The following is a 144,179-nucleotide window of genomic DNA, read 5'->3' on the forward strand; positions in this document are numbered from 1 at the left end:
TGAACAATATACAGCTTGGCACTGTCGCTTAATGTTGATTTGTTATCAATATAACTCGTATTATTAATTAGCTGAGACCTAAAAGTAGTGTACAGCGTTCGGGCTCGTTGTATGCCATGCAACAATACATAATTTGATGCTATGGCTTAAAGCTTAATTTTTTTCACAATTTCCTGGGTGCAGGTAATTTTAGACATAAGATATTCTATGATACGGCTTCATGCTGTAGCATAAACTTCATTTTAATCACAGTTGACCAATTCATGGTAGTACCGTATAGCTTTAGACTTCTACCCGGTGATAAAAAACTAGATGTCCCTTGTAATTCCTTCATGCTAATAAGGTATTCAGTCTGCGGATGGGCTCATATGCAAACTGAAAGCTGTGTGCCTTGCAGGAAGGGGGGGGGGGTGCTTTCTGCGCTGTAGAAACGTCCTAGCTGGCTTCGTTATCTAGATGTATGTGCGCATCTGCCAGAACCTTGATCTTTTTCATAATGGTGAAGAGCTGGAGTATGACAGATTCGCAGTAAGTAGGAGTGGGATTTACGGCTTAAGTACGTCTTGCTTTCTTTCGGCGGTTAAACAACGCAATAAGGGAAGAAACCAGACCGCAATGGCATTGTAATCTAAACCATCAACAACAGAATTTTATGTTTTGGCACCGCAGAGTATCAAACTCTACTCGAGGTTATAATTATAGTATATTTGTAGTATTTATCCTTCTTGCTCTGTTTATCATATATCGAAAAGCTGGGTTTCGTTCATAGAACTGTTCTACAGGTAACGTAGCAATGGTCAAGCCCCTGTGCTTTAGTCTGCATCGACTCGTGCTCGGATTCGGTTTGTAACATTGGCTGTTTGATAAATGCATCATGTATCCGTCTCACGACATGAACCAAGCAGTGTGCAGCTTATACGTTTTAAGGTGTATTGGCAGCCGTCATTCCTTCTAGAATATTGTATAATTTTGACAATTACAACCCCTCTCTGCCTACCGAAGCCTATATTCCTTTCCAACATAGTTTCTTATAGTTTTCGGATTATGCGAGGTTAACTGGTGACCAGTACTATTGTTTGTGTAGTCATAATATTCGCCTTGACATATAGTTCTTTCTCCAACATGCACGCAAGGGAACGGTTCTCAAAAATTGGACATGGGTAAGGTGATCTTCACTAGCAGTTATACTTGCTTTTCGCATTCAGCATTCAATACAAGACTGCTAAATAAATACGATACTACAAGGCGCTTTGGATATCGTGACTTCTTGTTATTTTATATCAGTATATTTCAGTTGTTGCAAAAGTTTGAAAATTTTTATACATATCATCCAATACACTTATTTAAATAGCTTACAAAGTTTAGGCTAGTGCCTCCAATGGAATAGAAATCTTACACGGTTGTTTAGTTATCGTGTATAAATATCACGAAATCGGCGCACATTTTTACTAAGCCGGCGCAGCGCGAGGCCCGCGCGTCGCCACATGGTACCTTCCACAAGATTCAGAAAAACCTCCTCCTCCGCGCGAGAGAGCGCGTAGCTTTGTACGCGTCGCCGTCGCCCTCTTTCTCACCACCCGGCTATGAAAGTGATTCATCAGTCAGGAAAACGCCAGACGTCTCTAGAATATTCTACGGGACCTAGCTGATGACGACGCGCGGCTCGACGGGACGAAGAGAGAGCGCTCTAACCAGCGAAGCTAAGTGTGTGTGCGCGCTAGCTTTGGCGTGCCCTATTTAAAGAGACCGCGCCGCTTGTGTAGTCAGTCAGTCAGTCAGTCAGTCAGTCAGTGGTTGCGGCGTGCTCCCAAGTGCGCAAACTGGACTCCCGGGGATCACCCGCTGCTGGCAAGCCCACGGACCTGCGAGGGATAAGCGCTCGTCTTGCATGGCGGCCACATCGTGACTCTCGAGGCGTCGGACTGCAACAGTGCCCGGTGAACAATTTGGTGTTTGTTTATGTGACTCTCTCGTGTTTCATTTGTAATGTAAAGCCTTTTTGTTATTGAATACCTCTGGAGTTACATGCGTAGCGTTTGTATTCTGTGAACCTCTCGTGTGTGCAATTTTAGGGGTTCTTGTGTATTCCTCTGTATCGTCTCTTGCTGTATATAAAGTTTGTTTTGTTTGTTACTTCTGACTCCGAACCTTACTCTGGTTTGAACCGGCGATAACTGGGCACCAAAAGGCCACCCCCTTCTGTCACTGCGAGGTAGTTGAATTCCGGCTGAGCTCGCCACGCAGGTCGAGGGCATCTCCTTTGCGACCGGAACAGCTACCCCCACTCACTCTAAGGGTGTCTGGGAGTGTGCGCACCGTTAAGGGTACATCGTTAATAATCTCCCTAATTATTAACGGGTGACAATGACTATATAATTTTTGCAAAATCTGCCAATATTTAGTAATTGTTTATTGATTATAATCTGTCGTTTTCTTCTTTCCGAGGCTTCAACATGCCGGGGGCAGCATTACATCAGAACAGACCACATTTTCTCCGGAGGCTCGGCACGTTCTATTGATATAACTTCTTGGGGATATTTTATGCTGCAAAATAGGAATGAGATATATAACATATATAGAGCTCACATTTCTATAAGAAAATGCTTTTGAGCGCGCATACACGATCGTAAAGAAGAAAAAAGCGTTTGAACGGCAACCACCGGAACCTGTCATACCTTCAAAACGTCACTGCGTACGACAGATTAGCCTCGTTCATAGCGTTCGTTAGTCTTGATTCAAGTTGTGGTGCGGCGTTTTTATTCTTCTTGGGAGGCGGCGTGTTATCGTATTTAAGCGCAAAGAAACAAGCATTTCAAATCTTTGACCGAGTAATGCTGTAAATAAATAAATTTATTATTCGGCCCCGACGATTCAGTCTCATAGTTGAACTTAGATAATGACTCTGCTGAAAAGGCTACTCCAGCGGCTCGAGGGTGTACAAAGATCTGCATTTAACCGAGACGATGAGACACCGCAGTACGTTTCGAACCTTTTGTCTACAATGAGAGTTTGGCTTTTTAAATTTATCTTGCAAATGATTTTCCCGGCACTATATTGACGTTCCCCTAAACTCTCATCGGGTTTTCGCGCGGGAATATAATTCTATTCAGCTGTGGCGTGTGGCTGGGCGTGGCGCTCGTCATATTTAATGCCTATTAGTTTCTTTGGCCGAAGCTCTTGCCTTTGACTTTTGTACGTGAGAGCGAAGTTAGCCCACCCATTTTACCAATGACCTCGCTTTCATTCCGAATTAATGCTTATGCAGGCAGCTCTCCGGCGCTTAGACTCGAGGCCTTCAACGGATAACAAAATATTAAGAGAACAGCTCCAAAATGAAGTGACGAAAGCCGTCGAAACTCTTCTGAAATAGTTTAAACATAGATGTATGGCTTTATAATGTACAAAGGTACACAAAACAGGAAAACAAGATGCTGACCGACAATGAATTTTAAACATTGAAAACGCAAATTAGTCACAACTCACAAGTATACAAACGAGAATAAAATACAAAGGATTATTTTTGATACCAAACTATCGCATATCCCCCGCTTACACAAAATAGAGAAAATAAATGCGTTTTCTCAACTTATCACGCGATTTACTGGAGACACGGGAACAACCTCGTGAGATATGTTTAAAGGGTCAAACTTTGTGCTTTCTGATTTTCACTCTGTCAATTTTTCTGTCGACAGATCGAGTTTTATATACTTCATATGTCTGTGTCCAGAATAACTGTGTAAATGATCATCTATCAAGCACCCGTACCTATGAATAATTGGAACACTCACTATGTTATGAGCACGGTTTTATGGAAAATAAAGGTAACCATCCGAAGTAGGTAATGGATATGAATCACAGTATATTTTTTTGATGGGATACAGCTTCTAATAAAGCTAGTTATTTTACGAGCAACGATTCAACTACTTTGTTTAATGCATGAGATGCTCATTTTCTGCTCAATTTATGCTCGCGTATTTTCTGATGCCCATTGCAATGACCTGATCGTATCTTCTATATTGTCTGAGAAAAATCGCATATGAATGTTGGCAGTTTTGTGTTTTTATCGAATGCATGCGACATAACTGCATCCGCTATATATGCTGTTTAATAATTATCTGGCAGTAGATATGTATGTAGAAAAAGCATCCTGTATTTAGGCTCTAAATGTAGCCCGAACTATCTGATAATGACTTCACACATTTGCCTATACGCATGACAGATTAGGTAAGTCATCGTCGGGAAAATGAAGGGGGCACTTTTGACTACTAAAGTGCGGTGAGGCGAAAGCTTTTATAGAGCGGTGGTTTTGCGCTTATGTTTAATGTACTGTGGACGACTGCTTACTGACTGTTAATTGGTTGGACAAAGTCGGTTTGACAGAGGTTAATAACGGTTTTTCATGTCTGTGACACTTGTGCCAATGAGCGCACACGCCGATGACACTCGAAAGCCTATAAAGTTTTTTGCCTTGGCGTTCCTTGGCGCACTTTAGTTGCAGTGCTCATTCAAGAGTGGGATTGGATATGCGGCGTTGCTCCTACCACGCGGTGTTCTCATAGCCACGTGACATTCTGACACAAGCCGGAAGTGCCTGACGCGGATTCGACGCGCATGACTTTGCTAGGTTTTTCCCATTGCGCCACCGCTTTCTCCCCATGACTCATCGCGCCGCTGCCTTCTCTCATGACGTCATGTTGTTGCCAGGATGCGCCATGACGTCGACGGCGGCGGTCTGCAAGCCAATCGCGTTGACAGGGCGCTAAACAAAGGGAACTAAGATAGGTTTCTTACGCACCCAGCTTGGCTTAATCTGTCAATGCGCCAGGATGGTGACCGGAAGGATAGGAGTTCCATTGCCTCTGGAGCCCGATTGTTTTCTTAAATGGTAATTGGTGCTAGTTTAGAGGAAGTGCCAAATGAAAGGCACAGCACGGACACCTTGAATCCGACGCCAGGTGAGGTCAGCTTCATGTATGCGTGAATCGGCCACTTTGGGTCAATGTCACGTCCGGTCATTATTAGTGACCATATATGACGTCACAGTGGCGTCAAATCCAGTCATGACCACGTTAGGTAATGGCCGAAGACGTCACAATCTTGTATCGCGAGGAATCTCACAAAAAAGTAACCCTTCGCGAAACAACAGCTTGGTGAATCATCAGCTGAAAAAGCTTTCGCTTTTAAAGTTGGGAAGACGGCCAAGCTTAGGGTGCTGGCCGCGGAAGCGTGCACAGCGCAAAATACTGAGGTAAAGTGCACTATGGATGTATAAAGGTCTGTAGAAAAGGCTATTTTAACGCAATTATGAGTGGACCTCCTAGTTCGGTAATCCATTATCCAGCGCCGGTTCAGCCCTGGTCACCAGTTATCGCTGGCCTTGTTGGTTATCGCTGCACAAATTGGCCTCTAATTGCTTTTTAGAGAGGTTCGGGATTGGGTCTAGCTGAGGTGTGTCCTGGAAATCGCATATCTGTATATCTGCGATGCGGCCAGTCCTTGCACTGAGAGCTGTGCGGCGTGGGGTACTATTGACTTAATTTTGTTGGTGTGGGGAGGGTGTGTGCATGCGCCGAAGCATATGTTTATCGGCTTTAGCTAGACGAAGTGTATCATTATGGGCCCCGCATTTGCCCTTTAGTTCTCTGCTTATCGGCTTTAGTGTTTTGTGTGATGGCGGGTAGACTCTTCTACCTCTGTTTAGAGCCAGTTTCACGTACAGCGTGACGTTGGTTGTGTCCGAATCACTTTCCATGTCGTGCACAGTGGGAAATACGACCGGGGGAGGTGAGGCTGGCTCGCTGAAGAATTGCTCGGGCATGTCGATTTGCGGCATCATTTCCTCCCCCTAAGCCAGGCCCCAAATGACCCGGGAACCACAGCACAGTGGCAAAAAACGCTGGTCGTTTAGTCGTGAGTTTTAACGCTTTTTTGTGAGGACTGTTTCATTCAGGAGACCGCGGCAGTGGTTACGGCGAGGGCTACCGCGGCTTCTTCTGTGTAGTTCAGATGAGTGGTTTTGATCTAGGCTTTTGGGGTCACTACCGCCATGGTCATAACCCCGTATACATCATCCATTTACATCATATTTGGTTTTACATCCTATGTCTATTGAAGAGCTACGGCACTCGCTCGTCTTCGGACAATATTGAGTCCCGGATTTATGTCTTTGGTATTTGGGCCACGTTGATGACAGCGTTCATTTCTCTGGGGATCTAGTTCCTCTATCACGAATTAAACACAGCGCGAAGAAACAGGACACAGGAAGAATTGCTCATGTCCTGTTTCTTTCTGTGTCCTGTTTCTTCGCGCTGTGTTTATTTCGTGATAGTTATGAACCTACTAGCCCAGACCAAGATCCCAATTGATCGTTCCTCTGTTCGCTTGCTTTAGGTGGAGTTATTGGAATTGCTTCCGCACTGCTTTGCCAGGTTTTGGGAGGGACGGAAGTATTAGCTGCGAGCTTCGTGTGCCATGCGCATTTCCTGTGTCGTATTGCCTATCCCCAGCTATAAGAGTATTTGGTCGAGTTTTGGCGTGGTATGGCAAGTGCCACCTTTTATGATTTTCTAACCAAGAGTTCTAGCTTTTCTACTTAATTTTCGTGAGATTTAGGAAAGCCGTACCGTACATGTATCTCAAGGTTACGAAGGCCTACACCAGCCTGATTGCCTTGTTTCCACGGATGCCATGCTGTTTGTTCCAGATGCAGTGGCTCATTCTTACAATTTGTTCTGCAGTGTTAGATAGTTTACTGTGGTGCAGTTGCATCTTCCCTGGGGGATGTGTCGGCCCAGCACGTTTATTTTGGGCTGTTCTTGCACTTCGTTTTCGTTTACACGGACTGTCCCATCCTGAGTCAGCAGTTCTCATGCGTTCTTGAGGATTAGACATTCCGACTTCTCAGGGTGCACTCGAGTCTTCTCTCCCCCAGGTACCTTGTCACGATATTCGATACCCTTTAAGAGTTCGCATTCGATTCACTCTTGTCTTTCGCTTTGCCCCAGACAGTCATGAGTGCGTGCAATAAGTGTTTGATTCCCGGAATTCCGAACAGTTCGGCTGGTAGGTTTTCATGGCATGGTTAAACAGAGAAACATGCCGGACGACGTTCACAAACTCTTCAAGGTGAAACAGCCCCAACTCATAAAAGTGCAGCCACTAATCGGTTTTGGACGCACTGCCCTTCTGCAAATAAACGTGTTCGTTGTGAAAATACATACTAACAATCGGCATCGCGAATAGACACGGCGAACACACAACAGGACAAGCTTTGTTGTGTCTTCATCCGTGTCTATTCGCACTGCCGATTATTAGTATGTATTCCCACCAACAAGCCTAATTTAAGACTAGTTTATCTAATTCGTTGTGGAGTCTGCCCCGAGTAAAGTGGTGTCCAGGATCTCCACAGAGGTCGTGCAGTTGGGTTGGTAGTCTTCTGCAACCTCTTTGAAGCTTTCCTTCACGGGTTTGGACGCCAGCAGGGACATGGACCGCATGGGAACTCCGACCAGAACAAAGCCGGCCTTAGCTCAGAGGTAAAGTGCCCAGATGTTGAAATGGCTGCACTCAATCCGGAACTCCCTACCCGTATTCCGTTCAGACAGGTGCACTGTGGTGTTCAGTGATGTCAGAAGCTTATCGTTGAACTCCAGCAGAGAGTCAGGCGCTCCCTTCATCTCCTGTTCCGCGACCTGCCCCAGCTTGCCATCGACCCACTCAGACTATTAACTGGCCTTGTTTGGAAGAAGGCCTTAATTGATCTTAACTTTTTGTAGTTGTTTTGAATATGCTACAAATTAATTAAAACATTCTATATCCTCACAGCAAACCTCCGGGTACCCGCAGAATCATTCCTCGTGGTTAAGTACACGCTTCCGGATTTTCGTCAGAATAATTAACTCTTTAGGGTCGTAATAAACATTGTACAATAAAGCCTTTCGTTTCGCTTAGCGTCCTAAAGGCTGAATTAGCAAGCAGGCCGCACGATACAATTCGAGCACACGAGTAGAGGAAACCTTGTACCCTTTGGATAATCAGTGGGTAATAGTGCCGCTAATAATCGGCCTATGCATTTAGGGTGCGGGATAGGCTCAATACTTGAAACCTAAAGGGGCACCTTTGCAAAACTCACCGCGTTTTCCCACCAGAGGCACCGATCTAACTAGTAACTCTTATTGTTTTAAAGTTGTTCAGAAAAATGAAAAAAAAAGCTTCTCACCTGACATGGTGTTCCAGGCGGAAAAAATCCGTACTGTCCTTCCGCCGAATTACAGAAGAATGCACATCCTAAAGGAGGTGCACTTCCAGGTGGCTGGAAATAATACGTGCAAAATGTACTTTTACGAAGTCGCACATTACGCAGGGCAAAAATCAACCATTATGGAAGCTTTCGTAAATAAGTATACAAAACATCCATCCTAGTGAATTACGTTTAGATCTCAATCCGGATTCATTTCCAGCCTTGAATATCGCAAACCACGCAGCCAAATAGAATAACGAGCAGGAACATAAAATGTTGCAATGAGCGATAGGGTCAATATTCCCGGTTTGCAAAGTATTGCTAGAAGATCGGCTTCAATGGTTTGTCTGGTATCCTGGAGTTTAAGATTCCAAGCGACTCAGGCTAACAGAGACGCCGTAATGGAGGACTCCGGAAAATTCGACCAACAGGGGCTCTTTAATGGGCCCTGACATGGCACAGCTCATGGACGCATTGTTTTCGCCCCCATATATTTCTGCCTATATTTCTTACAATTATGATAGTGCGAGTGGATGAATTCTGTTATTTCTACTCATAGTCTTCTTTATTAGCCAGTAATTGCAGAAAGATTTACTTGCTATGTGTCCCGCCAGAGTAACGCAGTGGTTAGGGCGCTCGACAACAGTGGACAAGGATGCGGGATCGAATCCCGGCTGCGGCGGCCGCTTTTCGTTCGAGGCGAAAAGCAAGGCGGCCGTGGGCTGTGAGATGTGAGTGCACGTTAAAGAACCCTAGGCGGTCGATATTTCCAGAGCCTTCCACTTCGGCGTCTCTCATAGCCTCAGTCGCTTTCGGACGTTAAACCGACGGTAACGTGACAAACCAAACCAACATACTTGCTATGTAAATGTATGTAAAGCACTAATTCATGAGGTCTAACCGGTTGGCGGTTTTGTTAAGTTGCCAATGGCTCGATTTAGAAACGTCTAATAGATAGATAAATAGGGTGGAAAAGAGAAGTCAGGGATGTGAACCAGAAAGGCATCCGGCTGGCTTATCTGCACTAGCGATAAGGGATGAGGGAATTAAAGAGCAGAAGCATTGTGAGCAGAACGGGCAGCTCGTCTGCCTGGTGGTTTTCATTGATACCGCAGTGTTCTGGCCGCCACTGAAGAATAATGTCGTGACCTTTAAATATTGCGCCATGGCACAGCTGGCGAACCTCTCCAACGAGTTGGTGATGTGGCCCGCTGCGTAGTGCAGCTTGCAGGCCTAAAGGGCTGCTTTAAAATTTGTGAACACTGTCCATTTATCTGGATGTTCTTGGCAAATGAATTCAACTGCAGTGCATAGAGCAGCTAGTTCAGCACCAGAAGAAATCAGATATCACGTTTTAACCTTTGTCAGAATTGACTTGGCTGGTTTACCACAGGTCCTGCGGAAATGGTTGGAATAACTTAGCTACCTGTGTAGATATGTATGCGATGTTTAAGTTTAAAGTACAGATAATAATCCGATGTAAATTGTTTAAAAGGAGGTGACGAGATTCCGGCTTTTCTCGTAGTTCCAGAAATAGTCTTGTATCCGAGATTCATGTAGACTCCATATGGAGGAGAATGGCCTTACAGCTAGTATGAACTGCGAGGAAATATAGGTGCAATGAGTTTCTACAACTTTGGCTTGTAGGGCTCTTTGGATAATTACTGGAAGTGTTGCCAAATGTTGACTAGGGACTTTTTTCAAGTACCGAATATTTTTCTCATTGTGTCAACAGCGATGTATGCAGTAACAGGATGTTCCCGGGCGACAAGAGCGTTATAATTTTTTGTTTAAACCGCCTTTTTGGGAAAGAAACAGTATTTCATTTTTCAGTGAGGCCCTACACTTGTTAGAGGTGCTTATGTCATCAGTTGTAATCCTTATAGCACACTTGCCTCCAGCTTGACGAAAAAATTTATGCTGAACGGGAAGCGAATTGATATGAAAGCAGCATGAATGCCCCATAAAATACAGCTGCGTCACAACTTCGAAACGTAATCATGTGCGTATTTTATACGACACCACTTTACTGAACTTGGGTTGCATACAAGGCGACGGCAAGGTGAGGGCAATTGCGATAGCTCTTCGCTCGAACGAGCTATATGTGCCTCGCGTAATATTTAGCAGTTGTGTACTGTAGACCAGTGTTCCGATGAGCGCAACACTTGTTTTTCGTGCCTGCCAGTGAGGAGGTAGGGAAAAATTCGATTTGATGACCGGCACGTCACCCCCTTCGCCCTATCACCTGCTTTGATGGGCTGGTGCAGTTTTTGAGCTGCTAGGCCTTGCTGCAACAACCAGGGGTCAGTACGGGCGTGCGACGGAACCCATGATGTCAGGTTGCGAATCCCCAGGAAATGGTCAGCGTGTTCCCCGCGGCATTGTGAGCGGGCCGAAGCCCACCTGTCCCATTTCCTACGGCGGAGACAGGTTCGGAGGGGGCGAACGTGGCATGTGGAAACTGGTTCAATATCGAAATACATTCAAAATACCTTCGGTGCAAAAAGTGGATCACTTAGCTTCATAGGCGTGGTTTCCGTTGCCGAAGACAACGGATCCTAGCGAGGGAAGAATGGCTGAGGCGAGCCGAGCTCAGGCTCTTGGTTACTCTCCCTTAGGCCATAAAAAGAGAAAAAGACGACGACAAAGTAGCCATATAGGTATCCAGTAAAAACGAAACCCGGGAACGAACCAGGGATGAGCTTAGAGCTAGGCACTTCGTGCCTTTGTAGCGGTTAGTAGTCTAATGAAAATAGCTGAACTCTTGTAGTGCTGACCCCATGCGTAGCTCTGTAGGTGTGGACAAGAGTGAACTGCTGACATCAGTCAAATCCGCGAAGGCGCCGTTGACCACAAGACTTGGGTGCACGAGGCTTAAGTAATCATCTAGCATAATATTGTCACGTCTCGATAGAACGCCAAGGAGGACGCAAAGATAGGACGGGTTTAATAGTCAACCTGGACGGGTCTTGCGCTCCAACTTCCTTCTCTTCCAGGCTCGCGCTTGTGGGGCCAGTCATCATCTTTGGCGTCGTCTTCTATGCGGTTTTCGGCGGTAGTGCGGCAATGCCAATGCTAACGGCAGCGTCAGAAGCACGGGTCGTCGGCAGTTGCGGTGGTGGTGAGGGTTTTGACACTTTTCGACTGGTTGCAACCTCCCCTCGCGAGGTTGCGGCTGTTAGTTTCCCCGGAAAGGGCTAGGGGACCGCCGTCCGCTAACGTCAGCAATGCCACGACGCATCGGCGAAGGATAACGCTGTGGCGATGGGGAGGAGCGGTGGCGGAAGCCCGGGGATTCGGTTTCCCTGCTAGTCGCAAGGCCGTCCTCGGTTTGGGCAGTGTCAGCGTCGAAGCGGCGGCGAGCAGAAGCAGGCCGAAAGGCCTGCCCCTCTTCGCGCTAGCGGCAGTACCGATACACGTGGCCAGTTTGTCCGCAGTACAGAGTGGTCGGCTGTCATAACTGCGCCACCTGTCCGTTCGGCGTGGTTGTTAGCACCTGGACGGCGCCCACTGAGGCCCCTTGAAGAACCGCATCGCCTGACGGCTCGGGGAGCTCGGTGGGGCATGGTCTGGAGGCGGGCGACGTAGGACAGCGGCATAGCTCTCAGATTGCTGCTTGTGATAAGGCGCAGGAATGTTGGCCGTGTAGCTGACTGGTTGTGGAACCCGGTATAGTTCGGAAATGGCTGCCGCGTTGTCGACTGGATGAAACTCGTTGCACTGTGCAGACGGTGATAGGGAGGACCGAATTTCATTCCTCAAAGCTTCCACGAGGGCCTCTGACGACTGAGCTTTCGTAGCCGCAATTCGCTGCAGCTCCTCAAGGACAATTTCTGTGATCATGTCTCGAAGGGTGGTCTGATCTGTTTCAGTCAGCGCCGCCGCAGTCGTCGGGACATAGCTGACAGGTCGGTTGTACTGGCGGCACCGATCTTGGAGGGCTCGCTTTATAGCCGTAGCGTCCTTAACGAACTCACTCACGGTTTTTGGGTGGGTTGCGTACCAAGCCGGCAAACACCTGCTCTTTGACACCGTGCATGAGATGCCGTAACTTCCTTGGCTCGCTCATATGAGGGTCGGCACTCCGAAAAAGGTGAGCCATGCCTTCCGCAAACATAGCCACGCTCCCATTCGGCTTCTGGACGCGCACTTCAAGCAGGCGCAGCGCATTGTCTCTTCGAACAGTTCTCGCAAAGCTGTCTACGAGCTGGCGGCGGAAGTCATTCCATGTGGATAAGCTGGCCTCGTGGTTTTCCAACCACGTTCTAGCATTATCCTGAAGGGAAAAAAAAAACATTGCAAAGCTTGTGATCCGTGCTCCACTGATTAATCTTGGCCACTCTCTCAAACTGGTCAAGCCAGTCCTCCACATCTTCAAACGCTTCCCCGCGAAAGCACTCTGGCACCTTGGTGTTCTGAAGAGTCACCGTCGTAGGGTTGGGATGTGCTATGGCTTGGGAAACCTGATGAACTTGGGCGTTTGAAGAGTCGCTCAGCAGACAGTTGTACTCCAGGGCTAGGCCTAGAAGGCGGCGGCAAGCGCGATGGACAGGCGTGTCGATGTCTGGGATCCGTTGTGGACTGCCGGAAGGAGTCTTATGCATACCCCAGAGCGCTCCACCAGTGTCACGTCTCGATAGAACGCCAAGGAGGACGCAAAGATACGACGGGTTTAATAGTCAACCAGGACGAGTCTTGCGCTCCAACTTCCTTCTCTTCCAGGCTCGCGTTTGTGGGGCCAGCCATCTTCTTTGGCGTCGTCTTCTATGAAGCAATATGTTGGACCGCACCCCGTGAACAGTATCCATCAAAGTGTCTAAAACTGTGATCTTTGGCGCGTATCCAAGTACATTGGGTACATTGTAAAAATCCTTCCCAACGACGACGAAATTCGTCTCTCTTGTAGCTCCAGTACAGTCGCCTGGTAAGACTTGGCATCGGAAATGAGGAGCTGCCAATAGGACCCTAACCCAGACGCTGATGCTGGCTCTGATGCAGTCATGTCACGGTGATTGTTTTAAATATATACTTTAGTTATTTACATTTTTTTGTACTGATCCAACAGAGTTTTTGTTTTGGAGGGGGCGGGGGGCATGTAAAAGTCGTCTTCCGCATTTTTTAAAGGAACGAGAAATAGAGGATAATATTAAGAATGCATCCGAACTACCAGTTCTGAATAAATACAAAGTAACGATTCTGTTACGACAGTATTAGAAAAACAAAACCAATAGATACACTTGAGAATGGCGACGTGGTTGAGTGTGAATGAATACTGAGGACGATTGCTATACTCCACAATGCGAAATTTGAGCGCCACATTTTGGCTTCGACGGCGCGAACAGCCACTGGTTACTGCAGTAGGTTAAGCAGTTGGTTACTTATAGCAATTGGAGAAATAAGGGTGCTCTTGGCGGCGCAAATAAAGAGTCGAAGGTGCCGCCCAGCTGGGATGTGCTCATGCGGCGCGAAAAGCAATGTCCTTTCGTCGGCGGAGCTTATATGGCGCTTTGTAGGCACACAGATGTGAATTCTGGCTTCGGTGGAGCGCAACCTCTGCTCCGGCAGCTGTTTAAGCAACAGCAAGAGAAGTATTTCCACAGGGTGCGGCGCTCATTCTTCTTCTTCTTGCAAGGCAGCACTGGGAACCGCATGACTGGAAAGGTAAATCTGTCGTGCAAACCGTCTCATGCTGCCGATGAATGAGCGAAGCAGAGCCCGTGGCTCTGCTTTCTCTTTCTCTGAAAACGTTTCTTTGGCCCGTGACTTTCTCTTGGCTCGTGGCTCGTTACTCTTTGGCTCATGTACACCGGCACAGATGGCGACGCGGCTAAACTACCAAACAGGTCACAGAAACTGCACTCTATTTATGACCTTTTGTGCGCCCAAGTTTCATGAAAGATCTGTTTGCGAGATAATTTCTCTGCGTGGTTTGCATTGCACGAAGACCGTTGCTAGTGTTCAGGACACCAAGTGCAGCTCTCTTCGCACAAGTATCATTCTTCCGTTTGAGTCTCTCTCCCACGTTAGCGTATGTACAGTGCTTTCAATGGTTATCGATTGCACTGGTGCAGCCGCAGTAAAATTGGATGCTTCGTTTCCCATCTCGACAAACGACGGGCCAAAGGCAGCACTGTATTTTTGATGTCCTCATTGTCTTGAGGTGGACTCTCACCAATGCAGCATGTCGCAGAAAGCTTCGCCTTGAAAGGTCGCTGCGTGGGTTTGCCCGGAAGCGTCGCCGTCGGATTCTTCTGTAACGTGCTTGGCCTCGACTCAACGCGGGAGCATTGCTAGGCTGCATGTAGCATGTGACAGCTTCGTGGTCGATGTGCTGTGCCCGGCAGTGTGATGAATCATTTTTGGACCGTCTAGAGACACCACTATGATAGCCGAAGGAATTTCGCATGCAGGTCTAGTAATGCTTTGCTCTTAAAGCTTACTACGGGGTTCTTGTCAGCTCTCTCTTCGATACAATGGCTTGAAGGGCGATTTGGTCTTGTCTGTGTTTGGAAGAAAAAGTGCATTTAAAGCACCTCTTTTGTTCTGCAGTTTCTTATAGCTCTCTGACATGGAGTTTTTCAGCGGCTTGAGCACACTAGCTGCTTTGATTATTGAGAGCGTTAATATGGGACCAGCGTTTGACCTTACCTGCAAACATCGCGGCAGTAAGAATCGTAAAGTCTCCCTTTTGTTAGCTCATGTCAAACATGACTGCGATTCTCGTAATCAGTAAACTGAGCTATTAGTATTAACCTAGAATCTTTTAATGGGCTCTTTAGCTTTTTTATATCAGTAAATGCACTCTGAAATAGAGTGGGCTTTCTCCTTAGAACTCTCCTTCACGAGGCAGAAGCGCCTTGTGAAGGGCGCTTGTGCCCATCTACTTCTTAGAGATCTTCAGGAACGTTCACAGTTGTTTGTACTGCAACCATTGAGGCACTGCATATGCAGTTGTTTCGGTGTATTGGATGGTATCCATGGCACACCTGCCAAAGCTACTTCCACTAAGGCACAGGAACCTTAGACTCAGTTGAGCGCAAACTTGTCTCCGGAAGTTTTGGATAATTTGCATACCTCTTGCAGCGGGGGCGTAGAAGTGCAATATATACGCCTCGAATGCAACAGGACCATGGTTAAAATCTCGGTACTGCTCAGTTCTACACCGCATTAAAAAGTAAAGACCCGCATGTCGATGAAATTGCATAAACAGGTTAGGGCTGCGACCTGATGCCGGTGAACACCTCCGACAATGCACTCACTAACTAGATTAGGGGTCGGCCACCAAGATACTGTAATTGGCCACAACCTCCCATGAATAGTCGAATAAATCCCCTGTTCTCAAGTCATCAGCGACTGCGGAGCAAGTGACCACGGTGGTGGTCAGACTTGTCACTCAGAGGAAGGTGCTAAGCATTTCTGGCTCCGGACAGGCCGCCACTGGAAACTTACCTTGGTAACGTTTATTGCTAGAACTTTAGCTAGTAAGGCTAGAGTAGCAGTACTGTTAGAGGAACTAGAAGGCATGAAATAGGATATCATAGGGCTTAGTCAGGTTACAAGGCCAAATATAGGCATATACTGCACTGAAGGGGGGGTGTACTCAGTTATTGATATTTCTTGGAGAGACGAGAAGTAGGAGTGGGTTTACTCGTCACTAAGGATATAGCTGGAAATGTAGAAGAATCTTATAGCATTGATTACGTGTACCAGGCATCGTAATTAAGCTCGTAAGGTTGTAGATGCATGCGCGCCTACATGTAGTTATGAGGACCAGGCAGTGGAAAGCTTCTATGAAGATGTAGAATCGGGAATGGGGAGAGCAAAAACAGTATACTGTACTCATGGGCAACTTTAATGCTAAGTTACAGCAGCAACCTAGGTTAATATTAGGCAGTGGGTAACTATGTCATTGGGCTAAGGAATAACAAGGGAGAGGTAATAGTTGAGTTTAGTGAACGGAATAACTTACGAATTATGAATACCGTTCTCATCAAACGTAAGAACCGGAAGTGGACGTCGAAAAGCCACAACGTGGACACTAAGGATGAAATTGACTTCATGCTGAGCTCTAACCTTGAATTTCTGTTGGTATTTAGAAGTAAGCGGAATGTTTGATGCAGTGAGCACAGGATGGTAAGGTCATGAATTATTTGGTTTGGAAGAGGGAAAGGAACCGATTAGCGAAGAAGTCGATCATCGGACTAGCGTTAAGGGAAAAAGAAGAATTCAGGCTCTTGGTTGCAGCATGGATATTTAAGGCTAACAAAGGAAGCCGACCTGAGCCTAGAAGCAATGACCAATAATTTCAGAGATATCATAAGGTACTGCGTGGTAGAAGTAGGCGGTAGAACTGAGAGGATACCGGTAAACTGCCTAAGGAGACAAAAATTTGATTCAGAGAAGTATGAAAGCCTCCAACAAAACAGACCTGATAGAACTCGCAGATATATCAAAGCTAGTCAACCAGCGCAAGGTGGTAGACATAAGTAAGTACAAAGCGGGGAAAACTGAGCATGCCCTAAAGAACAGTCGGACCCTGAAAGCGGTTAAGAGGAAATTAGGCATAGGCAAAATCAGATGTACGCCCTCAGGGACAAGGCGGGCAGTGTTATTACTAACATGGTCAAGATAATGAAGGTATTCGAGAAGTTCTGACCTATACAGTAGCCAAAGCAGTAAGGAAAAAAAAGAGATTGGCTTAACAAGATTATTTTCAGGGCTAGTTGGCATTGCACCATAAGTTTTGAAACTCTGAGGCAGACATGGACGTCCCGTCCACTTCTCTCGTCCCTTTCTGCCCCAGGGACTCCAAATGTTATGCTGAGATTAGCTGTAGAGAAGAGCAATCGACGTTCTGAGAAAGGACGAGGTTAAGGAAGTCTTCGAAGTTATGAAAAGTGGGGAAGCAGCAGGGAAGGTTGTGCAACTGCCAATTTTTTGAAGGATGGGGAATATCGTGCTATAAAAACTGGCCGTCCTGTATACGAAATGCACGACGACATTGAAACTACCGGAATCACGGAAGCACGCAAACATTATCTTCCCTCATAAGAAAGAGGAAGCTAAGGACTTGAACAGTTACATACTATCAGCTTACCATCCGTTACCTACAAGGTATTCACAAAAAAAATCGCTAATAGGATCAGGAAAGCCTTATACATTAATCAACTAAAGGACGAGGCAGGATTTTGGAAAGGGTACTCTACCATTTACCATATATGCACTATCAATCAGGTGATAAAAAGTGCTCGAAGTATAACCAGCCCTATACATAACATTCATTGAGTACGAGAACGTATTTGACTGGGTCGAAACCTCAGCAGTCACGCAGGCATTGCGAGATCAGGGCGTAGGTAAGCAATATGTGAAAGTACTGGAAGATATATATACTGACTGCACAGTAGCCTTAGATCGGGGTAAATAAAGTGATAAAATTCCAATTAAGAAAACTTTTAGGCAGAGATACACCATCTCGGCAGTGCTTTTTACAGCTTTCATATAGGATGTATTCAAAGACATGGAATGGGAGCAGTTAGGCATCAGGGTCGATGGAGAATACCTCAGTAATCTGCGATTTGAAGATGACATTGCCTTGATAAGTAACTCAGGAGATGAACTGCAAATAATGATTGGTGACAGGAAAAGTAGAAAGGTAGGCTTGAAAATCAATATGCAGAAGACTAAGGCGATGTTCAAAAGCCTCGCGAAGACAGCAGTTCACGATTTGTAGTTAAGCATTGGAAGTAGTAGGCGAATATGTCTACTTAGGATAGGTAGTGACCACACACCCAGACCATGAAAGGGAAATAACTAGGAGAACAAGACTGGGATGGAACGCACTTGGGAGGTACTTACACGCTATCACTAGCAGCTTACCGGTATCACAAAAGAGGAAAGTGTATGACTGTTGCCTCCTACTGATACTCATCAACAGGGTTGAAACATGGAAGCTAATGAAAAGGGTTCTATCTAAGCTGAGGACAACACAGAGGGCTATGTTGCGATAAATAATAGTGGCAATGTTAAGAAATAAGAAGCGTGCAGTGTAGTTGAGAGAAATATCTCAAGTAACTAGCTGAAATTATGAAGGAATGGGCATGGGCAGGACATTTATTGTGAAGAGCGGATAACCGATGATTTCTAAGGGTACCCAACTGGATCCCAAGGGAAGGAAACTGTACCAGGGCGGCAGAAAATAAGCTGGCTGGATGAGGTTAAGCAGTTCGCAGGGGTCGAGTGGATGCAGCTTCTACCGTAGTGGGCTAATTAGAGGAAAATGGGAGAGGCGCTCGTCTTGAAGTGGGTATAGTCCAGTGGATGATGAAGACACTTCTAAAGGGCCGCAGAGGTATTATGTAAATTTCAATGTGATGGGCAAATTATGAAAACTAGTATTAAGGTCGGTTCACATGTCGTTAATGTGCCCCGTTCAGTTTTTGGGCGCCGTGTGGTAAACTGCTTTTACGTTAGCCGTGCAAAGACCGCATTTTATGCATTTTTTTTATTAATCGAACACATTGTCTTTTTGCTTCCTATTTTTTACACGTTCATTTTATTTCTAGACATGATTTTATGCTTATAATAAGGATAAGGAACAATTTTAGTATTTCAATAGCACCGCTATTTTTTTATTTCATAAGATGTTTACATAAATACTCATACTTCTATATAGGATAATCTGTTATGCTGGCGTATGTGGCATGGTGGAAGTAAACGACCTCAATTTAAGACTGTTCATTTCGATGCTAAGCCTGAGTGGAATAGACTTCTGTTTTAAGTCAATAATATATCATGGCTTGTCAAAGTAGGATGTAGTTCTTAATACTAGATAAAACGATTGAAGAAGGCGTTTCTCCGCTTATGTAATTGTATGTTATATAAGGCTATCAACAAATGTACAGGAAAACAAACAAATATCTCTCTAAATCAAGAAAAACGAAAATTGATGTACTTCCTAAAAGCTATACAAATCAACCTTTCTGTAAATTTAAGCAAGCAGCTGCGAAATTTGGAGTTCGCGTATTTTTGTAGCTCTTATAGTTTGAAGAGAGGGCTCTAGGTAATCAAAAGAGGGATAACACATTATGCGAAATAAAGCAAGGATGGCGTATTACTTTTCGCAGTAAGGTTAGCGGATTTGTTTAGAACATATAGAAACTGGATGTTTAGTCTAGCAGGTTGAGTACATTAAGTATTCTTCTAAACATAACATTCATTCTGGGAAACCAAAGTTTCAAATTTTTGAATCAACAGTACCCATGCTTGCAGTCCAACTGCGAGCGTAATGCGCCAGTCTCTTTTTTTCATAACATGCAATGACTAGCAATGATTAAAGTGCCTAGATAAATCTCTAATATATTTTTATTTTTAAATAATAATCAATTTTTTCACTTTATGTGCTCAACTGATTTTTTGTCTCTTAAGTGACGACACTTTCAGAAGTACGAGTGAGCACAAAAGCAAGTGCTCTCATGACAAAATACTTCTAGAGCAGCATAAGCTGGACCATCATATTGAGAGATTGAAATGTGGAAAGGGAGAATAGTTCTTACAAGTTGTGGAACGTTTTGGCATGATTTGGTAAGATTTTTCAGTTCACAGACACCCCGGGAACAGGAGCCCAGCCTCCACTTATCTTCGTTGTCAGGTTCCTTGTCCATCTTCTATGAAATAACAAGAGAACAGCAACTGTTAGTTTTTATTTCCTTCCAACTGTGACAAAGAAAGAGATAAGGATGGAAAGCGAGCATTCGGTATCTCTGCTGTTGAATGTAATGGTGATGCGAAATAGTTTCTTTCATTTCTCTCAAATTACCAGAATGTGAGATTTTGATGTAATATTTTTTTGGGTCCTAACACCCAATGACAACTCAATAAGAGGTCCATAAATGTCCCATTTTTTGCAATGAAGTATCTAAATTAGCTTCATTCATCTACTCCATTTGAGGTCATGGCATGATACACTTATTTAAAGCTTGAATTTACAACACAACCAATCGATAGTGTCGTGGCGATGTAATGCGAATTTTCCCCCAGTCGTTTTCTATGTGGGCTGTCATGGGTAACAAACTAGTGCCGCGGAAGCACAGCTGTAGGATATCCTCTAGCAACCATGCTCACTAAACCCTAAATTAGCGTGAACCAGTTAAAAAGGTAAGTTCAGGATTGCGTTTTATATTGTAACGGGGGCGCGCTATAATAAAGTTCTGCAAAGCCCAGTTTAGGGATACCTTTGATGAAAAGGGCAACCTTTAGGTTTAAAGGGGACATTGAAATGCACAAATTTAGGAAAGCAATGTTGATTAATAACCCTGGAGTGAAAAACCCTGACATATGACTTCTGTTATACGTCCTGGTATTCTTATTTTGTGCAGTCGTTACGCGAATGGAACACCTTACAACCATGCATTACCGCACAGCCTACATTTGAAAATTTGAAACAAAATTATCTGCTTGCTGAAAAGGCAATCTTTTTCTTATGCATACTGTTGACTGTTTCTTCGTGTGCATTTGTTTCCTCCTATTGTGTTTATTTGTGAACGCACTCCTGTTTTGCCGACTTTCGGGCTTGACAGTATTTCAAAGAAACAAACAAATAAAAATTACAAAAATTATTGAAAATTGATAGACTGGAGCTTGGACCTTAGATCCTTAATAAGATAGAGCTGAGTTGGATCACTAGAGCTGGTCTAGATAGGTAAGACCAGGGTTTATCATCTTTATAGTTTCTTGCTCTTGAGGAATAGCGTACAAAGCAGCGACGAAGCGCTCAGCAGGGCCATATACTTTACAACCCATATTAACGAGGTAGTTTTAAGGGTCCCGTCCTCCAGAAAATTCAGCGTCTGCATTATCGGCGTTATGGCCGTCGCAGCTGGAGCAGAAATCACAGGCCGGCTCAAGCGGGTGGTGCTTTGCAGCTGATGCGACCGAATACATGACCGGCCACTGACTGGCCGTAGGCCTGTGCGACTTCACGTGTCTAGGGATATTGCCGACAGGAGCTGTCAATTCAGCTTCACATTTGAGATGGGAGGAAGAAAGCAGGCGAGTTCAATACACTTGAATTCCGATTCGGACGTGGTATATATCTGAGGCAATAGAGGGGTATTCGTACGGCTCGATGCAGCGAGGCTTTATCTGTTTGTCGGATGGTCTTTTGTATATTGATATATGACTGTGTGCAAAACGGTACGAGTGAAAGAATAGACACGAATGAAGGGATTATTGACAAATTGCTAAATGCTGGTAGGCAAACAAGGATCCGCCAGAGAAGATACGCAGGCCAGCTGTTAGCGCTGTGACACCCCACCGCTAAAGGCGGGACGCTGACGACAGCTTAGTCACATTGTTTATGTCAACATAAGTGTACGACAATTCGTGACTTTGTTGTCGCTTGTGTCAAAGCAAAATGCACGGTTTTTACTGAGATAATAGAACTTACAGAGGTTTTCTTTCCCCTGCCACTGTGATTAAAAATCAGTATTCCCTTGGACGTAGAAGGCGAAAATGGAGCAAAACAATAAAGAAACGCGGACTCCGTGATTGGTAAAAATTAACAGGAACCGTAATTCTACCGTTGGCCGCAGCCGTTCCTTAGTCTGCACCAGCTAAGGATCCCGTTCCCGAGCTCGCATTTAAGCTCTCGCGGCGAACACCGTCCTCCACGTCAACCACCTTGGCTTCGCAAACCGTGCGATGCTTTTTATAGCTGAGGCGGTTCGATTAATCTCATATCAAGCACATCCACGCGCCGATGAGGTGGCAGTGTCGGAGCGAGGAGAGATTACTGGTGCGGCCGAGTGATCGTCCCAACTGACGTGTTAGGCTGCTACGTTCAGACGTTTCTAAAATAGCATCAACGGATGAGTCATGTATTGTGACAGGAAATAGAACATGGCTCCTGGTTTGTGCAACTTCTTACCTTTACTTTGCTGCTGCACCTCGTTATATAAACCAACCGAGGTTCCCAGGTTAGACGCTTTTTCGGGAGTGTAAGTGTTTAAACCTTAAGTGGCTTATTCCAAAGTTGTCGGCTTATCTGATACACGGGGCGCAATAAAACAAAAGTATACGTCATGCCACAAATTTATGCACCTGATCTCTTTGTGTAGCAAGAGTATCATGCATACTGAGACGACGACAGAATCGCTAACGCTGGGGAATTAAAATAATTTTGAGATAGATGTGAAAACCTAAATACTTATAAAGGTTCGGAACATCGCTGACATAGCATAACCATCAGATAAAAACACACCTACGCTTAAGGGGCAATGATTTAACGATGATGCAAATTTCAAGTGGAGAAAAATGTGTGTAAAAATTGCAGTTACGCAACTAATTATGAGGTGGATATTGCCTCCGCAATTAGCGTGACACAGTGATTAAGGCCCTCTGATATAGATTTGAAGGGATGAGGTTCAAAGCCTGCTCGGCACTGCTTTTTTTCCTAGTTTTACTTTAATTTTTTTTAGAAGTACGCGCACCAATAAAAAGCTTGTAACAGCTTTTTAGCCCTTGTTTTCTCTCCGAGCAACTATTTGCGATAATACTGAGTCAACCTCTACGGCAGTCTCACCTAGGTTCGTGCATCTATATTGTCGTAGTAAATCGATACGCACGGTCACGTATAACTTTTGCACAATATTTTGACATAAGAAATTGCTTGCCAAAGCAATGAACTTCAACTGAGGAGGATTTGGGCTTTCTTTTCTGCTCCGAGCCTGTAAACAGAGGCACCTCAAAAAAGATCCCTTGGCCATCGCTGCATAGCTGTGATATGTAAGCACCGATCTCGAAACATACCGAGACTAAACTGGTTGAGTGTGGCATTGACAAGCGCGGGTTTTCTTTGGGTTATTCTCATTGGCTCAGAATATATAGCACATATACACTGTAGGGGATTGAACAGTGGGAGATTGGCCTTAGCATGGTGCCGACACATGATGTGTATATTCACCCTGATAGAATTGGTACATTAATAAATCAAGCATCCTAACCTAATACCGGTGTAAAATATTTCGGTAAATGTTTGAGGCGTAGGAGGAGCAGAGAAGAAATATATTTAGGCAAACAAAATTTTAAAGTATTGATACGTGTCAGAAGGTTAGTTCAGACGTAAGTATTATTTAAAATACCCTCAGGGTACAGATGTACGTTACAGAGGGGAGGGGCGCATAAAGGATATATATATATATATATATATATATATATTGTGAGCCTTCTGTGGACCTTCTTTCATTTGTACATGCCATCATCATCTTCTTTCCTTTGTACATACCATCATCATCGTCCCGCGGCGCCGGCTCTGGCGCGTGCCTGGGTTGGTGACCGGATTAAAACGCTGGACAAGGCTTCGCTGTCCTTGCCGCCACGACCTCGCCGTCTTGACCTAGCCTTCTTCCACAAGTGGTGGAGGTGAGAATTGATCCCCTTGCTGTTTTGTGCCCTGCCTCTCGCTGGAGCTACGTTCCGGTCGCTGTTTACCGCCTGCCACCATCGTTATGTCTACCGAGAGCACCCACGATTCGGCAGGACCCTCTACCTCGGCTGCACCACCCCCTCCGACTATGCCCGCACGACAACGCGACCCGCCGCTGTTCGCTGGTCGTCGCGACGAAGACGTCGATGACTGGCTGGACACCTATGAACGCTGCAGTAACTACAACCGGTGGGACGACGCTCTAAAATTTCTGAACGTTTCTTTCTACCTCATTGAGGTCGCCAGAACCTGGTTTATTAACCGCGAACCCCACACCACTAACTGGACAACATTCAAGCAGCAGTTCCGCCAATATTTCGCCGACCCAGCAGTTCGCACTGAGGTCGCGAAGAACAAGCTCGCCTCTCGCCTCCAAGGTCCCGATGAGTCGTACGCGTCTTATATAGAGGCCATACTTGCACTCTGCCGGCGTGTTAGTCCCACCATGCCGGAACCTGAACGCGTACACCACATCTTAAAAGGAATTAATTCTGTGGCTTATAATACCCTGATTGCCCAGAATCCTTCTACTGTTGACGCCATTATTGCGACCTGCCAACGCATCGACCAGCTGCAGTCCTCCCGATTGCAGCCCAGCATTGCTACAGGCCCGACCTATGCTGACCTGGATCTACGGGCACTGATTCGAGCCATCATCCGGGAGGAGCTCCAAGCCTTCAAGCCTGTCTGTCGACACGGGTGCGATCATTCTTCCGTACCTTCTAATGACGCCGGTCTACGCAACATCATTAAAGATGAGCTGGCAACAATCACGCGACCTATGCCGTCCTACCCTCCTGCACCCCGCCAAGCATCGACTTACGCGCACGTCGCAGCATCACCCCCTCCTTTTGTTCCGCCGCCCCAACTGGCATCGCCCTACAACCACATCAACGCCGTGACGACGGCTCAGCCTACGCCACCCTATTACGCACCCTGGCGCCCCTCTCGCCCAGTGTGCTACTACTGTGGAATACGAGGACATATATCCCGCTTCTGCCGTCGCCGTATTCAGAACGAGCGGCGTGGTTATGACGCATTCGAAAGTGACGTACCCTCATATTATCAGCGACGACCTCCTATGTCCAGCCCACCTCGAAGATAATCCCCACCTCCAGAATCCTCGTCTGAGCCTCGTGGAACCCATGCGTCCCGACGTCGGTCCCTATCCCCATACCGCCGCTCAGTTTCCCCTCTCCGACCCGCAACAACTCTCCCTGTCCGCCATCCGGAAAACTAAGCGTTGCAGTTTCCGGAGGTCAAACTGCAGTCTGCGAACTTACCAAAAGTCCTCCAGATCGCCCGTATAATGTGATTTCTGTTATCGCTGAAGGATTACCGGTAGAAGCATTGATTGATACAGGGGCTGCAATTTCTGTCATTCACGCTGATTTGTGCTACCGTTTGCGAAAAGTTACGACACCATATGATGGGCCTGAACACCGTGGAGCCAATGACGTCCCTTTGCGCCCTTTAGCAAAGTGCACCGTACGAGTTGTTATTGACGGCGTCCGCCATCATGTGCAGTTTTCTGTGCTCTCTCCATGTGCGCATCTGATAATTTTTGGATGGGATTTTTTGTCAACCGCTTCGGCATTAATTTCTTGTGGCGACCGTGTTATCCATATGACAGACAGCGATTTTTCATCTGAAGTTTCTGAAGGACATCATCCCCTCGTTGCCGCCGCTGATACTGTTCTGCCTCCTCAGTGCGAAAAACTGCTTACCGTTGTTTCTGACCACATCGCTGACGGGGACGTACTCATCGCACCATCTTATCGCTATCTTGAACGCGGTATCGCCTTCCCGTCTAGTCTTGTGAGGTTCTGCAACGGCTCAGCGACAGTAGCGGCCACTAACACTTCACGTGAATCCCTCGTGCTCCGAAAAGGAACTTCTCTCCCCTGCAAGGTGGATGTTCAACCTTTGTCCTTGATGGTGCTCATCGCCCCTCAGTCTCAGCACCGTGTTTCGACAGACGTCTCTCTTTCTGTTCTCACAAAGACTATTAATCCTAACCTCACGCCGAACCAACGCCAAGAACTGCTGACATTGCTTCGACAACACCAAGCCATTTTTGATGCCACTTCCCCACCACTGGGACGGACTAGTGTTGCGCACCATCGCATCATTACTGAAGGTAACTCTATCGTTCGCCGACGGCCTTATCGGGTTTCCCTCTCTGAACGAAAGGTAATTGAAGAAAATGTAAATGACATGCTCCATCGCAATATTATTCGTCCCTCGACAAGTCCATGGTCCTCCCCAGTAGTGTTAGTTAAAAAAAAGGACGGCTCGGTACGCTTTTGTGGTGATTACCGCGCACTCAACAAAATTACCCTCAAAGATGTATACCCAATGCCAAGAATTGATGACGCCCTTGACTCTCTCCAACGCGCCGAATATTTCTCGACTTTGGACCTCCGCTCAGGTTATTGGCAAATACCTATGCACGAGGACGATAAAGAAAAAACCGCTTTCGCAACTCCTGATGGCCTTTACGAATTTAATGTTATGCCTTTCGGACTTTGTAACGCACCAGCGACATTTGAAAGGATGATCGATACTCTGCTTCGTGGCCTAAAATGGAGAACCTGTTTATGCTACTTGGATAACATTGTCATCTTTTCGTCAACTTTTAACGACCATCTCACGCGCCTGAATGAGGTCCTCACGTGTCTCGCTTCAGCGGGCCTTCAGCTCAACACCAAGAAGTGCCACTTTGCACAGAAGGATTTTAAAATATTGGGACATCTAGTCAGCCATGATGGCATTCGTCCAGACCCTGAAAAAATTATTGCGGTCTTGAAATTTGCTCGTCCACAACGGACTACAGAGTTGCGCAGTTTTCTCGACCTGGCGTCTTATTTCCGGCGTTTTATAAAGCATTTTGCAAGTATTGCTGCTCCCCTCCATCAACTACTTAAAGCACGCAGCCCTTTCGTGTGGACTGAACAGTGCGAAGCTGCTTTTAATAACCTGAAGCACGCCCTCACATCAGACCCTGTTCTTGGCCACTTCAGTGACAGCGCTCCAACCATCCTGCACACTGATGCCAGTGGTATCGGTCTTGGCGCTGTACTTCTGCAGCGCGATGCAACTTCGCGTGAGAAAGTGATTGCCTTCGCCAGTCGGACTATGACTCCAGCTGAGAAAAACTACACTATTACAGAACAGGAGTGTCTTGCCGTCGTCTGGGCTGTCCAAAAGTTTCGCCCTTACCTATACGGTCGGCACTTCACAGTTGTGACCGATCACCATGCTCTTTGCTGGTTGTCTTCGCTCAAAAATTTGACAGGCCGACTTGGCCGTTGGATTCTACGCCTGCAAGAATACGATTTTGACGTCATTTATAAATCGGGTCGCCAACACCAAGACGCCGACGCTCTTTCTCGCTGTCCACTTTCGGAATCGGCTTGCTGTTTTTCTTCCCAATGCATTTCCACCTATGACCACAGCCGACCATCTCTTTCCCCGACGTATATCACAACAGTTTCATTTGACGACGCAGAGAACAAACACACTCTCCGCTCACAGCAATTAGCCGATGCCTACTGCCGTCCCATCATCTTGTGGAAGAAGGCTAGGTCAAGACGGCGAGGTCGTGGCGGCAAGGACAGCGAAGCCTTGTCCAGCGTTTTAATCCGGTCACCAACCCAGGCACGCGCCAGAGCCGGCGCCGCGGGACGATGATGATGGTATGTACAAATGAAAGAAAATGATGATGGCATGTACAAATGAAAGAAGGTCCACAGAAGGCTCACAATATATATATATATATATATATATATATATATATATATATATATATATATATATATATATATATATATATATATATATATATATATATATATATGCTTTGTTTTTCAGATAACTTTACGCTTAGTGTATTAACCTTCTGTTTTTTATATATATAACAGAAGGTTAATACACTAAGCGTAAAGTTATCTGAAAAACAAAGCATATAAAAAAGAACAACAAGGTACACGGGTAATTTAGGACGACGGCATAGCTGTAAAAAATAACAATATAAAAATACAATAAGCAAAGTAGTATACAATGAAGATAAGCAAATAACCATAAATGAAGTTTTAATACTATACAATAAAGAAAGTTTGTAGCGCGGATTTAAATTTTTCTTCAGTTATACTTGTTAGGAATGCTGACAGGTTATTCCAATCATTACAGGTGCGGGGAAGAAACGAGTTACAATAGGCAACTGTGTTTGAGTGTGGAATGTTTACCTTTTGACTGTGGTTACGGCGAAATGAAATGTAGTATGGTGGTTGAACCCATAAGGATTGCAATGTTGAGTCATGGTAGTATATTTTATGAAAAAGTGACAGGCGGGATTGCTTTCGTCGAGTCGGTAACAGCGGGAGATGTATGTTTGCATATTAGTAACGCTGGCTGTTTTTTTATAGTTATTTAAGATGAACCGGGCTGAGCGATTTTGTACTGCCTCAACGGAGTGTATGAGTGTTGCTTGACCGGGGTCCAAAACAGAGGATTCGTATTTGAGTTGTGGACGAATATATGTTGTATACATTATTAATTTTAATGATGACGGTGCAAGGGAGAAATAACACGCGAATGTATCCCAGAGTACGATTGGCTTTAGCGATGATGGAGTTGACATGCGATTTCCACGTTAGATCACCAGTAACGATTACACCAATGTAACGGTATGACTTTACAGATTCTAATGGGACGTTATTAAGCATATACATAAAACATGTGACATCAGTTTGAGATACCCTCATTGATTTGCATTTGTTAATGTTTAATTGCGTGCACCATTTACTGCACCATTCGCTAATATTATTAAGGTCATTTTGGATTAATAGGACATTAGAATTATCAGCAAGTTTACAGTACAAGACACAGTCATCAGCAAAAATTTTCGAAGAAACACAGGAAGGCAAGTCATTTATGTGAATAAAAAATAGGAGCGGTCCCAGAACCGACCCTTGCGGAACGCCGGACCGGACTGGGACAGAAGGTGAGTTGATTTCATTAGCATTTATAAATTGTACACGGGACGTGAGGAAAGCGCGGATCCAGTTAATTACAGCAGGGTTAATGTTTAGAAAGCTTAGTTTATGAAGGAGTAGTGCGTTGCTTACCTTGTCAAAAGCTTTAGAGAAATCAACAAATATACAGTCAGCTGAAAAGCCAGAATCTAAATAGGCATGCAAATCATTAGTGAAGGAGACAAGCTGAGTTTCACAGGAGTCACAAGAGAATAGTTTGCGGAATTCATGCTTTGCACTTGAAAAGTAGTTGTTATTTTTGAGAAAGTTAACAAGGATGTGTGTATATAGTGTGCTCCATAATTTTACAGGTACGGATGTTAGGGAAATAGGCCAGTGATTGAGGGGATCGTGTGCTGGACCTGACTTGTGGATGGGGATTACTTTAGCACCTTTCCAGTCATGAGGTAAAATGCCAAGATTATATGATTGCGAAAAAAATGCACTCCAGTATTATTGAACAGTATTCTACAGTGTTTTGCCAAAATTTAATATTTATCTCGTCAGTTCCACAAGAAAATTTGGGTTTAATTTATTTATTAAAGCTTTGATACCTGTTGGTTCAAATATTATGAGGTCCATGATCTGATAATTGGTAGCATTCACAACTAGAATCTGAGTGGTGGGTAGAGGGGATGAAAATGACTGAATGAATGTGTCGTTAAGTGCGCTTGAACAGAGGTGAAACGGCACTGAGTCCCCTGAATTAGTGAGTAATGATAAGTTGTTGTTATTTGTGTTCCCTCATATGATATCCCAAAATCGCTTTGGGTTAGCCTTTAGTAACTGTGGAAGAGTAGTTTTTAAAAAAGAAAACTTGGCTGACCTTAAAGCCGTGATGTAACATTTTGCCTGCCTTTTTGTACGACTGCCAATGAATTAGTTTTAAAGAGTGTCTGGCTGCACGGAATAAACGCTTTTTCTTGTTTGATAATCTGTTCAAATGTGTATTATACCAAGGCGTTTTGCTCTTGGCGTAGGCGGTTCAAGGGGGTCGTATCGGATGGTTAATTCGGAAATTTTATTTTTTAACATGTCCCAGTTAGCCTCTATGGACCGGTTGCAAAGTGATGGCAAAAACAGATTTAGAAATAAGAAGAGTTCGCTGTTGATGGCGGTGTAGTTAGCTTTGTTAAAATCACGAAATTTTCTTTTTTGTCAGCTTGTTTTGTTTGAGTTACCGATAGCATAAAGTGTAAGATATCACGATCGCTCAGCCCGGGCAGGTGTGAAACCATCGATAAGTTGTCTGTTGATGTTGAAAGAAAAAGGTCGAGAACTGACAATATACTTGGTGTTCCACGTGTAGGACGACTAACAATCTGTGATAAGTTGAAGTCTGAGCAAACGGAAAGAAACAGATTAGATTCGGCGGACGGGAGATTTGAAAATGAGTTATCAAAGGACCAGCCGATATTTAGAAAATTGAAGTCACCTAAAAGTAAAAGATCAGCAACAGAAAAGCGAATTACAATATGATTTAGAGAATCGTGTAGGTTATCGCAAAATGATGCGTCAGCCAAGGAGGATCGATAACATACGCCTAATATGACCTTTTTAAAGTTCAGATTCAGACAGCACCATATTAGTTCTTAATTAGTAATAAGAGGCACAACAAAACAATCGATGCATTCACTAATAGCAATTAGGACCCCACCACCAACTCTGCCCGTTCGGTCACTCCGGAAGACAACATATTTCTTTTCGCAATTAAACAGTTCACAATTCCATATTTTGCTATTTAACCACGTTTCTGTTAACACAATAATATCAGCATTACAGTCTTCTATTATCGCGCATAAAATTAACCTTTTTTTGGGTAAAGGCTACGGATGTTTGTATATAACACTGAATATTCGAGGCTATTCGAAGCGCCTACCCTCATATGATCCTAACTAGTAGCTATCATGTGACCAGACCAGAGAGTTCTGCTACGAGTTTCACTCGCGTTTTCTGCTGAATTTTCATAGGAATTGCTGATTTCATGAATGGCGTCTTCACTTTCATTTTAGCCGTAGCACTTTCCTCCAATGAAAATTTTCTTGTAACCAAGTTTAAGGATACGCCACCTTTGGATGTGCCAAATTCGATAAATTTTTTTCTGATATTGCGCGTTGCTGAGCAGAAGTCACCAGTAACTTCTTTACCGCTACTTTTCAGACTCCCGTTTTGAGAAGACTATTTGCTTTGTTGTAGAGTTTTCGAATCTAGCTATAAGTGGTCTTGTTTTCCTATTGACAAAACGCCCACGTCTGTGTGCACGGGAGATCTCTGAACTACATATATCAATTTTCCTAGTGGTCTTTATTATTTCAAGCATTTTTCGCTCTGATTCGGATGATGTTTAATCTGCATTGTCAGTTATGCATAAAAAACCAAACTGTTCCGTCGTTGTTGTTGTTCTCCTCTTGTTCCGTCCTTCTGGCAAGCACCAACCGTTGCTTCAGCTTCGTCGTCTCTCACTCTGTTATCCATCGTCGTCCTCTTCAGTGTCATATAGGAAATATTACCCCGCCACGAAAAGCACCGTCCTGGTGCGTACTATGTCGGGGAATTACAGCTGGAGTGGTTCCACTTCATGGGAGGGACATGAACGATTTCGGTACGTGGTATATTGAACTGTCGGTGTAGGTGCTCAGGGGGGGATTTCGTATGTCACGGAAGTAACTGGCCGTAAAACACAGTAGAACATGTGTTGCGCGGCAAGATCTTCTCACAGAGCGCAACTCTACGAGCGGAAGTCCAGAGCAAGACTAAAGAGTCTGGAGAATAGTGGAAATCCCGATTACGAGAATCATAGCGCCGTTTTTGACAGTTTTGGTAGAAAACCAGTCGGCGGCGAGAAATAACACGGGCAGCGTCAGCTCGGGAGATGGCGTCACGAACATAGGGACTGACATTAGCGGTGGAAGGCAGTACGCTGTCAAAGGGAAGAGAGGGGTCACGGCCGAACAGAAGTTGAAGGGCGAGTTGCCCATTTTATCGTGACGGGAGGAATTATACGCGAAGGTAACAACCGGTAAAGTAATATCTCAGTCACGGTGATCAGCCGATACATACATTGACAGCATGTACGTGAGAGTGCGAATGAAGCATTCTGTGAGGTCATTCGTTTATGGGTAAGCGGTGGTGAAGCAGTATCGGAAAATTTTTTCGACTACTCGAGCAAGAAAGCAACGGCCACAGTTAGTGAGCAGGTGGCCTGGAGCACCATGGAGTATGATAACGTCGTGAAGAAGAAACGTAGCCACGTCAGTTGCACAGCTCAGGGTATCGCTGGTGTAACGGCATAGCGCGTGGTATAGTCTGTAGCCTCCACCATCCATTTATTCCCCGAAGCAGACAGAAGGAAAGGCCCGAAAAGATCAAGGCCAACTCGGGAAAATGGGTCTATTTGAATATCGATCGCCTGTAGGAATCCAGCAGGCACAACCGAGGGCTTCTGCCGTCGCTGACATCTGTCACAAAAAGCCACGTAACGAAGAACATAGCGGTTAAGGCCTCGAAAAAGAAGCGGCGGCGGACGCTCTAGTACGTATGAGATACTCCAAGATGACCCGCAGTGGGCACGTCGTGCAGCTGCTGAAGAACGGTGGAAAGCAGGTGGTCGGGGACTACGAGCAGAAGCTTAGCGCCATCTCGTCGCATATTTTGCCGATATAACGTGCCTTTGTGGGGCACAAACAAAACAAGGGTAGCGTCAGGGTGATCAGTGCTGAGTCGGTTGATAATGCCGCAAAGCTTGGCATCTAAGCACTGCTCATGACGAATGTTTAAAAGGTCAGAGATGGACAACAGACAGGTGTCGTCATCACACTCGCTTTAAGGCGGCGGATCTACCGGGCTGCGGGACAGGCAATCGGCACCAGTGTGTAGCCGGCTGGACTTGTGGACGACCGAAAAAGTGTATAACTGAAGACGCAGAGCCCAACGCAGAGACGACCAGTAGGATCTTTCAGCGTAGAAAGCCAACGTAATGCGTGGTGGTCGATGATGGCGGAGAACGGGCGGCCAAACAAGTAAGGGCGAAACTTTGTAATGGGCCACACGAGAGCTAAACACTTACGTTCTGTGATCGAACAATTCCGCTCAGCTGCTGAAAGGAGGCGACTGGCATAAGCGATGACGAGAGTGCGGCCTTTCTGCTTTTGGGCAATAATGACATCAATATCGTGACACTGGCGTCGATGCATACCTCCGCTGGTACTAAAGGGCTGAAGTATGCCAGGACGGGCGGATTGGTGAGCGTTGAAATGAGTGCAGAAAAGGCTATGGTTCTTGTCCCTAGCAAAATGAAACGTCGTTTTTCAGAGGAAGTGCGAGTGGACGAGCCAACTCCGCAAAGTTGGGGACAAACCCCCGAAAATACGAGCAAAGGCCAAGAATAGTACGAACGTCACTGCTACAGCGGGGTGTAGGAGACGCACTTACAGCACGTCGCCCGTTGTACAGTCCATCATACGCTCGAATGTAGCGGGCGCATTAGACAAGCCAAAATGCATCACCGTGTATTGGTATAGGTCATCAGGAGTGACGAAGGCGGTCTTCAATTTGTTCCCTTTGTCGACTGCGATCTGCCAATTATCAGAACGAAGATGAATCGAAGAGAAATAACTCGCACCATGCAAGCAGTCGAGGGCATCATCTATATTAGGAAGGAGGTAAACGTCCTTCTTTGTGACGTTGTTGAGGTGTCGGTAATCAACGTAGAACCTCTCACCTGTTAGGGGAAAGCACACAGTGGAAAACGCAACTGTTCACTGTTAAGGACACAACACAAGCTTCAGCGTAGTCTGTCTCACCTCACAACTCTGGCACGTCGTCGTCTCGTACTGCATAGCGTCACATTACCCCTCTCCCCCCATGCGGGAGAATTACCGCACCGGTGCGTTCTATACCAGTGAACTTGAATGACACGTTTTCAGATGGTCGACATCACGACTTCTGGTTGAGGGGTTGTGGAAGGAAACTTGGTGTGCGGAAGGGTGATCTGATAGGTCACATAGGTGAGTTGCCGCAAGCCGTGGTAAGGGTCTACGTAGTCAGGCACAAGTTTCGAATACGCCCACACGGCGAGCCGAAAGCGAAAGAAGTATGAGGGAGCCAGGAGGTATAGTAGTCGTCACGGTGATGTAGGTCGTAACGGCGCTTTTGACAGCGCTTAGATCCACCAAGCTTGTCTCGAGCAATGTGGCGAGCGGCATCAGCGTGGGAGGTGGCATCAATAGCACAACTGCAGGGAGAATCACCGAGAGGTAGTAAGGTATCGAAGGAAGCAAAGAGTCACGGCCAAAAAGGAGATAGAAGGGAGAGTATGCGGCGGTACGTAACTTTTAGACCTAAGTAAGCTATGTACCAAAGGTTACAAGTCGCCAGTTCATTTTTTGGGTATGTTTTATTTATTTCGGCACAAACTAAAGATACAACGGCCAATATTCAAGCGTTTCAAAGGTTACCTTCAAATTATTAGAAAGTAACATTTGCACCGTAACATATGAGCAGCCAGGAAGCTATGTGCCGACAAGATGGAAGATATGCCCATGGAGACACGCATGCGCACACGCCTGGTGCGTGACATACTTGTTTGAAAAACGGCGCATTTGCCGAACGGTTGGCTGCGTTGCATGCGGTGGTCTGGACGGCGGGAAAGCCCGAACGTTAGAACGTTGTGGCGGCTGTGCCATTAGCGCTGTCAGTTCGAGTACTTCAAAGTTCTCATGAACCATGCCGTTTGCTAGTGGCGTTTCTTGTGTGCATTATTTGGGTTGCATAGAATTCTTTCGGCCAGTGTGCGTACTACAAAATCGCCAATGCCACTAAACAGGACGAGAAGGACGAGAGTTATGAGGTGTGCATCGCGGCAGCTGCTATGAACCTTTATGTGGCTGTCGGCGCTACGTCACTGCTGGTCGGACGGCTTCGCAGGTACGGCTTCGCTGCCACAACTGTTGAATCATTCACAGCCGAATCATTGATTTGGGTGAGTGCCTCTTTTTGATATAATACACAGTAACGACTGACGTACTCTTCGTCTATTCGTTGCTCATAAAAACGTGTATTTTCTCTGCTCATTTGTAAAAGTTCGTTCTGTAACTCCACTTCGTACCTAAATCAGGTTCAATAGCTTTCTACCAGTATGTGAACCATTTATCACGCAGGAATTTGTGTTGATGAGTCTAGTTATCTGAGATATTGGTTAGGGTCGGTGGCTCGGATCGTTAGGTACAATCTATGAGAAGCACAGATTAGTAATCCATTGCTATAGTTTTGCTCGTTCGCCTGTGTGTGGGCGCGTTGGTGACATTTGCGTTTTCTTATGCTCTGAGATGAGCACTCTTGAAATGCGCGGCTATGCCTGTATTGTCGATTAAAATTCGGCAGCTTTGCATGTCTTTTGACTTTTTGTCGATGGACCTTTTCGCCGTTGCGTACTGCGCTACAGCAAGGCACGCGTAAAAAAAACTGAATGTGTGGCTGTACAGAACCATAGTCCGTGCGTTACGCGTTAGGTCAGAAAACCTACTGATTCTTCATTGTAGTACGAACGGCATGCAGCGACACTATATACCGGGATGAAATTTCATGTTTCTTACGAATTGACTCCTTCGTGCGTTTAACTTCGTAAGAGCAGAATTTATGAAGTGCATTAGCATGCATAGTTAACAGCATGGTTCTCGAATGGTTAAGAGCATTGAATACACAAATACCTAAAAACAACGCAAACAAAACGCAAAACAAGCACTTGAAGACGCAGGAAGAGCGGAGACGGTCATGAACCACCTGCGGCCGTAATATGTGAGCACTTGACGTGGAGCTGCATGAATCAAGATGACGTCATGCAGAAGAAATTCAGCAACGTCCGATACGAAGCTGGTAGGGATAGCGCTGGTTATGACATACCGGGTGGTATAATGAGTCGCTACAGCAATCCATTTGTACTCTGCAGTCGAGGTGGGAAAAACGTTCAAAAAGGTCTAGGTCTACCCGAGAAAACGTTCAGTCGGCACTCTGGTTGGTTGCAGGGACTCACTAGGTTGAAGCGTGGGTGTATTACGCATTCATCAGCTCACAAGCGGGGATGTAGTGACGAATAGAGCGGAAAGATGAGGCCAGAAAAATTGCCGTCACATACTTTTGTACGTGCGTGATACTTGGAGGTGTCCTGTTGTAGGGCCGTCATGAAGTTGGGAGAGAACAATGGAGCTTAAATGAGCTGTAGCGACCAACAAGAGGTCCGTGGCATCTGGGCGCATATTGCGTCGGTATAAAGTCTCGTTATGGAGCACAAACATGGTGGCGGAAGGATCAGAAGTCTCGTTGCGCAGCTGGTCAGTAATGGGCTGCAGTGGATGCTCAGGACGGTGTTCAGACCCGATGTTGATAAAGTCCTGGTGGTTAAACGAAGTCGTCGGTTGTATGATGTGACAAATTGGGAGGATCTACGCGATGGCTGGGCAAGCAGTCAGCGTCTTTATGTAATTGGCCTGATTTGTAAAGTGAAGTAAATGGGTACTCTTGTATCTGCAAGAATCAGTGACCTGAATGGCCATTTGGGTCTTTAAGTGAGGACCGCCTACAAAAAGCATGATGATCTCTCACTACTCATAAGTACTCCTACACAAATAAGGATGGATGAAATTTAGTCTACGCCCAAGCAAATGCAAGCCATTCCCGCTTGCGTATTGAATAGCTGTGATCAGAGAAAGATAATAGACAGCTGGCCTAGGAAATGACGCTGGAGTAGTCATGCTGGTAGTGGGCAAGAATAGCGCCAATACCATGGTCGCTAGCGTCAATGCTCAGGTCTGTAGGTGCAGAATGGTCTAAGTGCGCGAGAACAGGTGGAGTGCTGAGGGCGGAAATAAGTGTTGTGAAGGCTTGAGCTTGGTCGCGGCCCAATGCGAACTGTATTTTTTATGCAGGAGCGATAAAGGACGAACGATGCCGGCGAAGTTTGGAATGAAGCGGTGGAAGTAGGAATAAAGCCCGAGAAAGCTTCGTACATCAATTAAGCTACGCAAGTAGGAAGATCGCGCACGGCTTGAATGTTGCCAGAGTTAGGCTGTGCACCAGTGGCACCAATCACATGAAACAGGATTTTGATTTAGCGCCGGCGAAGCTGTACTTTTTGGCGTTGTTTCGAAGACCTGCACGGCGTAAAACGGCCAGGATGGTAGAAAGTCGGTCAAGGTGGCTTTTGAAGCCATTTGAAGCCGCGGAGGAGCGACTACACAATGCGCTCGAATGTCGCAAGAGCGTTACAGAGTTACAGGCCAAATGGCATCAACTTGAATTGATAAAGGCCGTCGGGGGTGAAAAAATGCAGTTTCTCGCGATCCCGCTCGTCGACAGATATTTGCAAGTAGCCGGAACGGATGTCAAGGCACGAAAAATAGGGGTCGCGATGCAAGCAGTCAAGTGCGTCGTCAATTTTCGGAAAAAGTATAAACATCTTCGTCATCTTAGTAAGCTGGCGATAGTCGACACAAAATTTTTAACTTCGGTCTTTATTTTTAATAAAACAGCAGGAGACGTTCACGGACGGCAGGAAAGCTCGATAACGTTGTTCACCGCCACCTTGTCAATCTCGTTCTTTATGCCGTGCCACTAAGGCAGGGAGACACAATAAGGCCGTCTGTGAATGGCGCTGGCGTCACCCGTGTTGATGTGAGGCGCCACAACAGATATTTAGCCCGATGGTCGGTCCCCGAGATCAAATATATCGCTGTATGGGTGCAAAAAGCCATAAAAAGCTCTGGCCTGGCCATCAGCGAATCCGCTGCTATCATGCCAGCAAATAGGTTCGAATGGGAAGAAGTCAATATATGCTGACCCTACCGTTGCACAGGCGTAAGCGCAACGAGTTCGTTGTCAGGCAAAGGAAACAGGCCAGCAAGTGTTATGCCATATGGCAAAACTTGGGTTGAGCGGCTGAAGGTAAGGACGGGAAGAGAAGTGCTGTTAGCGGTGCCAGTCACAACGGTATGAGAGTATGACATAACTATGGAGAACAACAGCGGTGATGAGGTAGGGGATGTATGTGCGATCAGGAATTGCGGGAAACTGGGCCAACAGAACATAGATGGCAGGTTCGGGCGGTACAAAATACTGAATAAAGGATTTGGATTTGGAAATTCGGGGGTCGGAGGCGGGGTTTGGTATCGGTATTCTCGGGTCAGAAAGGCAGGTCTAAACGAAGAAGGCCATTAGAGCAATAAATCAGGGCAGTGTCGGCCGTTAAAACGTCGATACATAGGATCTCATTGTGAGACAAGTGGTCGATGATAATGACTAGCACAGGTGTTGTGCGATCGCAAATGATCACGTGTGCAGTGCACATTCCCACGACGGCAGCGACTATTCCATCGGCGACACGAACGGCTGATGAAGCTGCAGGTGTGACAGCCTTGCTGAGGCGACGGCGAAACTAAAAGTGGAGGACAGAAATCTGAGCACCAGTGTCACTGAGGGTACTAACAGGGACACCATTCACGCAGATATCTAAAATTTAGCGGCGATGAGCAAAGGTCAGCACAGGATTTTCAGGCCGGGTCGTCAATGCAGCGTTATCTCCTGGAGCCGTATTGGTTAGTTTTCTAAAAGAAAGCCAGAGAATCGGGGGGCGATGTACGGTGAGGTTGGGGCGAGCGGCAGCGGTGGATTTGGGGAGGTGGCGTGTGGCTAGAGTGCGTGAGGTCCCAGAGTTGAAGTCACGGGACTGGGTGTCACGCCGAGAGCTTGGATGAGGGCCGCAATCGTTGCTTGCGATTACGATAGTACCGAGCTCGAGGTTGCGGTACCCAACAGCTGCGGCAATGGCGAGAAATGTAACCAACACGGGAGCAGATAAAGCAGATATGGCGGTCGTCTGAGGTGCGCCATAGTGCCGGGTGGCGGTAGCGGTGTCGTGGTCGGGCAGGCGGCACTAGGAGCCGCAGCAGCAAAGACTGATAAGTTAGGTCCGAGAGATGGCGGTGCGGAAGGTTGGCCAGAGTTGAAGCCCATGTTCGCGGTGAGGCCCCCATTCGCGAACTCCTAGGGAGGACGGCTTAGATTATGGCTATAGTAACATATGCCGGCTGAGGAGTGAACGTAACGGGCGTCATAGCGTCTACCTCTCGGCCAACAATCCTAGTCAGGTTGTACGTATGAGATGACTGCTTCAGTATTGGGATATCTTCGCACAAGGACGTAGCAGCTGAGTTTCGCCAGCATTCAAAGCGGGGAGCAATACGACGATATTTTGCTTGCTTAAGTTGCCGGCAAACTTGGTGGACTGAGTCGACCGTCGTACAGCATTTGTAGTAAAAAAATTGAAAGCATTGTCTTCGATTCCCTTTAAAGGGACACTAAAGAGAAAACTGAAGTGGGCTTGCATCGATAGAATGCCAATTGCTGATTACAAAAAACCCACTCTTACTGAAAACAGAGCTGTTATAAGGTAGTAAAGAGGAAGAACCGAAATACAGGTATCGCCGCCACAGCCGAAACTCGCAACTACAAATCACGTTACGCGCTAGGGATCACGGAGGCTGACAAATGCGAATTACGTTGCCCGTTTCAATGCGGTTGCAGGTTTTGTCTCAATATAATAACACGCTTTTATCATACGTAAACAACGGCGAAAAGACAACGTAAACGTTGCAAGGCAAATACAAAAATATACTTGGAGGCGCTACAGGCGCTCACTTTAGTTTTGGTTATGTTTCGGCTCAGGCTCTTCGTGCGCACTCGGATAGTTTGTTTGGACCTGCAGCGCTTGAATTACGAGCTTGGAGCAGCATATGCACCTGGCTCGTTCCCATTTGAGCATTCGGAGGCGCGAGCGAATGGGTTTTCTTATGAAAGTGGCCGAACCAGAATTTCTACAGGAAAAGTTATTATTTGTTATCCAATCCCAAACACGCTTGCCACAACTATCTGTCTTGTAGCCCCATGACGCATGATGCGAATTAAAATACCAGCCAGAAGAGCTGAGTTTCGACAATTAACTAATAGCAGATCTAGAGATTTTGTATCTTGTACACCGCTAGGGAAATAAGCATTCACTAAGGAAAACGGACAGTACCCTGGAATTTCAAAGTCTAGGGCCAATAACTCACAATCTATAGAAGATAGCTGGAAAGAAATCTTAGCCCTGTGACAGAATTTTGTACAGACAAATATAATTAAACCTCCTCCTTTTGATGGGCGATCTTGTCGGAATGAATGATAATTTTGTAAATATAAATGCTTTTCGGCTGTTAGCCAAGTTTCTTGCAAAATAATTATGTGTGGATTATATTGAGAAGAAATGTAAACTAAATCTGTTGAAGCTGTTAGAATTGAACGACAGTTCCACAGGATAACTCTTAGTGCCCCTATGATTGCGAAATCTGGGCAGCCGCAACTGCCTGCCCCAAAATATTATCCTTCGACTTTGATGTATACTGATGTTTCTTTGATTTTGGTTGGGACCGCGGAGAAGAGTGGTTGGACATTGGAGACCCACACCGTTTTAGAGTTCTTACATCTGATTCCACCATCTCTGCGTCATTAATGTTTCCATCGTCATCTGGAGAAGCAGCCCTGTGAGGCGAAGCAACAGTAGTCCTTTCAAGCAGCTGAGAGCTTTCAGAGGGCATGTTTGCTATTAAAGGGGCTGTTCCTTATTGCAGGGCTTGTGTTAGCTGAACTTCCACAACGTTAGAAAAACACTCTGTGACAGTAGCAACTATACGGTCGACCATTTTAGTCATTGATGCTTCCACTGCAGTCATTATCGCCTTTGAGATTGATTCATCCAGAGGCACACCTGATTGGGCTGACACACCTGCATAACCGTGTAATCGCTCCTTAACCTCTGTTACAGCGTCACGACGCGAACAGCGTTTTCTATCTATTACTTCTAGAATTTGCAGCTGCTGTTTTCGAGATGGACACTCCAAGGAGTTTGCAGCGTGGGCTCCCCCGCAAAAGCAGCATTTGTCGTTTTGTTGTGAACACGATGACGAATGATGACCATCGCCACATTTGGAACACCGCACGGAGGACTTACAACCATGAGCACTGTGACCATATCGCCAGAAATTAGTGCACTGCAGTGGCTTAGATTCAAGAGGATCCACACGGAAGATCAATGGCCATGTTTTTATCTCTGACGGGCATGAAGTTCCCTCAAATGTGGCAATCACCGACTCTGTTGGTACCCGCGTGTTATTAACCTCCCGGCTTCAACGATACAGCGCTACCACACCAGCCGCCGAAAGAAGGTCGAGGGTCTCAGCTGGAGTTAAAGAGTCTACTCCTCGGACCAATTGTGCATGCAAGATGAGTAGGAATAAAGCTGCTCACCTGAAGCGATTCAAATGAATTGCATTTAAGCAGATCCTTCACGCAATTGAGGTCTGGAGATCGGCACAGTATCCCGCCACGCCCAAACTGCCTCACTTCTGTGATCGAGTAATACAGGGAAGAGGCTGCCTGGAGAGCAGCTCGAACAGTCCCAGGGTTATTCATTTTAATAAATCCGCCATCCTTGGGCACCAGCACCACAGGAATGTTTGGAACGCCAGATCGTTGGAACGTTTCCAGAGGTAGATCGTGAGGCGTAATGAAAGCCGACCAGGGGGAGCGCCCCTGGCCGGGAGACTACGTGGACATCACTTTACAGTTACAATCTCTCTGCGAGCGTTATCAACACGGTGAAAAACGCAAATGCGCAGGGGAAAACAGGAAAAGAGGACTAGCCGCCCAATACTTAGCCGATTCACGCCTTCTGTTCGTAGCGGTGCCCTAATACGTTAGCAGGGTTAGCTAAACGCGGTTCCAGGCAACCAGGTTCAACCAGACCTGAGGCCTGCAAGGCACAGCTGCAGAGCGAACTCAGCCTAACCCCAGCGTCGTGTTTCTCACCGAACAACGTGAGCAGGTCGTTGTCATCTCGTTCTGCATACCGTAACTGTAATCAAGACGGTGAAACGCTAAAAAAGAAATCTTTCAGTTCGGATATCATTCTTATGAAGAGACATGGACACTGGCTCAAAAGCATGCCTTTTGACTGTTGCATCAAGGGTAGGAGGGCAGGCTTCTCTTGAAGTCCACCATTTAGAGTTCGTTTTTGACATTTTATTTCTGCGATAAATGTGCATGCTCTGTTTGGAAAGAAAATTAACTTCAAAACTTAGATATATGACCAGAGTGGACATGGGATCTCTTGCTGGTCATGGCACCTGTGTCTGCAAGAATGGGCTGTGGTGGCTATAAAGCGATACTTGTATATCCGTTTTTTCTCATGTCTACCTTATGGAAGCTTTGTTTTCAGTAAGAGCGCTAGCTGTTTTTATGATTAGGAGATGGTATTTAACTGATGCAAGCTAACTTCATTTTTCGCTCAAGTGTGCCTGTAAGTGTCCTTTCACTTTCTTAGTTAGTTTGATATCACGGGAGGCTTTCCGACGGACAGAAATAATGCTGAAGAGAAATTTCTTAAGCCATGATCTGGTTGGGCATTACGCATTTTTTCCTTCTTCATGGCACACTCACTGCCGCTAATCGGTAGGTCACATATCAGAGCACAGTGCACGTAGCTCCTCCAAAGCTGAAGAAATACGGGAAGCGTTCATTACCTTTCTGTTCTTCTGGAGGTTGAGCGATAAGCATTGAACGTTGAAAATTACAGTTATCGTCTACTTTTTTTTCTAATGATTGAGCGCATTGTTCTGCTCCCTGACGATTTTTTTTCGCAAAGAGTATTGGACTCACTGCGCTGAAAATAAATAGCCGTACCCTGGTTTCAGCGGGAGCTTTCGAGTCAAAGTCTTGCCGGCGCAAACATTTGAGTGGCGCTGTTCTCTGATGCGGCAGCCGCGGAACTACATGCCTGATACCATGGCCGCTGCGGTCGGCTCCGGTGCTGTACCATTACTCCGGCCGTCCCATTCAGCGCGCGGTCGAGTGATGTGGTGTAATGGTGTTATTGCTAATTCCCGAACACGCTGCGAGTTGACGATATTAGCCCATGTCCTCAGCTGCATTCGTAAGTCTTGCACTGCCTGCGTTTTCAGTCACGTCGTCAGCTTTCTTTGTTGGCAGCATTTTTAAGCAGAACAACTATGAATACGCATTCAATTTGTTTAGACTTTTCCCTCAAGGTACAGATGAGCTGAGATGTGTTTTTAAACACTCAGAATTTCGATTGGATGCAGCTTTAGCGGTCATTTAAAAGGTGACTGGGGCAACTGAGGCACTTGCCGCGTAATAGTACGTGCGAAGTGCATGCTATCGTGCTAGATGCTCCTTTGTGGCTTTTATAAAAAGTTGTCATGCTATATGACCACACTGAGTTAGGCCGCGTAGGGCTTTTCACGTGCTTTTTAAAGTAGTGGGCAGCTGCTTTATAGCGAAGTTCTATCTGGCTAAAACATATAACTACGATAAGTGCTGACACATTTTTTAAATGTCACTAAAATGGTAAGAAGTTTTGACCTTTGCTTTTTGCGCTTTACGCGAGAATTCTTTCCTTACCTTTGTTTTGCTATGTTTCATGTGTTCCGGGTAGGGGAGATTGGACTCGCGTAGATGAGGTGTTCCCGGTATTACGTTATTTGAGATAAATGTATTGCTAGGTCCTTTTCTGCTGTCATGATTGAAAAAGTAACTTGGAGTACATTTTCATCAGTTTCCTTCAATTGATGAGTGCCGCCAAGCATGACTAAAATGCCATATCAGGAAACTAATACATCAGAAGGGAAGCTGCTAGCTGTGTCGTGTACAGCCTTCACGTTGTAGTTTGAAAGTATATTTGGGGTCCACAAAGGAGGGCGCCTGTAACGGGGTGCAGCTTCGAGTGCATTCTTGGATTACCTAAACTACATGCAGCCTCAACAGCCACAAAAACGCAAGATAAAGCAATGTTCGCAAAATTCTACATCAAATAAAAAAAGCACGTCACATTTATCAAGCGGCCGTGAAGAAGCTGCGGATATACACCTGTTGGGTAATATGGGTATGAAGTTCATGCCCTTCTATCCACTAGTAGAATAGACACAGTGTCAATTGCTGATGGGACTTATTAGCCTGCCGTAAAGGGATGGGCTAACTTTCTCTAAGTTGTAGCGTGTTACTGTCCTTACGACAATTAGGAAAACTATTGACATTGCCCTTCGGCATAAAAAAGAGCGATGTGCGTCAGCAGCAGGCTGAGCTGCTAACGCCTCGGCTCGAGCAGAGCGCCCTTTTCGTTTGCCCAACAAGAGATGACCACGCCGCAAAGATACTAGGTGTAGGTTTAGAAAAGTTCACCAGACCACTTGTATCCAATTTTGCCGCAAGTTTAACAGAACTTTTTGCTGGGCTAGTTGGTTCATTGTGACTTGAGTGAAAACAGCGCGAAGGAAGCCCTTTCGCTTCTTTCGCGCTGTTTTCACTCAAGTTTAACGGACATGTCCTCACACCGCAATAAGGTCGCCTTCAAGGGCGTGCGCAGGAAAGCGCTGCAAAGGTAAAACAAAAATATGCAATAATGATCCCGAAGATTGTGGCTCTGATTCATTGCAAATAAATACTTGCATCATCAAAGGTTTTTATCTGTCTCCCTGCCAAGCTGTAGCTTCGGCGCATTAAACTATCCTTTGTGTTTTCCGGGCATGAAAATTGCGGAAATCGTCCCCAGTTCTATCGATACAGAGCTCCTAAAGAACTTATACATCGCAGGCTGTTGTGCACTGCCGTGCCGATTATTACATTGGTACAGGGACATCTGCAAGCGGCGAAAGGTACATTTATTGCAAACATTTAAGTACAAAACGTATTTATAACCTTCCCGCACAGAAAAACAGCCAGAACTTCTTGATATCTATACATGAACAGTAATGTCAGGTTATAAAGCAATTTGTACAAGAACGTCATATTGAAAATTGATTGGTCTGGTCAACTTAAAATATTTCTTTCAAAGCATTCACGACTGCCAGTGCAGCAAAATGAACGCTTTCATGAGGATCGGCCTCATTGCGGTCGCAAGCTTAAGTCAGAATTTATTAATATTGGCCTGATTGCACCAGCAAGCTAGTTTATGACTTTCGCCGGCACTGCTGTGCCATAAAATTCTAGTTTAAGTCACACACATGCAACGATGGCTACGTTTCCGTCCTGTGAGCCCGTCCGCATCAGGGAAAGCGAGCGCTAGAGCCTTAGTAGTGCACCATTATCAAATAGCTAGTCAGGGTGGAGTCGAAAGCGATGCCGGAAAAGTGACAGACACCCTTTATGGGGTTCGTGTGACACACGTAGTGTTGGTTGATCAATTCGGGATAGTTGATTGCGTAACTGGTGGACTGATTGATTAGTGAGTAGTGATTGGTGATAAGTTAACGAAACCAGCACGCTATATACAAATTACCTCGTTTGTGCGTTGCTGAATTTCAAGACTTGCATTAGTCGTGTCTGGTATTAGTACGACAACGTTGCCTTACATTGTACCGTATGCATTTGATAGTATCGAGGCTTCGTTTGAGGATGCGTCTTCACGCGGTGGTTGTATTTCACGACCAGGGAGACTTCGTTAAACGAATGACGGAAAGCTGAGAAGAACGCTCTCAATGTGGCAGCTAGGTTGTTGAAACGAGGGTGGAATGCCGAGGTACCAACGTTAAAAATGGAAGCAAACTGTCCTGAATATAAGGAGCAAGCCGAGCTTGCACGTCAGGAAGCTGCCGATGATCGTAAACTAAAGGCTACAGCTGAGTTGGATCTTACTGCCAACTATGACGAGCTGGAATGTCAGCGTCGCGCAAAAACAGGCAAAAAAGCGGGTGTGGTCAAATTAGCCCCACAGTAGCAACAAATCGTGCTTTGAGCTCTCACGCTTTCGAGTCTGCTATTATGGCAAAGCTTAGTGCTGTTTGGTTGGTTTGTGGTTGGTTGGTTTGTGGGGTTTAACGTCCCAAAGCGACTCAGGCTATGAGAGACGCCGTAGTGGAGGACTCCAGAAATTTCGACCACCTGGGGTTCTTTAACGTGCACTGACATCGCACAGCACACGGGCGCCTTGCTTTTCGCCTCCATCGAAAAGCGGCCGCCGAGGCCGGGATTCGATCCCGCGTCCTTGGGAACAGTAGTCTAGCGCCGTAACCACTGCGCCACCCCGGCGGGGTTGCTTAGTGCTGTTTAGTTTTTGTTTTCTACGCGTGTTATCAACACAGAGGGTGAAAGCAGTAGAGAAGCCGGTCTTCATACGCTTTTGAGTTCATGAAATGTGAAGGTTCTTTGGGGATGGCATATATCTCTCAGAAATTTTTGAGTGAAGAAATTCTACTACCCACCATTTTTATACTTCGCTCAAGTGGGTCTAAAGTCTTCTTTAATAATAATCAGTCAATAAATCAACTAATCTTTATTTAATGTGCGCAGAAATAACCATGTGGTCTTCGTGCTGCATCACAATTTAGAAAAAAATGAAAATGCACACAGAATATTTACACACACAGATAGAACACAAAAGAAGAAATAAATAACACATGAAATGAAACTCAGACGAAAAGTGTCACGGAAAGAAAGAAAGCGTTGAGTAGCATATTTTGTATACAGAGTGAGAAAATTGTTGAGCACATCACGAAAGAAAAAAAAAACTATAGATAGAGAGAAAAAAAACCACAACAATTAACTGACATTGATTATAGTAATATAGAAATGTACATAAAATAAACAGCCATTCCAGGCGCAACAAGTGCGTTGTACTTAAAACACAGGCTAAAAATACAGGAAAACACAATAAATAGAATTTAATGGTTGGTAAGATCCGAATATAAAGTTTAAAGTTAAAATATAAATAAGAAACAGATAAACAGCAGTTCAAAATACAGACAGCATTGAACTGCAGAAAAAAACAAAATTGAAGTAAGTACAATATTTTAGGTAGAAATTGGGAGTTACATGTGATAAAGTACTATTTAGAATAGAACACTGCGAACATCCAATATAAATGAACAGAGCGAGTTTTGGAAGATGTCAAGATGAGGTCAAAAACAGTTAAATAACCACTGCACTCTGTCCAGAGGGGAATGGGAATGAAGAGACCGAGAAACTTGAAATTGTGTGAATTCCCTCATGCTCTTTCGCGGAACGCGAAAGCTGAGGGCAGGTAATGTGGCCATGAAGGAGTTTCGCACAGAAGAATGATATCAACTCTGACACGACGGAAGTGAAGAGTAGGAAGATTCAGTTGGGTGCTCCTGATGGAGCGAGAGGAGGAAGTTGCGCAAGGAAAGCAATATCGAAATATCCCTAAAAAGTTTTTTTGCACTCTGTCAACCTTGTCCAAGTTCGATTTGCAAGTGCCATTCCAAGCAACCGACGCGTACTTCAAGAGAGGCAAGCATATGGACAGGTACAGTTTTAGGAACGGAAGTGGAGCACAGAAGTCTTTAGAAAGTCTGCAAACGAATCCGAGTGTGCGCAGAGCCCTCTAAGAAATGCATTTAGGATGAGAGAAGAAGCTGAGGGTGCGGTCAAAAAGTACATCAAGGGCATTATTTCATCAACACTGTCCAACAGCACAGAATTCACAGAATAGTGGTAGAGAAAGTTGTGTGTTTTACGAGTAAATGAGACAACCGTAGTTTTGGAAGAATTGTGGGCAAGTCGATTCTTCACACACCGATCAGAAAAAGCAGATATGTCCGATTGCAACAACAAGCAATCTTGAGAAGAATGTATTACCTTTATATTTTATATCATCAGCATAAAGAAGAAACGAGGAGTTCTTGATCACCGCGGAAACATCATTAATGAAAACGGAGAAGAGAAGCGGGCCTAATACAGAACCTTGAAGAACTCCACTGGTTGCAGGGTAAACGAAGGTGGTCTGTAAATTGACACTGACAAAGCAGGAGCGATTAAGGAGATAGTTGTGTAGGAAGGCTGCGAGTGAGCCTTCGACGCCGGAGAGTAGAAGCTTTTCACGGAGTAGTGAGTGAGTACCAACGTCGAAAGCTTTGCTCATATCACAGTACACAGTGTCAACCTGACCTCTCTGAAGGTCTGCTGCAGAGGCATACGTCATATAAAGGTGACTAGGTACTATGGTACTATGGTACTATGACTAGGTACGTGATTGGGTACTATGATATGTTTGAAATGGAAGGAAAGCACGTTGTGCAAAACTAATTCGAAAAGCTTAGAGTTTGCACATAGAAGAGAAATCGTACAATAATAGGAAACATCAGATTTGTTTCCTGACATGAAGACCGGAAACACGCATGCCATTTTCCACACCGGAGGAAAGTCAGCATTATTTTAAACAGTTATTAAATATAGCAATCAATGCTGCTACAAAAATACAGCTGAAGGCTTTGATTATGGCGGCCGTCATGCCATCAGGCCCAGGAGACAAAGATAGTCTCAGACGCTTAAGACTCACAGTTATCAACTCCTCGTCAAAGAGAATGGAATTAGATGGTGCACCAGATGGGAGACAAACGGACTCACAATGTGGATGTTTGTAAACGAAGGGTTGATAGATTGATTTAATGTACTTTATTGAATGGGAAGGCCATGGATAGGGGTTAAGGGGAGTAGACAGAATCTTCATTGTTTAGGTCGTCACTCAAATCATATTGCTCTAACCAGGCCACTAAGGGAGCCATACTTGGCAAATATCATGTGTGTTAGAATCAGTTTCTAGAAGGAAACGGTAGTTCAGGCGGTAGGGTTTGATCTCGGAGTGTCAAGTCGAAAAAGCAGGGCAATCCCAGAGTAGATGAGATATGCCGCCGCTCGTTAGAGTCGTACAGTAGGGGCACGTAATCATTTCCTCTGTATCCTGACGCCAGCGGGCCGTAATACGTGGCGTGTAAGCCGCATGGGCGATGAGCTTATTCAAAAAGACTTCTTGACTTCGGTTGAGGTGGGTTTTTCGCGTAAAAGGTGGATCCGGTGTGGCCACCTGAATGCGATGCTGACTGAGGCTACGAAGGCTGGTCTGAGTATAGTGCATAAGGGTCTAGTAAGGATGAAGGAAGGGAGGTGGAGAAGTAAATGTGGATATCCAACCTGCCAAGGCAGCCGCGGCGTATGCCGGCTCATTGCCTCCTGATTCGTCCGAGTGACCTGGGGTCCACTGAATAACGACAGTTCTGGTTCGCGTTGGTGGCGTTTAAGGAGGCGCTGTATGGCCGTAGCAGTTGCATTTTGTGAACCCGGACTAGTCACTTCCTTGTACGCTTCATGGGAATCAGTAAAAATACGTATTGAACCAGTTCCGGTGCAAGGCACTCCTGACAAGGCTCCCCAAATCGCGAGGATTTCAACATGAACAATGGTACCACAAGTAGGTGGCAGGCATAAGCGCCTGAAAGGGAAGGGTTGTCATCGCATACCCAGCCAATTGATGCAAATTCGCTTGTAATCAAGGCGTCGGTTTATATGTCAGTCGTATAAACGATTCGCTCTTGTCGGTGATGGGCAGCGAGGAGCTCCCGGGAATGACAAAATTGCGGTTTATAGGCCGGCAATGGAGGCGTGTGACTACTGGCATCTGTCAAGGGGGAAGAGATGCATATAGGGCTGGTGTTTTGTCATTACGCTGTTAATCCCAGGCAAGCAGTCGACGCCCTTAGACAGTGTTCTCTAGACGTATTCGATGACGCGTCTATGACTCGGAATCGATGGTAGCGAGCGGTGGAAGAGCGACCAAACGCTCAAGTTCCGCTATAGGAGTGTGCTGAGGTAAACCGGTAATAGTGCGTAGTGTTGTGCGATGAAGGCGTTCGACCTTAGCAAAGTCAGTCTTCGACAGTTGGAGGACAGGTTTGCCATAGAGGATTTTTCCGACCGCTGCTGCTCGGGCCATCGCACGGCAGGCATGTTGCCGCGCACCGCCATGCCGGTTGGACACGTGACAAATAGTGTGTAGCAGTGCTGGCCAAAGGCGTTGTAGCTGACTAACACATTTCTGGGGACTGTGTCAGCTTGAGATGGGCAGGCCAAGAAAGCGGATTTGCCCATTTGAGGAGGTGATGGTGTGCCTCCGATGTGAAGATGGATCTGCATACTGGGGTTGGTTTTATGTTTTCCGTCGATACTAATCAATTCTCTTTTATGTGGAGCGAGTTCGAGGCCAATTTTAGTTAGTGTATCTTCAAGATAAAGAAGGGCCGCCTGAAGTTCAGTCTGCATAGAATACGTTTCTACGTAATCCGCTGCCTCGGTCCAGACAGTAATATCATCCGCATATATAGCGAATCTAGAGCTTGTGCCGAGTTCCAGATTTTTGACGACGCGTGTCATGGCCAAGTTGAACATTATAAACCTTCATGCAAGTAATAGGTTTTGGCCACCCATCCCGGAGCTTTGCCTTGTAGCTGAATGGGTCAAGATGTCAAAAAAGTGCGGATCCAGGTTTGAGCACGAGTACTACGAAAGCGCTTGGCGAGTTCCTCCAGGATAACCTCATGGCGAACATTGTCAAAGGCTTTGTTTATATCGATAGCCAGGAGATAGTCAGGTAGCGCTTTACGATGAGCTCTATTCAGAACTGGTCGCAAAAGCCAAAGGCAGTCATGAGTTCCGAGGTTAGGGCGGAAGCCGGCTTGCGCTGGATGAAATCCAGAACTGACGTATTAAATGTAGTGACGAATTCGGGTATGACGCAGGCGCTGGATGAGTTTACAGAGATGTGAATTCAGGGAGATTGGTCGCAAATTGCTAGGAAGTCGAGGATTTTTGTCAGGTTTTGGGATAGGAAGAATAAGAGAAAGCTTGAGATCATCCGGTACCGTTCCGGTTTCCCAGTAAGAATTAATGATGTCGAGAAGGGCATCCTAGGCTGCCGAGTCGAAAATGTTGGGCAATACTGTCGGCAACATCCCGAATTTCCGACCCCTGAGTCAACTAAGCTGATACTCGAATCTGATTTAATGGAACGCTTGCGAATGTATCGCCAGAACTGAGTAGGATGATTTGAGGCACTCATCTCTAAAGACTCAAAATAAGAGTCGTGGTCCCGCTTGTATAAGCGTTTGCAAACAGACCGCAAGCGGCGAAACTCATCTGCCCAATTGTCCAATCCAGGGCGTTTCGCTTTACGATGGGCCCGTTCCTTGAGTTTTAACGCCATTATCTACTCCCTTGAAAACCAGGAATGAAACTTTCTACGCGTAGGAGTACGAAGAGGTATGTACCGATGCATGCCGTCAAGAACTATTTCATTGAAGTGGCTGACTTGACCTTCGGAATCATTATTGTCGTCGAAAAGAGACCAGTCGACGGAAGAGCAGAAATGGAAAAGACCGACATAATCACCACACGCATACGCGAAATGGGGCGAATTGCTCTCCCGATCTGAATTAGTATAAGGTGAGGCAGAGACGGCAATAGTAACTACAAGTGGAGGGATAAATTTGTCATAGCGAGTCAGCGGTATGTCTGAACTCGAGACTCAGGCTTTCAAAATTAGATAGACAGATGTCAAGAATATTAGCGCAGCAGTTTTCAATGAAATTGTTTTGCTGCAAAAAGTTAAAGGCTATAAATCAAGTAGAGTGTGACACTTACTTAATATGTAATGATTGTTGTGAGAAGAAGTAAATGAGTTCTAGTTGATATCTGGAATATTAAAACAGCCTTAAATAAAAAGTTTGTGTTTGCTATGACGAGTTATAACATGTTCGATTGAGACCAGAACATCATCATAGGCTGGAGGAGGAAGATTCGGAGGAATGTAGAAAACTGCAAGTAAAAGTTTTTCATGTCAATTTAATGGAAACTCAAGCCCCACACATTCTTCAACAGTTTCCAGATCGGAACGTCGAACACACTGCACTGAACTGTTTGTTTGGCTCCTGTTTCAGGGCGGTCGCTACGAAAAACAGAGTAATAATTAGGAAAGAAATCAGTGGAAGGGATACCGCTTGACAGCCAAGTTTCGGTAACTACAAGAGTGGTATAACAACAGGACAAAATGCTAGAAAATAAATTCAAATCTTTTAGTCCGAAGAACCCGGTTGTTTCGATAATAGATGTTCAAATTAGGGGCCACTGCAATTTAGCGTCAGTTCTGAGGGATGCAGCATATCGTCGTGAAGCTTCCTACGAAAGTCCTTGTAAATGCAACCCAATAATAATAATAATAATAATAATAATAATAATAATAATAATAATAATAATAATAATAATAATAATAATAATAATAATAATAATAATAATAATAATAATAATATTAATAATAATAATAATAATAATAATAATAATAATAATAATAATAATAATAATAATAATATTATTATTATTATTATTATTATTATTATTATTATTATTATTATTATTATTATTATTATTATTATTATTATTATTATTATTATTATTATTATTATTATTATTATTATTATTATTATTATTATTGAAGACCACATGGTTGTTCCTGCACACATTAAATAAAGATTGATTGATTAATATTATATATAATATTAGCCTAAAATGAAAGGAAAGGAATTGCTACCAGCTCGGACAGTTCTTTTCAAACCGTCAACACCGAGAGTTTAAAGAGGCCGGTCGATGACCTTTTTTCTCAGTAACGAACGTTGCTACTACCGGATGGGCTTGTTGTTGTAGGTTGTGAGCGATTGCTAATAAGTATATGTTCGAAAGCAAGTGCACTCTTTAGGAATTGGTTACTGGGGAAGTGTTCAGAACGAGGATGCGAAAGGAGGAATATAAAGGCGGGAACATTAACGTTGTCGTGTTAAGCCCGAAATTCGGTTCCTAAGAGTCTCTTATAACTTTTATACCAGCAAACACTTGAATAGCAGTACGTGTTCTAAAAGCGCTTCTTGCATTTCAGCAGTAATGACAGTTCTAACACCACGTACCTATGCTGTGTGCTACAAATGCCATCATAGAATAAGGAAATCCTTGCTCGACTAGTTCATACTTGTTAGTATCTGATTATAGACAACAAAACAAGCACATACACAAAGAAGGGAAACAGGATTGAGAGCGCAGTCCTGACTTCCAGCCGTGTATCTGTGCGCGTTTCGGACAATTAGTCAAAGATGATTTACTATAGGTAATGAAGAAAGTACAATCTTTTAATTTTATTAGCAGCAGAAAGAATTCGTTTGTGCCAGAATTCACATGTGGATAATTTTATTTCCTGATGTGTAAATTGTGATGTGTAAATCGAGAACCACAGGTTTTCGCTAGCCGGAGAAAGTATAATTAGCGCTTGGTGATAAGAATTAGGGTTGCTTTATGATCCCTTATAAAAGCGCTTTTAGAAATTTAGTTGAACGAACTGCTTCACATAAACGGGGGGTTTAGGTCCATGTGATATTTATATAGCTCCTCACGGAAGCCGTATGGCTGTACTTACGTTAATAATATGTAATTGTTACTCCGTTTATTAGTGGTTTCATTTATTCTATAGACTGCTTCTTAACCATTTTCGTTAAGGTAGTTGTTTCAAGAAGGAAATTGCAAGCGTGGTGCGTAAGTACACTCACAGGTGAAGCGACCATACTTACCAAACATTTCTTACCGTCCGGATGGTTTTTACCTTTGCATTCGCACGTTCGGTAATATATATTCTGTAAAGAGAAAGTACAGAATGCTTTACTTGTTTTGTTTTTTTTGTCCCAGAATTCACAAACTTGCAAATCATATATTGCGGAGATCAGATTCACTACTATTTTTTAAGAACCGAAAAATGTTTCCGCCGTAAATGATGAAATGAGGACATCTGCTGCACAAGGACCGGAAGCGCTTGCATTGCGCACTTAGCACGCTAATTCGGTCCTCAGCACCAGTAGTGTGGCTCTTAGAAAACCGACAATATTAAGCTCTAGAATTCCTCTGAAGCGCACGTATCGTATCGAACTTTCTTCGAGATTTAGAAAAACTAGTGGAACTAGACCCTGCGTATAAGCGTGTGAATATCAGTAAATCAGTAAAGTATATGACCGTTTTTGTTTTGCTACATATCTCTGCATTCTGCCGTAAGATCAACCTCAGTTGTGGCATTATACAGTACTGGTCATGCATTCCGCGTTCCATGTTAGCTCTCTCCCTGGATACTTGTTATGGCAGCGACCTTCCAGATGCGCACTCCTCTGTTTTCGCAATATGCTTCCAAGCTAGTATGCCACATATGAGCTTTGTCCCGCTTTGGTATTTTTCTTGAATTTTCCTCTCCTATAGCTTCTTGTAACACAGCAAGTAGTGTTCCCCTTTCCCATTTTCTTTATGACTACCCTTGGTTGAGGGTGCCTCGCATAATTCGATATTACCAGCGGTCCAGAGCGGCAGGTGACAGCTACACCATTCAAGAAATCGACTTAAACCTCCACACACTTAAATAATTGTGTTGAAATAAACTCAATATACTGCAGTTGGCGGTTTACATAGGCTGTTCACAATAGCCGAGTTTCTTGCGGCCATCGCTTCAAAGGAAACGTAAACACAGTCCGTTGGCATATAGACTTACATGTGATATCATGGATACTGAAATGTCAGAATTAGAAAGATTCCTTGGGGTCCTGATCACAATTTAAACCTCTGGAGAAATCGCCACCGCATAAAAACACCGCAAGGTGGTCAATCCTAGATCTCGGAAAGCCTCCTAGCAAGTGTGAGCAACATTTCCCCAACAACGCTACATGAGTACTTTGTCAGCTGCTCTCAACGAATGTTATCTATGTGAATTTCATTATCTCTTTAATGGTACCACTCCTACTACCCAGCTCCGACTGGCTTTAGCACTGAATTGGGCGAATGCTATGAGTTGGGCCTCATTTACAATGCTAATGGGAGGAATATCACGCGAAGTCTGCTCGCTTCTAAGAGTAGATCTAAAAGGAGAAATGAATAAGCAACGTCACTCTAGTGATCATCGTCATTCTGCGTTAATGCGATCTCAAATCTCGAGTATGCCACTTTCTGAGTTAGTTCATGAAATATCATTCAGTCTCCATACGCATCCGCAGATACTGTGCTTGGTACCTCAAAGTAAAAGTGTGTACCCTAATACTCCCTGCTAGACCAAGGATTATTTACAACAGTACTTCCGTACTTGGTATGACATGGTAGTCATAAGCTACGCTTGCGGGGCTGATAGCGTATAGATACATTCGCTTGCAACTAAATAAATGGGCCCAAACGGGGCGTGTCATGCAATTAGTTTCTCGTAAGTAACAATAGCAACTAATTTCCTGGGTGCAAGGCAAATGTGTGGTATTTTTAATAATAAAAACTGTGGATACAACAAATCCACTTTTAAGGATATGACGCGATAGCGTTAGTCTACTAAGCTGCAATGCTATATAACTGAAGCTCTTAGGCGACCACCCAACTTATGCAGCCTCGCTTTAACTGCGTGGCTGGCCTAGGAGCGTCGTTTTTGACTCGACATCCCAGAACACTGGAAGGTTGATTCTCATTCCACCCCCCATTCCAACTCAATTAGGCCACCCGTGCCTTTAACGCTTTGGATTAAATTGACCGGATAGTCTAATTTGGGCTAACTACGCATTACCAGGTGCGAGTACAAGTAGCCCTCCTTCCGTCTTTTTTTTTCTAAACATCCTGATATCTGAAAGGAACATTTACTGACTTGATGAGATGCTGATGCTGGCAGTACTTTAAATGAATTCGATGAGGTGCAAGACACCAGCAATGACCACGCGAGCAGTTCAGAGAGCTGTCGGCTGTAGGGTATGAGTGGATGCGGTTATAACCAGTACTCCCGCAAGAGGCGTAGTAAACTTTCGGAGCGAGCGGCAGAGTTTGTGCCTGCGGAACCAGTGTCAAATAACGCAAGGGTACCGATGTCCTCAATGGAAAGGTTTATCAAATTCGTCGGTGAAAAATGAGGGCTTAGTCCATTCGATGGAAACGCAGTTCCTATTTCCGGAACTGCGATAACTGGTTTTCCAGCGGCATTGTCGAAAGACGCTGCATGAAAGACACCGAGCGGTGATACGGAGATGGGGAGCTGCGATGACCAGATGGGAGGTATTCGGAGGCGTGGGGCTCAGAAATCGGGGGTAGGGCAAACTGCTGAGGAGGGTTGTGAGCGTCCGCCCAATGATCGGCTTCCTCAGAAGAGGGCACGACGCGGTGGCAGGAGTGAGGCATCATTTCCTCAGCGATGCCACAGGCGTCCAAAATTGGTAAGTTGTCCCATGTACGTCAAGGTTGCGAACGTTGGGGGCGCGACCGGACAGCAGGAGCGGGGTTGAATGGAGGGGAATCTCAAAAAAGGAGCAAGCACTGGCGGTGGCTGCCGGGCTGTGTCTGTGTAAGAGGCGCCGTGATGACAGGTGCAACAATGGGGGTGCTTCAAAGGGAGGCGCTGCAACGGGAAGTGATTGACATAGTCGCGATATGGCTTCGGACACATGCTCCCTGATCATGTGTGGGTGCCAGATTAGATGGCGTATTCAGTATAGAGGAGAGCAGCGATAATTTGCCGAGTGACCACCTAATGGACAAACAGATTGTTGTCGAAAATTAGAGTACTGCTGATTTCCGTCCTCGAGTCAATGCTGTTAAGTCTCGGCCTTTGCTGAGGGCAATCGGGAGAAGACTTCCTCTGCGCAGCTCGTCATAGCTCTGGCAGAGGTAGACAATCTCGCTGACGGAGGTGGGGTTCTTGGCAAAAAGCATGTAAAAGACGTCGTCCTAAATGGCCTTGAGCACATGCTTGATGCTGTCACGCTCGGCTTTGGATACACTGACGCGCTCGTATAGGTCGACTACGTCGTCTGTGTATATGATGAAGCTTTATGTGAAAAGTTTGGTTGGGTTTGTGGGGTTTAACGCTTTGGGACATTAAACCCCACAAACCAAACCACACCTTTCAAAAGCCAGATGGGTGCAAGAGCGATGACGCTGCTAAGCTGAAGTTTGCGCACCGCCGGACGTCCGAAGATGTGAATGAAGGGAGGCTTGAAACCGGACCAGTTGACGAATTACGGTTTGTAGTTTTTGAACAAGAGGTTGTCAAGATTTGTCCTGTAAAATACGACGTTCGTGAGCACCATGCTGTCATCCTACCGATTATGGGAGTTCATATATTCGTAGGAGGACAGCCAGTGCTCCACATCGTGGTTGTCTATGCCACTATAATGGCAGGATCCCATTAGTTAAAGGCACTGTGGCAGGTTTCCACGACTGGAATGAGAAGCGGCTGGCTGGTTGACCTCAGACGGTAATGTAGCAAGCGCTCAACTGCGCAGCTCCAGGATGATTCCCAGCACACTCCAACAAGGGAAAGATGGATTTATCGGCTTTGATGATGCGACGCTAACGCTGGCAGCACTTGAGCTTAGATGAAGCAGAGTAGAACCACTAGCCGCAGGGAATAACTTAAAATAAGAGAGAAGTTGAGATGCTATGGTGCTGAATTGTCAAAGTTTTCATTACACGTTCCCTTTTATTCGGTCTAGCTTACTTCCGCTGGCATATAAGATGCATGAAGACCAAGTTGGAAATAGCGTCACATATATATATAGAGCCCCGCGTTATCCAAGAAGTACGAATGTTCCTCCTCTGCCTTAAGAGTAGAGCTTCCTTTCGAGGGTTTCAAGCGTCCCCGAGTGCCCGATTTAAAATAGCTGCCCAATGTGGCAGCTCACGATCCCTCTGCGGCATCTGCTCTTGTGACACCTCACAACCCGCCCACCAATTAGTATCAAGCTATGTCAACTGCAAAGTACCATCTTCTAGAGTATGTTAGTCACAAGAGATCACATAGACAGACGAACGGACGGACTGGCGTACTACAAACGGCTTTTAACCGAAATGGAGGTCCTAGTGCTGGCTCACTAAACAGTTAGTGGTCGCTCCTTGGAGCTCTGATGCAGGCGATAACAAGCAAGGGTTGTTTAGCATTAATAGGGAAAGCCAACCTGATGACGCTGGTTTCCACAGGAGGAATTCTAGGCACGCTCTTGGAAAAGTTTTAACCTCGCCTTCGTCGTCTAGTGCAACAGTGATAGACAGCCGCCACTCGCACTTTGGTATCAAATAGTCCGGAAGGAACACATTGCACATCTTTTATTGAGTGTAGCCTGATGTTAACGCAAAAGGCTTAAAATACTAGTTCATCACAAAATCCGACGTCAGCATTGTCGGCGTTCTGGGTGGAAAATCACGGTCATGCCTCTTACAGGCGGTAGTGGCCCGGTGACATGGTAGGGCACTTTCTGATCGTCGCTTTGCTTAACGTTGCGTGCCATGATAAGGCTTCGTTGGCAGCTGCCACGAACTCGGGCTTTGCCTCAGAGATTGCAGGGTGAGATAGAAATCCATCTCTCCAGGACCCTTGAATCCCGAGTCAAGCACGTTTCTCGTAGTCCATGCGGAGGCGTTCGTAAGGATTGGGTAATGCTTTGCTTTATATCTACGTTGGGTTGCCATCCAACGAGAGCGGCATAGTGCGACTGCACGATAATGTGTATGTGTGAGATAATAGGGGCCCAAATAAAAGATGAGTTATCAAAAAGAAAGTAGAAGTGGGAAAATTCTTAAACAAACAAAACAGATTCCATTCCAAATCTTGCAAATCGTCATCGGTCAGTATAGACAACAGCGAAATGGCGGTAAAGTGGCCATCATGAAACGTTGTGCAAGTTTTTAAGGCATGAGACCTTACTGACCCTTTGAACTACCATCTCATTTCATGAACATACATCTCATGTGGACGTTTTCAGCATATACTGTCCGCGCTGGGAATCACCTGGTTGATACTGCAGTATTCTTTTCCAATCAGCACGGTTTCAGGGCAAGGCCGTATTACATGCGGGAGCGCTTCTTGCTAGACTAAGCTAACTCACCTAACGTAACATTACGCTTCTGATTGCATGCCTAAATTATACAGCATGAGCCCGTGGATTTCGGCCTCCTCAGCAATCTCTAGACGAAGGCTAAAACAGTTCAAGGATCTCTAAGGTCGCATATTATAGTGAAGGCCTCTCAAAGAAACGGGAATATGTGAATAAAATATTTTTTGCTAAAGAACAAAACAATCTCAGTGACCGCCATCCACGACGTGCATGCAAGAGTGCAGCCGGTACCGCGAATAGCAGATGACATGAGGACGTCAGCGTTGACGTGTGATGTCAGCGGCCAATGGCTGCCAGACCAGAAAGCTGATTCAGATAATAATAATAAAAATTAATTTTAAACCTCCCTATGCACGGAACGAGCTCAAATTTCGAAAATGTGTAATTTAACGTGTGAGGAGCGAAATGTAATAATCAGTTTAAGCTCAGTCGTTAGCTGTCAAGACTCCTTTAGGGCGTCATCAACGTCTAGACAACCAAAAAATTCGTATCCCAGTTCACAGGTGCCTTGCAGGTGTCAGTTGGTAGACTACGTGGCAAAGTGGTGATTAGTCGGCGCGGGGCGTGACGTAACAAGGCTGCTTCGTTTCGGATAGTGAGCAGGTAATTAAGCAGACATTCTGCAGGGTTGTGACTTAATGTACAAGGTTCGTAACATCAGCTAAAGAGCAATAAAATGACTTTGAATATATAAACACTTAAGCTTAAAAACAAAAAATGAAGGGGGTCAAGGAGAACCTAACTGCTACCCTTCATGCCTCAAGTCGTGCACGCTACTTCTGCACCACAAGGAGCGTTCGTTAAGTGAGATTTTTCAGTTACCGTATGCAATACATTCATGCCTTAGAGCTGTCATCAAGGAGGGGAGTAGAATATGAACGTCTACGAGGCCGCAAATGCCACACACATTTGTTACGAAAGAAAAATGGAGTCAAGAAAGCAGCCATTAACACAGCTCAAACCATCTGTTAAGCGACCTGATGCTGAAAGAGACGTTAAGTAGTAAAATTAATTATTTGACACATTCGATCGTTTTCGCGATTCAGTTGTCATTGTCGATACACTTAGAGATGATATATATTTTACACATTAAATGCCTGTAACAATGCGAATACTGTCAGAACCCGAGCAAGCTGTCGCTTGTGATAATAACTAAGCGAAAGCGATTCAGGTATCATTATCATCATCATCAGCTTGACTATACCCACTGCAAGGCGAAGGCCTCTCCCATATTTCTCCATTTAACCCGGTTCTGTGCTAGCTGCACCCACTTGACACCTGCGAACTTCTTAACCTCATCCGCTCACCCACCTTTCTGCCGCCCCCTGCTACGCTTTCCTTCCCTTGGAATCCAGTTTGTTACCCTAAGCGAGCATCGGGTATCCTTTCTTCGCACTACATGTCCTGCCCATACCCATTTCTTCTTGATTTCCACTAGAATGTCGGTAACTTGAGTTATTTCTCTGAACCACTCTGCACGCTTTCTCTCTCTTAATGTTACCCCTACCATATTACGTTCCATAGCCCTCTGGGTTGTCCTCAACTTAAGTAGAACGCTCTTGGTTAGCCTCCACGTTTCAGCCCCATAGGTGAGTACAGGCAAGATGCAACTGTTGTATACTTTCCTCTTGAGCGATACCGGTAAGCTGCTAGTCATATTCTGCGAGTGCTTGTCAAATGCGCTCCATCCCAATCTTATTCTTCTTGTTATTTCCTTTTCATGGTCTTATTCTTCTTGTCATTTCCTTTTCATGGTTCATGCGATTAATACCTGTCCTAAGTAGCCATATTCGCCTACTATTTCCAGTACTTCGCTCCCTAATGTAAACTGCTGCTGCTTCCCGAGGTTGTTGAACATTACATTAGTCTTCTGCATATTGATTTTCAAGCCTACCTTTCTACTTTTCCTGTCTAGGTCATCAATCATTATTTGGAGTTCATCCCCCGAGTTGCTTAGCAAGGGAATTTTATCAGAAAATCGCATATTACGGTGGTATTCTTCATCTACCCTTATACCTAACTGCCCCCATTCCAAGTCTCTGAATACTTCCTCTAAGCAAGCTGTGAATAGTACTGGGGAGATTGTGTCTCCTTGCCTAACACCTTTCTTTATGGGAATTTTGTTACTTTCTTTATGCAGAACTATGGTTGCTGTGCAGCAACTGTATATATCTTCACAATTTCACGTACGGCTCGTCTACCCCCTGATTTCGCATTGCCTGCCTCACCGCCGAGGTTTCAACCGAGTCAAATGCTTTTTCGTAATCAATGAATGCTATGTATAAGGGCTGGTTATATTCCAAGCAATGTTTTATCACCTGGTTGATGGTATGGATATGATCGATAGTAGAGGCCGTTTCCAAAAACCTGCTTAATGCTTTGCTTGATTGCAGCCTAAGGTTGTCCTGATCCTATTAGCGATTACCTTAGTAAATACCTTATACGTAACAGACAGTAAGATGACTGGTCTGTAATTTTTAAGGACCTTAGAGTCCCCTTTCTTATGAATGAGGATAATGTTTGCATTCTTGCATGGTTTCGGTACCGTCGATGACACCAGGCACTGCGTATGCAGGGTGGTCCGGTTTTCTAGCACAATATCCTCCCCGTCCTTGACCAAATCTGTAGTTATCTGATCCTCTCTAGCTTATTTCTCCCTTTTCATAATTTCTAATGCTTTCTTGGCCTCGTCCTTCGTCACTGGTGGAACGTCTGACTGTTTTTCCCTCTTTCCAATCTCATTACAGTCCTGACTACTTTGGCTACTGTAGAGATTTACATATAACTCCTCCGCTACTTTGACTATCTTGTCCATATTCGCGATGACGTTGCCTGTCTTGTCCCTTATCGCATACATCTGGTTTTTGCTTATGCCCAATTTGTCCTTTACCGCTTTAAGGCTTAGCCCGTTCTTTACAGCATGCTCAATTTTATCCATGTTATACTTCCTTATATCGGCCACCTTGCTCTTATTGATTAGTTTGGATATCTCGACCAATTCTATCTGGTCTGTTGGGTTGGAAGCTTTCATACTCTGGCGTTTCTTAATCAAATTTTTGGTGTCCTTAGACAGCTTACCGGTATCCTCTCTAACTATCCTACCGCCTACTTCTACAGGGCACTCAGTAATGATATCTCTGAAATTACTATTCAATGCTTATAGGGTAATAGCCTTGGTTAGAGCTGAATATCTATTTTATAGCGAGATCCTTAACTCTTCTGCCCTCCCCCTCACCGCTAATTCGTTGATGGGTTTCTTTCTTACTAATCTGTTGCGTTCCTTCTTCAGATTTAGGCTAATTTGGGACCTCACCATCCTGTGGTCACTGCATCGCACTTTCCCGATTGCCTCTACATCTTGCACAATGGCGGGGGTTGAACACAGTATGAAGTCAATTTGATTTTTAGTCTCCCCGATAGGACGTTTCCATGTCCATTTCCGGTTCTTCCGTTTCTGAAGAAGGTATTCATGATTCTCGAGTTACTACGCTCTGCAAACTCAATTAGTAACTCCCCCCCGGCCATTCAGGTATATATTTGCTAAATGATCATTCTTGAAAAGGTTTAAGGTGGTCGCCGCCAAAATTGGTTTCTTGAACTCCGTGGGATGTGCGCATTTAGGCATGGTAGAATGAGTAAGTTTAATTTTGAACGACAAGAGTAGCTACCAAAAATGAAACTAGTGAAATGTGAGACGATTTATGCGTAGTTACTCATTTCGAAACAAACATGACATTATGCATGGAATATAACATAATGCCGAAAATCGTTGACGACATTATTTATAGTTGTTTTTAACAGGCGCCAGTAGGCGCCCTATGACTGTGATTGTAGCGCATAGAAAGACCTTTTTCGTGTTCATTGTCGAAGAGACGTGGCTTTATAAATTGTTTTGCAGTGGAAGATGCGCCAAGACTTTTCCAACGAACGCGACTGCTCCTTTCAACGCCACCATTGTTGTCATATTCGTTTGCGTGTGCAAGTCAGGCCAAACCTTGTTTCTTTAAGTACAACGCTGATCTCGATATTTCTCGCTTTTGGAATTATCAGTTACACGTGACAATATTTTATTTCTACTCTTCTTTATGACAATTGTTTCTTACATTGGCTAAATGGCCAACATTGCCATTTCCTGGCATAATTATTGATGTCAGACAACTTTTGAATGGCCCGCAAAATGCAGATGAGCAGGTAAAAGTTGCAAAATGTGATTTTATTCCCTTGGTCTAGCTCCAGTTGCCAGTGTGGTTACATTTTATCTACTCTGTAAACTGGGGTATACAGCCCGCGTACGTGAGAAATTTAAATGCTCTGGCATGAGTAGTCTAGAAAGCTGAACAGTGCCATATCAGCGACATAAAAGAGACAACTAAAATGCCCAACACAATCTTTGATAACAGAAGCTTACTGCCTATTGGAATCTAACCAGTAATAGGTGCGCACGAGTAGTAAAAAAAAATCCTCTTTTAGTCAAAATGAACCATATAGAAAGCTTTAGAGAAAGCACAAGAAACACCAACAACATGTTTTGACTCCTTTCTGCTGTTGAAAAAAGCGTGATACTTACTTTCCCAATTAGCCTAGTGGGTTTTCCACACGCAAGAGGGTCGTTAACCTGGCTAACTCTCTTTTGCTGTCTGTTGCAACCTAATGATGAGAAAGTTGCATGTTTGGTTATATTTCCTAAAATGTTTGAAGCTGTACAGGTCGAAAACATATAAAATAAAGCTTCGCGTAACAATACAGACACAAGCAGTTGAAAGACACACACCACGAGGATATTTTGAGCTTTTCTAATTGCAGTGCCGAGTATTTTACAATGCAGAACAACTTGAATTCGGGCTTCTTAATTGTCACAGCAAGCAATAAAAGCCTCCTGCACTGGTGCTTTAACTGCGTATATATGTCGAGCACTTTATGCTGAGATGTAGCAAAATGCGTATTATCTCGCCGCGTCATCGGTTGTCTGCTTTTGTGCACTTCGATGCCACTGTGACTGCTAGGCTAATAAACGTCACTTTCATTATTTGAGGTGCTTCTTTCACGGCCACAGCACTCTTGTCGGAAGCTTCCGAAATTGAATTACATCGACTGCGGAGAAGTCTCAAGAAAACAAGAAAACTGTGGATAAACGCGGTAGTACATGCAAGACGGCCAATCGATTGAAATGCAATCATTTTATTTCGAGAGAAACGTGCGAATTCAACAATTTGTTTAGCTCTACAATAAGATCCAATAGTTAAAAAAAAATTATTTTGAGCACAGCTCACCCAAGTATGTGGTTTGCCAAGTGAATTAATGTATCCGTCTCTCATATTTATCACAACTCAAGATGACAATGGGAAAGAATTATGTCTGTGTTCACTGGGCTCGGGCTGAAGTTAGAGGCGATATCGAAGACACGGCGCGAGATAGTGGGAACAAAACAGATGGGCTTCGGCGGCAGCCACAAGTTCTGAGAACTTGGTGGGTTTGAATCCATTCCACTCCGACGGCTCTTGCTTTTATCTCATCTGGTGAGAGGCATGAAACATATTTGAGGCTTGTTGTGGCTGTGGCAAAATGTGCATTCCCATAAAAACGCTTCCTTACTCAAAGCGGTACGCTACTCTTGCTTAGCTGTGATGCTTGCGCACTGCGCAGAAATATGCTTGAATTCGTTCGTGTCGTTGTGCCTAAAAGTGTGGGGGCGCCGTCAACCTCGATAGGGAGGGCCTAGCGCATTAGAGACAAAAAAGTTAAAGTTGTCCAAAGGTCTTTTAGTTTCACTTGATACCTGAGCCAACAAATACAGCCGAGTAATAAGACATACGCAGTATCGATTTTCGCAAACAACGTCATATTTACAGAAGCCAATAAGTTCATAAATTGAGCCCCTAAGAGCACTACATACGAAACAATGCCGATGCTATGTAGTTAAAGCAATGTAGTTAATGTGTATCATCATCAGCCTGACTATACCACCTGCAGAGCAAAGGCCTCTCCCATATTTCTCCAATTAGCCCGGTTCTGTGCTAGCTGCATCCACTTGACCCCTGCGAACTTCTTAACCTCATCCGCCCACCTAGTTTTCTGCCGCCCCCTGCTACGCTTTCCTTCCCTTGGAATCCAGTTTGTTACCCTCAGCGACCATCGGTTATCCTCTCTTCGCACTACATGTCCTGCCCATGTCCATTTCTTCTTCTTAATTTCCACTAGAATGTCGGTAACTTGAGTTATTTCTCTGACCCACTCTGCACGCTTTCTATCTCTTAATGTTACCCCTACCATTTTTCGTTCCATAGCCCTCTGCGTTGACCTCAACTTAAGTAGAACCCTCTCGGTAAGCCTCCACGTTTTAGCCCCATAGGTGAGTACAGGTAAGATGCAAGTGTTGCATACTTTCCTCTTGAGCGATACCGGTAAGCTGCTAGTCATAATCTGCGAGTGCTTGCCAAATGCTCTCCATCCCAATCTTATTATTGTTGTTATTTCCTTCCATGATCCGGATCTGCGGTTACTACTTGTCCTAAGTAGACATATTCGCCTAATACTTCCAGTGCTTCGCTACCTAACGTAAACTGCTGTTTCTTCCCGAGGCTATTCAACATTACCTTAGTCTTCTGCATCACCAATTTTTTAACAAGCAAAGATTCTCAGAAAAGAACTGGAGAGGTCTTTGCTGGGCGTATATTCCGGTTGATGATTATGATCACGATCATTGTGAGAGTGGTTACTGATATGAACATATTCAATTACTTCCTAGTAAATTTAATGGGGGTGTTTAGAGTAAGAGAAATGAATATACGTCTTACACCTCAGGAACATTATATGTGTGGAGAATATAACCGGAGATCAGCCTAACTACTGCCTCACTGCACGGCGGGACACGTTAAACGGTTAAATTCTTTCGTTCTGTTATTTATAAGAGCAGCATTGCTTCTGTCGTGTCGCCAGGCTGTAAAAAGAAGCCTCGAAGCTATGGCCTTTTGAGTGTTAAATCTTTACTGCCCTTATTACGTTATAACCTTGGTTGGCGGGCAGACGACTTCAATGTAAAAAAATGATAACGGACAATTTAGACGTACTACTGAAGGCAAGAATTGGAGGAAACTTCAATATTTTTTTATTCACGCGCACCTCATGTCCTTAAGAAGATGCTTTTGCTTTAAAGTGTAAATATTTTGATCTCTGGGGCCGAACGGGATTTGGAAAATTTCTCCTATGGCTGAAAATAAGACCGCTAAAAACGAAAACATCAGTACGCAAAAAAAGTCAAAAACAATTATGTGAACCCTTTGGTCATTTGAATCGAAAACGTGGTCTAACAAATTTTCGAATCATGCACTGTTGTGCACGTTGGTAATACTGCTCGTTATATCATTACAGGCTTGGTAGACCACTCCGAAGCTTTGCAATACATCATGAATTCATCTTGCAGGTCAAGTGCACAATTACCCGGAAAGGATACAACTTATGAACCCCATATAAGAATAACATTTCTAATCTTTGCATACATATAATTTTTGGCATACTATATTGCCAAGACATAATTATTTCAGAGAGCAATCAATTGCACTGATGCGGAGAAAAATTTCACATTATGACAGCTATTATTTGGTTTATGTTCTTGTTCTATGCCTCCCATCGTGAACCAGTATCATCATGACTGACGCTTCACCATGTGTACGCCGTTTCGTTGTAAAAATTCTGGGGTGACTTCAATAAGCTCAGCTGTAATAAAGCTCCTCTGTGAAATAGAAACAGCCTGTATAGATTGATGTGTCTCCGTGTTCCTATGTCCTCTCTTGTGACACTCCCATTTGCGGAACGCCTTCATGCTTCCGGTCTCTTTCTTTCTTGATAGTTTGGTTGCTACTTCCTCTGCCGGGGTGCAAAAAAACACGTGCTGCGAACAAACATACCACGTTGAGCTACGCTTCGCTATATTTCGCGCCTATTTCGTACTTCTGGCACCGCACAGCAGTCTCGGTGCCGTTTTACTGACGCTGTGGCGTGCACAAAAAGCTTAAGTCAGAAGAAGTGGCCAGCCAAATTATTCATAACTCTTGATGCGGCGCAGATAACGGTCTCGCGGTATAAAATCGGTAGGCCTGGCTTCGAAGCAGCGAAGTCATAGCGGCTCTATGAGGCAGGGGAGCGATTCCTCTGTCATCGGTAATCTTGTGTGCCGTGCCACGCACTGCGTGCAGTACCGCTAGTTTTTCGCACTTCTAAGTGTCCCACCTCCCCGCTAAGGTTATTACAATCGCGTACGAACTCTCCTTCTGAAGTGTTTAGACCCGTTCATGCTCTCTCAGTCATTGTGCTCCATGGGTTTTGAATTTATCGCCGTATGTAAGAAGCTGTGACCATTCTTTGTCAAGAAAAAGCATGTACCTGCGGAGTTTTGGTCTTAAATTGGCAGCTAGGAGCCTTTAAAGTCTCTGTGGTCGGCGAAGATCACTGTTCCTGCTGCTGTCTGCGACGCTACAAAACGACGTACAGATGACTAATAAATATACCGGGAATGGTAAAATGGGCTCCGCGTAATAAAATTCATCAGAGAATATAGTCGCGTAGCAGAACACAAACCATGCCCGGCGCCAGCAACGTAGGGCGAAGGAGAAATAGACATATGGGTCTTCATGCAGGTATTGCGTCATTATGTTGCGCTAACCTTCGCGCTTGATTATGCACCATACTAACAACTTTTATTTTCCGTTTAAATTTTCAAGAAGGTCAGTTCACCAGTTTGAGCGGCTGACTCTTCAAAGCTGCGGCAAGGTAAAATTGAAAAAAATTAGATGCGGTCCCATCGACCTTCTTTCATCGGCAGCACTTCATGCCGAGGAAGCCGCCTCTAAGCGTGAGATTGGGGCGTCAAAGGCTCCACATTCATCGAAACTCAGCCGCCGATGCTACGATCGACTCCGGGTCACTCAGATTAGTAGTCGAGCACACAGGCCATTGCGACCCCTCGCGAGGTGTGCCATTAAAGAAGAGGCTCGACCCGCAACATTACCTAAATCTCAAAAGATATGGACCAGATTCTGTGTACTTTGCGAATTATTTACTTATTTTGTATCTCAATAAAAAAATTATATCGAGTAACCAAAACATTACTGTTATTCTCGTTACAAGGCCCCTTATTCTATTATAAAAATAAGCGTGATTGACTCTGTCAGTAGACGGAATAACGCTGAATGGTAATGGATCATGTCTGATCCACATTCTGTTTGGTAGGGTAAAATACTAAGCGTGCTAGCTCTGGCTTTTGCGCGGCGGGTGTGTGCGCGCACACATACACACACACACACACACACACACGCGCGCACGCACGGACACATACGCACGCACACACGCGCGCACGCACGCACGCGCACACACACACACAAACACACATTGTGATGCCTGGCTTTCCGCAAGGTGCTCTAACATGGGCAGACAATGGAGTGAAGACTGTTCACTTTTAGCGGCGTATCCTCGTAGTGGAGTGCTAAGATTCTCCCAGCCTTACCAAACCGCCAATCATTAATAGCTGTTGTGTTTCTTGATTTCGAATGTGAAGGTTTACTGGTGACGCACGAGTCTGGTCGCCTTTCGACCACGGCGGAATCCCAACGGCCACCGAATGACAATTCAAGGTCAAAAGTTCCTACTTCTAAGATATGTTTATTGATAAGAAAGGTAGAGAGGCTGTCCAGATTGATTAACATCTGGCCTACTACTCTGCACTGAGGAAAGACAAATGGAAAAGTGGAGAAAGAGGATTGTGGTCGGTGACGATGTGGAAGAAGTGATGCGAAAATATATACAGACATGACAACTTCTTTACAAGCGCGATTCAAGTCCCGTGTCGCAAAACAAAAAACAACAAAAAAGAGCCGCCGCTATCTGTGCTCTCCTCCCCTTATCCTGCAAGCTCCCGGCCGCAACTCTTCCGATTGAAGCCTTTCGTCCACACGCTTCAAGCAAGCGGCTAGCACCTTTTGTGTACGCGCATACACTAGACACTGCAATAAAATATGGTCCGCAGTCTCTGTTATGCCACACATTGAACATTTGAGTGAATCCGCCTGTCCATTTACATTCACGTACCTGCGCCGGAAAGCCATGTTTAAACGAAGTTTATTACATAGCAAGCATACATAATGAAGCAGAATTTCACGCGGAGCATGAAATGACAGTGATCGATCAAGATTTAAATGAATGTGTCGGGCGTCTGGCTGGTCCCAGTTAGCTCCCGTAGCATTCTTCATACAGTACGTAAGAAGATTCAGTTCAGATTGAGATTCAGAAGATACAGTTCGCTCTTGAAAAAGGCACATCTGTTTAGAGGCCATTACTGAGGGCACGTTTTGCTTCAGCACTGGCCTGTTCATTTCCATGGAGCCAGACGTAGGCAGGGATCCATTGAAACATTATCCTGTGGTTTTGTATTCAGGCAGATATAAAAACCTCCATGATGTTTAGTGCCAGAGACTGGTTGGCGGTGTGGCGTAAAACCTTTTCAAAAATTTGCAAAGCTGTCTTTGGGTCTGTGAATATACACCATTTTTGAGGTCGTCCCCACATATGTAGCGAATAGATTACCGCAGGGCTACAAGTTCAGCTGTGGTTGACGTAGACGTATGTCCCAAAAGGAAATATAGAGTCATTTTCTGAGCGGGTATGACCAGAGCTGCAGCGGATGCCTGTGCCAACAAAGATCTGTCAGTGTATACTTGAATATTATTAGAATATTTTGCCAAGATGTGTGCCAGAGTAAGTTGTTTGAGTCCACTAAGTGTCACTATTGATTTCTTTAGTATCCCTGGAACACGAGGTGCGCCAAAGATTTATCGATCACCCATGGGCGGGACGATATGAGCGGGATGATATGAGAGGGCATATTCTGTTGGCACTTGCGACTGATGGCAGCGGAGTGCACTTGGGAAAACTGCGATCCGGCCGCTAATCCAGAATCTTCATCAGTGGGTGACAATGGTGTCGTGTGAGTGCTCGTAATACACACGAAGTGGTTCGCGTGACAACAGTATCGTTATTGGGCGAGCATGTGCCTCTAATTGTGTCTTTGGTACAGGTGCTACTGGGAAATCCAAGGCTAGCTTCAGCTCCTGCTCATGCACGCTGTCTAAAGTCTGAAAGCAGGAGAGGCTCATTTTAAAGTGCACTGGGAGACTGTACCGGATGTAGCTTACGAACAGAGTTTCGTAAAGTCGTAGTAAAGAGCGCTAATTTGGGTCCTATTTGTTGCCTGCTATGAAGTGAAAAGAATGGCAAAAATGTATAAACCTTTGCTTTACAATAATATAATACCTTTCGATCAAGACCGCCTGGGGTCAATAATTACTCCCAAGAATCTATAATTGAAGACTTTACGGTATTGCACCATCATGAAGAGTCATCGGGTAGCAGCAGACACATTTTACTGCAAATGTGATCACTGCACACTTTTCTGCCACTAAGAGCAAACTTTGACGCCGTTGGTACATCGGTGTAAATAACAAAGCTCGTTGCAATTTTGCACGTAATTGTGGGCGCGTCGAACCAAAAACCCTAGAGGAAGATGTCATCGGCATATGTACTGATGTGGATATTAGTTGGCAGTTCACTTACCAGTCCGATTTTCGCAACGTTAACTAAAGTTGGCTGAGGACTCATCCCGGTGAAATTTAACTCTACGGCTAACCTGATAGCGGGTAGTATATCCATCAGGCGTAGTCATGTAAAGAGAGCCGCCATTGAGATAGCTCACAACCCATAAGTACAGCCGGCACTAAAATTCCAAGTCAAGCTCATCACGAATAGTATCAGGTAGGACATGGTCATAAGCCCCCTTTATATCTAAAAATAAATCAGCTATTAGTCGATGATGACGCTATTCAACGTCTGCCATCGCCACAAGGTTGATGACGCTGTCGATGAAACAGCTTCCACGATATTGTCCAGTCATGATATTCGGATAAAGATCATTGGTTTCTAGAAACCGCTTGCCTCGCCAGCACCAATCGTGCCTTTTTCACATTTCTGGTATGAGATAAGCTCACAAGGAGGCTTTCCAGGCTTCAAAAGAGCAATCAGGCCGCTAATATTTCAGTGTCTTGGAACATAACTAGAAGTCCGTATGTCATTGAAGTAAATAGGTAGTGCAGTTCGAGCAACCTTGCTTAAAGGAGATGAAGTCTAATAAGATGTCGTGTCCGGACCGATTCAGATAATTGCCGACAAGAGGCAAGAGTGACATCTAATTCAGGCATTGAAAGTGTACGTCTTATTGGGTATTCGGCGAAGGTGACGCAAAAGCCCCTGAAATTGGTGACTGTGTCTGGGGTGTGCCCAGAACCATTTTACAGAAACCTTCTGCAACGTCAACTTCATCCCGGCGTTGATAAAATGTCAGGACACGGAAAGGGTGTTTTTCCTGTGGAGGTGAGAGCAAGCTACTTGCAGCAGCCAGATACACGACAGTGGATAGCGGGGAAACAGTGATGAACAGAACTATCTCCAGCGTTGTCGCCCTAACCTCTCAAGGTGGCTCGAAACGTCCTTGAGCTCAGCGAAAACAGGCGAGATCGTACTCGGATTCCAATCTTCTGTACTTCCTTTCAGCCCGCCTACAGACTGCGCGTAGTCTCTCTAATTCCATGTCGATGATAGACATTGACGAATGTGCACAAACATATATAGCGAGTTTTCTCACTGAGAGAGGACGTGATCAGGCCCTTCATTTGAAATAGTGACTGGAGGTCAGCGCAGGAAGTCTCCACAGAGGCTCTAAAGGCGGGACAATCTTTGTATTGGACACGAGGCAAAGGGGTAGGTGCAAACCATTTCATCCATACTATGTTGGTACTTGATCACTCCCATGTGTTTCCACATCACTATACTTAGAAACAGACGGACGGAGGCTTTTTGAAACAAATTCAACATCCAAGCAGCTGCTTCAGGTTGTTTCACGTAGTTCCTTCCCTTAAATGTCAGGCTAGTAGTAGTGTTCAGTCGCGGTTTCTGTGAGAAATATTATCATTGCTCTTACGTGTAATCGGCTATTTTCTACGGGGTGTAGTCATGTGAAGATTGCGTCGAGGCGTTTTTGAAATTATCTTCATGTGCGGCGTCAACTGCTTTGACCAATGCATTCACTGATGACTTGCCTACTCGAGTTCCTTGACGCTACACTTATATCATGACCTGAGTCTGTCTTGTCTGTTTCATCGTCACAGATCCCTAACGTATACCTATAACGAATACGGGGTCAGATTCAGATGGTGATCTGTGTCGCTAGCCTGGGAACAGGATCACGTCGGCATTGTTTTCCGTAGGTTGTGGAACGCTCCTTTTCTTCATTAGCTCTGAGGGCAGGGCGGAAAAATGATTTCGGCAGCCAAGGGGCAACGTAACGATTGCTCTGAACAAAAAAAAAAAAAGAAACAATTATTCCGAACTTCTTCCTTTATGTACTCAATGGTGTATTTCGGGTATTGTGCGCAGGATGAACATTGTAAAATATTTACATCATACAATGGGCAGTCAAGCATTTCCCGGCTTTTCTCACCAGCAATAAACTTCGAATTTGGTAGAAAGTTGCAGTCACGCGTAGACCTTCTCTCCAGTAACGCAAAACGATCAATGAAACAGGCTGAAGCGAAAAAAAAAACCGCACACTTCTGCTTCGAGGTAATTGGCTTAATTGGTGCGCCGGTGATACAGGGATGACTCGGCTCAGTACACTTAAGTGCGCATTGAGCAAAACCAGTAAATGAGCCAAAGGGAGTCTTCAGTCGAAATAAGTGTTCCAGCTCAGATGGCTTGAGGCCACCGCGAGTCACAAAGTGGTTGTTTTCTGAAGAGGCGTGAGCTGGAGTGAGTACCAGCGAGTTTTGAAGCTAAATAAGTTCGAGCGGCCAATTTTAGCGTGAAATTTTTTGTAAGCACGCAGGTTGATCAAACTTGGTGAGTGCTAGTGATTTTTCTAAGAAATGGAAATCTATTTTGCACAATGAGCTGTATCTATCAACGTTCTAAGGGGGTCTCGGAAGGAAACCAGGGAGGCGCTGAAGCAGTTGAGCCCCCATAACGTTTCCTAGAGAGTGAGCTTGCGCCCGGAGTATAGGGACGGTGTAAGCGCATCCCCTTTTGGTTCTCGCCCCGAGACTTCTCTACAATTACGGTCTGAAGAATTACTGCTTGAAACCTAAAAAGGAGCAACGGAAGCAGTGGGTTTTGTCATGTCCTAGAAATCGTTTATTTTCAGGCATACGCAGAAAGAAAGTCGCATGCTGGCGAAGGCTTAATGGGAACACCTGGGACACTAAAGGCAATATGCCGTCGTTAGAGTGAGACGTCACGCACCATATAATGGGCGCATAACATATAAAACTCATAACAGAAAAACCGCATACGGGCGAAAACATGATTCGGAGCCACGGGGAAGCGCAAAGATTAGTTTGCTAGGTGGCAACTACGCTATCACTGCAGCCTGATATAATATGATTTCAATAGCCTTTCTTGCGATGCCAACACCGCTTTCTGCAACTTTCGTTCATTCGCAAGTCAGACCCAAAGCAAGATCGCGCCGGTACTTACTCTTGCTAATTAAAAGTGCAACGCATGGCTAATAGCAATCGGCCAGCCGTGCGACATTGCAGGCGCTAACTACTTTTCGTACTACTCTTGGTCGTTTCTTGGAAAAGAACAGACCGAGAATGCAAAACCTGTCGTCTGTGGTCTCAGCCCATTTCTGTAGCATTGTGCTACTCCACACATTTCGGCTTCAAATTCCAGTCAGTTCATGCTGACTGTTGCGCTAAGCTCTAAACGTAGCTCTAATATTTTGTATTCACAGGTGCAACTCTCGGTGCATATAATAGTCCTCGACCACTGGAGGTTGCGGTGCAGGGCCTGGTTTCCGTGCCTCGGAACGGCAGGGAATGTTCTATCTCCTAACAGCGCTGTCCAGGGTAATATGGGTGACCCTTAGGTTGCTAACTGAGGCCATGGTATGAAGTGTGGGACATATGATTCAAAATAACTTGAATACGGAGAAGACGGAGTATACTGTCCATGGTTCGTAAAAATAAACAGTAAAGCTCATTCTACAGTGAAGCATAAAAACGTATGAGAGACAGATGCTTGCGTTCTCGCTTTGTTTGCCATGAACTCCAGCAAACTATACAGAAGGAACATGGCATGATTAGAATGAGAATCACACTCACCAATGTACACTATATATGAACGGAGTATTAGCGACGCAATTACAGACGCGATAACAGTCGCTATTAGGGGGGGAGGGGGCTGCAGAAGCACGTACTCACTTTTTGCTACGATAAGCATCAAGTATCTTTCGCACATTATGGAGCCTTAGCTGACACCCCGTTTGAGGTAAGTGCTCGAATTTATGAGCCTCTCCATTTTTCTTTGAAGAAGCGGAAGTCGTCCACAGCGCTGTCGGTAAGCTGAGCGACGGTCATGTCATTTCAGAATATACACTTGGGCCACCGCAAGTACCCGATTCTTCTGCACCGTGACCCGCCGTGGTGGCAAACTGGTTGTGGCGCTCCGTTAGTATGCAGAAGGGATGCTGAAGTATGAAGTTAGTATGCGGAAGATAGGCCAGATAAGGTAAAAGAGAAAATGAGGGAAGCATTTATATGAGCATTCCGTCATACAAAAGATGTCAACGATGGTTGCAAGAGAAAAAGGAAATGCAGGCAAGAGGCTAATGTCGTAGTTTGGGCGTATTCATAAGAAATGACATTGAAGTAAAGCGCACGTTAAGACAGGGGCGAGGAACGACATGAGACACACGATCACTAACTCGCAACACTATCTTAAACACAAAGCGGAATTTAAAAGGCAAGCAGTGGCTTGACATCACTCAATAGCAGAGGGCAAATGATTCGTTGACACCTCTGATATTTCAGCTCTTTTCTAGACAGGCCGGTAGATGCTTTCTAGATACAGGAATGATCTAGTCAATCAATAATGTCAGCCGCAGTGACCTCGCGCATGGTGTTGCAGCTGCTGTTGTAATGATGACGCATGCATGGTAGATTGGCCAACACTTTACTTCATCATCGGGGCAGCTCTCAAAAATGCACTCGGTGCCGCATTGTGACAAGCGTTTGTTTTACCCTTTCTCCAGCCCGCAGAAAGGAACCCTCCCTCATATCTCGCATACATTTCTGGGGTGTTCATGGAAGCGATCATTGACACACATTTCACTTCGCTTTGCATATGTTTTCGAAAGAATCGGCATGAAATAAACAATTGATTGTACATTTAATAAACTTCTCCTTGTGCTTATTTACTTCTATGTGCTCATGTGTCTCCAGCACTTCATCGTTCTCGTCTTCACGTGCGCTTGTACCTTCGTTTCAGGGCCTTAGCTCTGAAGTTAGGAGGTCAGTGGGTTGAAGTTTACCGCACAAAGAACAGATGAAGTGATAACGTCAGCGATAAGCTTGGGAGGGTGGAAAAGATAGCTCTATGTTCTTCGTCAGGGAGTGCATGCTACTTGTGCGCTATGTGAAAACACTCGGTCTATACAGAAACGAGGTTATCGTGGCAGCATTCTTTTCGATGTGCTGAAGAGAATGCAGCGTTTAGGCGCAAGGAAGGTGCGTTTGAAGGGCGATTTCGAGAAGCCATGTGTTCATAGCCGGGCCATTCAGATCACGAATATTCCATTTAGACAAATTATCCGTCCAGTAAAGAACAAGGGAGAGATAATAAGAGAAAGGAGAAATTGAGAAGAGAAGCCTCTCGTTTTGTGAAATATAATGGTTCGGGGACGAGACGTGCTTAGCTTATTCCCCGAATGATGAAGTCTTTTGCCTAGGTGTGAAACAATAATTTACTACCAGGGACGGAGATGTGGTAGGCATAACACGTCCCCACTTATATTTGTGCAAAAACGAATAGAATGTGAAAATAAGTATCAAAGGCAAAAGTAATTAGGAGCACAATAGAGAAGCGACCAAGTGCAGTGGCATCATGGAGTTGGGAACAACATTTTTTCATCTCGAATGTGGACGTCTGTTTTAGTGCCCCATCTGGCAAAAAGGTCCATCATAAACCGATACTAGAAAACCTTGAGTTGCTTCGCAACGCACAAATGTGTGTGTACTACATATGTGCGCAGTTGAAAATATTGCAGAGCCATTTCTTGGTAGGGGGGATAGGGGCTGGCGGCGGGAAGCGAGTGGAATGACCGGTTGTGGCTACTGGAGCTTGGTTGTAGGCGCTCAGTGTGCTGGTCAAGCGCTGGCTATTCGCTGAAATTTGGGCCAGGAAGGTATCTAGGAATCGAGTCAGTTGCTTTTTACGGCATTCCACGCATGTGTTGGTGATAAAGCTTTGTGATAAAGCGAAGACCCTAGAGCACCAAGTAGAAATTAGCGAACCTTTCGGCTTCCGATTCATTCTGTACGTGCTCTCGTCGCATGACAAGTAGCATTTTCTGGTGCCGCATATGTTTGCTCGATGTGAACTTGAAGGGTGGATAGAGAGGCTGCTCTTGAATTGGTAGGCCTCGATAAACTGCAAGGCGGAGCGGGAACGCAGTCCGCAAAACACAACCACTGCAACAAAAAAACTTTTTTGATGCGGTCAGCGTACATTTTCGTCAAGGGCGTCGCTTCTGGCCATCAGGTGTATCTGTGACACATGCGAGCAGGTAATTAAGCTGGCTTGTGGGCAATAGCTGCGCTACGCAATAAGATTTTTCAAAATGCGGTTAAGATGTTATGGACGGCTGATTTTGCTGCCGGTCTCCTCGCCCTAGCGTGCTGAATGTGATATGCTAAACTAGGAGGTCTGTGATGAGTCGCTCGTGGAAACAGATGCCATGGTGGCTGGTACCCGGCAGAATCGAAAACCTTTTGTCGAAAGAAAGCAGGTTAACGGACTAGCGCTTGTTTCGTGCTGTTGCTGTAGATGAAGAGTAAGGAAGTAGGGTTTCAGCGGACACCAACAATGAACTTCCATAACTAAGCTTGCGTAATTCAGCGGCGGCGATTCCTTAAAAATCCGTGGAGGCTCTACTGACATGGCGTTTGGATTCGGAATAAGGAGTCGGTTGCTTCCTTCTCAGGCCTTTGAAAGAGTAAAAGTAGAGGATACCAGGGGTGAAGTTCACCTGCTGCATTTCATGTTCTGAAAACAGAAGCTAGTGTTCAACAAGACTGAAGGACTGTCTTTAGGGTGTAAATAATGCGGACTACAAAATTCTTCAGGGCTAAGTAGATTACTAGCTCTGCTCTAAGGATTGTGCTGTAGCGAGCGACTGCAGGGTTAAGGTGCGCGCTCCGCAGCTGTCGACCCGTCGAATGAGAGCGCCCGCTGGCTTTGCTGAAGCGTCTCGAGTCAGAGATGTTGAAATGTTTGCAACGCGCTGTATCAAGAGCATCGCTTCGCTTCGCTTGTATGTTTGGAAAACGATGAGTATATTCCTGTTCCCAGCATAAACCAAGCTTTTTTCAGCCACCTTAGCACAGACCAATGAATGAATGGAAAATTTGGGTACGGGAGGCGTTAAATTGGTAACTGGTGTTTATGACGCCGACGAACGCGTGTAGGTGAAAAAGTGGCTGGAGCGGAGAAGCTCTTAATTGCTTGAAATGGCCTATACACCACCACAATACACTGAGAAATGAAGGACATGCCAAGACGCCCAGGTGTTACACGCGAAACTTATACTTTAACATCATGAACAGCAGTACAACCGGGTTGCATGGTGTCCATGAAGCAGTAAAATGTGGGTACATATTTTTCTCCCCATGGTATGCAAACAAAATTGAGAGAATCTAAAACATGTCAATGCAGTCGTCTTCTGGATGTAATTTATATTTGCTTTTTCTTGGTCGGTAGTTATTAAACGCATTATTCGGCAAGACTTGCTTCTTGTTTGATGAGCTTTTAAGTCAGTAAATCAAGCAGAAGGTATTGATCACGCATGTCCTATTGCATCAGGAGCGCTAAATGTTAATGTCAGGCTGTCTCCAGAGTCACGTTTATACACCATATGCTGTGCCATATCGTGCCATTGCCAGCTAGCATCAAACGTGCGCACGTTTGTTTTTCCTTTCTTTTTTTTATTTGCAAAAAAAAAAAACGCACAGGCTTCAGTACACCCGTAGCCCTTGTGGCCAATGAAGGGTTCACATAGAAAATAATCACACACAAACATTCTACAGCTACTAAATTGCAAAATGCGTAAAAAATATATATTTCCAGGCAATACAAGACAAAGCCGGATTATTCAAATAGGCGTATCCAGACGCTAATCTTGTTCACTCCCATACTTCCGGACAATCAACAAAAATATATTTCACTAAAGCCCAAAACTTTGTGTTGCAATTTTTTTCATCACGAATAAAAGCCCTTGATCAAAGTGTTGTCACATGGCGGAAGGCTAAAACTATTATTAATCGCGGCTTCTGTTTGTCTCGGCCCCGGATAAGGAGTGTGAAGCTTTTTCTTTCATTACATAGTCTAGGGTACAAACAAAGCCTTCACATATCCCTGCGCTGCTAGTGCCTCTGTAGCCGTCACAAAATGAGATGCAACGCATCTGTAGTTCGCTTGTAGACAAGTTGTACGGACATTATTCTGCATTTCCACCACCAATTTCACCCCGATAGAAGAAATTTGTTAAGCTGGACCAATGATTCTAATATCATAAGCTGCTTATTATTTATACAATAATTTAACAGTATTTTTTTTACAGTTTACAGATTTTCCGCAACAAGAATAGGGGGACTTATGTCACGACGACACTTACATTTGCAAGACGCCATTTTGGGCTTCTTATTAGCGGTACCACGTTTCGCCAGACATAATCCAAGCAGTTGTTTGCATCAATTGTACTAACGCAGACGACCTAATGTCTCGCAGAACTGTGGACATCAGCAATGTCAAACTTTTATCACGTGGTCGACAAAGTGCGAAAAGTCGTCTTGTCTACAATAATCATTTACCCTTTTGTCGGATCCCGTCTGAGCAACCGAGTGTTGTTATGGCTACCACCACGGCCAGCTTTACTAGACCTAATTATACTTTCACTGGCTATGGGTGACAATAACTACAAATTATATGGCTACGACTGAGGTAAAAGAGGAAGATAATTAGTGCTTATCATTAATTAGTCCTTCCAAATCACAGTAGAGGAACTGAAGTCTAAGCGTGTAAAATGGGAACCACAATGGCGTGATGCAATTGGTGTGATACTGACTGGTGTTTTTATAGTAATTAGGTGAATACACCAATTACTTCACCTTTCTTATGCCCTTGAAGAATGAAAACTTAATCCTTCTATCTTCAATTTTATTGTATCAGAGATGCACCTTTTATATCAAGGCACGATAATTACATAAGTCTAATTGGGCAGATCAAGTATGACCCTCAAATGCTTTCATACCTGATTCCTAGCTCTGCCAACATCAATAAACACCAAAGAGAAATTATTCAGAAATATGTCGCATATTTGTCTTATTCGGAGAGCTAAAATTTACCTTTCTTCTCCTAATAAATAACAAACTGTGCATAAGTTATTTAGGCTCCTGGTGTTCTGTTATTGATGGGGAGTACTTGTATGACTTTCTCTATGTATACCTTATATTTTTTTAAGGGCATTACAGTTTATTACGTCTTGTAGCCAAATCATGCTCTTAGCATTTTTTAGCTTGGTATAGCTACGTTTTTGTGCGTGATGACTGTGTAAGATGTTCTTGTTGCTTTCTGCTGCAGTAACGCATCCCATGAAGACTCGATTGATTCTGCTAACCCTACGATTTGTGCACCGGGTGTTGGGCTCCGTGAGGTATAGTACATCTACCTTTTGGCCCTGTATCCCAGCCCTTGCTGCGTTACTAAAGAATATCTATTTGTTTCGCCTTCCTAAGCTTGAAAAGGTTAGGCTTAGTTAACCCTAGCAGACCTAGTCAGCCCTAAAACGTTTTACGCGGTTTCGCATATAAAACATTCACTTATAAGTGCCAAGATCCCTGCCGTATTTTGTCCACGTGAAGACGTATTTTCGGGTGCAGTATGAGCTGCCAAGCGCGTGGCTGAGCGCACTCCTTGGTTGTACAGTGGCAGCCGTTCTTCTACAATATTGGGATAGGGTGGGGCTCTTCAGCTGCCAGTCACCTCGCCTGCCTATTTACCGCGGCCGCGTTAATTTATGGGCTATTTCTATCGTGTTTTAATTGCTTTCTTCTATCTATTAAGGCGAAGGCCTTCATATGCTCACGGGTGTGGATTGGACTTGCGTGTCTTTGGAGAGTGTCACAGCTTCATTTCCGAGAAATGAATTAATTGACGAGTAAATAGAATGATTGCATGAGATAGTGAAGAAATGTGTGGAAAATTTCGTTGATGTGGAGCAACAAATACATTAGGGCCAAAGAGCCAAAAAAGTTAAAAAATAAAAAAACGTCAAATGGTATCATCCTCAGCATCATCATCATAAGCCGGCCATACCTACTGGAGGGCGAAGGCCCCTCTCATATTTCTCCAATTAATGCGGTCCTGTGCTAGCTACATTTATTTGACTCCTGCGAACTTCTTAAGGTGATCCGACTACCTAACTTTCTGCTGCTCGCTGCTATGCTTTCCTTCACTTGGAATCCAATTTGTTACCCGAAGCAATTATCGGTTGTCCTCTCTACAACCTACATGCCCTGTCCATGTTCATTTCTTCTTGATTTGCACTAGAATGTCAATACCTTGAGTTATTTCTCTGGCCCACTCTGCGCGCTTCCTATTTTTTAACGTTACATCTACCATTTTTTGTTCCATATCCCTCTGCGTTGTCCTCAACTTAAGCAGAATCCTTTTCGTTACGCTCCACATTTCAGCCCCATAGGTGAATACAGGTATGAAGCAACAGTTGTATACTTTCCTCTTGAGCGATACCGGTAAGCTGCTAGTCATAATGTGCGAATACTCGCCAAATCCGCTTCATCCCAATCTTATTGTTCTAGGTATTTCCCTATCATGGTCTGGATGTGTGGTTACTATATATCCTAAGTAGACATATTCGCCTACCACTTTCAGTGCTTCACTACCTATTGTGAACTGCTGTTCCTTCTCGAGGCTGTTGAACATTACGTTACTTTTCTTCATATTGATTTTCAAGCCTACCTTCCCACTATTCCTGTCTAGGTCATCATTCATTCTTTGCGGTTCATTCACAGAATTACTTAGCAAGGAAATGTCGTCAGCGAATCTCAGATTACTGAAGTATTCTTCATCAATCGTTATTCCTAACTGCTCCTATTCCAAGTCTCTGAATACATCCTCTGAAGAAAGCTGTGAATAGTACCGGGGAGATCCTGTCTCCTTGCCTGACACATTTCTTTATAGAAATTTTGTTACTTTCTTTATGCAGAAATATGGTTGCTGTGCCGCCACTATATATATCTTCCACCACTGTCACGTACGGCTCGTCTACCCCCTGATTTCGCAATGCGTGCAGGACCGCCGAGCTTCTACTGTGTCAAAATGCGTTTCCGTAATTAATGAGTTTTATGTAAGGGCTGGGTATATTCGGAGCATTATTCTATCAGCTGGTAAATGGTAGGGATATGATCGATAGTGGAGTACCATTTCCGAAAACCTGCTTAAGCTTTTGCTTGAATGAAATCTTAGATTGTCCTGATTCTGTTGCCGATTACCTTAGTAGACACCTTATATGTAGCAGATAGCAAGCTGATTTGCAGGTAGAATTTCAAGTCATTATAGCGTCTCTTTCATTATGGGAATTCTGTTACTAACTTGATGTAGAACTATGCCGGGCAGCCACTATAGATATCTTCCAGTAGGCAGACGTCAGAACAGCCACGGATGACGAAATTGTTCAAAATACGTAAAATTTGTCGAATGAGCGCGAAAAAAAAGTAGAAAAAAAGAAAAAAGCAAGAGAAAAAAAAGAAGCAAATGAATTCAAAGAGTCACAGGAGAGGCTTTCGCTTTAAAAGAGATCGAAATGCTTGTAACGAGTTTTCTGAACCAAAACCAGTAACTGAAAAGTTACAAGTTGATTGAGCTAGTGCTATAAAATTGTGCACTACCCAATACATGAAGTGATTAAGGAAGAATGTGGTTAACTGGTTTGGAATAAAATAACGATTTTGTTCCTTTCGAAAACTATTTCATTTCATCGCCTTCTCTGCAATGGACCGGTTAAAATTTGAATCTGTGCATAATAAGGTTGCGCAGCAGGATGGCACAGGACGTGAGAACTAAGTTCACGTAATCGTCACCTCATACGCAGCTTTGACGTCATCGCCGAGGCAATGGAATAGATTTTGGAATCGTTATACTATTATACCCCAGATATCGTAGGTTTAAGGAAGCAGGGCTTGCCTAAGCATGAAGTTTGGGCTTCTGGCTACAGCTGCTGTTATCATTTGCGGGACTGTTATCATCATAAGAAAAATGAAGGCAAAGGTGACGGCAAGCTAGAAGGGGTGATGCGCACTGGTAGCAACAGTGCATTCGCTCCAGATAATTAGCAAACACATCACTTTAGACGCCACTCACTGTAATCAACTTCATCATCATCATAACCATCATAAACTAGCCGCACGTTACCACCTGCAGGATAAAGGCGTCTCCCATGTTTTTGCAACTAACCCGATGCTGTGCTAGCTGCATCCACTTGACCCCTGCGAACTTCTCAACCTCATCCGCCCACCTCATTTCCTGCCACTCCTTTCTAGGCTTTCCTTTCCTTGGAATCCAGTTTGCTATTCTTTGCGGCCATTGGTGGCCCTCTACGCATTATGACCTGCCCAGGCCCGTTTATTCTTGATTTACACGAGTTATTTCTCATGAGACTATTACCCTGATAAAAATCTTGGGTATACTTTCTGAGTCGTGGCCGTGCAAAGCAATGTGTTGCATGGGCAACGGTAAGTCCTGCAGTTTGATGTTGCAGTCGCGCAAGCAAATATAAAAGACAGAGATCTAATTAATGACTGATGTTTGTCGTACTCAGCCACGTACACCAAGCTATGTGACAGAAGAGAAAAATCTGCGCAAAAACGCTTTCGCCCAATATGAGCACTTCGGTTAAACTTTTTTAACTGTTCCTAAATAAAAGAATGCTCAACAAATAAGAGACACATTCGTATTCTAGTCTGCATTCTCCTTATTACGGATATCATCTTGTTTTGAGGTCATTTCGTGAGTAGCGACCAAATCAAACTTGAAAAGATATCATACATTGATAGAGACCCTGTTTTGGGGGAAAATCGATCCTGTTATCAATACGGAATAACATCAAATATTTAACGGCACGTGGAAAGCTCAGAGTTTCGATGACGCATATGTGCCATTTTTATAGAAAAACAAATGGCGTTAATTATTTGACGAACAACTTCGCAAGTAAACGCTGTCATACAAGCCCAGGAAATAAGTTCAGTAGCGGGGTTTGGTACGCCGCTAACGGTTGCTCTGTAGGCAATGAAAAAACACGTATTATCTAAATGAAGCCCTCGCTGCCGCAGGGATGTCTCTGAGCTGTTCCAAAAGTGTTACGCGCAGTCCATGGGTCAGGAACCTTAACTAAATATTTTTAAGTGGTTTAATTTGGACCATAATGCAGAAGTTCCTTTTATTGTTTTGCAGGCTTACATATATCCGTGCTCAGTAATTAAGATTTAGGACTTTTTCACTGACTCAAATATTCTGTTCAGTTCCACTTATTGCTTTTATAAAGGAAGGCAGAAGTCTGTGCGTGATAAATTTACTCAGCCTAATAGGTTCGTGCATGATTTTGGCTAATAATTGCCATACACAACCCGTGTCAAGATTAACAGCATAAAACAGGTGTTCTTAACTGTGTTGTTCGTGACACATGACTCCTTTATTAGCTAGCCATATTTACATTTAACATCGCTAACATGTACTCTACTGGTGCCGCTTGATTTTACATATGTGTCTGCATCTTAACTAATCTTAATTAGGAAGCGCTTATGGCACGACATTGACAAGATTGAATTTTGCAATTTAAGAAGGTGGTCTGCACCTTTATTACAAAAACATCAAGATCCTACTTACCGACTGGAAGCACACCAATAATTGCAATCATAGTTAGGATTGATAGTGATTGGTAAGGCGTCATTTTCTGCAAAGAAATAGCAATGCTTTATCTCATGCGGATTGGCCATTAACGACTTTGCCCCTATATACTCTTGGCTCGTACATAGAAATTACGGTGAGATACTATTTTCCTTAAAACGCGATGCTCTACAACCAAAGCTAGGCGCAATGAATGTAAGCTGCATGGATTTATAATGAAGTGGTTTTTATAAAAGCCTGTGAAGTGTAACTTTTAAACTATTTAATAGGTATAAGCAATCAATTTTTAAGTGAAGTCGTTTTTTAACATGGCAGTCATGTCCTGTGCATAGCCAAAGAGCCTATGAAAGGCTTGCCGAATGAGTCGGTCTAATTAAGAAAATGTTGATATTTTTCAAGAGCCCATGAAAAGCTCTGTACTAAAATTATAAAACGTCGCGCAGTAGCAACAGTTATATTAGCAGTCTTGTCCGCAACACAAATATTTTGAGCCTGTTTCCATAGCAACGAACGTATATATGGGTGATCGAAAATGAGGCCTCTCCACTCCCCCCTCAGCTCAACCCACGCCGACGCGCAAGAAAAAAAAAATGCAATTGCAATGGCTGCTCACCACGCCCCTTCGCGCCCGCCTAACTAGGGAGCGTCCAATGAGCTGGCGCGTACAGCAGCTCCCCTGACGCCAGTGGGGAGGTTTGCGCACGGCGGTATCTCGCCCAAATTGTTTGCGAGCGGTTGCCAGGAGCAGTTCTGAAACATTATTTGCAAAATATGGGTTCCACACAAAGGTTTCAAAATTGACTCGAATACTAACTGGAACCACCTCCATGGATTTCGTATTACAATTTCGCTGCAAATAGCATTTCAGTTCAGTTCAGTCGATCTGTCGTGTCCGACTCTTCGTGAAGCTATGGACCACATCACGCCATGCTTTCCGGTCTCTCACTATCTTCCTAACATCACATAACATAAATAGCATTTCAGGGACCACTTAATGTAATGCAGAGAAATGTATTTTATTTCACCAACAATACATAATTCTGTATAGCGTCGGAATTCGGTATAGAAAATTCTGACGATCTGTGGCCATGCTTACATTGGAAAAACTGAGCAGTGCCTTTATATACGCCCCGTGGAACACAAGAATTCATTTAGTCAAGACTGCTAGAACTTTGCTGACCTTTGCCGAGATTGCAAAAGATTAGGAAAGCTTACGCAATGTGTGGCAAATTTTGAAAATAATACTGTTCATTTTACACACCCAAGCAAATTAATTCGCGAGCTTGAGGAATCCTATTACATTTCAAAATCAATTGACACTGTCACATTAACAACCCCTGGAATAGCATTCCTTCATAACAAATGAGTTGCGTGCGCTTGTTCTGTGCCGTTGCTCTCGTATTTACTTGACGTTTTGAGGCCTAGGTAGAGCTGGGTCCCGTGCATGAGAGGGCTGATGTCCGGCTTTTTAGTCGCTTTCCTAGAAAGCACTCTAGGGGTGTTACAGCAGTGAGATGAACGGTGTATAGCTGTAATATGCGTTAATGTAAATAAGACATATTGACCTAATTATCCCGCTGAGGTGGCTGAATTAAAGAATGCGACTACTCATGATGAGCACTGGGTTTTATGCTGGCTGCTGCTGCCGAGTTTCAACTGGGGTAGAAAGCATGACACTCGTGTAGAGTGATTAAATCCCTGTCAAGGAAATTGAGGTTGTCAAAAGGATCCGGAGTCCTCCACGCCTCTGGCCTGAGCCACCTTGGGAAATACGCAAGCTATTTTTTTTCTCTTCTCTATAGAAAAGCAACCCCATCGGCCCGGAATTCAGACCGGGAAATTTCCTAAATAAAAACTGTCATTCTACAGGTTGCCAGCAGGCTTTATGTTTAGACAACGCGGGCAGCAAATTATGAGCGGTTAAATGTATTAAGGGAATCAAAACCAGTCAATTACTCAAGTATGGAACCCATTCGTTTGTTCTTTGAACTTCCGCGTTCTTGTATGTTATCTCATCCCACCTATGGATAACTGATCAAAAAGGCAACCGGGCGAACATGACTTGTTACCACTTCGTTTTGGGTACCAACATTTTCAAGCTGTACTGTAAATTGAGCTTCTTTGTCAGTACGATGATTATTTGTGTAGTAGAAGTATACTTTATGACAGTGAGCAATTCACCTGATGACAAAGGGCCCGATCTTGTTCTGGGCCTCATTACCATTATGCGGCCCGAGACAGGCTGAGTACACTAATAATGAAGGAGGCCCTAGCCGTGCCCAGGCTTGGGGCTGCCAGGCTGAGTTGCATTCGGAAGCCAGGCAGCGTTTTCAGCATAATTGGTACGGTGTGAGGTCTTCTACTTTGCCATATGTGCTGTTCATACGGGTTACTCTATGAACACAATAAATACGACACCATGATGCACATAGAGGCTGAATGTCCCGACGCCGAGATTTTCAGCGTAAAACATGTCCAGCTTTGAAGTCGGCAGGCAGCTGCTACCACTGCTGCATGTACTATCAGGTCCCATAGGAAGTGCCTATTCACTGTATATGAAGGCAGCTTTAGAAGGCAGAGTCACGAACGGAAGTCTATGCTATTATTGCTTCAGAACTATGTCTATTATCGCTTCAGAACTATGCCGTAAAACCTCGTGAGAATGCAAAAGGAGTGAAAAAACTTGTCTCAAACATCCCAGCAACTAGAAGGCGTGAGAGGACAACGACAATGCCAACCTGGGGTGAATACTGCTGCTCACTTCACCCATAGGATGTATTACAGCTATTTAAATTGTTATCTCTGCCAGTGCACTTATATAGCAAGACAAGAACATGCTTTCTAGAAAATTAATCTTTTTTCTAAAAGTGGTTTTTGCAGTCCAGAAAAAACAGTAGTAGAAGAGTACATTTATTTGGTCGGTGCAATATTCCCAACTGAACAATACAAGGAGAGATAAAAGAACAAGTTATCAATATTTCGACATCTTTTAGCCTGTGATTGTTATTTTGAAGGAACGCATGGGGGGCACTGTGTAAAGCTCTTCTTCTCAATCATGCATACGTTTTCACAATAAAATTATGTCTTCCAACCATTCCACATACTTTTTCTTACTAAGTTCTCATATTTCGATGGTGGCCGCGACTGTACAACGTCTTGTCAATCGAAGACTGACATATGACATGAATTAGTCTATGACATGCATTTGTAGCACTGCTACCTTGCTCTATTGGTAACAGTAAAGAGATTTAAATTGAAACCCGCAGTGCCCTTGCAGAGCATACACTAGCCTAACAATCGATTGCTCATAAATATTATCAAGCAAGAGAAACCTTGCTACTACCAGACCAAAACATCAATAGATAACTGTATTTTAAGCACTCCATATGCATTGCAATTATTTAGAGAAGTAGAAACAAGCATAAAATTTCGAGCAATCTGTAGAGCGTTGCTTTTCTCAGGCGACTAGGGAGTAAATATGTGTTTTCTATGATACCCAATTGTGGTTCATGGAATCTTTGCGACCTAGAGTTTATAAATAAAAAGCTAAAATGTGGACACGATTTTTTCTGCTGCAGTGAGCTTAGAGAACTTGACGTCCTGCGTCTTCAAGAATACCCTTAACTTTAAATAGAATTATGTGTTATTCTTTTCAATGGACTGTCACTTCATGCCACCCTTGTGTCAGTGAATCTGTTGCTCAACGATATTAGATACAGCTGAGTTACAATGACGAGTTTTAGACTTTAGCAGCATGGCATTTGCTATTTCATTTCGCGTCACATGAAACCACAGCGTCTGTTCAGGCTATGCCAATAACCAGTGATGTATGACCTAGGGAACTGGGGGCTCTCACCATATAGGAACGCTCCCGTAGCGCACTCAGTGTCTGCTTAGCAAAGCGCAGGGCCACAAAATGTAAAAACATATTGCATGATAATCGCAGAAATTTTAACGTAATATATTCATCCCAGTATTTTGCTGATGACTATGAAGGTAATATAGAATACCCTGGTATTAACTCTTGAGTAACCGAAGGCAGCTAAATATCAAAAGTAAGACTGCCCCTATGGGCCAAGCTAACCACCAGGAGTTCATTTGGTTCGGCTTATAGGGGTGAACATCAGAAAACGGCTTAGGCTGTGAGACGTACTAGTGGAGGGCTTCGAACGTTTCGATCGACTGGGGTTCTTTAACGCACGCTGACATGGAACCGCACACGAGCGCCTAGCTTTTCATCTCCAGCGAAGAGCGGTTGCTGCGGCCAAGATTTGATCCCGAATTATTAGGCACAGCAGTCTAGCGCCATAACCACTGCATCAGCGGGTTAACTTGTAGAGAATCTGGTGGTTAGATGATGGTAAACAAGCAGGTAATTGTTATTTTAGATGGGCTTGTAATAAAAATTTTTATCACTGACAAAGTACAGAAAGTAGAATGAGGAGCATACCATTTAGAGAGAGCATACGGCAGGAAAGGATACTTTCTGTTTTATAGCCGATAGGACCAAAGAAAAGGGGCACATTTAAGCTTCGCCGTCAATGGTACGACGCGATCTTGTTTCACATACAGGGAGGAAGATTTATTTTTTGTATACTTATGATGTTTTATCTTTTTATACACCAATGCTTAGCATAAGCAAACATGGGATTTCTGTTCTGAGCACTTTCACACCTTAAGCACAGTTTAATGTTTGCAATTATTACAAATTATGATATATATATATATATATATATATATATATATATATATATATATATATATATATATATATATATATATATATATATATATATATATATATATATCAATTAAACAGTCTAATATTTTATAATTAGCATAATCAAGCATTTGCTTTTCATTTTAAGCATTTCGACACCATTAAACACCTTTTGGCTCTTTACAATTTCTTCAATTATTGAAATAATTACAACAATCAAATTATTGCGTTATCGCCTATTAAACGCCAATCAGAGATCAACAAGTAGCTTTCCAAATTGCCTCGATAAAGTTTTTTTTACGCTGACCCTGATTGTTACCGACACCCGGTAACGAACTACTCCGCCGATGGCTTTTGAACTGTACGAGTTGCATAAGCTAACGCTTAGAAGAACCACGATTGCTTTTGTACATAACGCGATGCAGTTTGGATCAATGCGCACACGTGGGCGGATGCGTGGAGCCCTATGAGAACGACTCTAGTGTTGTTCAATAACCGAAGAGCTATTTAATGACAACGTTCTAGTGTAGGGGCGCCCTTCTCTTCCTGCTTCCCTTGGATCTTGATATAAGAGCTCTGTGATGGGTATTGCGTGGGCAGTTGGCGAGATAGACGCGCGCGCAATAAAATAAACCAGAGTACAGCTCGACTGAACCTTCAGACGCAACTACGACGAAGATAAATAATTATTTCACATATTTTGGCCAGTTCCACATCAAGCTATTGTGTATTATACATTTTAAATATCACTTAGTTCCGCTGAGTAGTGAAAACACTTTCATACTAAAGCGGCTTGCCCTAAGGCAATTGCGGTGAAAAGTTTTTTTGGCACATTACTTATGTAGCAGGCACTACTCATATATTGTACTCTTATTTATGCACTGGAGAAATGCTGCAACTTATTATAGTTTATTGAGAATATCAAAAGCGATTTCGTTCTGAAAGCACGTAGCTAAAAAGACCCATCCAGCTGCAACCGTTAAGTGCATTATATCAAGTGATGAAATTTTCTTAAACCTTACATGGTTACAGTAAAATTTGGCTTTTATATCCAGCACATTTTGACTTCAGGTGGGATTTCCCTGCAGTGATATACAACGATGGGAACTTATTTTCACGTTTTAATTAGGAAGCTTATCGATTACGAAGGCGGCATCCGAACACAATCAAACGAATTGAGGCTCTGGAGTCTTAATTGTCAACGCGTCCTAAGCAATCTGGAGAATTATGAATTAGAGAACGTATGCTACAGCATTTCAAGGAATATCTATAACCGGTCTAAGTACTATTTATTACTGAGAATGTGTCTGTCTACTTCTGGGTATACCGCGTGGGTAGTTTTTCTTTGTGCCAGTGATTATTCTTTCTTCCGACCATACCGATAATACACAAAAGACTTGAAAACGTTACTGCAGTGTTAAATACAGATGATCTTGAAAAGTATCAGTGTTGTTTGCGATCAATAAACATACGGCTGAATATTTACGCATTCTATAATGTTAAGATGACACTACGGAGCAACATAAGTTGTCTTATAAGGATAGAATACTAGCTCTTAATCATAAAACAACAGCACTCTTACTGGAGCAATATTTTTTAAAGTGCAAAAGAACGAGAACAGAAGTACAGGTATCGCCGCTACAACTCTTTCCCGTGATTACAAGCTCCATGATGCGTCAGGGATCCCGGAGGCTTGTAAATATGCATGGCGATTTCATATCTGAATTCTTAAATACGTTTAGTTTCGGTACTGCCATGCTCACATTTATCACGCATAGAGGTGGGCAAAAAGATGGTATGAATCTTGAAATACACAGAAAGGCTGCGCTTGTTGGCTTCACAGGCGGTCAGTTTTGTTTCGGCATATACCTTGGTTTCGGTGCTTCGTAATCACAGCTTTGCACTTTGCACGCCGACATGGTTTCGTATTCGACGCAAATTAGTTTAGAACCACGTACCAGCAGGGGAAGTTTATGTTATTCTCAAAGAAGGTTACTTCGGGAAGCGGTGCCCCATTCGAAAATCTGGTATGAAGGGTATGCGGGATTGGTTGTGTCGGTTAATTGCGCAGGATGAAGAAGCACAGAACCGGGTGGAGCTGTGATAGAGTCGCACCTTGTATTACTCAGCGGCCCTAGTTTATTGGTGAGACAATGGACGCTCTGAAAAGCATTGTACACTATTAAAATGCGTGGGCACTTATTACGAGAAAATATAAGGTGCGACAATCAGTATTTCCGTCTCAGTTCTTCGGAGCTCCATACGAGTGCTTAACCCCTGCCCACGCCGGCCGCGGAAGCATTTCGTATTATCACGACTTCCGTAGCGTAACTGCGCGCTTTGCGGATATTTTCCTCAAGCTATGAAAATCAATTGTTGTGAAACGATGGTCCCTTAAGATCGCCCAATCCTTTTAATGCCCGTTTAGCGGTTTCACCGGATCCCACATGCATGGCAAGCTTCAGAATTTTCGAATGTATCTCACAATACGTTTAATTGCCAATGTAATCTCTTCTGTCGCCATCTATAGAGCTGCTAGGGGCTCCAGTGTATGACATAACGAATACTTCAGCTTCATATGCGAAGTGCAGAGAGCAAGGGCTGCAACTTTCACGTAAACCAATTAGCTTGTAAACGCACAAAGAACCGTTAAACAGAGAACAGCTCGGTTGATTTTGTTAGGAAATACAGCAGCGACGGATATGAAAGAGGTTGCGGGAAGCAGGCCTTTCTATCCTGCCATAATGCATGGTTGACCCCGTCCTACGTTTTTAAAAACGCCATCTTGTAGCTGTCGTTATTGGTAATTTGTGACGTTGGCTGGGCGATGCCAGTGGCCGCACCCGTAGCCCTGTTAGCTGCCGACAGTGCCCCCTTGACGGCATTCGAGCATACTTGATATCCTGCTAGTCGAGCCAGCTCAATTCTAAAGATCATCGCTTTGCGGCGACAAAGGCCACTGAAGTGCACAGCGATGTTTGCCACCAGACCTTCGTCGTAGTGCTCGGGAACGGGATCTGTGCAAAGGAAACGAAAGCTCCCGCTAGTGATAGCTTGAATTACGCTTGCTGTTAGAGAGCACCGGTCACCGTGCGGCAGTTATCAAGGAGATCTTGTTGACGTCATGGTTCGCGTGTTTTTCTTCTCGTGCCTAATACGGAAAACTTAGTTTCAGGTACAGTGACCGGAACAAGAGCTATTCAACATCGAATCGAAATATCTCCACAATAAGTGCGCCCTTTTCAGACACAAAAGTGACAAAGAAGTCATCAAAGGTCTCTCTACAAAACTGTGCTACACATTAAAATTGCGATAAAGCGGTCGCCAGTGTCCTTCTAAAAATCAATTCTTTGTAGCCATACATGCATTTAATAAACCTTGCAATAAATTCTGCTCGTGGTTTTATGACGCGCGACTGAGATTTCAAATGGCAATTCTTGGCATGAAAGACTCGTAAGTGCTTTAGGGCAGATATCTGTGTATTGTTGTTTAGAATGATAATACTGACAGCCACGTTAAGTGCAGTAAACGTTCTGTCAGTATAATTTATTATTGTTATCTAGGCGCAGTTTTCTAGTCGCTAAACTGAGCAGTTACGAACGGCACGTTTTCAACTTGTGCTACGAAAGTGTCCTTTCAAAACTGTTTAATGCACCGGGTATTGTTTTATAGAAATCTGAAAGCTTCACCAAATATACAGTGTGCTGTCGCTTTTTAAGACGCCCCCCTTCCTTCCATAAAAGATCCTGTTCAGACATCCAGCCAGTAGCACGAGAGGTAGAAGCAACAACTGTAACTTCTAATAATTCTCTGCAGCCATGGGTGACGAATATTCGAGGAATGATCCCGATATTCAAGGAAGAGTTTCTAATCTTCTAGAAATAAAAATGCGTTTGCACATGTCATCACCATTTTGTTCAGCAACTACAAGAGCTACGCCGATCACAATGCTTTCAGTGCAGTAAACCATGAAGAAAGGGTAGACAATATCTATACAAAACACCGAGTCTTTAGTAACACACGAGCGAAAGCATGGAGGGGAACAATTGTTCTTTAATTTGGTTAACCAGGGTGAGAAGTCAGGCAACATGCAACTACTGGCGTGCTTAGCTGGAGGTTTGACAGTAGAAAATAACCATGTGCGGCTGGTGCTACCCGATTGCGTGCCCCCCCCCCCCCCCCTCCTCTCGTTTCCCGTGCTCAGATTATAAACTGAGCTATAGCAGCATATTGTGTTAGTGTGACAAGTTGGTTAACAATCAGAGCTTTGGTCAATTGAACAACCTAGCATGGGAAGAGCTACTGCTGTACCACAGGAGGCACATAGATATGACATAAAAGCGCAACACTGGGAGCAGTGCGCTAGCAGCCTTATGCAACCTTGGTTTCATTTTATAGTATTTAACTTGTTTAAGAGACTAAGGCTAAGAAAAATATCGTGGTTGTGGCCTTATGAAATCTTGGCCATCGAGGGTCTGAATGTGCGTTTGTAACGCACGATGCGCAGTACTCAGGTGCATTGGTTTTTGCCTCCACCGAAAAGCGGTCACTGCTGCCGGCATTCGACCCCGCATCCTTGGATACAGCAGTCCAGCGCCCTAAAGACTGAGTCACCTCGATGTGTGGGGCACCACCTTCGGAATCAAGACTATTGTATTGAAAATATGGGCTTTCTGATACTCAGGCAAGGTGCTAAAGGGTTTTGGGGCTTTAGCATGCGTATAGAGCAAGGAAAAGTTGTGGATATATGGGTTGCGTTAGTGTTGATTGAGAGAGACAATTATGTGTAACGGTAAGTTGTAAGAAATACTGATAAGAAGTACCCCCCCCCCCCCCAAATAAAAAAAAATAATCAGATGGCACTGCTTCGGTCTGGGCCGATTGTTTTACCATTTCATGGTATAACAATACATTGTGACTTCTGATAAACTTACGTCTTTGAAAACTCCTTGAGGAATCCAACGGACACTTTTTTGGAAATTGGTTCTGCTTCGAGGTACACACAGTCATCTGGTGAATACTGAATTAAACACAGGATTGTTTCTAACTATTAAAAATTTCTAAATAAAATAGTTTTGTTGTTTACGCGTTGTAAAATACTATTCATTATTGTGTCTCTTTTGTTTCTGCACTTTATCCATTTTGCGTCTCACAGGTATAGACGAATTAAAATCGAGGTAAACGTTTCTGCATGAAACTAATGTTATGCGTTTTAAACTCCGTTTTTTTTTTTTTTGTGAAAACAACGAATAACTGTCGACGGTAAAATGAGACTCACTATAATAACCTGTACTGAGATCCCTTTCGCGGACTACATATCACTTCTTTAGCTTCTCAGAAAGAACCATACTGCGCTGTGAAGCTATTTTCTAGTCGCAGTCGTAGGCATTCCTTATAAATACGGTTTAATTTTGATTCAGGACTTAATAATTATTTTTGTTTTAAGGCCAATGGACCACCTAAAAAAACATGTGATAAAAGGATACCAGGTTTTTTTGCAGCTTTGAGTAAATAAATGTTGCTAAGCATCTATGATGGAGGAGTGCCAAACATTTATTTCGAAAGGTCTCATACAGATACCGGAGACGAACAAGAATTTTTTCAACCATCGTTAGCCTCATCCTGATTGGCCGCTAGATCTTGATCCACAGTTCTTAAATACGGGCAAAGGCAATTTAGGCAGTTCTTCCGGACGATACCATTGGTGTAGCCAGGTTAAAAACCTTACAATCTCAGTGTGAAAGCAATTCTTCGTACGGTAGAAACCAAAGAGGAATGCTGTGCCTTGCTTATTGCGGAGCGCGCACAAAAAAGAAACGATTACAACTAATGAAGCACGCGGATTTGATCACCGGAATCTCCCGTATGAAGTGAGTTCAGAACGTTGTAGCTATCGCCACAGCCACCCATACCACCTGAAGACTAAAACGCGGTCTCACGCTGTTCATCACTAAAATTGTGATTTTCTTCGTGTGATAAAATAACGGCTTGAGGGTAGTTCTTTCTTCTATTGTATTCAATGTCACCGTTAAGCCTAATATTAAAAATGCAATGTTGGAAACCAGGCTTCCTTGAAATACTCGATAATGTGCATCAATTTTCATGCCTGGTTTTTGATGGAAAGCGTCGTGACTGCTACGAAAATATAGGGTAATTTTAACGGTAGTTTTCTCACAGTTCGACATGCGTAGATGGTCTTATATACCTAAGTATGTATTGAGCCTTAACTCAGTCCTGCCAGGGTGGCGCAGTGGTTACGGCGCTCAAATATACTATGACAACGGATGCGGAATCGAATCCCGGGCACGGCAATCGGGTTTAGATGGGGCGAAAAGCAAGTTGCCCGTGTGATGTGCGATCTCTGTGCACTTTGAAGAGCCCCACGCAGTCTAAGTTGCCAGAGCCTTCCACTACAGCGTCTCTCGTAACCTGAGCCACATGAGCATTACCTCAAGGATGCATTACAAATTAGGTAAACGGTTGTCGATGGGCCGAAAAACTAGTCGCCCGTGTGCTGTGCGATATCCGTACACGTTAAAGTATCCCGGAAGGTTTACTATTCCGGAGCCCTCCACTACAACGTCTCTCGTAACCTGAGTCGCTTTCGAACGTTAGCCCCTTACATCAAACATGAGCATTAAATCAAGGATGCATTTCAAATTGAATGACTCCGCTCTTCAAATGACCCCGCTCTTAAAAAAAAAAAACTCTAAGAGGAGAATCTAATGGTAAACTAGAGTTGCCAAGGAGATGCAAATGTGAAAAAGACTGTACCGGGTTGTCTATGATCAGCGCCGAAGTAGAAAAGAGTCATCCAGTTGTACGTTCTCACCAGGAATAAGCCAATTATTCGGTGGGATATATAAAGGAGAGGTTTATGTACTTCGAAGTTCTAACTCTTTATTCTTGAAATGTCAAACTTTTTTTTTAAATGTCGTGAAATGTCACTTACGAGCAAAATATTTTAAAGCAATTTGCAGCCACCTGCTCGATGTAAAGCGAGAAACATGCTTTTCTACAAATGTCATTGCAGACTATCACAAAAGGGTGTAAACCTGCCGAAAGTGTGGCACAAAAAACAAAAGAGCTTCACGGCTAAGCCAAAATACAGTCTCAATATGTCAGTTTTACAATGCGCGATTCGCATTATTTAAATAAAAAACGTATTTCCAGCGAAAAAATAAAGTTTATGAGTCTTCTCACAATTCTCTTAAATACTGGAAGTACTTTGGAACCTACGTACGCAACCTTTATTTTACGTCTGCTTCAACGCTGTCGCCTAAGGTTGCTTAGGTTAAGGGTTTTGTTGAAATGTTGACGATATTCCTATGTATCAGATAACATGAGAAAACAATGGGCTCATTATTTCTTGATAAAAAGTATACCGATTTTATGGGAAATGAATATTTGTTCTTAAACAGGGTGCGAGCCTTCTGTTGCCACGTAAGAAAAACATGATGACCGTTTCGGGTTTTGGTTAGATTGGTCAGCAGTGCAAGATGCATGTTTTAAGATCTGTATAGCTTATATTATGTTCATAAACTTATATTTTATATATAAATTTATTCATAATCTTAACGTAGCTCAGTGTGAATAAAATGTTTCATTTTGTCCTGCGTCAAAAAACGTTCACACGCCTTTTGACGCCTGCTCTCATGTATTCCTTAAGTAGAAAAAGTTAAAAGTGTCTACAGACGACACACTTATTTCAACTACGGGGTACGTCTCACAAGGCCAATATAGGCTAGAGAACTCCATATCGTGTAGTTCCGTGCAGTGCCCTCTAAAAGAAGAAACATTCAATTTGCATGTTATATTAAAGTCACAGCGCACTAGGGTCCGTTGAAAAAACGATGTTTGCCTTCAGGCGTTGTGAGTGAAAGAAAATTGGCTATGATTTAGTTCTGATTACACTTGGATAAAAGCGGAGGCTTCTTTTTCCTGGCTACGCCTGTGGCCGAACTCATCCTTTAAGGATATGACGCGAGAGCGTAAGCTACCAGCCCAAATATAAAGTCACGCTTCAACCAAGCCGTAAGGACGTGTTGCATGTCGTAGGAGTAACGATAATGCAAACGGTTCTGGCTGGCTGATTCTGATATCACCATCCCAAATAATTACTACTAACGATCTATATCAGTACTTCACTGAGCCTACAGGGGAAACCCAGCACTCATCTTCAGTGTTACATTGACTCTCTGTAACCGGCCCTAGGTATTGCGCGATACTGTGATCGCCAGGAATAAGCAATCACAGTTGTGTTGTTGCCAATGTCCGGCACTTTCCTTGTTTATTTCGAAAAGGACGTCCTAGAAATGTATTCTTTTTTGCCAAGGGTTACTATAATTAATGAATAAAAACCTTTCCTCCTTCATTCCAGATTTTAATTTCTAAGCCAGAGTCAATACCGTAGCTCACTCTCGGAAGTATTAAAAAAAAATTGGATACATCTTGACTAAACTTCTTTCTTGGAAGCGGCGCCACGACAAACCGTAGATCGCGTGACAAATCAGTCGGCTTATCAGGAAAAAAAACATCGTCTTCTACAATAGCATAAAGAGCATCGATGCCCTTGTGTACTGAAATTGATTCGTGCCCTTGGCGGTACACTACGAAATGAAATTAAAGCTCCTAATACATTCTTTAATAGTATGGGTGCTAAACTGCGTAGTAACCCCAAAAAATTGCGGATGTTTCTGAAACACAACGGACGGGCCCCGGTCGGAATCCTAATTTTAGACGTCGATGACGACCTTATTACTAGTAATGGTTGTGAGGCTTCCTCTTTTAATGCATAATTTCAGGCTTCCTTTGCGCCAGTGTACATTGGAGAACGTCCGAACACTCGTGAATTTGTTAGTGAAACCATGCCTGAATTGATGTTTACTCACCAGGGTGTGGTAAAACTGTTTAGTAATATCAGGACAACCGCCGCCGGTGGCCTTGATGGTGTGCCTACCTTTGTTTCATAATGATGCGCGAATGTAATCGCTCATTATTTAGTCACCTCCCAGCAGCACATTTCATCGGCCCAATAATGGGGATTGATTGGGGATTACTGGCCCACAAGTGGCCCAATGGTGCCATTGAGCTACCAATAATGCGCAGCCACGCTATACCAAGATGATTATTGGCCCAGTGAACTTCACCCATATCCGTTATTGGCATTCAACCGGCTAAGAGCGGTCAATAATGCCCAGTCATAATGAACAGTTTGCCATTATTGTATACACAATGAGGCAGCCTGGTCATTATTGGCCAACCAGCTGCAATTGTTTGCCAATATCTTCCACACCATGGTATGACTTGGTAAATATTGTCCGGTCAATAACAACGGCTTCTCAATATTGAATATATCTAGGCATACAGTGGTCAATAATGTCCAACCAACTTTGCCGGCTTCCTAACATTGTAATATCTTGGTTTCTAGTGGTAGATATTGTCTAATGAGCCTTGATGGCTGACCAGCATTGCACGTATCATGGTATAGCTTGGCTAATATTGTCCGGCCATTATGGTTGCCTCGTTAACATTGAATATATCTTGGCATACATTGGTCAATATTGCCCCACCTGCTTTGGTGGCATCCTAACATTGTATATATCTTGGATTATAGCGGTCAATATTGCCTAATGAGGTCTGATGGCTGGCCAGCATTGCACATATAATGGCATAAATAGGTTAATATTGTCCGGCCATTATGGTTGTCTTGTCAGCAATAAATAAATCATGGCATATATTGGTCAATAGTGACCCGCCTGTCATGGCGGCCTGCCAACAATGTATACATATGCATTATATTGTTCAATATTTTTCGATGGACTGTGATGGCTAGCCAGCATTGCACCTTAATGGCATAGGTTGGGCAATAATGTTCTGCCAATATGAATGGCTTGTCAACATTGCATATATCTTGACATAGATTGGTCAATATTGTCCCATCAGCTTTGATGGCATCCCAACATTGTATATATCATGGTTTCTAGTGGTCGATATTGTCTAACCAGCTTTGATGGCTGGCCACCTTTGCACATTTCAGGCTGCAGCGGCGCTAAAAAAAACAGTAGAAGCAGCTCTGACCGACAGAGACATTTCTAATGCTTGCATCTGAATATGACAGTGTGTTGGGGCTAATTTCGTCGCAGCTAAATTTTTCGCTGGCTCGGACGTCAGTTTACGTTCAACTGTAGAAGATATTCATATGCCATACGTAATTTGGGCCACCATATATATAATGTTTATTGGGATTAATGTATAGATTGTCCTAAATATGTTTGACTGAGCTGACCAGACAAAATGAACAGAAGTGCCCATCACGGAAAATGTAGAATATATTTTTCTGAATACATTTTTCGTTATTCGCTAATTGTTGTGGATGACTTGCGATTATACTTCACAATTTTGGTAAAGAACTCTTTTATTTACGACTTTAGGCACGATTAATTGTTATGTAAAATTCTCCATATAATATCTTCGAGACAATTCCTGCAGACTAGAGGCCCGGATGTCGATCACGCGTGGACGTAGTTAACACAGATAGTGTTCCAAACTTTAGCCAAGTGTTGCAAAAATTCTGACAGCACGTGGAATCTACACTGCAGAAATTAGCGAAGGCGAGATTAATGCTACTGCATACGGTGCATCACGTATCATTATCGTTATCAACTAAACGCAGCGTCATTACCATTGATACTGTCATCATTGTCATTATCACTAATTGCAGCGTCATTCTCGTCGCTATCCTCACGGTAGACAATGAGAATTACGTATGGTGCTCGTTTCGCGATCCAGGGTTTAGCGCAGTTGGTTAAAGCGTTAACTAGGCAGGAATTCGATTCCCGGTGGAGACGCTTTGTTTTTCTGATCTCGTCAAATCAGGATGATTGAAAGTGATTGACACATCTATGCACAGATCCGATGCACAGATATATCCATGCACAGATCTCGAACAAATCTCGCGCACAACTCTCGCGCACGGGATTTCGTTCCATGGGCCTATTTATACGCATACGAGTACAAGCATACGCGCACGCTCGAGCACACATCTGATCTGACAAGCGAATGTTTAATAGATGCGTGTCCGCGAAAAAAATCCTGCGCAGTCAAGAAACGCAAGGTACTCAAATGCGAAGAACGCAACAGAACGTGTGTGTCGCTTGAACAAACACCAGGGGTCACGTTTGTATAGGAAACGCAGAAACGATCGAATATATCCGGTGAATCCACATCCTGTAAACGTTTGTCCATGATTGGAAACACGCACGCGTAGCATCATTATTTCCGTCTTTTTTTTTTTACGTGATGGAAAGAAACCCAACATGTTCAAGCTAAGCAGAGGTGTGAGAGATTGATCGCGCTAGCCAATCAAACACGCACTGAATGATTCGCCATTACCCTAGCTGTTTCCGGCATTCAGCATAAGCACCGACTATACCACGCCTCAGTACTAGCTGTTATTATAGACAGATATGTTGGGCTGCTTTCAGGGCCTTCGAGTTCTAATATCTACTAAACACAAATTTGCACTGTACTCTTTTGCGCTCTGCTGTGGGCTTCAGCAACAAAGACTGAACGACTTTGGCCATTGGTGCAGCAGCGCATAAAATATTTCAGCTAAAAGAAAGAATACAAGAAACATATATTCTACGTTATGTCTAGCTAATTCACTTGACAAGAAAACAAATCTGAACTGTCCTGGAATGGTTCGTATTCTAATGCGACGTAAATCGCACACTGCCAAAAAGTAGTGTACATGCAAAAGATGCAGCACTGCATGGGGCAAGGCAAACGAAAAAAAAATTTAAAACAATTACCTACAGTGTAATGAATGCGCGCACATGTGTCGCCAGCATATATGGTAACAAAATTGAAATTGCATAATAACGATGTTCTTTACGGAAGTTATTTTTGTTCGAAAGCTGTAATATATGGCTCATAATGATGCATTTGACCACAGCGTTTGACAGCGCTCTCTTAAGCATTCTTCAGAAACTATTCTTCAAACATTCATTGCCTTATTATCCAACCATATAATCACCGCACCGAAGGCGTTTCCCTTCAGAGAACTAAATAATTTTATCCCATCATGTCAACCAGGCAGCTAATTGCAATTCATATATAATAAAAATAATGCGAGTGCGTCACTTTAGCAGTTTTGAGGCATTTTTAGAGAACACCACTCTCGAAGAATTTAACACATGATTGAGAATTAGGGTTCCTTTGTGAAATATTCTGCCGCTTTCACAAGCGCTGCTTCCGCGGGCTGAAAGATGATTATACCGCGCTTCTTTCTGAGGACAACCTTGTCCCAAGTTCGTAGATATAGTTTCAATGTTGACCCTTGCTTTCTTTCTATTTTTTCTTTACTGCAAATTTAGTTCTTCAGATCTTAGCTCGTCGAGTATTTTGTATTTCTTGATATGCCCACGCTTAGTTCTACGCGGATTTTTTCGTGCTCTAAATGTCCACCTGATTAAAAAAAAATAATAAAAATGAATAACATGGGAATTTTTAACCTGAAAGTACTCGTAGTTACGGTCGTTTTCGCTTTTCTTTTCCTTAATAGGAATACAGCAAGTATACGGGCTTTTGCATCGCTCAGTTGCGCGTGATGACGTTTCAAGAGCACTCCGTCATGAACAGCGACCTGTGTGCCATCTTTAATAAAAAAAAATATGTCCATTTGTTTGAACCGAGGACGATTCCGTGAAAACTGAAGATTGTTTTACGTATGTGATTATTATTTGAAACTATGAGGTAAAACGTATTTTGCATTAACAAAAAAAAAATAGCGAAATTATCATTCCCCTGAAAATGTTACCGAGCCAACAGTCGAGGCGACCAAGGAGCTCCGAACGCACTCCTCGTTGTTTTAGCGAAGCCAAGGGCAAAACTCTGCGCCTTCCTCCTCACAAGCTTGGCGCAAAGAACATATGGTTTCCATTCTCTCGTCCTTTTGTCGCCTCTCCGCCCGAGGGCCTTGACTAAAGCAATTCTCCAAACCGCTTTCAACTTCCCGTCTTGTTGCCTTTTCTCCCCGTAAAGCAGTCATCATATCGCGGAAGGGCAGCGACCTTCACTGCCCTCTCTTTCCTCCCGCTAGGCAGGCGTTGCTCACAATGCCCCCCACTCTACTCCCTCTCACTCTTCCCTTCCTTCCCGCCAACTTTCCTGGCCGGCAGCCTTCTGGGCTCACGTGGTCCTGCGGGACCTCTTTCATTTCTCTCACCCCCTTTCGAGCTTTATGCCTACTCTTTCGACAGATCTCAAGCAAAAAAAATAAAAAGAGGGAGAGAAAACACAACCATCCTTCTGCCCCCTTCCAACCGTGCCTCAAAACTCGACAGAGTGCGCGCGGGATTCTCGTTCAGACTTACGAGGTGCGGATGTGTCCCTGCTCGCCTCCCGCGATATCGTCGCGCCTCGCTCCGTCGCGCCAGCTTCGCTGCCGCCGAGCACCTTCGCCTGCGCCCGCTACCGTCCGTAGCGGCAGGCGTACGTCCTCGCTCGTCGCGCGCTCCCCAGCGCCGGCGAGTTCCTTCTACTAGGAGGTCTTCCCAGCAGTCGGCCGCGTCAGCGGCCACCCGCTACCTCTCCTAGAGGCCTAGCTCGGCGGGCCGCTTCGGCGGCCGCGGCGCCCTACTCCTCGAAAAAGGATTTCCTCGGGGCCGCCGTCGTTTTCTGCGGCGGCGGCGGCCCCTCCCTACTTCATGGACAGCAGCCTGCAGAACCGCCCGCGGCTTCCTGCAGCTCCTTGGATCTGGGACGCACCCTGGCTAACTCTCGCTGCACCCTCGTGGCGCGGGAACCCTGCCTCCCCCCATCGCCACGGACCACGTGTTGCTGTGGATCCGGCGACCTACCCACCGCGCTGCTGCTGCTGCAGCAGTTCCCGGCGGCCCTCCCAGTTGCCGCCCGACTTCGTCGTCGCGGTGACTCCCTGCTGACATCTTTGTGATGCCGCAGTCCTCGCTGCGCTCGCGCTTCCAGCCAAGCCAGCATGCTTGCCACGTGCAAGCCACCCGCCGTACTCGCAGCACCACTTGTGTGCACCGAGGCGGCTCCACCTCGCCGCCATGGACCACGTGTTCTCGTGAATCCTGGCACCCCCTCCTGCTGCTGCCTGGATACTCCGGGACAGCTCCCCGTGGGCTCCCAGCTCGCGGGCCTCGGCGCGCTGTCTACTGACGGTCACCTCAGCGCCACCCGCCGCGCTGCTGCCTTGGCAGCAGTCTATCGCGGTCCCCTCCTGCTGCGGCGGTTGCCCCAATCGCCGTGGCGTCCTGCTGTCAACAGCAGTCCTTCCTGTGCCTCGCAGAGGCGCAGTACCAGGCTTCGTCTGGAACAACCAGAAGCGCTGCTGCAACGGAGGCTGCGCACCGGACCACCGACCTGCCGATGCTCACCGGGCTATTTGCTTGGTGCGGGCCACGACGATAAGGCGATCTCCCCCCCCCACCCCTCCCAACATCCCACTTCCCCACCCCCCGGACACCAAGAGTGCCGCCGCGATATTAGGCCGGCATAACCCGTGTCCGGTTCCCCCCCACCCCCCGTGAATATCCCAAAGTTCCCAACAACAACTCGACACAAGCCGCTGATTCAGAGGCGTCTGGTCGGCCACACAATCCCCACCCGCTCGAGCTGCTCGAGCTCCCGCAGCTTTGGACAGCAGAATCGAAAAACCAAGCCTTGTGAAAGTTCCGATTCGTTTTAATGGCCATGCCTGAAAGAGGATATTTGTGAGTACCACCAGCTTTTTAAGTTGTTTGTTCATAACTGAGCTCTCTGAGATTATTTCTTGCTTTGTCTCCTTGTAAGATCGCTACTTTTTCTTACCAGGTGTATAAAGCATCAGATCCCTGGGATGTACTTTGCGTGGCAGCATTCATTTTGGATTGTTGCAACTGAGGTCTGCAAATCTGCGCTAGCCGTATGGTAAGATACTTTTTTTTTGCATTATTTGGTGCAGTATGTTGTCAGCCTTGATCATCATGTCAATAACCGATATGCTTGAGAGAACGGAAAGTCATTTATTTCGACCGCACCACGCCAGTCAGTTCTGAACTGTATTTTCAGCGCACTATTTTGTATGCATAAACCTGGTCATAATGACAAAATTTACGGCGCAGAGGTGGCCAATTTGTATTGCAAAAGAAAAACGTGGTCCTGTAAAACATGACGCGTGTTTTGTGTGATTTTTAGGTTACAACTTCATCGCGCGTGTGTTGTGTGTCTGAAGTGGCCAGTAAACTCAGAGTTAAGTCTAGCTTTCTGGGACATGATTTTTAGTTGCGAGCGAATATTTAATATTGTAATTTGCCGTTATGAATGCGCTATTGGAATGGTCTAAACGACGCGTAGCTTATTCACTTGTTTGATCTTTCTCTTGGGCTAATTCCGAGTAGTAGAAGTGTCATAAAATAGCCGCTTAAAATAGGTTATTTACAGTTGCTACCATAGTTATTATACTTTACCACACGTACAAACTTGTTCCCACAACAAACGTGATGCTAAGTTACGGATTTCTTTATTTTTTCAGTTCGAGTGTATCATACAAACCCCAAAGCATCTGTGTCGTACATTGTTTTGGCTGCAGCTTTGACAACTTTTAAAACGTTCTGTTTGCAGTAATGATGCGGTGCACACTAATTTAGCAGCCGCGGTCGGAGTGCGACTGCTATTTTTTGTGTCTGTTTTTTCCTTTGTAGTTTCTTTTTAGTTCTTGCGGCAATCTATTCAAAGGAAAGCTATTGATTTGAAGCTTCCAGTTGTGACGACGTCTTTCTTCTACAGGTGTTCGATCACAAAGGCACTACAAGTATAAAGGGGCAAGCACTGACTACCGTTTACCGAATAGATAACGGCAAATATCATTTTGTTTTATGTTTCCAGCGTCAACAACACATCCACATGGGAAGCCATGCACTGCCAGATGTCGCAACTAATGTAACCAAGTTAATATGGCCGGCCTCACTGAGCATGCAGCTTATTTCAACCTGAGTAAATCAGACAAGAAAGTTGCCTGAGGGACAACAGGTAGTGCTTTATTTTGCATTTTTACTCCACGGTCTAGCTGCACTTCCACTTTCCAAAAGTTTTCTGTCTTAATGGATTTATGAATGTTGCTTTTATTTCCAGGTGCCATCTGCGAAAGGAAATACATTGTTATGCACGCTGCTCAAGTCCATATCTTTAAAGGCTGCATGGAGCTGCTGCCCCTACAACCGACCACAAAAGAAGCTGCGATGAACGCAGCGCCTTCCTCCAACCTGGGACCTGAGAACACCTTGCCAAGGGACGCAAAGACAGGAGGAGCACTGAAGTCTAAGAGTTCTGTCTAAATGTTTCCATGCCCTGTAACACGTGCACACCTAATAAATCACCATGCAGTGAACCTTTCAGCTGTATTATTTTCTGTGCATGGATATCCTCAGCATGCTTTATTTAAATAAAAAGCTGCATGAAAAATATCTGCACTGCATAAGAAGGGCATGGCTTTGCACGTGCCTATTAGTCATAGCACAAAAAAGCAACTAGCCGGATTGCCAATTGCTCTGCTGGATGCCAATAATGCAAAACCACTGGCCTAGATTGGATTGAAAATATTGGGTAGCCGATAAATCTGGCTCGATGCCAGTTGTGAATATCCAGTGAATAAGCATGGATACAAGATATTGGATGGCCAGTGAGCTTGGCGGGATGGCCGTGATATAACAACCAGTGAGTGAGCTTGGGTGGAAGATATTGAGTAGCTATTGAGTAGCCATTGAGTGCCGTTGAATGCCAGTAAACAAGGTAGTATGCCAATACTGGTTTTGATAGGAGAGCCGATCAAATTGGTTGGCATATATCTTGGCTCTTTGTGCGCCCCAATCAGACGCCAATATTGACCAATATTGGGACCAATATATCCCAATATTGGACCATTGGCGGTCCATTGACGGCGTGCTGCTTGGGCTTGTTACAAACATCTCTTAACTCGGCATGTTTGCAAAATGACTGGAAAAGTGGTAATGTCTTTGTTCATAAAAGCTGTTAAAGAAGCTCTGTTGCTAAATACTGACCTATTTCTCTGACTAGTGTGTGCTGGAAAACAGGCAAAAAACTGCGCAACAACGGAGACAAGGCAGTAGAAAGTAGACGGGACCAGCGCTGACTAGAACTGAACATTTTATTGAAAAGAGCACAAACATATACTCCCTTCACAACCAAGAGCACGCATGAGCAGAACTAACAGCGCTGATACCTGATAACTTGAAACTTAACAATCAAGATACCGCAGTACACCGTCATGAATGAGAACAGACATTAAGAGATGTTAAGTTTTAGAGAATATCTCGGCTGGGAATCTTTAACTTACCGCAGAAAACATTTCAGATAATGTATCGTATCTATTTTAGAAAGCCGAGCATTAGCAAAGGCGGGTACCTGTTTCAACCCGTACCTACTTCAACCTCACTTTTTTGTAGACGACTTGATGATCAGTGAAAGATCCGAGAAATAAAATGCTGGACAAATGTGCAAAACCTCATTCTCTCCTTTGACGTTCAATGATTGAAACAGACTGCCAGCTGGCATCACTGAGTGCTCCACGGAAAATTTATTTCAGGCTTTTTTTATCAGATATGTGACGTGGCGCGCAGTTTTCTTGCGCGTGTTTTTTCATAACTTTGTCATTATGTGTCATCATCACTTTATGCGGCGCGCAGTTGCCCCCTTATATGCATGTTTTCCCTTCTGTGATAGTTTATTTATTTAATGTATTTTTATTGCACTTCCGGTCTTCCCAGAAATGTCGTTTGTCATCCCCCCCCCACCACTACAATAAGGCCTTCGGGCACTGCAGGACTCTAGAATCAATAAATAAAAAATAAATAAGGAGTGACACTAGTTGGAAGCTCCTTCCAAACCTAATGCCAGGCAACCCTGTGGCAAGTTCGTGCTCAGCCATGCCAGCTGCAAGCTACCGCCTGCCCGGGCGATGCTCTAACACAACCACCGAAAGCAACTCGAGTTCCCTTGAACGCATCAAAATTCACCGTTGTTCTATGCAGAAGCCACTTTTATGCCTGTTTTGAGCGTGCCTGCGTGGCAATGGGGTAACGTGAATACAAATTTTATAGCACGCTAATTATAATGTCACCCTCCCTCAGGGAGGCCCGAGTCCGCGGTCTTTCAGGGACTCACCAGCACTGACAATAAAGGCTCGAGTTGGCTGTTGTAGTGATGCTGCCGCTTCAAAATTATGAAGATGGCTCTGGTAGGCGCCATGGTCGTACACTGATTGGTCCGTGCCTTGCGAGACGACACAGCCATGTGACATGGCAGGAGCTCCAAATGTTGTTTTCTTCGTTATGGGACGATGACTTAAAAATCAAACCTCTGGCACCCATGAATCCAGTGAAAGACTTACTCCTTAGACATGATGGCATGTGCGCATTTCTTGCTTTGAGAAGAGATATATGTAAGGCCGTGTTATTTACAATGTGCTATGTTAACTGGTATTTTCGACATAATAGAGGTTCAATAATAATTTGTGGTTTAATCATAATGTAAATGAGCGAGCCGCCATGTGAACGCACGCGATAGATGGTTCACTCGAAAAGCAACAGATTGGAGCCATGTCATCACGTCTGCAAGCCGAAGGCACCTGTAACAAGGCTTGCCTGATTTCATCTTTTCAGTACCCATATACCATTCATTACACAATAGAGAGGAAGTAAGAATTTTAAAAAGAGCTACAAATGTGGCAGTAAGATCGTCAACAAAATGTTTCTTCCTTTTACACAGCGGTTGTTTATCTTTTAAGGCATGGCTGAGGGACAATGGCTTCTGCTCCCCGTGGTCTGTTGACTGCTTGATTTGCCAACAACCGAAATCCATAGACCATACTTTCCTTGTCCGCTGTGATGCGGTATATATCTCGAATATCTTGCAGCTGAGTTCAAGAGAAGGCTTACTATTTACGCCGTGTGGTATGTGATTGTTGGTTGTCCATAATGTGCCTCACGACTTATTCTTGTTGCTTTGCGTTCACAATGTATAAAAAATGATAATGGCTTCGAGACGCGCTGATGTTGATGCTCGTTCTGCCCGTACTAACACTGTAGCATTTTGATTCGCGTGATAAGGTGCCAGTATTTAACGCTGCGCTTCGAATGTTCTTTTCATTGTCTTCGTTTCTTCGGACAGTGTTGTCCTATAGTGAATAAATAGGACCATATCATCCTATTTAATGCGCAAATTAGTAGCTAAAGACTCTGAAAAATATTCCAGACGAGGCATAATTATCTGAACAGGTTTTAAACACTGCATAGATAGGTGGGCTTAGACAACCTAACCCAGCACCTGAATCTTTTTTTATGGTAATAGAAAACCACGAAAAACGATGCGATAGTATTATCACTACAATGCATTGTACATTGCAGCGATCGAGCGCCGGTGTTAAGGTCAAAAAGATACTTTGCAATGAAAAGGTCACCAAATTGCAATTCTGAGTCCTCTGCAGTTGTAGGCAATGTTCTGGCTCACGATGAGATATACATAGGAAATCAATTTATATTAAGGCTTCTTGTTCCGTCAGAGCCCCTTTTAACAAAGATCTAAATAGCGCATATGAGGTAGATTAGTCAAAAGACACCTTCAATAAGATCGCACCTTCGCTTCGGATTGGTTGGGCTCAACGGGCACGATTTCTTTGCCACTATGTTTTTTGCATACAATGACAGAGATTGTGTAGTTTAGTTTGTCATTGGTGTAGAAATCAAATATAACTGTTCGACGGGTGGACTTTTCGCGGCTTTAACGTAATGCCGTGAGTACGCCTAGCATCAGCGCTCGAAATGACAGAAAAACGTTCAGGAGCTGTATAGCATGAGTTGCCAACTAGTAGCAGTCAAGTAAAGAAAGAACGCAGATGATCCGTCTGAGCGCCTCAGCAATGTACCGACTGTTGTCGTCACTACTTGAGAGGCCTAGTTTTAGACGCAGATTTTTTACCGACCAAGATGTAAGCATATAATGAACACCCCGGCCGTGATTTATGTATTGGCATGGAATCGCGGCTGCCCCGATAACGCCAGTGGTTCATCCAAATACAGAATAAAGTTTACAGCTGGTCGTCAAAGGTCAGTCGACCGTGATGGCACCACTGAACTTGCCCCGGCAGAATAAATTGCGATTTAGCTTTTATATTCTGTGAAACGTTTCGATATATATTCACAGTGTCCGTGAAAGTCAACATTTTTGCCCACAGGAATGCGTAATGTGAGTTGTCAGCTTTGTTGTGATCAACTCAACCAGCGCTAACTAACAATAATGGCTAGCGCTAGTATAAAAATTCAGTATCAATGCGGTCGCAGCGCTGGGCTTATCGTAAAGTCCCTGCACAGCTCAGCATAGAAAATAGGCCAGCATTGTGTGTAGCATACGAAGCGTCTAAAGAGGAATCGTCATACTCAAAAAGATGCAAAACGACCGTCTTTGTGGGAAAGAAAAATACGGTTTTCACATTGATATAATAATTTCTATCTGTTCGCCTGCTGTCAGGGACTGCCATACTGTACTTGGGAAGCAACGGCGCTTAAATTTAAATCCAGACATTTTGAAGAACCTTTGCTGAAGAGGTTTTTTGTAACACTTGAAAGTACTTTGGTGCTACTAAGATACACTTTCTCTCAAATGTGGCTTTTCATTGTTTTATTATTTATGCGGAAAGGGTACACATGAAGCATAAACCAAGGCGCTGCATTTCTTGCCTATTTTTTTATACTAATATGTAGAGAACGTTCTACAATACGCGGACTGGAGTGAATTGGTCGTTACCTAGAGCGCAAATTGTGACAGAGAGAGCTGTCCTATATTATGCCCGTTAACTTTAAACTATTAAGATGAAGGGTAGTTAATGAACAACTCCTGGCCAGCGCCTCACCATTGAATTGCAACTCATTACTGTGTTCAGGACTGAAGCAATAAGCGGAATGAATGACAAGCGTGCAGCAATCCCAAATGCAGTCACGTAACGATCGTGGGTTCCGCGCTGCTTAATCTGATGTAAAGCCGCCGTGGAAAAGCCAAGGGGACCAAACAAGCTGCCGTCAGAATTTTAGTCGGAGAATTGTAGCCGCGTATTGGTGAAATGTATTGTCGTTGCGGACTTTTCAGAAAGCCAAAGTTGAAAGGATCATGACTACCAACTTTATACACATTTTTTAGAGTTCGTTAATGTCCTCAAAACCTACACATCTTGAATGCTTTTGTACAATTAAAATGGGCCTGGACACCTTTTAGCAGAGGTGTCCAAGAGACACTTCTTGGTCCTCCAGTCTCTGAGCAAGCTAGATCATTAAAAACATTCCGTATCTCTGCATGATTCCCGTCTCCCTTGTGGCGTGAGACTGAGATTTGCAAGGCCATTTCATGACAGACAATATGTTAAAAGGATGCTTAACGTTTTGACACAATCATGCTGCTAAAACTACATCAAAAGCTAGCTGAATTTTATTTAAAGGTTTCGATCACTCATCGGAATTGCCTATTATACCCCACAAAGTGCAAAATTGAACTTGATGAATTCTTGGTTCTTGTTTATTCTTGGAATTCTCGTTTATGCAGCTTATCGTTCCGAATTACACAGAATATGAAGGACACCACTGTTGTGGGCTGGAGAAATTTCGGCTAGCTGAGGTTCTTTTACTTGCACTGACATCCTACAGTACACAGGAGCTTTGTATTCCTCCGAACGAAAATCTGCCCGTGGCTGGATAGAATCCGCGTCCCAATAATTAGTGGCCGAGCACGTTAACCATTTAGTTACTGCAGTGGTGAGGAAGAAGGTATTCGTTGTTCACCTTGAGTACGCTGACAGATAATGCATGCTTTCGTCTGCTCCTTAGTCCACCGTTGAACATATGATATACGTTAAGTCAATTAGTTACGCACTAACTATACTTGAGCGTTGTTCTTCGCAGTGGAAAGAGTTGACGGAAAGAGAGGCACTGACAAGAAGTGGTACTTTTAAACACTCAAGATTTGTTTCACATGTCCTGAGTTAATAGCATCCTACTTAAGCGCTTTGACATCACAGGCGTCACGAACATGCAATAATGTCTGAACTAATCTCCAGTAATCGTGTGTCCATGGAAGTTACCGCTATGCTTTTGAAAATATTCCCCAAACTCACCTTTTTTTATACTGCCCACTCTACTCTTCCTTCACGTTATTTCCTCTTTCTTTGTAGTCCACCGAGTCATTAACCCGCACGTCTTCTTCAAAACTTGCAGGAAGGAGAAAGTCCTCTGCCATGTGTTCTAAAGGCATTCTCCTTTTTAATCAAGGAAAGCGCTGATCACATAAACTCTCTTAAGAAAAGCTTTTACTTCTGACTTTCTGAGTTCATCGCTTGTCCAGGCAAAGTTAAGTTAGTGGAGTGTCAAGAAGAAAAATATTTGCTTGTACAAAACTCTGCAGCGTGTGTCTAACTCATTTAGGCGGGATGTAGTTTTAGTGCTTCTGGTGGTTTCTGATTCCTCTAACGACAGCGGAATGATTCAGTATAAGTTTCCTGTTTATGATGATTCAAGTGTTTCGGTACCAAAAGCGCTGAAACAAAAACGCCGTCTTCGTAGTTGAATATAATTCTAAAGATATTTATGTTGCTTGTTTCAACTAAAATAACAAAACGTACAGCATATAATGTAAGTAACTGGTCATTTGGTACAAATGAGCACCTAGTGAACACGTAAAAGCTTTCCTAATTCGGTTTTGAACATTGGAGTAACTGCAAATAAACACGTCAAATAAACACGAATGTGAGAATAAAATGTAGGCTCAGAGGGCTATTTAAAGGCTTAATTCTCCAAATTGCATGCAAGAGATAACATGCTTGCAATTCAAAGATTAGGGTCATCCAAAAGAGGCTCAATTCCATTCATCTGAAGTCAAAAGTTACGAAAATTTGCTCAGCTTTGATCTCTAATCTACGGAGAGTAGAGACACTGCGATTACTCAGAGTGGCTTCATCTTTTATGGTGGTAAGATGATTTGCAGGTTTTTCTTAGAGGCGGAAAATTAACACTTGAAATGTCAATTCTTTTCTTTAAATGTCAGTGAGGAGGAAAACGCGCTTTAAACTTCGCGCTGAGTAGCGTCTTCGCTCTCGCGGCCAGCAGGTTGGTGAAATCTTCATAACCTACATAGAGGACGTCCTTGACCTGAGCAAGTGTACCAGTGGATCCAGGACACAGGCTGGCCGTATCAATGTGCTGCAGGGTGCTGAGGGAAATGCATTTCACATGCTTGTGGCAAAGAGCCCCACCTCCATCAGTGGAACTGCCAACCTGTGTCAGACCCATGACGAGCTGCGTGATGTAGTCTTCTCCCAGTTGCCCTCAGCACAGGCGCCGACTCTTACCAGCATTGACTTGATAGAAGCCAGCAGCTCTTTTAGGATCTACATCGAGCCGTGTTTCAGTGAGGAGGTTTGTGGGCAACTGTAGATGCTTCCATCTGTTAGAGCCCGCCATCTCTTAGAGCCCGGCATCAAATCTGGCACCAATCCTTTAACACATAACCCGGCCCCCGCCGCCAATTTGTCCCTTGCCTCCCGTTGCAGTGCCTTCTGTTTCTGCAGCTCCCGTTTCTGCACCGATTTCATTTCGAGTTCACCCTCGAGTCATCCCCATTCTTGCAGTCCGGCCGCGCCCCCACCGTTTCCAACCATAGCGCAAAGGGTGCCGATTTGCTCCGTCTGTTGCTTCGCTGGACACGTGATGCGTCACTGCCGCCGCCTCTTCGTGTCCACTTTTGATGAAGTCGACCATCTAGCATACGCTCACGACTTTCCTCAGGATTTTACCCGAACCTTGACTTCCAAACCCCTCGATCTCCCCATCACTGCATCGCTGCTCGGTGGCTGCGGTGTCTCTCATACACCACCATTCAAATCAGCCCTTGTGATCGAAGTTCTGGTGACAAGAACTCGTTTTTGTTGAACGATCTAAGTCCTTGTTGTTCGTTAATGTTTCCGTGGAGGGCATTGACGCTCTTGCTTTTAAGCAAAGTGGCTTGTTGGGTGAGTTGGTTGGACATTATGTTAAAACAGTAAAAGAAAAATGCGTATTTGCCTTCCTATCTGTCCGTGTTTCTAGCGCTATTTTAACATAATCTATTTGCTCTTGTTGACATAGGTGCTGTGTCCGTGTTGAGCGAAAACTACTGCCGCCTGATGCTCGAAGTGGCGACACCGCATATGTGTTTTCTCTTAGTATGGCAAATTCACGGCAATTCGAAGCTGTGGGTGCCTGTATAGCAAAGGTTAGTATTCAAGACGCTCTGTACCTCACTGAATTCATCACATTTTTACATTATCTAAAGACGGGTTCTTGGGCTGGGACTTTCTATTCTAACAACAGGCCGTCATTGACAGTATTCGTGCTGAGGTTGCACTCTTTCCCTTTCGTGGCGCAACGACGACAGATACCCCTACCATGTGCGCCAAACTAATTGTTGCTGACGGTATTTATATCCCGCTTTGCTCTGAAGTTTTCCGGTCGGTTTTCTGCGAATCTGTTTCTGACGGGCCTCCATCTTCATGCCTTTCGACGGCTTCACAGATCGCCACGTCTAACCCTGTCATTTGTCATGCTTACTGTCGGAGCTGGCTAGAACGCAATGACTATAATTAATCCCTTCAGCTGCATCTTTTCGTTTCTTCGTGATGAGTATGCGGAATAGGCCCAGCCTTTCGCCTCGATGGTTGAATGCAATAACTGCAATAAACCTTCCCACATACCAGTAGCTGCGCTTACTACAACTATTTCTGCTGACTCATTCCGAACAAGCTTCTCGCCTTGCTCAACCAGTTGCCTTTCACCTTTGCCTTGTCGCATCGAAGTTTAGGCTGCATATCGGCTGTCGCGCATCGTATCAACAAGGGTGCCACTCGCCCCTGCGCTCGAAACAGCATCGCGTCTTCACGACCGAACGTAAAATAGTCGACGAGCAAGTGTTCGATATGCGTAAGCGTGGCCTCATCCAACTATTGCACAGGCCTCGGGCCTCCCCGTCATTCTGGTCACAAAAAAAACGGCTCAATTCGCTTTTGCGCTACTATCGGCGCCTGAATATAATCACCCGCAAGGAAATGTACCCCTTGCGGCAAAGTGTCGACGCCCTTGAGTGTTTGCAAGACGCCGAATATTTATAATCATTAGATTTCCGTTCAGGGTACTGGCAAGTACCACTGGCCAATACTTACCATGCCAAGAGTTTCCGTGACGCCAGACAGACTATACGGTTTCAACGTAATGCCGTTCAGACTGTGTAATGCGCCTGCTACGTTTGAGCACATAATGGACACCACGTTGCGCGGCCTCAAGTTGATGCCTGCTTATGCTACGTGGGAGACATCATCGTTGTTTCGTTGCCTAATTTCCCCACGCATCTCGCTCGATTGAGAGTTGTATTGGAATGCCACAGTGCAGTTAACTCCCCACTGAACAAAAATGTAGCTGCGCCACCCGACAATTGACTATTTTCTTGTTATTCCCTAACTGCATAGTCTTCCGAGACTGCACTTAACCCAAAATAAATAAGTCAATGAATACATAAATTTTGGGCCATGTTGTCTCTAAGGACGGTTTGCTTCCTGAGCCGACTAAACGCCGTGCGGTCACTGTGTTCCAAAAAGCTTCAGTGATGAAGGACCTTCGAAGTTCCATAGGCCTGAGATCTGACTTCCGACGCTGCATCCGCCATTTCGCTTCCATGTCTCCAGAACCTTCTACTTAGACGCCTCTCTCTTTTTCCAATCCAACTTTTTTTTCTGTTATGCCGCGGGTCAAGTATCCACCCCGAAGTGAAACATACTCCTCCTTTCCTTTTTCCAAGACAAATTAGCAGTTTCTACGAACAAACTTTTATTGGAAAGAAGGCCAAAAGAGTTATATACGAGCAATGAGGGCGACCTTCGGACCTCCGGGTGTAGCCCCCAGGTCCTGCCTAGTCGCAACTTCCGCTGTCCAGGTCACCAGCCAAAGTTGAATATCCGGCTCAGCACTCTGTGACTCCCACTGCTGCGGACTAGCAAGGTACCGAGAAGCAGCGGGCAGGTGTCTCGGGCAGGAGTAAAGAATATGGGCATATGTGCCGCAGGAATTGTCACGTATAGCAGCAAGCCGGCAAGTACATCTCGGGGGGAAATGAGAGTAAGACATCATCATCATCAGCCTGACTATAAGCACTGTGCAGGGCGAAGGCCACTCCCATATTTCTACAATTAACCCGGTTCTGTGCTAGCTGCATCCACTTGACCCCTGCGAACTTCTTAACCTCACCTGCCCACCTAACTTTCTGCCACCCCCTGCTACGCTTTCCTTCCATTGGAATCCAGTTTGCTACCCTAAGCGACCATCGGTTATCCTCTCTTCGCACTACATGTCCTGCCCATGTCCATTCCTTCTTCTTATGTCCCACTAGAATGTTGCTAACTTGCGTTATTTCTCTGACCTACTCTGCACGCTTCCTATCTCTTAATCTTACCCCTGCCATTTTTCGTTCCATAGCCCTCTGGGTTGTCCTCAACTTAAGCAGAGCTCTCTTGGTTAGCCTCCACGTTTCAGCACCATAGGTGAGTACAGGCAAGATGCAACTGTTGTATACTTTCCTCTTGAGCGATACCGGTAAGCTGCTAGTCATAATCTGCGAGTGCTTGCCAAATGCGCTCCATCCCAATCTTATTCTTCTTGTTACTTTCTTTTCACGGTCCGGATCTACGGTTACTACCTGTCCTAAGTAGATATATTAGGCTACTACTTCCCCTACTTCGCTACCTAATATAAACTGCTGTTCCTTCCCGAGGCTGTTGAACATTACCTTAGTCTTCTGCGTATTGATTTTCAAGCCTACCTTTCTACTTTTCCTGCCTAGGTGATCAATCATTATTTGCAGTTAATCCCCTGAGTTGTTCAGCAAGGCGATGTCATCAGCAAATCGCAGATTACCAAGGTATTCTCCATCTACCCTTATCCCTAACTGCTCTCATTCCAAGTTTCTGAATACTTCCTCTAAGCAAGCTGTGAATAGTACTGGGGAGATCGCCTCCTAGCCTAACTGCTTTCTTTATGCGAATTTCGTTACTTTCTTTATGCAGAACTATGGTTGATGTTTCAGCCACTCTATATGTATCTTCCTTCATTTTCAAGCACTTTCTAGCAAGACATACTGGTAACAAAGTTGTGGGCCTGACGGCGGTGCCACAAGGGTGGGTGGTGCTGGGAAATAGATTTGGGCGGATGGGGGAAGGTGAGACGATGACAGGCGCTAGTGCAGGGTGATTGAGTGGTTCGTGAGGAGTGCGTCGCGCAGCTCTATTTTCATGGCGGTTGGCTTGTTCGGTCAGTCGAATTGCGTGCGATGGGATTGGCCGCCCCGCTGCCAAGGTGAGCCTCAGAAACAAGCACCTCGATGATTTGTATGGGCGAGAAGGAACGATGCCGGAACTCAAGATATATCCTATGAATGTGGGTGAGACCCGTCCCGCCGCGTAGTTGTACATCGCAGCCTGCGAGTAACTGAAAATGCGTTCCGCGGAGGTTTGCGTATTGTACAAGTAATAGCTTCCTCCGCCTCAACTGCCTCAACCGCTTCATGCCATAGCTGGTTGCCGTCCGTACTGATAACTGAGCGTGGTTCTTGCGCTTCTATGCAGGTCTGCACGTGTTCGGGATGCATATTCTTAATCAGGGTAATAATGGTTACGAGGAAACAGACGTGGGAAGGAATGGACAGTCCAGTGGGATGAAGAATAAGAACGGAGAGATTAATGGTGGAGTGGAGTATGCAAGTAAACGTGTGCAGGTGAGACGAAGGAGCTCAGCCGTTCGATGGGCCTCCGTCAGCGCTGTAAGGGAGTTGTGGATGCCCATAGAGAATGGCGGGCGGTTGAGATTATGGCAAGGGACAGGGAAGACTTATACGTCTGGCGAATGAAGATCATGTCTTCCTCGTTACGAGAAAGGAAGAGATATGAAGCGACTGTGAACAAAGGCCTGGACGAGATGACGGAAGTCATGTTCGCCCATGTCATGGTGGCGGTTTGCAATGCCCCATATATGAGGCATACGGTTTGGTGTACCGCTGATAGCCACTGTACACCAGGAAGCAACTACGTTGTCAACGCTCTAATAAAAACAAAAAGAGAAAGCTTACAACAGTGATCAAAAGCTGCGTGCGTACTCGAAGAGCGTTAACGAAACCAATTAAATAATCATTGAAACCAGCATTGTGTCTTATACCAATGTAATATGCTTCCGTTTGGCACTTGAGATAATTCGAGACCACATGCGATGCATATACGAGGGGAACTCCTGCATATTCTTTTAATCAGCGATGCGGAAGCCACCTACACATGTGGTACGAATGGCTTCGTGCACGCAGGCGTATTCCCAGGGCACGATCACTCTCAAGTAACTGAGCTTTTGCTGATGCCGTAGCTTTAGCGCAATAGCAATAAAGGGCCAGTTTGCGATAACATCCAGCGTAGGCGTTGTCGGCGTCGACGCTGTGAGCGAAAAATCACGAGCTTTGAGCAGGCAGGCTATAGCTGGCATCTGACATGGCTACGAACTGATTGGATGGACGCTTGCTTGACGCTACGTATGACAGTATCCGCCAATTCGGACCTCTCCTTACAGGTGGCAGTTGGCGTGATATCCGAATCAAGCTGCCAGGACCTTTATGTACTGAGTAAGGCACGTTGCCTCTAAGCGACTGAAGCACCTTCATATGGCATGGTTAAAACGGGGTTTTATAATGATACGTGGTGCAAGCGATGACAACAGAATAGAGAATAGAGAGAAGATTCTCGATGGTCGTGAGATGACGTTTAATAAATCTGTGAGCCGGCCTAGCGCGCGCGCTCTTCCCCGTGCCACTGTCCTCTTCTTCCTCCTTCGTCCGTAACATGACCCGGGGCCACCGTGCGATCGTCCCGATCGTAGGCGAGGACGTTTACCAATGATGATTCCATGGCATGATGATGGGCGTGTCTGGATGCTTGAAGAAGGAGAAGCAGTAAGAATAGAACGGCTTGCCGGTACGATGTCTGATAAGTGGGTGATTCGCCTCCCCTGGAGGTGTCAACCATCCGTCACCAGAATAAATGGGACCGGTGGCTCGAGGTCACGTCGGGCAGCTTGGGCGGGGGTTGCGTGTTCGTGTCCATCGCTTCCTTCGGGTCCTTCGTGTTGGTTCTGATTGGTCTGTCAGTTCTCCTTGTCTTCAGATGAGGGGTTGGGTGCTGGGCGGTGGTAGTTGGTCAGATCTGGGCTTGAAGGGCTGGGCCGAAGCTGCTGCGCGATGTCCCTGGGCTCTCGGTCGATGGTCCCGGCTTACAGATGGCGTCAATGCTCCAAGGCGAGGATGGGGATGAAGTACGCCGCACCTCCAACCATATATTACGTGGCGGCAAGCGATGACAACAAGAGAACAGAGGACGGAGAGAAGATGTTCGGTGGTCGTAAGATGACGTTTAATGAATCTGTGAGCGGGCCTAGCGCGTGCGCTGTTGCCCACGCCACTGCCCTCTTCTTTCTCCTCCGTCCGTAACATGGTTGCCGTAGGGTGGCTGCCTGCGCTATCTCATCATACCTTCAAATGCGCAGTTTTAGTGTCCCCCATGAGAATTAGACCTCGCCACGGACGGGTACGTTCTTTTTGCTTCTGTAAAGCCTTATCACACTTTTTAACTTGTGTGTCATCGCGTTCGCCGAATACAGTTCAAAAGCAGGAGCCATGCAACTGAAATTGGTGATTCAGTGGCGCAGAGCAAGACAGAACGGAAAATATCGCTCATCATGACTGATCAGTAGGTCTGTATAGTGGCCGCTTTGGAATACCTAAACATTTAGTCTTTGGAATTTACGCATATGCTGCCTCTTCCTGATGTTAGCAATTCACTGACAAAACTGATTCTTCGGAGACTTTCTGCCGTCGCTAATCTAGAAAGGACAAAAATCTCCTTTAGGCTGGGAATGTTTCCCGCATTCGCAGCCGACAAAGTCTATGATTTACGCGGAACACTATACCTACTTCCTTGAACGGCTGATGTCAAATATACTAGAGCACACAGTCTTTACAGCTCAGACGGGAATCCACTGAATTGCATTTTTCCCGAGATTTTGGCCTAAAACACCTAGATGGTCTAGAAGCAAAGTATATGCCAGTCCTGAAAAAATGAGTGATTACTTTTTCTGCTGACTATGTTTTATTTCTTAGCAATACTTTCTTGCAAGCTTTTCTTTCCTCCTGTCTCTCTTGTCATCTACCATTGTCAATTTGGTTGGTAAACACTGAAAAAATCCTACGCTTACGGCCATTTAACATGGCATATCAGGCAGGGTCTGTATGCTTTATATATATTTGGGGAAAGATTAAGCTCTACTTTCAAGATTGTGATGCGACAACGCCAATGACCATCTTCTGCCGTTCTCCCAATAATATGGACTTTTTAATTACTGATTCTTTAATTTTGCTCCATTTATCTCACACATACTCTTTAATATGTGGCTCTACAAAACCAAGTTATGGAAAGGAACTGGTGTCTTTTTTGTGTAGCCCCGCTTTGACAGGGCAGCGTTAGAGCAATTGCTTCCATGGCCGTTGTGTGTCACGCCAGAAAAAGGATACTAGGGCCTCATATTCGATTCAGATCTCGCTCTCGCAATCAGTTGAGCTACCAGAGTTCGCAGAAAATTCCACCTGTACGGATCTTCCAGTTTCGTGACGTCTCACAATTCGCCAGCCTACCAGCGGTGGGTCATGTAACTCGCCAGCTAGAGCTTGCCAGAGGCATGCTTGTGACGTTTCGTTTAAAATGCAAATGCCAATGCCGGATTTTCTCGAACGCAGAGCTTCTAATGCCTTCGTTTCAAATTATTCTTAAGCAGATTTCATTGATTTCATACTTACTAAAATAACTTCAAAGTATACCAGAGTTGGGATTGGGTAGAAGTACAATCATTAGGAGCAATATTTCTCGCTTTTTGAGACCATTACAACACACAAACCTTGCGCAAGTGGTTATGTTTACTGAGCATATATACACTTAATGACTCAAAGAAAAGAGGCTGTTTCTTGGGGTACTAGAGATCTTGTCTGGAGCAGTAATGCAGGGTAGATTTATTTTACTTTTTATTATGTACTTATGTTACGTTTGAGGTATCCGTGCGTAAGGGTCTTAATGTTTTAGACAAATGATTTCCTGAACCTCAGCCAGCTATATGCGCCACTCATAATATTGTTACTTAGCTGTATTCGCTGTTCGTGATAAGGATGAAGTGCAACAGACTCCGAGAAGACGGCGACGCTGAGGGTTGTGAAATTGGTGCTGTATCAACGTTAGTTGTGCGGACAGCTTTCGGACTGTACATCTTTCGCGTAACGTACTTGGTCACTCGGGACCCCAAGGAGAGCTTTTCTGACTAGGGGTAGCCCAGACACAACGAGAGCAGCCAGCTCAGACGGTAGGTTTAAAAGGCGGTGCCTTAAGGCGTTGGCATTCACGGCTGCTTCTTACATAGCGTTTCACAGTGGTAGAGAGTTCCTGGCCAGTAGCACATGTTGCGCACTCGAGCGAGCGTCAGTGAAAACCCCAATCGCCTGTACTGAAGCCATAGGCTCCAGTGTGAAACGCGTCCAGATCAGTCTCGCAGATTTGCCAACAAGCTCAAACAATGATGATCTGTGACGAATTTAAATGGTTGACCGCAAAGATAGCGGCGAAACTTCACAGTGGGCCACACAACCACAAGGCATTCCTTTTTTGACGTGGAGCAATTCGTTTCTACAAGAGAGAGAGAGAGAGAGTGCGGCTAGCACAGGCTATTATCTTCTCCATCCCGTCTTGATACTGAACGAGGACCGCGCCAAGATCGATAATACAGGTATCAGTGTGCACCTCGTTGTCAGTCTCTTCATCGAAGTGCGCTAGAACAGGGGAAGTTGGGAGGCGCTAGCGAAGGAAAAGGAAGACCGTCTGCTGCTAAGAGTTCCACACAAAAGAAGTGTCCTTCATTTTGAGAAGCGTGAGGGGTTCTGAAGTCTGAGAAATGTCCGCAATGAACTACCGGTGATACGAACACCGACCAGAAAGCGCTGAACTGTTAGCTAGAATGAGAAATTGTGCTACGACAGCAGTCTTATCTGGATCCGGAAGCTGACAACCGTTCCCAACATAACCAAAAAACATGAGTTCTGTATACCCAAAGTGGCATTTCTGGGGCTTCATAATAAGATCAGCGCAACGAAGGGCTTCAAGGGCAGCTCGAAGGCTTCGGAAGTGTTCAGATTTTCTGGAAAAAAAACGACGACATCGTCCAAGTACGCAAGACAGATCTGGCACTTGAGGCCCGTTAGGTCGGTTTCTATCACCCGTTGGAAAGTAGCTGGGGCAGAGAACAATCCAAATCGGAGAACCTTAATTCATATAGACCATCTCGAGTGACAAATGCGGTTTTTCTCAGTCTCTTTCGTCCAGCTTGATTTCCCAGTAGCCGCTTTTCAAACCAATATATGAAAATACTTTTCACGCCGCAATCTATCCAGCGAGTCATCGATGCAATGCAACGGACACACGCCGTTTTTTGTGGCATTGTTCAATTTCCGATAGTCAACGAAAAATCTGAGGGTGACGTCCTTTTTTACAAAGAAGACTGGCGTAGACAACTGACATTGGGAAGGCTGCACAAAACCATCATCAAGCATCTCGTGAACTTGCGTCTGGATCACTTCTCCTTCTTCGGCAGACACGATAAAGTTGCTGTCGTATAGTGCGAGCGTCGTCATGAGTAATGATGAGATGTTGAGTGACAGCCGTTCGACGAACATTCGCAGAAATAGCAAAGCAGTTTTTGCACTTCAGCAACAGTTGTTTTAAAGGCCGCCGTTTATCCTTGGACAAGTGGTAGTAAATGTCGACGTTGCCTAAAGATGGTTCTTCAATTTCGGCATGCCGTGGATGCAAAACACATCGGATCTTTGAGAATAGGGTCGGTGAAAGCAATAGCAGTTGCTGATTAGAAAAACAAGATGACGAGTGCAGCCTGGCCATTGTGAAGCGACATTAAACTTCGAGCGCCGCAGATGATTTGAGCTAGCAGGATCGAATGGGTCACCTCTGCTACAACGTCGCCGGCATGAAGCTCGTTGCAGGTAACTTCAACAGCAACACAGCGTCGTGGCGGCAGGGAGACGCTGTATGGATATGAAAATTGTGCCACTGTGAGGACTGCTACTATCATGTGCGACAGATTGTCCAATCGAAAACGTGGCGAGTTTATTCCACAGGCCGATAACTCCTCCGTACTTTCTTGGAAAGTCAATACCGAGGATAAGGTCACAGTAGCAGTCCCTCAATATGACGCAACTAGCGACAAACATGGATCCATAATCTGAATGCGAGCGGTGCACATCCCTTTTGGAGTAACTAGATGACCGTGGGCGGTTAGAAGGGGACCCCTGGCCAAGTAGTAAGCACTTTTCTCAGAACAGTCGCCATGCATCAATCAAAATCGAATAATTGGCACCGATGTCCACTACTGCATTGACGGTAGTACAACGTTCTAAATTAATAGGAATGCCCAAAAAACGCTTTTGACTTTTCTGGGCAACGGTACACGCACCTCTTGGTCGGATCGAAGCGGCAATGATGGGAGGTCTTCAACCTAGCGACTACCAGCCGCCTCGCCCCGAAGTTCACTGGTTTCTGTTTTCCTGTTGAGGGCTAGGCGGGCAGGCTTGCACTCTCGCAAGAAAGCTTGACCGGACAGCCAAGAACACCTTGGTGACGAAGAGAGGTGCGGACGCGGCGAACAGGATGAAAGAGCTGCTCCGCCTGGTACTCCCATATAACACGGGATGGTTGGCCAAACCAGGGAGAAGGCGATAAAAATGGTCTGGTTCTCCGCAGTAGAAGCAGAGCTGAATGCGGTAAAGCGTGCGCCAAATATCGGCTTTCGTCAGGGCAGAGGACAATTGTCGAAATACTGCACTGGTTCTACCCATGACAGTGGAACTGTTGGCGGCGCGAGAATAAGTGGCGGTGAAGGGGGAGCCTGTTGCTGGAGAGCTTCCGCCTGTGTGGGACCAGTGTCAGTCTCCGGAAGCGATGGTGGGCGCGAAAAAGGGATCTTAGACACCTATCGAACCTACTCGCGAGCAACCGCAGAAACCGAAGCTGGGGACGGCTGAAAGAGGTTTGAAGAACTTTGTTCAGTTATTCGCGCACGACGCTACGCTCTTTGCACGACGCTAGTTCGTGCAAAGAGTCGAGATGCCGCTCGGAAGATGCAAATGATTCTGTGACTGTGGCAGTATGGAAAGGTAGGTCATATCTCATAAGTCACGACACGGTAAGTCACGTTGTTGCCGGACCCTTTTCATTGTGGTAGCCACCGCAAGGAATCTGTTGACAGTCCACCGAGGGTTGCGCAAAAGGCCTGCGAACAGCTACTCTTTCATGCCGCGCATTAAGTGCCTCGCCTTTTTGTCTTCAGGCATGGCTGGATCGGCTCGCGTGAAGAGGCGCGTCATGCCTTCCATGTACACTTGAACACTTCGATTCGGCATCCCGAAGGAGAGTGGAGGGCACGTTCTGCCTCTTTGCGACGATCTGCGCTGGTGTAAGTTTCGAGCAGTTGACGACAGAATTCTCGTCACGATGTGTTCTCGGTTCTTAAACCATGTATGGGAGCCGTCCCCGAGGAAGAATTAGACGTTGCTTAATTTGACAGCGTCGTCCCACTGCCTAAAAGCAGCGACATGTCCAAACTGAAGGCACCAGTCCTTCACATCCTCATAGAGGGGCCCGTGGAAAGCCTTTGGTACCCGAGTGCTGGCAAGGTGTAGTTTCAGGCCGGTGCTACACCGTCGACTTACTGAGCACAGGCACTGAATATCAAGGCGGCGGTTATTGGCGGAAGCTCCGGAGAATGTCCCTGGAGCAGTCGACTAGAACGATGCACCGGTTTGTCCAATCGCACAGGGCTGGCGCGAAGTCTCCGATATTGTGGCATAGGCGATCGTTTTAACCAACGCGTCCCCCAGAATGCCACGTATTCAGTGCCTCAGGGCATCAATGAGATCTTTTATGGCAGGGGTTGGTTGGCTGGTGGCACAACTTGTATTTCCATTGGAAATGGGCGTCCTCTTCCCGCCCTCGGTACGCGTGCCCGGGGAAGTCGGGGAGTCGTGCGCCCGCGGATTAGAGGCTGGCAGATAGTCCTTGGCTTGTCACGGCCTCTTTCGCCAGATGGACGGTGCGGTGCTGGATCGCAGGGTCCGTGCTTCAGAGCAGGGTATCCCAGGCTTCTCTACTTGCTATATTTTGTCCTATCCCTAGATATTGTGAGCACTCCCATATTATGTGGTATAGTGTCCCTCTCGCCCCACAGTGTTTGCACAGATCATTGTCCCTAAGGTCTGGTAGCGCGTGAAATGCCCAGACCGGGTTAATGAACGTATTAGTTTGTAGCCGCCTCCACGCGACAGCTCATTGATTATTTACGCTAACATCTGCCGGGGGCACCTGTCAATGTCTCAATTTATAATGGTCGATGATTTCCCTGTAATTTTGCAGACGCTCGTCGTATCCCCAGAGTTAGGGGGGCTCGACGGCTACCCGGAAGTAGAGAGCTCGGGCTAGCTCGCGTTTAGCCAGACACGACAGCAACCAGCAAAGCCGTGCAAGCGCGAGAGACACTTCATCTTCCTACCAACTTCGTCGTTATTCGCTATTCAGTCATGCGCCACCTGGCAATGCTAGGTAGCAATTTAAAACTGAACATCTGGAGAGGGTATGTTTAGTGTTCTTTTTGCTGTTCAGTGTTGACTAACAGAAAAGGATACAGTTTTAAGCTCAGAGCAGGGAAAAAAGGAAGCTTTTTTCAGTATCTTGGCAACACCATCGCAGTGGTTACGTCTGTTTTCATTTGATGGCAATAAGTAAGGAATTCCAAAGTAAGCGTCTAACGCTTGAAATGGGCGCATGTCTTAAAAAGGTCATTATTTGTAATAATCTACCTTTTTTTTTTACTTTGACGATAAACAGTGCCTGAACACTGAAGAGTGCGTGGCTCAGCCAGGCCGTCAAGATAATACAATTAGGGTAAGCGGAAAACATTTGTTTATCTGAAGGCCTTTTAATGTCGTGTAATGGCTGCCTAGGGTGTATAAAAATAATTAAGACGATTGTTAAAGCCCCTGCTTCAGAAAAGTTGTGGCTGAGAAATTTCATACACGCTTGGCTCAAAGAAAACACAATTCGACAGATTCGCAGTTCACATTCAATTTAACGCAATTATAAACATCGAACAGAAGCACGATGGGGATCAGTTTCAGGAAAACGGCACTAATAAATGATGATCAGTTTGTAGAGTGGTTGATCGTCTGTTATCAAAAAAGGTAGATGGCGCTAAAATTCAAACAGGAGAAAAGAATGGAAGAGAAAGAAAAGTTTGCCACAGGTTCTTAAGAATGCTAAGTGTCGAAGTTTTACAGCGTTATAATGATTACGTCCTGAGTTTGCTTAATGTGTGTACGCAATCCTGTAGTTCACGTTACTTGTTATGTGCTTTATAATGCAACTGTGTACAATGTATACGAGTCACGACTACATAGAATGTAACGTTTCATCATTTTTCAATATACTTTCTTCAGTTGTATACGTTTTGGAACCGTGCCCCGGCATGGCGACGTAATAAAACTTCGTATCACGGGCATCATCTACGCCGGTGTTTGTGCTTATGAAAAATATACTGTATTTACCAGAATCCCAGCCAAGGAATTAAAGGTGCGACTCTGAAGCTGGGTCCAACTGAGAGTACAGAATTAGGGCAATCAGCAGCTGGCTCAATTAGGTAAATGTATAATATGGATGGCGCATTTTCATAAACGTTCACTTTAGACCAAAGTGCATTGTTTTGATCAGTAAATGCTAGTATAAACGTTCGGCCGGGTGCTAGAATGCAGAATTTAAAGATCAAAGTCCTGCCACGGCGGCCATTTTTCCATGTAGGGGAAAACGAAGGTATCCGCGTAACGTGAGACATCAGATGAGATTAATGAACCCCATGTAGTCAAGATTTCAAAATCCCCATGCGGCGTCGCCCTTTGTAGCCTGAGTTGGTTGTGGACGTTATACTGTAATCAAACCAAGCCAGTTTTGAGGCGGAACACTATACAAAGCCCCGTTAAGCGAAATACATTTCTCAGTAATAACGCTGCTGGACACAGGCATGAAGGTAACGTCGCAACAGCCATTTTACAACCACGGAAGCGGGGAGTAGAGGTGTATATGCAAGGCATTGAAAGAAAGGTTATTGAGGTGAAGTACCACCGTGGCAGAGCCGATCATCTATCACCTCTGGCTTGGCTTTGCTAGTACGGCATGAGTAAGGGACATCCATGGGGCGCCATTCCTTTTCAAGAAAATTGTGATAGGAAAGTTCTACATGCAGCGTTTTGATTGTGTGACACCATTTCGCTTTCCATTTAGAATGCATCGATTAGTCTAGTTGAGAGAGGGTTTGATATAAGGGTTAACACCAACGACTGATGTAGCTCAAATGCATGCCATGCCCAATTCACAAAAACACGAAAGCTAGCGCAGCGGCCCCGGTAGATGCGGGGCGAGTGAAGCTAGGGGTAATCATCTGAGATGCAGAAAGGGTACAGAAGGCGTCGCACTACTGGTCATGTGCAGAGCGCTTCATTGAAGGAAGAAGGGCGAGCATGTGTCGTGGCAGCGCATCTTGCGAGAGAGCCTTTGTATTTACACAGGCAGGCGGTCTCTGCTGAATTTTCAAAGCGAAAGTTTTTACTACTCCCCTCTGTAGCTTCTGCGCCTGTGTGCGTCGTCAACCTCGAACTGCGGAGAAACCACACGAAAGCTATGACGCCAGTCAGCCGTCCTCGAAGCCGTAATAACGACGCATTGGCTATTGCCTATTCACATGATAACCATGACGTAACACAACCGCAGATAGGCTGCAGCTATGGCACTCGCTCTGCCTAGATAGCCTCCACTGCTGTTTAAAATAAAGACAAAGCGCCGCTTTAGACAGAGCTAGCGCGCTCGAGCATGGGCTCCAAATGATGCTACCATTGCGAACATGAAGTCCGGGTCCGATCACCCAGTGGACGTCGTTCGTCGAATAGCAGAGACGAAGATAGGCGAGTGAAGCGAAACAGTTCCAATTCCGCCCCTTTCGCTTTCGTTACTTAGGCGCAGCAGAGGTTAATCTTTACCCAATTTTGTCTGTCGATTTACTTCCTTGGTGAGCCTTCTGGAAGTCACTTAAATTGAGCTTACAATATAGGAGAAAGGTTTGGGTCCAATTAAGAGTATTAAAATCAGAAGCAGTGCCGTAAAAATCCCTTTTGCCTAGTTGCGGTCACCGGCCAATTTTTCGTCATGGCGGCAGTGACATCTGATGCTTCACAGAGATCTGCCTTAAGGGAACTATTGCTTTCAATTTATGTGAATGAGATCACGCAAAATCTTCACCGGCGGTTGTGGCTGCGCTCGGATGAATCTGCTTTGTTTCATTCTGTTAATGCTCCATTAGTATATTCAGCAAATGTGCACCGCAATTAAAGCTCGTATGACAGTTTCTTCATAAATTTAATTCATGCATGCGACTTCTATGTTTATTTTACATGCGGGGGCGCTCTTGCTGTGTCTGATATTATTTAAGGAGCTTTTTAATAAACAAAAAAATTTAAATATCTGGACGTTTACTTTTCGACTGACGTAATAGAAAGAAAGCGGATAGAATAGAAGCCAAGACGTTTATCAATAATGCGAATATTTTAAAAATACATTTTAAGGATGCCGCACTGAAGGTTAGGGAGCATTTATAAGGCTTCCGCGTTATGGGGCACTGATGTCAAGAGCCATGGTGCTCTGCAGGTACGCGTCCAGAATCATGGAGTGCGGTGTGTTACTAAAATGCATTTCTTTAATATTTTTACTAGCTGTATAAACCAGTATACTGGTAGCTACAGCTACAGCGGGACTCTCTAAAAGGAGGATTGATAGAAATTAAATTAGAGTTCCTGTACCATATTTATTTCAATTAAAATACCATAACCCAAGAAATATAACTGCTGCTACCACATTTTATATCTACCGCTAATAGAAAGTACGTGAGACGAAATGTCATGCAATGTTTTCGAATGCCCTTTCTTTCTTAATATTATTTTAAAAAAATCAAGCTGCATCATGGTTTTGCTGCAAGCCAATTTGAAGGCATGTTCCGAGCATTGTCCTCGAATTTGCGACATGCCGTAAGGCTCACTTGCTCTTTGGCGTCTTTTTGCATTTTCTCTTTTCCTTTGGCGCTGTCAAAATATTTCATAAATTTTAAACACAATTGAATCATGGCCTGCATTATATAGGAGCAAGGTGTGTGACTCAAGATGAAAAGATCTCTGTAGGTTACATTTCTACCTCGAAAGCGCAGCCCAAGTCGGAGTTCTCAATTCGAGAAACAACCCGACAGATAATGAGCTACGTTTAAACCAAGCCGTACGTTCCTGCCTCCATGCCCCAAGAGTAACGCGTCTGAAGCAGGATGCAAAGGTGTTTGTTGGTTCGATGTCTACCTGGAAGCTGCTGCGCACTCCATCATGGCACGCGGGTTCTGGATGCCCCACAAACAGCCGCTACATGGACAAGCGCGTCACATGAGTGTCGCTGATGCATGAATATGGACGCTTAAGACTTATTGGCTAAATGGTGGACAGAACCATCTAGTGCTCGCACACTGAAAAACTCCGTGGATTTATTTATTCATACATATGCCTGCGTCGGTCATGAGACACAATTGGAGAGGAATGCGAGCATTTTATGTATGTATGTATGTGCGAGCCCATGTATGTGTAAGATTCAGTTAATTTGACCCTGACGTGTGAGCTTACATAGGCGAAAGTGAGAGGCTCGCCTTTGCTGTTAAATATTACCAATTCGGATTTATTGGGGTTACAATTTCATTAGCTATTAGTTACACCAGCACTATATATAATTTAGGCTGCTTTAGAGATCTATTTGATCGGTGTGTATAAGAACAGCCTAAATAACTCGGTTTCAGTAACCTGAAGTACCTGATTCGATTTGAATCAGAAGTCAGTTTGTTGTTAAAAGTTTGGCTCAATTTATATGAGGACCCCCTATATATCAATTGCCCCCGTAAATCTGTCAGTTTTTAGAAACCAAAGCGTCCAAGCCCAGTGATACCAGCTGAGAATATTTGAGAAACGCACTACCTAGTATTAAGACGCTTCTACACAATAACGGTTCCTAAATACTAATTTGTTAAGTGTATATTTATTTGTTATAAGAACGACGTTTCAATAGAGAGAACGATCGTCTTGAAAAGTCACTAATTGAATATGGTAGGCCCGAGATACGTTTTTGAAAAGTTTTTGCTGGGCTTTTATCATCAGCGGCGGGGGGAAAACTTATCTGACAGCTGCGCCACCTGAACAACCCGAGCCGTGTCTCAGGGAAGACCAAAATCAACAAAATTGTCCTTTTTCCTGGTGTACTTTCACAGATGAGGCTTTAAGTGCGAACTGCAGCCTAGATATAAGCAAGCAGCGTTCCACGCGGTGAGTTTTAGGCCAACCTATTAGCTACGTAACACGAGCCTTAATGGCATCATTGCTGCTAGTTCGGCGTGATGATCCACAACTTCTGTTTTACCACCGGGTGCTTCAAGGTAATAATGTAAAAGCTAGCTGTTTACTCTTTAGGACTCAGTGAACGTTGGCAAGCGAAACAAATACGTCACTATTAACCATAAGGCGCCCTACGGAACAGTCGTCACTTGGCTTCGTTCGCTGCTACACGTCGTTTTAACGCGCAGGCGTTGAGGCGTCGTTCTGCGCAAACTACTGCGTTAACGGCTGTAAGAGCTAAACATCGAGGACATCGCTCTGCAAAGTTATGCTCGGTAGATTACATGGCTAACCAGTGGCTCTTAGATAAGCTGTATCCCTCATTTAAAATCTTGGGTGCATTTCGCGGGGTCCCCTGATGGATACTTGTGTGTGTTTAAATATATCGGGAGTTTCAGGGAACACTTTCAAAACTTCTCGAATGTAGTAGGGCCAAAATCGAAGAAATGGTTTGTAGGAATAAGTATGAGCTGCTGTAGTAACAATATGGTACAAATGTTCCCTAATTATCCCGATAACTTTCGATCATTTTACTTTAGTGGATATTTCAAATAGGGCCGTCATACGCTAAGCAAGATGATAGTCATTAAGGTTTGATACGAATAAACCTAATTTCCTAATCCTTGCAGCGCGGGAAATTCGACACTTTTTTCGTACGAAACCGAAAATGAGCACGCGAGCAACGCAGCAAATTTGGTGCTGACACGGCGTCCAGTAATGATTTGTATAGCTGTTACAATGCTGTTGAACTTGGCCGCTAAAATATCACCTCATGTATATACTTTTGCCTCGCATTTTGGTGCAAAGGAAAGACCAGATATTGCTAACATGCAAGAGCGGTAGAACGCGCTAGTCAGCGAAACATAACACGTCACAGTAGAGCAGCCAGTTTGAGTATGGCGCCGCAGATACTGCACACAGCGTCATTAGACGTCGCCTTTCAGCCGAGCTTCTGGAGCGTCTCTTGCATTCAGTTTCGGTTTTCTACGAAAAGATATTCGGATTGCCTTGCGCTTTGGGGCTTTCGAAAATAAGCTTTTCTTCGTATCAAAAACAGATATATAGAATCGTCATGCTCACTGCTTCAAACACCCCGTTAAGAATATATGCCCAACTGGGATATTTAAAAAAATAATTATTAAGTTTTGGGCACATAATTGGATAAGTAGTTCGAAGGGTTTGGCAGCAAAAAATGCCCGCTTGCATACACGTTTCTTCATGGAATATGTTTTGATATTTCAAACTCACTGTTATGAGCAAATTTAGAAATTTTAGCCTGAAACAGCCGGTATGTGGTTCTGTACATGAAAAAACCGTATGAGCGCGCTGTCCCATGATTATTGTTTCCAGTGAAGTTATTATATTTGCTGGTTAAATGGCGATACAAAAGAAAGCACCCAGTTTTGTAGAGCACGGAAAAAATTTCTCGGGAAAAGAATACTATATAAAAAAATGAGAAATGAGATGTTTGTTATTGTTTACACTTCCAGGTGTAGAGCCTTGCAGCAAGCACGCTAAAAGTTTCTCGTCCATCTGTACTTGTTTGATATATGTTTGAAACCATAACCTTAAGAAGGTCGCATTCATGTTTAGGAAAAATTACTATCTTTAGCAGCACAGCACATGGACACCGCTCCGTTTCGCCTCCTTCGAAACGGAGCGATGGAGGCGAAACGGAGAGGCGTCCCTGTGCTTTTCAATGTCAGTGCCCAGCAGCCGAAATTACTTTGCAGCGCTCCACAACACTGCCTCTTTCTCGGTCCGCTTTCACTGCCTCCTTTCTCTCTTTCCCTAAGGCGCGGTTCCTGTGAACCAATCATCATTATTTTTATGATTAATATTAACATTATTATTATTATTATAATTATTATTATTATTATTATTATTATTATTATTATTATTATTATTATTATTATTATTATTATTATTAATATTATTATTATTATTATTATTATTATTATTATTATTATTATTATTATTATTATTATTATTATTATTATTATTATTATTATTATTATTATTCAGAATATACACTCTGGAAGAAGGTAAATTTTTAAACACTATACTCTGACACAATGCACTCAGACCTTGTCATTGAAACTTTTTCCCAGTAATTTAAGGCGAAATGGGTAGTTATCGGTAATTAGGTGTTTTCTCTACAGAATTGCACCACTTCAATTCGAATTTAGAAAAATTCACCTTCGTGTTCTCTGAACTCTTGCCTAGCAATCCAACATTACTCAGTAATTTGCAAATATCATCCAGCAAAAGCACTAAAACAATGTTGGATGATATTGTTAATTTTATAAGAATTAAAAAATTAAATATAACCATGTTCGCACTTTCTGTTCTGCGTAACAGCTTAAGACTAACTGGTAGCATAGCTAGCTAGCCATGAGGCCTATACTAAATGTAGCATAGCCAACTACGATCACACACTTGATACGAGGCAGGAATTAGACATGCACACAGTGTACACCGCAGTCAATGGCACCAACGGGAAAGCTCTCCTTCCTCTCATGACGTACGCATAAAACACTACCACGCGTTCTAAATTACTTATATTACCCTTTTTTTCGTCCGAGATGGCCACCATCATACCCCGACGCTCCGAGTGGACTCCCTTTTAAGACGTTGCTAAGCGTGCGGAGTTCGTTAGTTGGCCCGCTGTTCTACCTCGGAAACCAAAGGCCACCAAAAGCAGGAGCAGAAGGCCACCTTTGAAGTTTGAACCCTGTAGTACTTTACTGGTCTTTCGCCTCACTATGTTGTGTGCAATGCTGAAGGTCTCCTAGTTTTCCTATTCTAGGAATTTGAGGAATTTGAGGCAGGGGACTGTCAGCAGCAAAATAGTCTGTTCTCCGGAGGAAGCATTTGGTGAGGAACTGAAAAAAATGTGATGCTGCTCCTTCCCTATACTTCATTTCCGTAAACTATCATCAATAAGTAGTAGGTTGACGTTGATGCTGTATTTAGGCAGGTTATTGTCCAGCTCAGGTTCATAGAGCCATTCCTGACCTCTTCCACTAACAATAAGGAGTGGAGACTCGGTTAGAGGCAAAGCCTGGCTTTTATTTAACACAGTGTCGGAAATCACGGCATTTCAGCGAACTGACAGGCGTAGACGTGCAACATACCATGCGCTGAAGGCCGAACTACCCGTGCCCGCCTTGCGCACCGGACCCACGATGCTAAACTTTATTTTAGTCTTCACATTTCATAGCGCTGGTCCCGTCAGCATCCTACTCTCTTGTCCTCGTTGTTGTGCTGTTTGTTGCTTAATTATTACCAACTCGCTCAACTTGCCGTTTTACTGATGTTTATTTCATAGCAGTCACCAAGGTATTCTGCATAGAGCGTCAAACATAGTGGCACCCCGTTGAGACGTCGGTGGGTGCTACAGGGCCCCCCGTGCAGGCAGAACGGTGAAATGGACGCGCCGGCGAGGCAGAGATGAGGCTACCTGGACGGTAAAGAGAACGACGGATATGCCCACGATATCCGAGGAGAGCTCAGCAGAAGGCTTCTCAACGTAGGCTGGGTTGAGACGGTCCAAGAATGTTCAGCAGGATGGTGGCGGTCTTGGACGTGTTTCCGGAGATAAACCTGCGTTGAAGACGCAAGTTCTGGGTGCATAAGTTATGCCGGTCGGAAAATCGAGGTGCGCATGGGCGCAGCTCCTGACTGCAGTTTTGAAGATGTTGAAGGTACTATCGAGGCAGTGGCGACGGACCTGGGTGGACGAATAAGTTACCGGGAAGCCGCCAGAGTACACTGAAGACGAGTTCGGCCGCTGCGGCGCTTAGGTCAAGTAGCACCATATGAAGGTGATCGACCCAGACCTCCCTGTCCACGAGCGCAGTAAGAGGTACATTGAGCCGATGATGAAACCGCTCGACCATGCGTTGCCATAAGGGTGGTAAACTGTGGTATGAAAGTACTTAGTGCCAAGCAGATTGGTGAGCTGAATGAAGTGGTTGCAAACAATTTGTGGGGCATAATCCGTTGTACTGCTGGGGCAGCAGAAGCGGAAAATCCACGTTCAAACAAGGGCTTCGCCGACCGTGTCTGAACTAACGTCCAGAATCGAAACGGCTTCAGGCGACGGATGAATGGGTAAACCATTGTGGGAATGAACCGGCTCTCGTGATAAAGAGGTAGCGGTCCGACCAGATCGAGATGGACGTGGTCGAAGCGACCGCCAGGTGGCCGGAAAGACTGGCTGGGATGGCAGCCAAGACTTAAGCGGGTACACTTGCAAACAACAGTTTTATTGCTCGGCCAGACATACCTCGATTTGGAGGCGCTGCGTGGCTCGGATGCTAGGATGTCAGGTGTGAATGGAGTGAAAAACCGCTAGACGAAAGGCAGCCGGATTGAAGGGACCAGGTAGAGGTGCTGAAGTGTCGCACCACCGCAAAAAGGATGCGGCGTCAGCTGCAGGCGGAGATAACGGGGATGAATAAAAAGCTTGCTGCTCAGTATCGTCTAGCTGCACCTGTGTCCGACGTTCACTGTCGACTGGAGAGGGAGAAGTGCCACAAGAGGTGATGCGTGAAAGAGCGTAAGCTGCCGCATTGTCGGCGAATTTGAGGCGGCGGATGCCCGTTGTAAGCTCATATATACAGGCTACGTGACGGACGTCTCTAACTACGTACTTGGAACAATTCGTACCGAACACATATGCCAATGGCTTATGACCCGAAGAATATAGAATTGCATGACTCTGCAAATGTCGAAACGTTGTACGGTGGAGTAGATGGCAAGAAGCTCACGGCCAAAACCACTGTGGCGGGTATCAGGTTGGAGCTTCAGAGAAGAAACCAATGGGTACCCCTCGGAGTCGATTGGGTGCTGGAGAACAGCGTCACGCTGTGTAGATGGCCACGCTGGAAGCATCCACCATGACGTTCGTAGGCACATCAGTCCTCAAGTGAATAAAAAGAATGGATCAGCGATTGCTTCCATCGTAGCTGTGAAAGCAGATTGAGCATCCGGTGACTGCGAAATCGCGGAGGAAAACCTTTTTGTGGCGCGAAAAAGGTTGGTCAGTGGTTTCAGAAGCTGGACGATGTGCGGAATAAAGCGCCATGAGGAATTAACTAGGCCCGAAAGCTTCCTAAGCTTGCGCCAATTAGGTAGAACTGGGAAGTCCTTTATGACCTTGATATGCGAAGGAAATGGACGAATTCCCACTGTCGAGATGTGGTGGCACAGGAATTCGAGCTCGGAAGATCCGAAGATACATTTATGGGCGCTGATCCCTAGGCCGAATTGAAGAAGTGTTTGAAAGTGTTATCGAAGATGACATCCAAGATAATGTGGTGTGGAACTCAGCACGAGAATTTCATTGATGCAGGTGAGTACAGCCGGTAGTGTACGCGTCACCTCGGCAATAAATCTCTAAAAAGTATGAGCTGCGTTGCGAAGGTCAAATGGCATGCGCACATACCTAAAAAGGCCACCTTTGGTATATCTTCAGGCTCAATGGTGATTTGGCTTTAAGCCTTGCTAAGCTTCACTTGGCTAAAGATTTTTCATCCTTCCAAGTTTGCGGCGAAATCTTGGCTGTAAGGAAGGGGATACCTCTCGTGGACCGCTTAATCATTGACTGTCCTGCAGTCTGCGCATGGTCATCAGTCTCTATTCCTTCTTGGGCGCCATATGTAGTGGAGAGGTCCATGTGCTGGACGAAGGTCGAATTATACCCAATAGGAGCTGGTGCTCTAATTTTTTTAGCAATGAGTACGTGCTCACCGTAGAGGCGACTAGGACATGCAGTGGCTGCTGGACCATGTGTAATAATGTGCTAGGCGACATTGTGCCCCAGTAAATGGCTGCGGTTGCAGGGCTTCGTGAGATCCGAAAAGTCTAAAAGGATTTTAGCGTACTGGCACTTCGAAATCAGCTCGCGATTGTCAGTGGGTACTACAGCGGGAGAAACGCCAGTTATAGAAAGCTGCGTCTTGCTCTCAGCGATCAGTCTAGGAGGCCGGGAAAACGCTTACCTCGGTACCTGTGCTAACCAGATAGCACAGACCGGAAATGCGGTTCACGACTAAGAAAATGCGGCCTGGTTGCAAGGCGAGGTCACACGCCGTGTCAGTGATCCTGTATGCCGTTTCCCGACTAATCGAACGTAAGGGTGTACCGGCTGGCATTGGGCTGGAAAGTGCGATTATACCAGCAAGTAGTCGAGGTCGGCAAATTGCAGGAGCAGGTGACATGCGAGGAAGGAGTACAACGGCGAGGACCTTGGAAGGAGCCAGTCTGGCCTTTTGAGGACGTCCGAAGAACATTAGCGGAAGTGCCGAGCTGCTCGGTTAGGAATACAAACCGTGCTGCTCGGTTTGTATTCCTAATCCCTAAAAAGATGTGTGCGCTTAAAAGACAACACAGAAAATTATGGGGGAAGTTATGGGTACCCTACATTTTCTTATGTTCCTGGTTTACACGCGTAATACTTTTAAGGTACAATGTACCAACTAGCTTAGAACTACTTTTTACGTATCGAGTATCAACTACCTCGTCAGAAAATTTTACTTCAGGGACCCTGAACGGAACATTGCCGAGGAGTCGGATGTGGAAGTGAGGGCGGCGACTGAAAGAGAAGTCACGCCGTGGAGTCGATCAGCAAACTGCGCGAGGCGGTCGATAGGCATGTTCCTTGCCACAGGCAAGATCAGGCGGGTGGACTTCAGCAGGTACTGCAGGAAGTGCGCCCTCACATAGTGTCTGTGAGGACTGGCCTCTTAAGGGCTGGTCCAGTCATACCTACCTGTGAATGCTCTTTTGAGCCAATAAATGTCTTTCACCACCACCACCACCCTAAACTGCGCACCATTGGAGTCGGCCGTGCGTTCTCCCAAGAACTCCCCCTTTACACTGAGTAGCTCGGAGGGGCGATGGTCGCTAAGCTCTTCACCGGTGATCAGGTGCGGAAGGCGCGCGCCACTAGAGGCCGTAGTGCAGTCCAGAATGCTCTGCTTGAGGAATTGGTATGAGGCATCACACACTAGTCCAGATATGACGAGCGCGACCTCATCAGCCGCCTCAGAAGGCAAATTTGAAAGGCGTTGCTGGTACTGAATGCGCAATATGGCTTCCATCTGGGCGAACCACACTGCACATGTGGGTTCTTGCGCCAGAACGTTGGCAGGCGAAGCTGGATGGGTGAAATATCCCGCGTGCGCGAGGTAGCGTCAGGAGGAAGGTCGCTTGAAAGAAAGCGGTGGGTGGCCGAGTCGGTCACCGCAAGTCTTGAGGCACCGCTACTGGAAATCACAGTGTTGCAGCGGAGCGCCAGGAGTAGATTTGCGATCTATCAGGCTTTCAGTACCCAATTACATGTTGCCTACATGCACATCGGGCATGCTCCCCTACTCGCTTTACTTTCTTCTCTGTATTCCATAGCAGTCATGAAGGCGCCTGAATAGATCGTCAAACATAACGGCATCGCATTGAGACGTCGATCGGCTCTACTGTCCTTCTGAATATGGACCATCTGGATGCCTAATATTTTCTTTGATGTTTTCTATTCTCCCTTCGTTTGGAAGAAAAGTGTGCGCTCGCTCTAGAATATCGGAAGAATTCTGACTCTGGTGAGCGCTTCTTTCAATGACGTGAAGAGTTTACCATCAGCTAGTGTGGCCTGTCAGCTTTTCATAGAGCTTGCGAATACCTATGTTGGCTCCTGAGATTTAAAGTTCTGTAATTAATCAAGAATGTAACATTTATTATTGAAGTGAGCAAGAATCTCTTCGTTTACATAAGTTGTCCAGGTAGCGTATTGCCAAACGATATCCCTTAGGCGCACTGGAGCAGATTATGATCTCAGCGACTTAAACGGCGATTGTTGCTGAAAGGTATCTCTCAATGCAACCTAAAAGGAACATACACTCACTGCAAACGGCGATTGTTGCTGAAGGATGTATCTGAACACAACCTGAAGGTAACAATACTCCCTGAGGCAGGAAATGATTATGGGGAAGGTCATTGCTTAGTGTAAGTGCTGTCATACCGATTGTTACTAAAGGTGTCAGTGAACGCAACTTAAAGGTAACATACACTCACTAAAGGCAGGATATAATTACGGTGAAGGCAGTTCCAAAAAATAATCAGAAAAAATTACAACACAGGAGTCGAAGAGATGTTTAAGTGGCATCACTGGAGAGATGGGTGGTGTTAATCCATTGCGCCACTAAAACATTTCCTTATTGCGAAGCAATACTACTTTAGCTACCACCTCAGCCCGTCAAAAGGCGCGGCGGTGGCAGCCACGCTTGACCTTTAGCGTGACCTGGCTGTGTGACGTCATACTATCTGTGTAAGAGTGGGGCTCAACTCGCGCCGTCGCCTTGCGCGGGGGCAGTTACGGCCTGACTCCATTCCTCTCAATAGTGGCGCTGCGTGACGTCATACCATCTGTGTAAGAGCGAGGCTCAACTCGCGCCGTCGCCTTGCGCGGGGGCATTTACCGCCTGACTTCTGCTCCTCTCACCAGTGGCGCTGCGCGCTGCGTGACGTTATACCATCTGTGTAAGAGCAGGGGCTCACCGTCGCCTTGCGCGGGTGCAGTTACGGCCTGACGCCGCTCCTCTCGTCAAGCCATGAGATGCCACCTACAGTCAAAGCGCTTAGGCAGGCTGCAAAGAGGAAGTAAAAGCGAGCCACAGAGAAAGAAGAGAGAGAAGAACGGCTTTCCAAGCGACGAGCGCTAGAAGCATCTAGGCGGAAAAGACGGTCAACGTCTCCGGTAGCAGAATCACCGACCGAAGCAGGAGAGGAAGGTACGAATTTGTCCGATAGTTTGGAACGTGCATCTACTAGTAGCACTACTAGTTCGGAGCGATGGAACGCTAGCAGACGACAACGACGTGCTCAAGAAACACCGGAAGGGCGACAACAACGACTAGAGAAGGTACGTGTGTATCGAGAGAAGTACAATGAACAGCGAAGACAGCGGCATGCTGGAGAGACACCCGAACAACAAAACATAGTACAGTCAAGCGTCACCATAGCCATAACAGCAAACATAATCGGAGCATCACCAGGGTGAATATAGCACAGCCAAGCATCAGCACAAGCGGTACAATAGTAGTACCACGTATTGCTTCGTAATCACCAGGCTTAACCAAGCTAGGCCACAAGCAATTTTTCTTTATTGCCTGACTTTTTCAAGACAACACAAACACACACAAGACATTGATATAATAGGCCTGCCAGGGGCTGGCTTCGTCGTTCTAAAATTCCTTTAGTTTGACGATGATAATCCTGAGTGGTTGCCAAAGGTAGAACCTTTGATGCATTGCGGCACTAAAACGACTGGATCGGTGGCTTTTAAATGCTATCATATTCATTTAGACAATATATCCACTATATACTCGCTAGGTTGCAGTGCTCAGAGGAATCACGCGCCGGAGAGTCGTCTGCTCGAGCGCTCCTACGAAATATGGTTTGCTAATTAACACGCATCCGGGTATACACCAGAGGGTGCCTTAAGATGCAGCTAGAACAGGCCCAATGAAGGTACAGGGCTGCTCTTATTTTTTTCTTCACAGGCTGCGCATTATGGAGACTACTTAATCCAGCCTTACGTCACATGAGCGTTCGTAAAAAAAATAAACCTTAGAAAGGTAAAGTTTTATTGGAGGGAAAGGTCCTCTGCACACTGTTTCAGCAATGCTTTCAGCTATGATAATTTGACCTTAGTTGCGGCGCGAGAAGCCGGCGCCGCGAGTTTCGCACGTGCGGTACGCGATGGTGGTGGTAAAAATATTTCATTAAAAATGTTCTGGAGGTTGTGGCGGTGGTTGGTGTCCTCAGGCCGGAACCCTATTGGCATAGGCTGCTGTCCTCGCTCTTTCGATTAGTTCTTTTTGACCCCTCGCGTCCGAGCTGGTCAGAGCTGCCTCCCACCCCTCCTGCGTTGGCTCGTTATTAATAGTGACAGTCTGATTTCGCTGGTAGGCCCACACCACATGGCACAGGTCCGCGTTCTTCCCGCAGAATTAGCATTGTGAGTCAAATGACTCTGGATCCATTGCGTGTAGTCTTCGTGGTTTGTTAAAAGTGTTGGTCTGTAGCTTGCAGAGGTGTACCAACTCCCCTTGGTCTAACGTCTTTGCCGGTGGAGGGTAGACCCGCCAATATAATCTTAAGTGATGACGTATTTCAGTGTAGGTTAGCAGTGGGTTAGGAGGTTCCACGAGATGCATGGTGGTTGCCCGGGGAGAAATGCTCAGGCTGAGGGGTGTGCGCTCTCGTTCCCTGGGAAGCCCTGGTGACCTGGTGCCCATACTAAGTGATTATGCGTGGGTAAGTAGGCATGGGTGTAACTATTGAGCAGGATTTTAGCTGCTCGCGCTGAAATCCTGTCCCTGAGGTAACTGCGATATGCTGTATTTGAATCTGTAAGAATGTATTCTTAGGTAGTGCGTGTTGGCAGATAGGGCAATCGCCACTTCTTCCGAAACCAGTGCGTCTTGGCTGAGCAAAATTAGTCCAGCCACTGTGTTATTTTGGTGCACTACCGCAACGGCCGCCATTCGCCGTTCAGGACTCGCAGCATCGACATAGAACACGCCCTCGCGCCCGCCGTAGTGCCTTCTTATAGCTTCCGCTTGTGCTTGTGGTCTTGGCTGATTAAAATCGGGTGGATATTCCTCGGCAATGGAGTTTCCTTGAATTGTTCTCTCCATGAGGCTGGGGTGTCGCTTTTAGGGTCTAGCTGTCGGGGGCAATTGATGTTCAAGCTGTTCAAAACTTGCCGGCCAGCCACAGTCGGGGAGAGTCGTACCACCTGCGCTGTGAGGTGTACTTCTATCAGCTCGTCTACCGCGTTGGGGACACCCAGTCGTAAAAGCAGGTCCGTCGATGTCGTAAGAGGGAGGCCCAGGGCCTTGTAGGCTGTTCTGAATATGACGTCAAAGTTCTTGATGTCAATAGACGATGCGGCTCACGACGAAAGCCTGCACCAGTCGGAGAGTATCTTCTTCGCGCATCCCTGATTTCCATGTCGTTATTCTGGCGATCATCCTGGCGACTTGCTCGCTCACTAGGCGGAGTTTCTGGATGTGAGGTGGTTCTTACCCTTGTTATTGATGTACAGACCCAGTATCTTCACAGTCTGCACTTCCTTGATGAGGGAGTTGTCAACGTGGATGTCGATCGCTGCCTGATTTTTGTGCTGGCGGAAGACTAGATGTTCACATTTTTCGGGAAAGCAGGTTAGTCCTCACGCTCGTGCATAATTTTGAACTGTTGTTGTCACTCTTTGTAGTTTTCTTCTATCATTGCCATACTACCCGTGGTTGTCCAGATGGTACAGGGTACAGCGTACAGAGTACAGCGTACAGATGGTACAGCGTACAGGGCGTGTCGTATGCCCCGCATCTGATTCAGAAGAGGTAGAAGATTTCGGAGTGCAATATTGAAGAGAAGTGGGGATAATACTGCCCCTTGCGGAGTGCCTTTCACGCCCATCTTCATTTGCGTTGTTTGTTTAGTGCCGATGCCGATGTTGACTGTTCTGTCTTTAAGGAAATCATAGATGTATGAGAAGACTCTCTGGCCACAGTTCGTGGTCTGGAGGTTCTGGAGGATAGTGGAGTGTTTGACATTGTCAAACGCTCCTTTGAGGTCGAGGGATAGAAGTGGTCGGTCATTGTTTCAGCGTATTGGATCAATGACTTCGCGTTTTAGTTGCAGAAGCAGATCATGGGTGGACATATTTGCTCTGAATCCAAACATCGTGTGTCGCAGTAGCTCGTTGTTCTCTAGATAGTTGGAGAGACGCGCGTGGACTGTCTTTTCCATGAGTTTGCCTGCACGCGACGTGAGGGATATGGGGCGTAGGTTTTCAATGCTCATTTTCTTGCCGGGTTTGGGGATAAAGTGTTCTTTGCTGTTTTCCATGACTGTGGAATGGTGCCGATGCGCCAGCATTCGTTAACGTAATCCGTAAGTTACTGCAGTGCCTCCGTGCCGAGGTTAGAAGTCAAATCGTAATTTTGTCTTGTCTCGCGTGCTGTACAGCCTCGTCCACTTCTAGCTATAACACGCTCACCGCCTTCAAAACGCTTTTGCGTTCTAACCGGCCACACAATAAAGCTAAGTGGCAGGCCATGTGAAGCAGCACATCCGGGTCCCTGTGTGCGTGCATCGATTTGCATCGATATGTGGCTGTTTCGTACGTAATGTTGATTTGAAAGCAGTGTCTGTGTTATAGCTAGAAGTGGACGACCCTGTACCTCGGCGCATATCTGCTCTTGCTTTTATGATTTGTTCTAAAGTGAAGTCTTTATCTAGGTCTTCGTTCGGTTTCCCCCGGTATTCTCGGTTTGAGGGTTCTGCGTCTCTCGAAGTGCAGATATCGCGACGCGTGTGTTCATCCACGTGTTCGTCATCCGTGTCTTGAAAGTTCTGTAAGGTTCGATGCAAATTTTAACGTTGTTCACTCTTCGATTTCGGTGGATCAATTAGGCATTAGAGAATGTTCCACGTAGTCTTGCTGTCTAAGCGACCTTTGAGGTATTCGCACCTTTTTAGGTAATTGGTGCGAGCGAGGTCTCATACGTATTGGTCTGCTTGAGTAGTTAGCTTCGCTATTCGAATTCTGAGTTTTCGATTGTCCCTTTGTTTCTTCCACCGTTTTATGAGACTACGTATAGCTTCCCAAAGGTGTAGGAGATGGTTGTCAACAGCGGAGGTCCTCCATGGTGGCAACGGTTTTGGTGAGGTTTTCATCAGGGTCGAGGATGAATGCCGCCCACTCTTCGTAACAAGTTATTTGTTCCGATGTAACTAGTGTAGTGTCCTTCCTGAATTTCTCCCAGTCTGTCACTCTGGCTTGCCTGCGTGGTTTGCTGTGCTTGTTGCTTTCAAAAATGGTCTGCATCACGTATTGATCGCTGCCTAAGGTCTCTCCAGTATTAAGCCACTCATAGTTGAGGGCGTTGCGGACGAGCGTGAGGTCGGGGGAGGTATCCCGATTTATGCTGGTACCAACTAGAGTGGGATGCTGCGGGTCCGTAAGTAAGGTAAGCGCCATGTCAGTGATGGCGGAAACTATTTTCCTGCCTTTAGTGTCTTCCTTTGGATATCTCCATAATGGGCTAGAAGCGTTAAAGTCGCCGACTATAGCTGGGGGGGGGGGGGGCTGTACGAGCTTCTCTTAGTGCTTTCATAAAGATAGCGTCAAAGGCTACGTGGTGCTGTTCGGGGCGACTATCGAGTATCAAGGTGCCCTTGCTGTTACGGTGTTGTGGTAGCAACTTTACGAAAGTATATTCAATGTCGCTGTGTAGATAGAGGTCTACAGTGGTTGCTGTGCATGATTTGTGGACCAGTATGCATGTCGAGGTGTTTGCTGTGTTGAGTATCCTCTGATCTTAGCCTCCATATTCACTTCTTGCAGGGCTATTATTTGCTGCGCATGAGAATAAGAGTTTATGTATTGTTGTAAATTTCCATCTTACGCTTTAGTACCCTGCAGTTCTTTTGTAGGATGGTGAGGTGAGTTTTGGTTGTGGCGCCATCTTGAGGATTAGAAAGGTGTTTCTGATCCTGTGGTGAATCTTCAGGTTCATTATCAAGTTCAGGGATGACTAGGCGACGATTGCCCATTTTGCCCTGTAGTCTTGGGCCCTTGTTGCGAAAAACATCCGAATATTCCTGAATTTTCCTGTCAGTTCTAATCTCCGGTGCTTGCATCCTGGTTAGAACTGGTTCAAGTTTTTCCATCATGGGCTTGATGACTGATTCTAACATGCTTTTGATTGTCGGCTCCATCATATTTTGTAATTTATTCTCCATGAGATCTTGGATTGTTTTCCAAGCGGGTAATGCGGTCCTGAGTTTCGGTGTTCTCGGTAAATTGCGGCCAGGGTTCGCGTGGTGCTGCTGCCTGCTGTTGTGGTACCTGCGACATTGGCACCTGCTGTGGTGTCTCTAGTGCAGTTTGCCTATTGATGGTGCTAGTATTCAGCTGCTGTGGGCACGAAGGGTGTATTTTTTCCTTGTTCTCCTCCATTGGACATGCCTGTTGCATCAATGGAGGCGATGTGTTGTTCAGGTTGGCTGCGATACCTAATTGCTCTTTTAGTTTCCTATTTTCTCACTTTAGTTTCTCGATATCTGTTTTTAGTTTGTAAGTCAACGCTTCAGGGGAAGAGACAGCTACATCTGCCTAGCTCACCTTGCCGTCGTTGCGCTGCTCTTTGATATGAGGACCTGTTGTCTTCTCAACTGGACGACTGCCGATGGGGTGCGACGCCGTGTCGGTAGTGCTAGGTCCTTTGCTTGATGACGGTGAGCCGCGTGGTGCTGAGTTGCTGCTGTTGGACTGGGCCTAATTTGTCAGTTGGTCCCCGCTGCTCGATGTGCCTCTGCGGCTTGACCGGTCTCGAAACTTGGCCCTGGACTCGTGACTGTCTTATATTTGGCTGGTTGTGATGTTCGGTACTTGTACTTACATTGATTCGACCCCATGGGTTGTGGGCCTTCGCAAACCGTGCACTTGGGTTGGCAGACATGGGCTTTTTGAATATCGTCCTGACCACACTGCGGAAATCGTGACTGCGCAGGGCAAGGACAGACATCCGCACGGTGTCCAAGGTTCCCGCACTATAAACAGGCTGGTGTTGTTTTCTTGTACAGGCGCACGGGAAGCGCCTCACCGTAGTAAAAGACGTGAAGAGGGGTCTTTCTTCCTTCGAAAGTGACGGCCGCTTTGTTGGAGGAACCTAGTTTTCTCACGCTCACCAGTAGTGCGTCCGGGGAGCGAAGCGCTTCTGTGATGTCTTCGTTGGAAACCCTAGGGTCCGCCTGTATTATTCATTTATAAGTTTCGTCAGAGGGCCGGAAGTAGAAATACACTGCCTGTGCTGCAGTGTGTCCCCTAGTTTAATTCTTGAATTGCGAGAATCTTTCTGATTATTTCAGCGTCTCGCACGCTGACGACGATGATGTTTTGTTCCCAAATAGGCCAAACGCAGATTATGTCTAGCAGCTTACCGGTATCGCTAAAGAGAAAAGTATATAACAGGTGCATCTTACCTGTACTCACCTATGGCGC

At 45.0% G+C, this 144,179-nt stretch overlaps 1 long non-coding RNA gene across 1 annotated transcript; it reads right to left on the reverse strand.

Annotated features, from left to right (window-relative positions):
• Nucleotides 1-2,423: 2,423 nt before the first annotated feature.
• Nucleotides 2,424-95,218, reverse strand: LOC146193475 (uncharacterized). The gene is made up of 7 exons (XR_014706458.1): nt 95,141-95,218; nt 83,626-83,692; nt 63,140-63,219; nt 53,254-53,316; nt 19,792-19,902; nt 8,219-8,311; nt 2,424-2,544 (listed from the first exon to the last, which is right to left on the reverse strand). It is a non-coding gene; the product is annotated as an uncharacterized LOC146193475 (long non-coding RNA).
• Between the last annotated feature and the right edge of the window lie 48,961 nt (nt 95,219-144,179).

Source organism: Amblyomma maculatum, chromosome 4 (assembly GCF_055883805.1).
Source record: "Amblyomma maculatum isolate TAMU_Amacu chromosome 4, ASM5588380v1, whole genome shotgun sequence".
NCBI classification, from domain to species: domain Eukaryota; kingdom Metazoa; phylum Arthropoda; class Arachnida; order Ixodida; family Ixodidae; genus Amblyomma; species Amblyomma maculatum.